This window comes from Rhinopithecus roxellana, chromosome 20, assembly GCF_007565055.1.
Source record: "Rhinopithecus roxellana isolate Shanxi Qingling chromosome 20, ASM756505v1, whole genome shotgun sequence".
Taxonomy (NCBI): Eukaryota; Metazoa; Chordata; class Mammalia; order Primates; family Cercopithecidae; genus Rhinopithecus; species Rhinopithecus roxellana.
This window is the reverse complement of record NC_044568.1, coordinates 70122896-70255494: the sequence shown is the minus strand read 5'-3', so window position 1 is coordinate 70255494 and position 132599 is coordinate 70122896. Positions and strand designations below refer to the sequence as shown.

At 55.7% G+C, this 132599-nt stretch overlaps 11 protein-coding genes, 2 long non-coding RNA genes and 1 pseudogene across 32 annotated transcripts; 9 read left to right on the top strand and 5 right to left on the bottom strand.

The window, feature by feature from the left end:
- Positions 1–12163: 12163 nt before the first annotated feature.
- Positions 12164–14297, top strand: LOC104672322. Of its 3 annotated transcripts, XM_010376090.1 has the most exons (6): positions 12170–12188; positions 13083–13124; positions 13574–13606; positions 13776–13838; positions 13920–14096; positions 14198–14297. In XM_010376090.1, the coding sequence occupies exons 1-6, from the start codon at positions 12174–12176 to the stop codon at positions 14258–14260; spliced, it is 393 nt and encodes a 130-aa protein (XP_010374392.1). In that variant the 5' UTR covers positions 12170–12173; the 3' UTR covers positions 14261–14297. The 3 variants fall into 3 exon arrangements, 2 of the variants coding, with proteins under 2 accessions (XP_010374392.1, XP_010374390.2); XR_749385.1 differs by lacking the exons at positions 13776–13838; positions 13920–14096 and having other exon boundaries at positions 12164–12188; XM_010376088.2 differs by having other exon boundaries at positions 13776–14297.
- Positions 14298–14314: 17 nt separating this feature from the next.
- Positions 14315–24971, top strand: LOC115895193 (vegetative cell wall protein gp1-like). The gene is made up of 4 exons (XM_030924455.1): positions 14315–14411; positions 14754–14807; positions 22176–22923; positions 24255–24971. The coding sequence occupies exons 1-3, from the start codon at positions 14315–14317 to the stop codon at positions 22901–22903; spliced, it is 879 nt and encodes a 292-aa protein (XP_030780315.1). The 3' UTR covers positions 22904–22923; positions 24255–24971.
- Positions 24972–31161: 6190 nt separating this feature from the next.
- On the top strand, positions 31162–32729 carry CLDN9 (claudin 9). The gene has a single exon (XM_010376087.2). The coding sequence runs from the start codon at positions 31588–31590 to the stop codon at positions 32239–32241; it is 654 nt and encodes a 217-aa protein (XP_010374389.1). The 5' UTR covers positions 31162–31587; the 3' UTR covers positions 32242–32729.
- Positions 32730–32937: 208 nt separating this feature from the next.
- CLDN6 (claudin 6) lies at positions 32938–36368 on the bottom strand. Its single transcript, XM_010376086.2, has 2 exons — positions 36332–36368; positions 32938–34249 (listed from the first exon to the last, which is right to left on the bottom strand). Exon 2 carries the CDS (start codon positions 34226–34228, stop codon positions 33566–33568), a length of 663 nt encoding a protein of 220 aa, XP_010374388.1. The 5' UTR covers positions 34229–34249; positions 36332–36368; the 3' UTR covers positions 32938–33565.
- A 2747-nt stretch (positions 36369–39115) lies between these two features.
- TNFRSF12A (TNF receptor superfamily member 12A) lies at positions 39116–41181 on the top strand. Its single transcript, XM_010376085.2, has 4 exons — positions 39116–39289; positions 40014–40118; positions 40354–40488; positions 40570–41181. The coding sequence occupies exons 1-4, from the start codon at positions 39196–39198 to the stop codon at positions 40623–40625; spliced, it is 390 nt and encodes a 129-aa protein (XP_010374387.1). The 5' UTR covers positions 39116–39195; the 3' UTR covers positions 40626–41181.
- Positions 41182–41417: 236 nt separating this feature from the next.
- HCFC1R1 (host cell factor C1 regulator 1) lies at positions 41418–43107 on the bottom strand. Of its 5 annotated transcripts, XM_010376075.2 has the most exons (5): positions 42979–43107; positions 42645–42766; positions 42272–42328; positions 42031–42159; positions 41418–41796 (listed from the first exon to the last, which is right to left on the bottom strand). In XM_010376075.2, the coding sequence occupies exons 2-5, from the start codon at positions 42737–42739 to the stop codon at positions 41661–41663; spliced, it is 417 nt and encodes a 138-aa protein (XP_010374377.1). In that variant the 5' UTR covers positions 42740–42766; positions 42979–43107; the 3' UTR covers positions 41418–41660. The 5 variants fall into 5 exon arrangements, with proteins under 5 accessions (XP_010374377.1, XP_010374376.1, XP_010374380.1 ...); XM_010376074.2 differs by having other exon boundaries at positions 42645–43031; XM_010376078.2 differs by lacking the exon at positions 42272–42328 and having other exon boundaries at positions 41423–41796.
- On the top strand, positions 42825–46844 carry THOC6 (THO complex 6). Of its 2 annotated transcripts, none has more exons than XM_010376080.2 (13): positions 42825–43163; positions 44819–44934; positions 45036–45100; positions 45175–45278; positions 45363–45400; positions 45478–45526; positions 45627–45698; positions 45790–45892; positions 45978–46027; positions 46117–46179; positions 46276–46386; positions 46472–46606; positions 46683–46844. In XM_010376080.2, the coding sequence occupies exons 1-13, from the start codon at positions 43125–43127 to the stop codon at positions 46761–46763; spliced, it is 1026 nt and encodes a 341-aa protein (XP_010374382.2). In that variant the 5' UTR covers positions 42825–43124; the 3' UTR covers positions 46764–46844. The 2 variants fall into 2 exon arrangements, with proteins under 2 accessions (XP_010374382.2, XP_030781413.1); XM_030925553.1 differs by having other exon boundaries at positions 43043–43163; positions 44823–44934.
- BICDL2 (BICD family like cargo adaptor 2) lies at positions 46789–70439 on the bottom strand. Of its 6 annotated transcripts, none has more exons than XM_030925551.1 (13): positions 70337–70439; positions 58314–58377; positions 57621–58211; positions 56018–56313; positions 54324–54635; positions 50001–50216; positions 49787–49903; positions 49539–49685; positions 48623–48817; positions 48358–48507; positions 47775–47905; positions 47423–47543; positions 46789–47348 (listed from the first exon to the last, which is right to left on the bottom strand). In XM_030925551.1, exons 5-13 carry the CDS (start codon positions 54603–54605, stop codon positions 47181–47183), a joined length of 1527 nt encoding a protein of 508 aa, XP_030781411.1. In that variant the 5' UTR covers positions 54606–54635; positions 56018–56313; positions 57621–58211; positions 58314–58377; positions 70337–70439; the 3' UTR covers positions 46789–47180. The 6 variants fall into 6 exon arrangements, with proteins under 6 accessions (XP_030781411.1, XP_030781410.1, XP_030781409.1 ...); XM_030925550.1 differs by lacking the exon at positions 70337–70439 and adding an exon at positions 58793–58887; XM_030925549.1 differs by lacking the exon at positions 70337–70439 and adding an exon at positions 58793–59022 and having other exon boundaries at positions 57621–58377.
- LOC115895300 lies at positions 60778–83859 on the top strand. Its single transcript, XR_004055504.1, has 3 exons — positions 60778–60834; positions 63600–63601; positions 83407–83859. It is a non-coding gene; the product is annotated as an uncharacterized LOC115895300 (long non-coding RNA).
- On the top strand, positions 70914–83859 carry MMP25 (matrix metallopeptidase 25). 2 transcript variants are annotated; one of them, XM_030925548.1, is made up of 10 exons: positions 70914–71564; positions 71953–72085; positions 74867–75002; positions 75112–75404; positions 80166–80342; positions 80442–80526; positions 80653–80735; positions 81302–81454; positions 81532–81789; positions 81944–83859. In XM_030925548.1, the coding sequence occupies exons 1-10, from the start codon at positions 71451–71453 to the stop codon at positions 82213–82215; spliced, it is 1704 nt and encodes a 567-aa protein (XP_030781408.1). In that variant the 5' UTR covers positions 70914–71450; the 3' UTR covers positions 82216–83859. The 2 variants fall into 2 exon arrangements, with proteins under 2 accessions (XP_030781408.1, XP_010374427.2); XM_010376125.2 differs by lacking the exons at positions 70914–71564; positions 71953–72085 and adding an exon at positions 73418–73562 and having other exon boundaries at positions 81944–83810.
- A 4306-nt stretch (positions 83860–88165) lies between these two features.
- Positions 88166–88299, top strand: LOC115895381 (annotated as a pseudogene).
- Positions 88300–91252: 2953 nt separating this feature from the next.
- ZSCAN10 (zinc finger and SCAN domain containing 10) lies at positions 91253–102637 on the bottom strand. Of its 6 annotated transcripts, XM_030925195.1 has the most exons (6): positions 102509–102637; positions 94913–95375; positions 94417–94684; positions 94132–94196; positions 93907–93964; positions 91253–93005 (listed from the first exon to the last, which is right to left on the bottom strand). In XM_030925195.1, the coding sequence occupies exons 2-6, from the start codon at positions 95306–95308 to the stop codon at positions 91450–91452; spliced, it is 2343 nt and encodes a 780-aa protein (XP_030781055.1). In that variant the 5' UTR covers positions 95309–95375; positions 102509–102637; the 3' UTR covers positions 91253–91449. The 6 variants fall into 6 exon arrangements, with proteins under 6 accessions (XP_030781055.1, XP_010374374.2, XP_030781057.1 ...); XM_010376072.2 differs by lacking the exon at positions 94417–94684 and having other exon boundaries at positions 102509–102615; XM_030925197.1 differs by lacking the exon at positions 94417–94684 and having other exon boundaries at positions 95048–95375; positions 102509–102614.
- Positions 102638–116987: 14350 nt separating this feature from the next.
- ZNF205 (zinc finger protein 205) lies at positions 116988–124903 on the top strand. Of its 2 annotated transcripts, none has more exons than XM_010376067.1 (7): positions 116988–117108; positions 117772–117910; positions 119730–119943; positions 120204–120295; positions 120803–120923; positions 123310–123423; positions 123660–124903. In XM_010376067.1, the coding sequence occupies exons 2-7, from the start codon at positions 117854–117856 to the stop codon at positions 124724–124726; spliced, it is 1665 nt and encodes a 554-aa protein (XP_010374369.1). In that variant the 5' UTR covers positions 116988–117108; positions 117772–117853; the 3' UTR covers positions 124727–124903. The 2 variants fall into 2 exon arrangements, with proteins under 2 accessions (XP_010374369.1, XP_010374372.1); XM_010376070.1 differs by having other exon boundaries at positions 117001–117108; positions 119730–119877.
- Positions 118131–129216, bottom strand: LOC115895239. Its single transcript, XR_004055439.1, has 3 exons — positions 129106–129216; positions 120658–120895; positions 118131–119262 (listed from the first exon to the last, which is right to left on the bottom strand). It is a non-coding gene; the product is annotated as an uncharacterized LOC115895239 (long non-coding RNA).
- Positions 129217–132599: the final 3383 nt, after the last annotated feature.

Below are 132599 nucleotides of genomic sequence, written 5' to 3'. Positions count from 1 at the left end.
TGGAGTGGGTGTTTGCACCCCATGTGAATCCAGCACCCAGCTGCTAGCCACGGGGCTACTCGGCTACCCTCCATGAATACACGGGGAACATGTGCCTGCTGCCATGGGCGGGGCAGGTGGCCTGGCAGGAAAGCCCTCCCAGGGAGTCCGAATGGACCGTCCCTGCTACCCTGGGCACTCATAGGATGGATGGGGCCAGGGGGCATCCCTGAGCCCCTGTCAGCCACCCATGAAGGTCCAGCCTCTGGGACCCCAACTCATGGCTGTCTGCCAGGCAGGACAGGAGGGGGGCGTTCAGGGCACTGTTCTGAGGCACTGGGCTGAGGGGCCCTGCCGTGAGCAGGCAGCCCTCGTGCAAAGGTGGGTCTGTGGTGGAGAGGTGGGCACCACAGGCATCATAGTGTGCCTATAGGCGTGAGCCCTGTGGGGGGCTTCATGTGTGGGGAGAGAGAGCAGCATTGGGGCACACCTACAATGTGAGTGAGAGGGGAGGCAGAGAGGGAGCGGGTGCAGGGACCTAAGTGCTGGGCTGGCCTATGAGTAAGGGTACCTGGTGGTAACTAACCCTGTAGTCTATTGGAGGCTGGACCTGGCCGCAGAGGTGTGGGCTCAGCAGCCTCTCTCGGAGAAACCTCTGCTGCCCCTTCTTCATTATAGCCCTCTCCAGACCCCCAGCCTAGCTGCGCTGCCTGGCTTGGCAGGCTAGACTCCTTAGCCAGAGGTGCCAGGAGGGGCTGGCTGGGCCAGGGACAGGCCAGCAGACAGACAGGGTATGGAGCCTTCCAGACGAGGGTGCAGGGGCTAGGGGCTGAGTCACTGTCATCCCCAGCCAGCCTGGTGGGGTCTGAAGGCTCATTGAGGGGTGGTGCCTGTTGTCCAGACCCCCATGCCCGGCACCTCCCTTCCAGGCCCCCAGCATGGGGCCCCAGCTCCAAGTCCATCCCCCCAGCCCCAGGCATGGAGAGCTGCTCCAAGCCCCCCACATCCCCTTCTCAGCCTCTCCTGCAGTCCCGCCCCCCAACCCTGAGCAGTGGCTCCGCTAGTCTGTGTTAGAGTCAGAGTTAGTCTGTGTTAGTGTTAGAGTCGCTGCTGAAGCAGGAGATGAGGCAGAGCTGGAGGGCCTCCAAGGACTCTCAGAGAGGCTGGGCACAGTTGGCCCGTCCTCATGTGTCCCTGCCCCTCCTGGAAGGAGGAGGGAGGAGGAAGGGGTGGCTCTAAAGTTTGGGGCTCTGGCCCACTCTGGCAGGCCGAGCCTCCATGAGGACAAAGGACCCCTGGTGGGGTCTGTGTGGTCTCAGGACTAGACGGGATGACGCCTGACTTTTGTTGGGACCACCAACCGCCTGTCAGACAGGGTCTGAGATGCTGTCACCTCCACCCCTGCTGTCTGCAGCACTCCAAAGCCCTGGTTCCTGCCCTCTCCCCAGCTGTGTTTGAGCTGGGCCTAGGGTGCCTGCCTGCCCCTTGCTGGGGGGACATCTGAGCCCTCTGGGCCTGGAGCCAGGGCCTGAGTCACTGACGGGTGGAGAAGTCTAGGGGGCCTGTCCTGCTGTCAGCGCCCATGATGGATGAGGGGCCAGAGCTAGACTTCTGCCACAGGGAGAGGTGGGGAGCTGACCCCCCAGGGTCCGCGGGCAGAGCCTCTGCCTCTCGCAGCTGGGGTGCCTGGATGAGGGTCCCTACCCAGCCAGGGGTGTTTAAAGGCCCAAAGGTTGTGGGCACTCCCACTCTGCCTAGAGTCATGGGCGCCTGGGCCTTCCCTGCAGCCCTTTTCCTTCTCTGCCTGACTTCTAAGAGCCTGAAAGGTGGTGAGGGCAGCTCGGGGCTGAGGGTTGGAGAGTGGGCATCTGTGACTGGGGCTAGGGGTCCAGGTGGGGCCCTGGCCGGATACTGGGGTTCTGGAGACAAGGAGGGCTGGGGTGTGGGAAGCCTGGTCTGGGCAGAGAATTCAGACAGTGAGGGTTTCTGGGGGCTGGAGGTTAGATGCCTGGGCCCTGCCCCATCTCAGCCTCTGGGGCCCCCAGCCTTGAGTCAGCACCACTTTGCTCCCCCAGGGCTGCCCCCGCTGCCTCCTGGCCTGGGGAAAGGTAGGTGGCCCCTCTGGCACTGGGGTCAGGGAAGAGTCTCCCATCTCTCCCGCCCTGGGGTGCATGGGAGCTCTCTGGGACTCCCGATGCGGGGCTCAGGAGAGCTCAGGGCCCTTGCTGTCTTCCGGGCAAGGAGTCTCATCAAGTGTCCACTCAGGGTGGGGAGCACAGACACCCTGCGCTCTGGGAAGAGTCCACCAGGCAGAACATGTAGCCCTGAGGAGGGGCCTGGGCTGCCTGAGAAGGGTGGGCAGGTGTGACAGCAGGGGCGGACCTCCCGGCAGCCCAAAGGGGCCTGGAGGGCGAGAGGAGGGAGGGGACAAGAAGAGCAGAGCCTGCTGAGGGGCAGGAGGCGAGTGTCATGGAAGGGTCTTTACTTCAGGGACCTGGGGGATCCTAAAGGTAGGAGGAGGGGCTCCCCCAAGCCCTGATGCATCTGAGCTCAGGAGAGAAAGATTGGGGGGCGGAGGCGGTGAGAGGTGGAGGAGGAGATTTCCAGGAAGAGAGGGGAGCCCAGTACTGAGAATGGATGGGAGGAGAGGAAGAGAGCGGAGTGCGATCTGCCCCACAACCCCCTAGAGCCCCGGCTCAAGACACCTTCCTCCAGGTCCAGGGACCCTCTAGCCTCCACTGCCCTGGCCCCAGACTACTTACCTGCTTTGCCCTCTACCCTCCTGTGACAGCAGGGAGACTGAGACCTGGAGAAGGGGGTGGCATCCAGAGTTGGGTCCCTTTGCCCCTTCATAAGTTCCCCTGCTTCTCCCTGAACCCCATAGGCTTAGAGAGCCCAAATGGCTACCAATCCGTTAAAAGCCGATGGTAGGGTGCTCGGGGAGGGTGGCACACCAGCTCCCAGCTGCTCCAGCACCCCAGCTCAACATCTCAGTTTTCCCACAGCCTATGACCCCCACAGTGGTCTGGGAGCAGGTGAGGCCTGGCATAGGGAAGGGAGGCATCTGAGGGCAGCGTACAGGGCAGGGAGGAGGCAGGGCAGGAGCAGGGAAAGCTGGGTGGGGGGCAGGTAAAGGGGAAAGCAGTCATCTCAAAAATACCAGAAATACGCGGGGACAGAGCTGAGCCCCAGAGTGTCCCCCAGGCACCCTGGCTGGGGAGAAGGGAAGGCAGGCAGGAAGAAATGGAGCGGGGCAGGGAAGAAAGGAAAGAGAGAAGAAAAGGAGGAGAGAGGGAAGGAGGGAGGGAAGGCGGCTGAAAGCACCCACCTGTGCTCCACAGCCCTTCACCCTCATGGGAAGGGACTGAGTTCCCACAGGCCCGCTGCTTGGATAGGTTGTGGGCCAGGTGCGGGGTTCTGGGGAGATCCTGAGAGGGGTGTCCCTCACCTCCCTGTCTCTCCAGGATCTGAAGGGGGCGTGAACCCACAGAAGCCAGGTGAGCCCTGCCCCGGCCCCAGCTCTTTCTGTCTCCCCCTCTTTCTCTCACACTCCTCACCTCACCTCATCTGTCTCTCCAGGGTTCAGGGTCAGGCATGGGCTGGGAACCCAGCCAGGTGAGAGCCGTGGGGTCCCCTCCTTGCCTCCCTCCCAGGCCTCAGAGGGAAGAGGCAGGATTGGAGAGTGATTGTGGTGGGGGGATGCACAGGGAGCCTCTCAGGTTTGCTGGTGTCTGGCTTAGTCCAAGGAGAGGTCCAAGGGTCTTGTACCCCCACCTCAGCTGGGACCCCAAACCTTCTCAGCTCACCTCTCTCTCTCCCACAAGCCCTTCCACTCAGATTGGCTATGGAGCAGGTAGAGGTGGGAGTGGGGGAGCTGGAAGCCAGGATTCTAGGGGTATCCCTGGGATGGGGATTCCTGAGCCCCTCATCTGATCCCCCTCTTTCCCAGACACTGAAGGGGGCATGAAACCCCAGAACCTAGGTGAGGCTCGCCCAGCCCCTGCCTGCCTCACTCCTCCTAATTCCCTCCTGCCTTCTCACCCCAGGGTTCAGGACCTTCCCAGGTGCTGCAGCCCAGCCAGGTGAGGCGGGGATGTGGGTATGGAATGGGAGGGGCTTGGGGGTGCCTAATCTTTGCCTGATACTGTGTGGGAGGGGATGCAGACAGATCAGCATTTCCAGGTTCCTCTCCAGGCTCCCCCAGGCCTCAGAGAGGGCAGAACAGGTGGGTGTCTCACAGGAGGTGGGCAGGAGGGGGACCATGAGGAGTTCTGATGTCTGGCTTTGTAAGGGGACAGGGGCACCTGGGCCTCACCCCTGCCTCAGCTCAGTGTGGCTGTGGAGCAGGAAGCCTGGGGCAGGAAGGCGGGGCCCCTTCATCTGCCCATCTCTCTTCCCAGGCTTTGGAGGGGCTGTGAAACCCCAGAAGTCAGAAGCGAGCCCACCCCACACCTGTCCCAGTGTCCACTTCCCACCCTCTGTCGCTGTCTCTGCTCGACGCCACATTCCCCCCTCCTCATGTTCCTCTGGGTCTGTCTCCCCATGATATGGAAACGGGCTGGGAGCAGGGGCCTTCCCAGTGGCCGGAGCCCAGCCAGGTGAGGACACGCGGGACAGGACCTGGGCTTCCAGGAGGGAGGGGGAAGGGGTAGAGCAGAGTCAGGGAACGAGGAGCTGGGAGAGCTGGGCTCTGGAGGGAGGGCAGGGCTCAGCCACTCTGTCCCTTCCCAGGCCCGGGAGTGGGCGTGAAACCTCCGAAGCCAGGTGAGGCAGAGCCCTGCCCCGCCCTGCCCACTTATATCCAGGCGCCTCTGTGTCCCCCAAGCCTGCCCACCCCACCGCTCATGGCCCTCGCCTCTGTCTCCCCAGGATTGGGGAGCAGAAGTAGTTTGGGCGCTGGCATTCTTCCAGGGGCAGGAACCCCACCAGGTGAGGGTGGCTGGGCAGGGGCCGCAGGGAGGGGCGGGCAGGAGGGTTCAGGGTCCCAACTCTCATTCTTAGGGGAGGAGCTCTTGGGGTCAATGTCAGCCTCTTTCTAGCTCCCCCCATGCCTGGGGGAGAGGGAACCTCAGAAGCTGATGGAGGAAGGACCCCGCCCACATGCTGCCTCCCTGCCATGCTCACCATGTCTCGTCCCTCTCTGTCCCCCTGTGTTATCCTCCCCAGGCGCTGGTCCCTCTCTGGCCTGCCAATGCCGTTCCTGGGGTGGGGACTCCTGTGGAGGTCTCTGAGTTGCTCCCTGGGCGTGCGCCCTTAGAGAACTGTCAGGGCATGGGGCACAGCAGCCCTGGGGTGGTGTTCGGACCTGCACTCCACATGGCCTAGCTCCAGCCTCTGCCTCCCTCACCCCACAGGCCCAAAACCAGGTCAGGGAGAGTAGGGTGGAGCTGAGGGCCTGGGCTTGGGTGTGGGGGCTCCAGGGAGCTGCAGGCTCCTTTACCTGGTCTCTCTCTCTATTCCTGATATGGGGCGGGGGGGTGAAACCTCCGAAGCCAGGTGTGCCTCCCCTTTCCTGTGTCCCTGTCCTCCACTCCCTGCATACACACATCCAGCCCCAGCCTCTGCTTCCTCCTTCCACTCGGTCTCCCAGGATCTGGTGATGGGAACGGGATGGGAGCTGGGGCCTTCCCAGGAGCTGGAGCCCAGCCAAGTGAGGGCACCTGGACCACACTGGGATTCTAGGAGGCACAGGGAAGAGCCAGGGGATGTCAGAGGTCCAGAGGGCACAAAGTTTATTTCTAGGGGAGGACAGGGGATGGGTGGGGTCTGTGAGCCCCTGCTCTTCCCTCCCTTATCTTGACTGTTTCCCCTGCATCTACGGCCTTGTCCCACCTCAAGCCCTCCCCAGATCCACCCCTCACACACTGCTTTTCCTCCCAGGATACAGCAATGGAAACAGACCGGGAACCCAGCCAGGTCAGGGCCGAAGGGGCTGGGGTGGCTAGGAGGGAGAGGTCAGGGGCCCGGGGCCACACTCTGGGGATCAACGGATGGGCTCTTGGGGTTCATTCATTCACCCAGTCTCCCCTGAGCCCCCGCCCCAAGTCAGGCCTCAGCTGGGCATGGAGGACACCTGAGCTGGTCAAGCGTGGCCATGGTCTAGACTCCCAGGTCAAGAGCCAAATCCAGCTTCAAGTGCGGTCAGGCCTGGGAGGGAGTTCACAGAGACAGAAAGGGAGAGGGCAGGGGTCACACGAGACGGGAAGGGAGAGGGCAGGAGTCCTGCGAGACAGAAAGGGGGAGGGCAGGGCTCCAGGCCCTAGCTCATTCCCACTGCACCACCATCCACACTCCTCTGTCTGCCCCTCAAATAGGTCCTGCCACTCAAAATGGCTTTGGACCAGGTCAGGAGGGTGGGGACGGAAGCGGGGAACCTGGGGCTGAGATGGGCACAGGTCCAGAGGAAAGGATCCCTCACCCTCTCTTCTTTCCCCCAGGCTTTGGAGGGGGTGGAAAACCCCAGAAGCCAGGTGAGCCCCACCCTGTCCCTGCCTCGCTGCCCATTTCCTATGCATCTGCCACTGCTTCCCTAGAGTCCCGGATCTCCCCATTCTCTTTGGCTCTTTCCCCTGGGATTTGGGAATGGGAATGGGCGGGGAGCTGGGGCCTTCCTGGGAGCTGGAACCCAGGCAGGTGAGGCCCTGGAGTTCTGGGAGCATGGAGGTCTTAGGAGTTAGGGGTTACTGATATGGGGGCCTGTCCCTGGTCCTGAGCAGAGAGGAAAGGCTGGGTAGACTAACAGAAAGTCCTTCCCCTTCTCTTCCCAGGCCTGGCAGGGGAACTAAAGCCTCAGAGAGCAGGCGAGCCCCAACCTCTAGTCTCCCAACTTGGTCTCACACAATAAACCTCATTCAGCAAACCAATCCAGGCCTGAGGCGGTGGCTAACACGTGTAATCCCAACAGTTCGGGAGGCGGAGTTAGGTGGATCACTTGAGCCCAAGAGTTCAAGACCAGCCTAGGCAACATTCCCAAGCTGGTCTTGAACTCTTGGGCTCAAGCAATCCACCTACAAAAAAAAAAAAAACCACAAAACCTAGCCAGTTGTGGTGGCACGTGCCTGTGGTCCCAGCTCCTCTGGAGGCTGAGAGGGGAGGATCACTTGAGCCCAGGAGGTCGAGGTAGTAGTGAGCGGAAATTTCACCACCGTACTCCAGCATGGGTGACAAAGGGAGACTCTGTTTAAAAAACAAACAAACAAACAATCTGTGAACCATGCCTGTTCTGAGCCAAGCAGGTGTTGGGGACAGGCCCTCCCCAACTAGGGCCATGCTGGGGCGTACAGTATGGGCTGAGGCTGCCCCAGAGCTGGGCCCTGGGCACTCTGGGCAGGAGGCAGTGGAGGCCAGGGAGGAGAGGAGAGAGTGGCCCAAGCCGCTGAGAAATTGGACCAAAAACAGAGTTTTGAACAAAGAAGGTACCGGCTCCAGCAAGATCTCAGACCTGGCCGGGCGTGGTGGCTCACGCCTGTAATCCCAGCACTTTGGGAGGCCGAGGTGGGTGGATCACTTGAGGTCAGGAGTTCAAGACCAGCCTGGCCAACCTGGTGAAACTCCGTCTCTACTAAAAATACTAAAAATTGGCCGGGCGTGGTGGCGGGCGCCTGGAATCCCAGCTACTCAGGAGGCTGAGACAGGAGAATCACTTGAACCCAGGAGGTGGAGGTTGCAGCAGTGAGCCAAGATCACACCATTGCCCTCCAGCTTGGGCAACAAGAGCGAGACTCCATCTCAAGAAAAAAAAAAAAAGAGGTCAGACTCAAGATGTGGCAGGAGCTGGAGCCTGACATTTGGAGGCTGCTGAGGAAAGGAACCCACCTTTCTGGCTGGTTGAAGTTGGAGGTGGGGACACCCCTTCCCGAAGTGGCTGGAGATAGCATCCAGGGCTCCGAAGGGCCTTAACCCTTTCTCTCCTCCACAGGCCCCACTGCTCAAAACAGCTATGAACCAGGTAGGGGTGGGGCTAGGGTTTGGGGAGGCCCAGAGCTAGGGCCCCAGGTTCCTTACCTGCTCCCTGTCTCTCTACCAGACTATGGGGGGGCCATGAAATCCCAGAAGCCAGGTGAGCCCTGCCCTGGCCTGTCCCTCTGCCTCCCCAAACCCTGAGCTCCCTCCCCTTATTCATACCCCGCCTTGATCTATTTCCCCAGGATTCCAGTACAGGATTGGGCTGGGAGCCCAGCCAGGTGAAGGGGGTAGAGTCTGGGGTTCTGGGGTCCGCATCTGGGTGGCCTCTTCCTCCCACGGGCGGGATTGGTGAATGATCGGGAGGGGTGACGGGGCGTCTCCAACCCTGGCTTCTGGCTTGGCCCTGAAGGGGAACCATAGGCACTGTGTCCCCAGCTTAGCTCAGCCCTCCCTCCCCAACAAGCCCCCCACCTCAGAATGGCCCTGGAGCAGCTCCTGAGGGGATGGGAGGAGCTGGGGTCCGGATGGTGAGGTTCTGAAGTGGATCTGAGTTGGGGGCTCCTGGGTACCTCATCTGCTCCCCATTTTCCCGAAGGCTTTAGAGGGGGCATGAAGGCACAGGAGCCAGGTGAGCCTGACTCTCCCCGGGCTTCTGTCTCCCCAATGTTCAGAGCCCCCTTCCTGCTCTCATCCCCACCTCCATCTGTCCCCCAGGATTAGGGAATGGGAATGGGTTGGGCGCTCAGCCAGATGAAAGAGGTGGGGTCTGGGGGTCTACCCCTGGGCCGTCCTCTCCCTGCCTCCCTTCCCAGTCTCATGGAGGGCTGAGCTGGTGAATATCTGAAGGGCTGCTGGGAGGAAGCCTCCAGGATTCCCTCATCTCCACCTCAACCAAACCCCAAATCATTACTCCACCCCCCTCTCCCCATAGTCTTTTTTTTTTTTTTTTTTTTCCCCCATAGTCTTGACAGCCCAGAATGGATTTGGATTTGGAGCAGGTAGGAGCAGGGGTGGAGAGGGGCTGGGGGAGAACGTGGGTGGGGCCCCTGAGTCACTCACCAACCCCCCCACATCTCCTCCAGGCCTTGGAGGGAGTGTGAAGCCTCCGAAGCCAAGTGAGCCCCACCCTGGTCTGCCTCTCCATGCACGCACCCCTGAAGCCATAAGCATCCCGCTCATGCTCCCTCTCCCTCTCCAGGATATGGGAAGAGGCTGGGAGCGGGGGCCTTCCCTGAGGCTGGAACTCAGCTAGGTGAGGACCCCTGGAGTAGCAGCTCAGGCTTTTTATTTATTTATTTATTTTTTGAGACGGCGTCTCGCTCTGTCGCCCAGGCCTGGGTTCAAACAATTCTCCTGCCTCAGCCTCCCAAGTAGCTGGGATTACAGACATCCACCACCACACCTGGCTAATTTTTGTATTTTTAGTAGAGACAGGGTTTCATCATTTTGGTCAGACTGGTCCCGAACTCCTGACCTCAGATGATCCACCCACCTTGGCCTCCCAAGTGCTGGGAAGACAGGTGTGAGCCACCGAGCCGGGCTGAGCCCAGGCTTCTTAGAGGGAAGGGGGAAGACAGAGAGCGGGCCAGGGGGCCAGGAGGGCAGAGTGTGGGTCTGAATCCTGAGGAATGAAGTGCCACTGTCTGGCCCAGTGTGGCTCTGCCTCCGGAGTGAAGCCTCAGAAGCCAGGTTGGGGAGGGCCATGGCCCCCCGCTCTGTCTCTAGAGCTGCCCACAGCCGACTGAGCTGCCGCCTTCTGACGCCCCCTCTGAATGCCGCTGTCTCACACCCACCCCATCCCTCCCCCCAGGATATGGCCACAGAAATGGACTGGGAGTCCAGTCAGGTGAGGGTAGCTGGGCCTGGCTCGCAAGGGGTCAGGAGGTGGGCAGGCAGAGAGAAGCTGGGGCCACAGGGACAGAGGGCTGGGGTCTGAGGATCAGCAGCACTGGCTGGAGTTGATGTCAGCGTCTCTGTCTCTCCCAGGCCTAGGAGCAGGGATGAAGCCTCAGGTGCCAGGTGAGGGGACTGCCTGCGTCTGTGGCCCCACCTCCCCTAGATCCTGGTACTCTAGTTGATTCTGCATGGGACTCCCAGGGGAGGGGTGACCCCAGCCTCATGAGTGAGGGGAGGTCTGTAGGAGCACCGAAGACCGAGGGGACAGTAGGTGGAGGAGAGACTGAGAGCTCCCTTCCTGGACCCTGCCTCCCTGTCCCCCACTGGCCCAGCCTTACCATTCTCCCTTTTTTGCCCCACAGGCTTGGGAGTTCCAAATGGCTATGGACCAGGTAGGGGCGGGTATGGGGTTCCAGGAGGTCCGGAGTGGAGGCCTTGGGTCCCTCACTTGCTCCCTGTCTCTCCACCAGGCTATTCGGGGGTTGTGAAGGCCCAGAAGCCAGGTGAGCCCTGCCCAGCCTGTCCCTCTGCCTCCCCCAAACCCTGAGCTCCCTCCCTCATTCATACCCCACCTCAGTTCCACCGGATTCAAGAGGGGGCTGGGAGCCCAGCCAGTGAGGGGTGTCGGGCTGCTGTTCCTGTCTCGCTCCCAGGCCTCCAAGGCAGGTGGGCACCAAAATGTGGGAGGAGAGGCGGCTCCAGTTTCCCTGGTTTCTTACTTGGCTCTGAAGGGGGATTCAAAGGCCCTTCGCCCTCTCCTTAGCTAGAATCCCAAACACCTTGTTCACCCCTCCCTCCCCACAGGCCCCTCAGCCCAGAATGGCTACAGAGCAGGTACTCGGGGGCTGGGGTTGCTGGGAGTGCAGAAAGGAGGAGACAGGTAGGCGCCTGGGTCTCCACTGACACTGTTCTGAGGGTTCTCTCAGGGACTCCTGCAGCCTTAGAGGGGGTGGAGTCTGGAGAGGAGGTGGCACAAGGTGGAGGGAGGTGCTGCGAGCTCCAGTTTCTAAACTGAGAGGAAAGGGGGGCCAGGCTCCAGCCCCCTTCTGTACCCTAGCCTCTCCCCGTACCGCCCCCACAGGCCCTGCAGTTCCCACTGGCCATGAACCAGGTAGGGTAGGTTGGCGTGGGCACCGGGTAGGGGGGCAGATGCTGGGTCTGGAAAAGGCCCCTCAGCAAGGGGTGGGCCATTGGTCTCTCACCTGCTCACATCTCTCTAGGCGTTGGAGAGGGCATGAAACTTCAGAAGCCAGGTAAGCCCTTCCCACTCCTCCTCACTCTCCCTGCCTGCAGAAACTGCCTACCCTTCCACTCTTTTCCCCTCCCAAGCCGCACCCTGTCTCCCCAGGGTGCAAGAATGGGCTGGAGCTGGAGCCTTCCTGTGGGAAGGCGCCCAGCCAGGTGAGGGAGGTGGGTGGGAACTGGAGGAGAGGGGAAGGAGGACGGGCTCCAAGGGGCAGAGGTGGGTATCAGCGGGGGAAGGGGAGGGGAGGGGTCGGCCTATCCATCATTCTCCATGGGTCTCTGGACTGGGAGGGAGCCAGAAACCTCCAAAGCTGAGTTCCTCTCTGCCCCTCTTCCTGCCTCCTCCAAGGTCCCTCACTCCAAACCCGCCCTCATGCCCTGCTCTCCCTCCCAGGATACACACCAGGGACCCGGCTGGGGCTCCTGCCAGGTGAAAAGGCACGGCTAGGGGGATCAGCAGGGGAGAAAGGGGTTCACTACACCCCTGGGGTGGACTCGTCTCTGAACTGGCCTCTTTCTCTCTCTCCCCAGGCCTGCGAGGGACTTTGAAGCCTCAGAAGCCAGGCAAGTGGGGGACCCCTGGCTCTGCCCCACACCTCCTTCTGCCTCTCAGCCCTTCTAGCCCCTGCCCCCAGTGTTGCCACACTCATCTCTGCTTTCCCTCTCCAGGATATGGCCATGAAAATGGACCCCAGCCAGGTGAGGCCACTGGGACCAGGGATGGGGGCTCAGGAGGAAGGGAGAGGGAGGCTGCTGAAAGATGGAGGGGCTGGTGGACCAACACCAGGAGCCCCATCCCTGACAGATCCCTATGTCCCTCTATCCCCTGCCTGGATCCCCAGGTCCCCCCAGCAGGGTGTGGCCCAAGGGAGCTGGGCTTTTTCCAGCCTGGCTAATGTCCCCCTTAGGTGCTGGGTCTGCCCTAGAAGCCACTACAGGCCGGTAGCTTGGCCAGGCCAAGGCCTCCTGGGTGGCGTCAGTGAGGACTGGCCTGGAGCATAGCTCCATCCCTCCCTTCCTTCCCATCTTAGGTCCCTGCAATGCGAGGGTCGCTCTGAAGCTCCTTCCCAGGCTTCCCACTCCAGGGGTCCCTTTGGACAAAGAGGGTGGCTGGGGCCTGAAATCCCAGCTCCCTCCTGCAGTGCAGAATGGCAAGTTCCCAGGTCAGTGTGGAGTGGGGGTGCCTGGGGGGCACTGGGAAGCACCTGGCCGCCATGTCCCACTCTGTCCTTGGACGCCAAGGCTCAGAGAGGGCAGTGACTTGTCACACAGTGATCTGCTGACGAGAAGCCTGAACTCTTTCCCTGGGACCCCATGTATCCCCCAGTATGGGAGCCCTTTCAATCCCTGCCCCATGGCATCCGCAGCCTCTCAAGCCCTGGGCTGGGCTCACTCCTGCCCCTGACTTTCCTCCTAGCACCGATGCCAGCCATCCAGTGGGGACTGCAACCTCAGAAAGCAGGTGTGAGTCTGTCTGTCCCCAGGCTCCACATCACAGAGGGACAAACTCTCAGCTAGGTCTATCCTCTGTCCCCACCCCAGATCAGGGTCACTCCTCCATCACCCTTGTTCCCTACGCTGCCTCAGCTATTCAGGCACCCTAAGGCCAGGAAGTCCCTCCCCGAGTCTACCCTCTTCTACCCTCTTGCCTTTTTTTTTTTTGGAGACAGTCTCGCTCTGCCGCCCAGGCTGGAGTGCAGTGGTGCAATTTTGGCTCACTGCAAAATAAGCCTCCCAAGTAGTTGGCATTACAGGCATGCACTACCATACCTGGCTAATCTTTGTATTTTTTGTAGAGACGGCGTTTTGTCACATTGGCCAGGCTGGTCTCGAACTCCTGGCTTCAAGTGATCAGCCCGCTTCAGCCTCCCAAAGTGCTGGGATTATAGGTGTGAGCCACCGCGCCCGGTCTCTTGCTGCTCTGTTTCTTCTGGTTCCACTCCCTGTGGACACAAAAAGTCCCTGCTTCCCCTTCAGAGTCCCTAAGGTCCATCTTTGGCCCCCAAGGAGTCAGGGGAGACCTGGGTCCTCCGCACTGACCTTCTTTCTCCTCACAGGGCACCAGCCTCCAAATGGCTATGGACCAGGAGCAGAAACAGGTGAGGAGGCCCTTCCTGGAGTTCCTCCCCTCCCTTCCACTCCTCTTCCCTTCTTTTCCTTCTGCCACCCCAGGAAGAGGGCAGGCCAGGGCAGTGGCTCTCGCTGACCCCCATCTCTGAGTCACAGTTTTCTCTCCCCCAGGCTTTTTTTTTTTTTGAGACGGAGTCTTGCTCTGCCACCCAGGCTGGAGTGCAGTGGCCGGATCTCAGCTCACTGCAAGCTCCGCCTCCTGGGTTTACGCCATTCTCCTGCCTCAGCCTCCCGAGTAGCTGGGACTACAGGCGCCCGCCACCTCGCCCGGCTAGTTTTTTGTATTTTTAGTAGAGACGGGGTTTCACCGTGTTAGCCAGGATGGTCTGATCTCCTGACCTCGTGATCCGCCCGTCTCGGCCTCCCAAAGTGCTGGGATTACAGGCTTGAGCCACCGCGCCCGGCCCCTCTCCCCCAGGTTTTAACGGTGGCCTCGAGCTACAGAAAATTGGTGAGTCCTCCTGGGCTCCCCCATGTCGAGCAGAAGCTGGCATCTCCCTCATGCCTGAGTCAGTCTGTCTGTCCACATCCCCCATCTATGAGCTGGTCACCTGGCCCTCCTGATGCTGTCCCTGTTCCACTAGCCTGTCCCTAGCTCCTCTGCAATCTCTGTCCTGCAGGTGTTGGTAATGGGAATGGTGTCCTGGAAGCCAGGGTCTTCCCCGAGGCCCACCCACAGCCAGGTGTCTGGGAGCAGGGGTGGGGGTGGGAGAGTTGGGCTTAGAGCCCCAGCCTGGCCTCTGACACCCTCTTTCCTCCTCCAGGGTTCCCTGGGGCCAAAAGTTTTAGGAATGGTGAGTCAGACCCAGGGGACAAAGTGCAGTGGGGTTGGGGAGACAACAGCCCAGGGGCTAGGCGGGAATGACCAGAGTCTCTTGCAGGGGATGGGGCAGAAGCTCTGGTGTACCCCAAAGCAGGAACTCCAGTCCCTGAAGGAAATGGTAGGCAATGAGCCTTCAGGGAGCAGAGCCAAGTCCAACAGGGGCCAGGGGATCCCAGTTCCTGTGGGCAAGGGTGCCCATGCCAGCTTTCCTCCCCACAGTGCAGGCCGGGGTGCTGTGGAACTCTCGCTGGGCCACCCTTCAGGTCTGGGGGGCTGGCTTGAAGCCTGGATATCAGGCTGGAGGTGAATATGCTGAGGCCAGGAGCCAGCCAGGTAATGGGATGCCTGGATGAGTGTGTTGGAGCCATTAGAGGTGGCTTCAGGGAACTGGGCCCTGGGCCCAGGTCTACCCACAGCCCCACAGAGATGGAAGGTACAGCCCTCTTGGCGGAGGGGATGGAGTGAGTGGGAAGAGGCCAGGAGGGCATAGGCAGGAAGGAGCAGGAAGGAATGGGGCTGGAGGAGAGGCCAGCAGAGCCCGGGACCCCGAGAGCCAGCCCGGACACTGGACCAAGAAGGGAAAGTGATGGAGCTGGGCCATCAGGGACTCAGTTCTCCACACTCTGTCCCTCTCCCCACGGTCCTCTGAGAAGCTGAGGCAGAGCTGAGCCCTGGGTCCTCCGGGGAGGGGGTCTCCCAGAGCCTGGGTTGAAGCTGGGGTGGACGGAAGCTCTCTGGTGACCCGAGTGCCCCGATCTGTCCGTCTGTGCCGTAGGGAGCCCTGAGGTGAAGAGAGGCAGCAATGGCCAGCTGGGGAATGGCTACGGAGGTGAGAGGTAGGTGCAGTGGCCGAGCCGCCTGCCCAAAGGCCCCCCATGGTCACCCCTCCAGCCGCACTGGGGGACACCCAGCCATTGGGAAGGATAGCAGATTCTGCCACCTGTAGGTGGCTGCTGAGTGACTGACCCCAGAAGCTCAGGTCCCTGGGAGGGGAGGAGGGGCAAGGCCTCACCAGGGCCCCACCCCTCCCTAGCCCGGCTCTATCTCTTCCCAGGCCGCTGCCCTCTGGGGAAATGCTGAGCACTGCAGTGCCCCTGCGGGTCCTGAGGGCCTCTGCCTCACACCTTAGCCCGCCCAGCAATGAAGACAGACCCTCGGGCTTGGCCTCTGGTGCCGCCTGGCCGTCGATCTCCTCCGTGCTAGCACCACAAACACGCTTCCCTGCTTGCCTCTGCGTGCCATGCAAGGGGCTTGCTGACCAGGGTGGGAGTGGCATGGGCCTGCAGCCACTGCCCAGTACCTCATTCATTCATTCGACAAACATCAATGAGGCCATGTGCCAGGGACCATGATCCCAACAGGAGAAACCATGAGAAGCAGACAGACTCCATCGACGCCTGCCCTCATGGAGGGCATCGCTTGGTCACCGCCTAGTGGGGGAACCACATCCAAGTTAGGGGACTTATGCATGGAAAAGAACACTTCATTCTTTGTGTTTTAATTTTAATCGATTTATTAAAGTTGTTAGATAAAAATCTCATTTTCCTTAAGCCTTTATAGTGGCCTTTCAGATATGGTATTGACTAATAATTTGGAAAATTATAAAATTCACTTTCACATTTTTTGATGAATGATCATTAGATTATAAATTTCACAGCTTGGCCAGGCATGGTAGGTCACACCTGTAATCCCAGTATTTTGGGAGGTTGAGGTAGGAGGATTGCTTGAGCCTACAATTTTAAGACCAGCCTGGGCAATATAAAAAATAAATAAGTAAATCAAAACAAATATGAATTTCACAGCTAGACTTTTCCCTAAATATTTTGCATGCCTTAAATGCATGCCCCATCTCTATAAAAAATAAATAAGTAGGCCGGGTGTGGTGGCTCACGCCTGTAATCCCAGCATTTTGGGAGGCCGAGGTGGGAAGATCACGAGGTCAGGAGATTGAGACCATCCTGGCTAATACGGTGAAATCCCGTCTCTACTAAAAACACAAAACATTAGCCAGGCATGGTGGCGGGCGCCTGTAGTCCTAGCTACTTGGGAGGCTGAGGCAGGAGAATGGCGTGAACCCAGGAGGAGGCGCTTGCAGTGAGCCAAGATCGCGCCACTGCACTCCAGCCTGGGCAACAGCGTGAGACTACATCTCAATAAATAAATAAATAAATAAATAGGCAGGGCGTGGTGGCTCAAGCCTGTAATCCCAGCACTTTGGGAGGCCGAGACGGGCGGATCACGAGGTCAGGAGATCCAGACCATCCTGGCTAACACGGTGAAACCCCGTCTCTACTAAAAAAAAAAATACAAAAAACTAGCCGGGCGAGGTGGCAGGCGCCTGTAGTCCCAGCCACTCGGGAGGCTGAGGCAGGAGAATGGTGTAAACCCGGGAGGCAGAGCTTGCAGTGAGCTGAGGTCCGGCCACTGCACTCCAGCCTGGGCGACAGAGCGAGACTCTGTCTCAAAATAAATAAATAAATAAATAAATAAAATAAAATAAATAAATAAAAACAAATATTTATTTCACAGCTCAACTTTTCCCTAAATATTTTGCATGCCTTAAATGCCTGATTAACAAAATACCCTTAGACATCTCAGATAACAATTAGAAACATAATCGACTCAACTCTTGATTCTCTCTTTTTTTTTTTTTTTGGAGACAGAGTCTTGCTCTGTCGCCCAGGCTGGAGTGCATTGGCGCAATCTCGGCTCACTGCAAGCTCTGCCTCCCGAGTTGAAGTGATTCTCCTGCCTCAGCCTCCCGAGTAGCTGGGACTACAGGCGTGTGCCACCATGCCCAGCTAATATTTTTTGTATTTTTAGTAGAGACGGGTTTTCACCATGTTAGCCAAAATGGTCTCGATCTCCTGACCTTGTGATCCGCCCGCCTCACCCTCCCAAAGTGCTGGGATTACAGACGTGAGCCACCACGCCCCACTGATTCTGTTGATTCTCTTAATGGAGCTGAGCACAAATCCAAAATCAACATCTTCCTAAGCACTTAAGGGGCTCTTGGAAATGAATAAATCAGACATTTAGTATATCAGATGACTGAATTCTTTTACTTATTTATTTATTTATTTTGGACACAGGGTCTCACTCTGTGTCCCAGGCTGGAGTGCAGTAGTGTGATCATGGCTCACTGCAGTCTCAACCTCCTGGGAGAGTCAAGCACCCTTCCACCTCAGGCTTCCGAGTAACTGGGATCGCCAACATGTACCACCACACTCAGCTAAATTTTTCTATTTTTAGTAGAGTCGGGATCTCACTATGTTGCCCAGACTGGTCTCAAACTCCTGGGCTCAAGCAATCCTCCTGCCTCGGCTCCCAAAGTGCTGGGATTACAGGTGTGAGCCACCATGACCGGATGAACTCTTTCAAACATCTTAAAAAGCCAGTTACTAATCCTGGATCAGTGTCAGAGCTACAGGACAGCTTAATTTTTCATCTCATGATTATAAATTTACTTGAACAGTAAATGCATAGGCAGGGTCCCAGGCAAGGTCCAGAGTGGAGGCTGTGCAATTAGAAATCGACCCACAATGGCCAAGCCCCGTGGCTTGCGCCTGTAATCCCAGTATTTTAGGAGGCTGAGGCGGGCGGATCACGAGGTCAGGAGATCGAGACCATCCTGCCTAACACGGTGAAACCTTGTCTCTACTAAAAATACAAAAAATTAGCTGGGTGTGGTGGTGGGCGCCTGTGGTCCCAGCTACTCAGGAGGCTGAGGCAGGAGAATGGTGCTTGCAGTGAGCGGAGATCATGCCACTGCACTCCAGCCTGGGTGACAGAGGGAGACTCTGTATCAAAAAAAAAAAAAAAGAAAGAAATTGACCCACAATGCTGAACTTTGACTCAGAGCCTGGCCAGTCCCAGAACTTTTTTTTTTTTTTTTTTTGAGATGGAGTCTGATTCTGTCGCCCAGGCTGGAGTGCAGTAGCGTGATCTCGGCTCACTGCAACCTCCGCCTCTGGGGTTCATGCGATTCTCCTGCTTCAGCCTCCCAAGTAGCTGGGATTACAGGAGCACACCACCACACCTGGCTAATTCTTTTTTTTTTTTTTTTTTTTAGTACAGACAGGGTTTCACTGTGTTGGCCAGACTAGTCTTGAACTCATGATCTGCATGCCTCGGCTTTCCAAAGTGCTGGGATTACAGGTGTTAGCCACTGCACCAGGTCTTTTTTTTTTTTTTTTTTTTTTTTCTGACAGAGTCTTGTTCTGTCACCCAGACTGGAGTACAGTGGCACAATATTGGCTCACTGCAACCTTTGCCTCCTGGATTCAAGCGATTCTCCCTCCTCAGCCTCCCAAGTAGCTGGGACTATAGGTGCACGCCACCATGCCCGGTTGTGTCCCAGAACTTTTACCTTTTTCTTTTTTCTCTCTTTCTTTCCTCTCTTTTCTCTCTCTCTCTCTCTCTCTTTTTTTTTTTTTTTGAGACGGAGTCTCGCTCTGTCTCCCGGGCTGGAGTGCAGTGGCCGGATCTCAGCTCACTGCAAGCTCCGCCTCCCGGGTTTACACCATTCTCCCGCCTCAGCCTCCCCAGTAGCTTGGACTACAGGCGCCCGCCACCTCGCCCGGCTAGTGTTTTGTATTTTTCAGTAGAGACAGGGTTTCACCGTGTTAGCCAGGATGGTCTCGATCTCTTGACCTTGTGATCCGCCCGTCTCGGCCTCCCAAAGTGCTGGGATTACAGGCTTGAGCCACCGCGCCCGGCCCTCTCTTTCTTTCTTTTCTTTCTTTCTTTTGAGACAGGGTCTCCTGATCATAGCTCACTACAGTCCCAATCTTCCAGGCAGGCTCAAGTGATCCTCCTACCTCAGGCCCCTGAGTTGCTGGGACCATAAGCACATGCTAACAGGCCCAGCTAATTTTTAAAATTTTTAGTAGAGACAAAGTCTCACTATGTTACCCAGGCTGGTCTCAAACTCTAGCGCGAGTGATCCTCCCACCTGGACCTCCCAAAGTGCTGGGATTACAGGCGTGAGCCCCTGCACCTGGCTAAATCTTTACGCTCTGAGCTGAGCCCTTCCAAATCCAAACCTCTTCTTGCAAGCTGGTTCACTGACGGGATCTGGCATTCCTATCTGGCACCTAGCTCTTCTTTTCTTAGCCCGATTTATGATAATGGTATTTGGGTGTAGACCAAAGACTTATCTCAGTATGCACAAGGTTTTGGGTTGATCAACATTCAGAAGATTCTGTAAATAGTACTGGAATTCCAGCCTGATTTTTCTTGACTACTTCATCTGATTTGCCCTACTGGAGAATCATAGACTTTTGCTTTTTCACAGAATTACTGATTCTTTAAAAATATTCAGCTGGGCTCACTGGCTCATGCCTGTAATCCCAGCACTTTGGGAGGCCAAGGCAGGCAGATCACCTGAGATCAGGAGTTCGAGACCAGCCTGGCCAACATAGAGAAACCCCATCTCTACTAAAAATACAAAAATTTGTGGTGGCAAATGCCTGTAGTCTCAGCTACTCGGGAGGCTGAGGCAAGAGAACTGCTTGAACCCGGGAGGGAGAGGTTGCAGGAAGCCGAGGTCTCGCCACTGCACTCCAGCCTGGGTGACAGAGGGAGACTCTGTCTCACAAATAAATAAAAATTAAAAATTAAAAAATAAAAATAGGCCGGGCGCGGTGGCTCAAGCCTGTAATCCCAGCACTTTGGGAGGCCGAGACGGGCGGATCACGAGGTCAGGAGATCAAGACCATCCTGGCTAACATGGTGAAACCCCGTCTCTACTAAAAATACAAAAAACTAGCCGGGCGACCTGGCGGGTGCCTGTAGTCCCAGCTACTCGGGAGGCTGAGGCAGGAGAATGGCGTGAACCCGGGAGGCGGAGCTTGCAGTGAGCTGAGATCCGGCCACTGCACTCCAGCCTGGGCGACAGAGCAAGACTCCGTCTCAAAAAAAATAAATAAATAAAAATAAAAATAAAAATATTCAAATGATCTTGTCTTTCTCTGCACCACAGCATGGAGTAAACTACATTCCAAGGTTTTTCTCTTTACTGTAGAATAGGATTAGGAGCCAACATCTGCTCAGTGGCCACTGACCAGACTCTCAGGGCAGTGGATGATATCCCTTAACACCAAGAAACATTGTTGTAATATTATTTTAATTGTTCTTATAAACGTCTCCACCAGGTGCAGTGGCTCACACCTGTAATCCCAGCACTTTGGGAGGCTGAGGCAGGAGGATTGCTTGAGCCCAGGAGTCCGACAGCAGCCTAGGCACCATAGTGAGACTCCCATCTCTTTTTTTTTTTGAGATGGAGTCTCACTCTGTAGCCTAGGCTGGAGTGTGGTGGCACAATCTCGGCTCACTGCAACCTCTAATTTTTGTATTTTTAGTAGAGACGAGGTTTCACCATGTTGGTCAGGCTGGTCTTGAACTCCTGACCTCACGATCTGCCCGCCTTGGCCTCCCAAAGTGCTGTGATTATAGGCGTGAGCCACGGCGCCTAGCGACTCCTATCTCCACAAATTAAAAAATTACCCTGGCAGGGTGGTACATGCCTGTAGTCTCAGTTACTTGGGAGGCTGAGGTAAGAGAATTACTTGAGCCCAGGAGGTCGAGGCTGCAGTGAGCCATGATGGCGCTACGTACTCCAGCCTGGGCGAAAAAGCAAGATCCTGTCTCAAAAAGAAAAAGTTTCTATATTCCAATTTTGAATAGATAGACCATTTTATCCTTTTTGTTCTCAGCTACCAGATTCTCACCCATCTGTCATTTACAATCGTTCTTAGGAACTTGAACACAAACGCTAAGTATATTATCACCAAACTTTGCTTTTGAATTGGGATATCGTTTTATCTTTCTTTTTTTTTTTTTTTTTTTTTTTTGAGACGGAGTCTCGCTCTGCCGCCCAGGCTGGAGTACAGTGGCCGGATCTCAGCTCACTTCAAGCTCCGCCTCCCGGGTTCACGCCATTCTCCTGCCTCAGCCTCCCGAGTAGCTGGGACTACAGGCACCCGCCAGGTCGCCCGGCTAGTTTTTTGTATTTTTAGTAGAGACGGGGTTTCACCATGTTAGCCAGGATGGTCTCGATCTCCTAACCTCGTGATCCACCCGTCTCGGCCTCCCAAAGTGCTGGGATTACAGGCTTGAGCCACCGCGCCCGGCCGTTTTATCTTTCTTATAACTGAATGGAAATCTGTATACCGTGACCCATCCACACAGGATCCTCATACCTGAGTTGCAATGGGTAAATAGCAACGAGAGGACAATCTCACACTCCAAATCGGTGGCGTCGCGGGGCGGGCGCAGTAGGTCATGCCTGGAATCGCAGCACTTTGGAAGACTGAGGCCGACGGATCGCTTGAGCCTAGGAGCTCGAGACCAGCCTGGGCAACATGGTGAGACTCCATCTGTACACAAAATATAATAATTAGGCCGGGCGCGGAGGCTCACGCCTCTAATCCCAACACTTTGGGAGGCCGAGGCGGCTGCATCACCTGAGGACATGAGGTCAGGAGTTAGAGACCAGCCTGGCCAACACGGAGAAACCCCGTCTCTCCTAAAAACACAAAAATTAACCGGGCGTGGTGGAGGGCGCCCGCAATCCCATCTACCCAGGAGACTGAGGCAGGAGACTCGTTTGAACCCAGAAGGCGGAGGTTGCAGCTGAGATTGCGCCAATGCACTCCAGTCTGGGCGATAAAGCGAGACTCCATCTAAAAAAAAAAAAGCGTTTTTTTTTTTTAAATTTAAAAAAAGTATAACAATTAGCCGGGGTAGTGGCGCGCGCCTGTAGTCCCGGCTACCTGTGGAGGCTGAGGCAGGAGAACTGCTTTAGTGCAGGAGGTCGAAGCTTCACTGAGCCGTGACCGCATCACTGCACTTAGCCTGGGAGCCAGAGTGAAACTCAGTCCCCAAAAAAGCCACCTAAAAAACAAACAAAAAAAATCGTTGAGGCGAGTAGCCTCGGGATCGCAGCGAATCTGCAAACCCGCAGGCCAAGTGGGGGCGCTCACTGCGCGTGTGCAGCGCCTGGTCTCCAGGCTAGTTGAGGGCAGGGAGCAGCGGCGACACTTGGGACACAGCGATTGGCTGGGACCAGGAGAGGGCGGGAAGAAGAACTTGTAGGAATGCGCTGATATCTCTGATTGGCTGCCAAGGGTAGCCCTTGCCAGCTACCGGGAGGGAACCGTAGGCCGCGAGCGCACTGGACCCTGATTGGTTGGAGCGCGGCGGCGGGCATCTGCCATTGGCCGGGCCGGTCGGAGTGCGGCGCGTGGCCACCTCCAGAGGTACGAGGTCACGGCGGGCGGCGCGCTCGGGGGCCTTGAGGTCGCGGCCGCAGCCAAGCTGGCGGCACGGCTGCCCCGCTCCAGCTCGCACCCGGGGCTCGCCCGCGCCCGCGCCCACTCGCGACTGGGCCGGGCCCGCTCTACGCTGCCGCCAACCCCGCTACCCGCGCCGTCCCTGCCGCACCCGCCGTTGCCCGGCCTGCCGCCCGGCCTGAGCCCCGGGCCGTCGCCGCCCTCCACGCTCGCCCTGGCTGAGCTGCCGCCGCTGCCCGCGCTCCCGCTGCGGCCCGAGCCGCTGCTGCCCTGGGGCCCCAGCGCGTACCTGGCGCTACCCGAGCTCCCGCCCGAAGCCTGCGCACCCGCCCCGCCCCCCGCCGCGCTCGCACTGCAGGACCTGCCGCGCCTACCTGCTCCCGCGCCACCGGCCGCGCACCTGCCGCTGCCTCCGCTGCCCGAGGCCGCCGCCGCCGCCGCCCCCGGGCCCGTGGGCGCGCGCGGCCTCCCGCCCCTGCTCTCCGAGCCGCCCCCGCGGCCGCTACCTCCGCTGCCAACGCGACCCTCGCCTTTCAGCCTACTGGCGCCCCCCGCGACCCGCGACACGTGGCCGCTGCCCGCCTTCCCCTCGCCCCCGCCGCTGCATTTTTTCTTGTCGCCGCCCTTCTGACCCGGCCCCTCCCGCGGCGGGTGAGTAGGCAGCCCCCGACAGGGCCAGTGCCCCCTAGCCACCTTCCCCGAGCGTGGATTCAGAGGACGGGGGTTAGAGCCCAGTTTGGGGAAGAGAGAAGGGGAATCGGAAGCAGCCAAGGTTTGGTAAAGAAAGAAGCGAAACTTTCTCTACCAAATAGAAAATAGACTCGTCTAAAGATTCGGGTCTTTCTTCCATTTTCCCCTCTAGCCCTCCGGCAGGCCTCTTGCTAGGTTATTTGAGAATGTAACCCATCCGCTGAGCTGATAACCTGGTTAGTGATCAGGGCAGCGGGCGGGGCCCACAGCACATGTCCAAGGACATGGGGATCAAGGGTATAAAAACAAAAGTTGAAAGTGCTTTATATCCAAATATTTCATTTCTCATAAATAAAGGGTCTGGATGCCATGGTTAAGGCCATCCTCAGTGTATGGCTCTTGAAAATTCTGATCCTGCCTCAAAAATCTTTTTTTTTTTTGAGACGGAGTTTTGTTCTTGTTGCCCAGGCTGGAGTGCAATGGCACTTTCCGCCTCCTGGGTTCAAGCGATTCTCCTGCCTCAGCCTCCCGAGTAGCTGAGTTTACAGGCATGCGCCACCACGCCCAGCTAATTTTCTATTTTTAGTAGATACAGGTTTCTCCATGTTGGTCAGCCTGGTCTGGAACTCCAGACCTCAGGTGATCCGCCCACCTCGACTTCCCAAAGTGCTGGGATTACAGGCGTAAGCCACCGTGCTCGGCCTCTCAAAAGTCTTCAGAAGTCAAATTTTCTTTTTCTTTTTTTTTGAGACGGAGTCTCGCTCTGTCGCCCAGGCTGGAGTGCAGTGGCCAGATTTCAGCTCACTGCAAGCTCCGCCTCCCGGGTTTACGCCATTCTCCTGCCTCAGCCTCCGGAGTAGCTGGGACTACAGGCGCCCGCCACCTCGCCCGGCTAGTTTTTTTGGTATTTTTAGTAGAGACGGGGTTTCACCGTGTTAGCCAGGATGGTCTCGATCTCTTGACCTCGTGATCCGCCCGTCTCGGCCTCCCAAAGTGCTGGGATTACAGGCTTGAGCCACCGCGCCCGGCCAGGTGTCAAATTTTCAACTTGACAGATCCAGGGGTCGGGCTGGCTGTTGCGCACCAGGGAAGCAGCGGTGTGGATCGATACTGGACCCGAGGGTCACGTTCAAAGGCTGTGAAGTCATCCCCACGGGACAGGAGAGCTTCCCCCACCCCCACCCGCGCTGGGCCCTGAGAGGAAGCTCCTGTTCTTTCCAGCTTTGCCTGCACCCCACCCGCCAGTTTCTGTGCAGCCTCTACAACTTAATAAAGTTCTCTTTGTTCCCTAGGTGGCCTGAGCTCAGGTAATCAGGCAGAAGTTCTATCTCAGTGGGCTCCACTCCAGCAGCCCAGGATTGGTATCAGGAAGCCAACCTTGACCCTAGGGGACCTCAGAGAGCCCGAGACCCACCATCAAGAAGGGCAGTGTACTAGTTCTTTGTGACTGCTGTAACAAATTTATACACAGAGTGACTTCAAACAACAGAAATTTATTCTTTACAGTTCTGGAGGCCAGAAGTCAAAAATCAAGGTGTGGGCAGGACCCTGTTCCCTTCACAGGTGCTAGGGGAGGATGCCTCCCGCCTCTCCCAGCTCCCGCTGGCTCCAGGCCCTCTGTGGCTTGTGGCCGCATCACAGGAGTTCCTGCCTCCATCTTCACATGGCCTTCTTCCCATGTCTGTCTCCAATCTCCCTCTGTTTTTATCTTGTAAGAGGTTGGATTGTTGTTGAATGTAGGGGCTGCCTGAAATCTAGGATAACCTCATTTTGATATCCTTAGTTTAATTACATGTGCAAAGGCCCTTTTATCAAGTGAGGTCACATTCACAGATTCCAGGGCTTAGTGGGTGGAAGTATCGTTTTGCCTGCCCCCGTCCAATCTGGACAGGCAGTGTCCTCTCGCCTGTGGGGCTTGCCTATCTTTCCAGCTGTCTTCCCAAAACGTAATTTTTTTTTTTTTTTTTTTGAGACGGAGTCTTGCTTTGTCCCCCAGACTGGGGTGCAGTGGCACGATCTCGTCTCACTGCAAACTCCCTCTCCTGGGTTCACACCATTCTCCTGCCTCAACCTCCCAATTAGCTGGGACTATAGGCACTCGCCGCCACGCCCAGCTAAGTTTTTTGTATTTTTTAAATAGAGATGGGGTTTCACCGTGTTCGCCAGGATGGTCTAGATCTCCTGACCTCGTGATCCACCCGCCTCGGACTCCCAAAGTGCTGGGATTACAGGCGTGAGTCACCGCACCCGCCGAACATAATGTGTTTTAAATCTGTCTTGCTGACCTGGAGCCTTGGCTGCCTTTGGGTAGGAGCTGATGGCACTAGTACCTTGATAAAGTTCTTACTGGCACCAGAAGAAAAGAGAATAAAGTGACTCCTTCCCCTTCTCTGACTTATGGCCAGGTGCCCATTCCCATTGGCTTGCCGCTCCCGTACTTTATATTGTTGAGGCCTCCTCTCTCAGCTAAGAAACAGGAAGTACACAGACCGCTGTGTGTTCTTAAAGACAGCATTAGCCATGGGGCCCCCACCCTCAAAAGGGTGGGAGCCACAACTGCTGCTGGTTGAAACTGACAATTACTACTGATAATAAAGTTAATTGTTACACAGTCAATGGAGTCTGCCCAGGTTTACAAGTGAAACTTCCATTATGCTTCTGACAAAATATGCTTGCCTTGAGTCAATACCTACTTCGATCCCCAAGGCACTAGTCCAGGGATGTGCCAGGGTTGAAGCAGAACTGTCTCCTCTCTGCTTTACAGCCAGGAGGCACCTGAGGTTTGGGCAGCTGTGACTTGCCCAGGGAGCCCTGGGGTGGGATCCGCATGGGGTTCTAGGAGCCCAGCCTGCTGCCTCCTGCAAGTGGGGAGCAAAGGGCACGTCCCTTGCCAGGGACGTGGCAGTGAGAGTGAGCCAGCAGGTGGAGGGGGCCTCCTTCGTTATCAGATCCAGATGCAGTTCTCTGCGCAGTGGGTGACTCTGCCCTTGGGGTTCTTAGTGTGCAGTCCCCACACCCACCCCCGCACCATTCCTGCCGCATGGTAGCTCCTGGTAACTTCGTTCCCTTTCTTTGTCCTCGGGCCCCACTTCCCCCTCTAAGAGGCGTGGGTTAACCCACTTCGACCCTATCTAAGCTGATCCCTGGTTTCTTCTGCCCACCTGAGTCTCCCTGCTCCTCGTTCCTCCTAGACGGAACAAAAACAAGGTCCATTTTGTCGCTCCAGGAAGGGGCTGGTGGAGGGCCGGCTTCCTTTCCTCCCAGGGTAGTACAGTGGGGAAGGTTCCCCTCCCCCACCTCTTTCCCCCAACCTGGCAGATGGGGGAGGGGAACTTTAAAGTGCCATTGAGATGGTAACTACACCAGGGGCTCCTACTTCTCCATATCAATGGCATTCCGGCCCTTGAAGTCTCGGATTCAGCCCCAACCTTAACCCTTCCGTTCCCAAGATCCAACTGAATCCAGGTGCACGCGGGCCTAGGAGAGGGTCTGGGACCTCCCAACCCAGGCCTAGCGAGGGCTGAGGACAACAGGTGAATTGCTGCCCATGTGTCCTGGGAATCCTCCCATCGTGGGCAGGTCCCCAACCACCCTCTTCCAGCCTGTCCTAGGTTCCGAGATGTTCCCCCACTTTTACTCTCCCCAAGGCGCTTGTGGAGATACTTTGTTTTATCTTAGAGACCTGGAGTGGGAGTCGGGGTGGGAGGAGGCTGAAGCTGCACCGGGCCACTGTGAAGGCAAGTCCAGCGGGTTGGGGCCTGTGGTGGGGGTGTGCGTGTCCACTGAGCAGCCATCACACATGCAGCTGGCTAGTCCCTGGAGTGTCGGCTTGCTTTCCTCCTTGCTCCAATGTGGAGATGTTGGGTCAAAGAGGAATTGGGGTTTTAAAAACCTGGGTTTGGCTGGACGCAGTGGATCACACCTGTGATCCCAGCACTTTGGGAGGCCGAGGCAGGCGGATCACGAGGTCAGGAGTTCGAGACCAGCCTGGCCAATATGGTGAAACCCGGTATCTAATAAAAATACAAAAATTAGCTGGGCGTATTGGCACATGCCTGTAGTTCCAGCTACTTGGGAGGCTGAGGCAGGAGAATCGATTGAACCCAGGAGGCAGAGGTTGCGAGGTTGCAGTGAGCCAAGATCACGCCACTGCACTCCAGCCTGGGTGACCGAGTGAGATTCCATCTCAGAAAACAAAATGAAAAAACCTGGCGTCGCCGAGCAAGTGCAGTGGCGCTTGCCTGTAATCCTAGCACTTTGGGAGGCTGAGGTGGGCGGATCACCTGAGGTCAGGAGTTCGAGACCAGCCTGACCAACATGGTGAAACCCCGTCTCTACTAAATTAAAATAAATAAATAAATAACTGACTGTGGTGGCGCATGCCTGTAATCTCAGCTACTTGGGAGGCTGAGGCAGGAGAATAGCTTGAACCCGGGAGACAGAGGTTGCAGTGAGCCGAGATTGTGCCATTGCATCCAGTGTGGGCAACGAATGTGAAACTCCCATCTCAAAAAACAACAACAACAAAAAAACCCTGAGGTCGTCTTATGCCCTTTCCAGGCACAATGCTCACCGGATGTGTGCAGCCCGCCACTGGGCTACAACGTAGGGGTTTAGAGCTGCCTGTGGAACCGCAGGGCCGGACGGCAAGTGGACCAGCTGTCCCGGTTTCCCTGGGATGCAGGACCCAATATTCAAACTGGGAATGTCCCTCGAAAAAGTGGGATGAGCCGATCACCTTAGGCCCTAGAAAGAGGAGGATTGGTTCTAGCGCGGGGAAGAGAATAGCCCCTGGGTTGGGGCTGCAGGGTGGGGGGCCTTCCAGAGAGCCAGGCTTGCTGCTGCCTCTTGACAGCTGCCCAAACCTGTGCGACTGGATTCCTGGAGGCCCCTGGAAGGCTGCGAGGGAGCCCACTGACTGGCTTACCTCCGTCTGCAATTCTCTGCTCTCCCCACCCCCATCCTGTGAAATCCAAGCCCCGGGGGCTGGGTGAGCTGGGCAAACCCACCACAAGATTCCCTGAGTCCATCGGTGGCCATTTTCCAGCCCCTGTCATCATCCCCCATCTCCCAGACTCTGTGGGGCCACCAGGTCAGCCCCTCGTACCGGAGGAGCCCCCCTCAGTGGAAAGGGGTGGTGAAGAGGAGGTGAGGCTGACTGGCGTTGGCCTCAGTCTCTGTGTTTGCAGGGGAGGATCTTAAGCTGTTTTGGGTCAAGGCCCCTTTGCAAATCTGAAGGAAAGTATAAATCTGTCTTCCAAAAGTATCATTTTTTTTTTTTTTTTTGAGACGGAGTCTCGCTGTGTCGCCCAGGCTAGAGTGCAGTGGCGCGATCTCGGCTCACTGCAAGCTCCGCCTCCCGGGTTCCCGCCATTCTCCCGCCTCAGCCTCCGAGTAGCTGGGACTACAGGCGCCCGCCACCGCGCCCGGCTAGTTTTTTTGTATTTTTAGTAGAGACGGGGTTTCACAGTGTTAGCCAGGAGGGTCTCGATATCCTGACCTCGTGATCCACCCGCCTCGGCCTCCCAAAGTGCTGGGATTACAGGCTTGAGCCACCGCGCCCGGCCTTTTTTTTTTTTAATAGAAACAGGGTCTCACCTAGGATGGACTGCGGTGGCATAATCATAGCTCACTACTCCTGGGCTCAAGAGACCCTCCCACCTCAGCCTCCTGAGTAGCTGGGACTACAGACAGGAACCACCTCACTCAGCTAATTTTTGTATTTTGTTTGTTTGTTTGTTTTAGAAATGGTGTCTCACTATGTTGCCCAGGCTGGTCTCAAGCTCCTGGCCTTAAGCAATCCTCCCACCTTGGCCTCTTAAGCGCTGGGATTACAGGTGTGAGCCTCAGTGCCCAGACCCAAAAGATGCTAAAACCTTTCGCAGAAGTGATGCTCATACTCCTGGATTTGAACCCTGAACGCTCCTTGAGGTTAGAGCCCTTTATACACAATGTCCCACCGAATAGGTGAGGGACACTGGGCAGGGGCGTGCCTGGCCACTGGCTCCCTGAAGGCAGTGCCGTGAAGTGGTACAGCCACCAGATGTGTGTGGTGGGCACCCCAGCCCTGCCCGCACTGGCTAGTGGGCTCCAGCACACCCTAGCTCTCCCAGCACCAGGCGGGTAAGAGGCAGTCCCAGCTGAGGGCCCACTCTGAGGATCCTCTGTACCGCCCTGGAAAGTGTGTGAATGGAGGGAATCTTTCTCACATCGCTTTTTCTTTTTTTTTTCTTTTTCTTTTTTTTTTTTTGAGACAGAGTCTCCCACTGTCACCCAGGCTGGAGTGCAGTGCTGCGATCTCGGCTCACTGCAACCTCTGCCTCCTGGGTTCAAGAGATTCTTCTGCCTCAGCCTCCCAAGTAGCTGGGATTACAGGCGCCTGCCACCACAGCCAGGTAATTGTTTTTTCCTTTTTTTTTTTTTTTTTTTTGAGACGGAGTCTCGCTCTGTCGCCCAGGCTGGAGTGCAGTGGCTGGATCTCAGCTCACTGCAAGCTCCGCCTCCCGGGTTCACGCCATTCTCCTGCCTCAGCCTCCCGAGTAGCTGGGACTACAGGCGCCCGCCACCTCGCCCGGCTATTTTTTTTTTTTTTTTTTTGAGATGGAATCTCACTGTGTTGCCAGGCTGGAGTGGAGTGGTGCGATCTTGGCTCACTACAACCTCTGCCTCCTGGGTTCAAGTGATTCTTCTGCCTCAGCCTCCAGAGTAGCGAGTAGCTGGGACTACAGGCTCGTGCCACCATGCCCAGCTAACTTTTGTATTTTTAGTAGAGACGGGGTTTCACCATGTTGGCCAGGATGGTCTCGATCTCTTGACCTCCTGATCCACCTGCCTCGGCCTCTCAAAGTGCTGGGATACCTAATTTTTTTGTATTTTTAGTAGAGATGGGGTTCACCATGTTGGCCAGGGTGCTCTCAAACTCCTGCCCTGGTGATTCACCCACCTTGGCCTCCCAAAGTGCTGGGACTACAAGCCGACGTCACGCCCCTTTTTCAGACAACAATCTTCAGAGGTTCTTAGCACCCGGGCAGGGGCTTGAGGGAGTTCATGAACCCTCTCCCGCAAATGACGGGCACATTTTTGTGGGTGCTTTCTCTGTGAGTCCCATGGGGTTTCTCAAGTGGGTCTTTGACCAAAGGAGGTTAAGGACCTTGACCTTCCATGATCTGTCCCAGACAGGGGTCAGGATTTGAGCTTCGGTCAGTGGGACTCCCAGGCTGTCCCCGTGAGTGGAATCACAGGCTCTGAGGGAGTTTTTCCAGAGGAAAGGCTTTCCTGCACACTGGAAGGCAGGTCTTGGGGACACTTGAGTCCCTGGACTTAACTCCCGTGCCCACCTCTGGGGTGTCTTGTCCCGGGAGGCCTGACTGGCCACTCACTCACCCACTCACAGAAGATAACTGAGTCCTGGGCTGCGCCTCACCCTGGGTTCCAGCCCAAGCCCCTCCCACCTCCATCCCCCTTCCTGAGGGTCCCCCAACCTTCACAACAGGCCCCTTATCCTCTGGCCTCTGGAGACCTTAGTCAGCTCAGCTCAGCCTCGTTTTCAGCAGCGAGGGTGGCAAGAGTGCACCTGAGCTGAGGTTGAAGGGGGGGTAGTTTTCTAGGCCGTTGCCAGGGCGATGCCACCTGAGCTGGGCGCCAGGCACCTGTCGTCCGGGGAACAGTACGGGCGGGGCTCTTCCCCTGGGAGCTATCAGGGCCACTGGGCTGAGATGGGGGATGGATCAGATTCCTGAGAGTCCCAGGCGGGTGGGGGTGTGCGATACTTGGGGAGCTGGGGCATGTTTGCATCACAAAACTGGGCCCGGGGAGAGCAGAGGCGGCCGGGAGGGGCTGCGGGAGGAGGAGGCTCAGGAAGGCACGCCAACGCCCCCTGTGTGTGTTTCTGTCCTGAGCCTGTTACTTTTTTGGTCCCCAATCCCTCTCTTCTTCCTCAGCTTGTCCTCCATCTTCCCCTCCTTTACCCTTGGTTCCCACATGCACAGATGCTACGGATGCTCTTCCTCCCCTGTCGTCACTCAGTCGCAGCTCCCCCACTGACCCCCAGGCCTCTCATCCACCCACTGCCCACGAATCCCCAGCCTCGCACCCTCCCCATGGCTCAGGTCTCCCCTATCCTGGCCTCCCTGCACTTCACTCTGCTCCTCCCCTGCCTGGGCCTTAAAACCCCGCCTGCAGCTGAGAGCCTGCAGAGTCCTCAGGTGGCACTGTCAGAGTCGCTTCGTGGGAACCTGTGCCAGCCCGCAGGGGACGCGGATGTCCTCAGCCTGGCAGTGCATCCGGAGGGCCTGTGTGAGCTCAGCCCAGGTGTGACAGTAGGGTGGCAAGAGCAGCAGCACCCTCACAGCATTCAATGGGCAGAGGCCCCTCGAGGTGACACCCACCACTCAGCTGAGTGGGACCAGGAGTCTGCTTTGTGCTCCGCAAGGACCAGAGACACCTGCAAGAGGCACGGAGAGGAGGAGCCTTTCAAGAGGTTCACAGAACTGAGGACTGGCCTGGCCTGGGGACACCAACAAGCCTTCCCCTCCTGCCGGGCACAGAGACACCCCCCAGCACACCAGACACACCCTTTGGGTCACCTAGGCTGCCTGGGGCCGAGAAGACCTAACGGAGGGGCAGATGGCTTCGACTGGTTTAGAACTGCTGGGCATGACCCTGGCTGTGCTGGGCTGGCTGGGGACCCTGGTGTCCTGTGCCCTGCCCCTGTGGAAGGTGACCGCCTTCATCGGCAACAGCATCGTAGTGGCCCAGGTGGTGTGGGAGGGGCTGTGGATGTCCTGCGTGGTGCAGAGCACGGGCCAGATGCAGTGCAAGGTGTACGACTCGCTGCTGGCGCTGCCACAGGACCTACAGGCTGCACGTGCCCTCTGTGTCATCGCCCTCCTGCTGGCCCTGCTTGGCCTCCTGGTGGCCATCACAGGTGCCCAGTGTACCACATGTGTGGAGGATGAAGGTGCCAAGGCCCGTATCGTGCTCACCGCAGGAGTCATCCTCCTCCTCGCTGGCATCCTGGTGCTCATCCCTGTGTGCTGGACGGCGCACGCCATCATCCAGGACTTCTACAACCCCCTGGTGGCTGAGGCCCTCAAGCGGGAGCTGGGAGCCTCCCTCTACCTGGGCTGGGCGGCAGCGGCACTGCTTATGCTGGGCGGGGGGCTCCTCTGCTGCACGTGCCCCCCGCCCCAGGTCGAGCGGCCCCGTGGACCGAGGCTGGGCTACTCCATCCCCTCCCGCTCAGGCGCGTCTGGACTGGACAAGAGGGACTACGTGTGAGGTGGAGGCTTCCCCTGGGAGCCCGCTGCTCCCTACTGCTCCACACCTTCCACCTTGGCCTGGTGACCAGATGCCCTGCTCCACCACAACCTCCTTCCCCAGAAAAACCCACTTTCCAAAAGCCCAGGCTATACCTGGCTGCAGGGCTGGGTCAGCTGGCCTGGCTGAGCTCTTCTCAATGGGGTCCCCTTTGATGTTCTCCCCCAAGTTAGGCAGCCCAGAGGTGTTGGGCACCCTGGCCTGCCCCCGCCTCCCCAGTAGTTGTTTCCTTCCGTTGCCCAGGATACTGGCTGGCCTTCCTTCTCTTCTGAGCCCTCCCCTGTCCCAGGAACTCTGACCTCACCGAAAGGGCAGCAGCTCATTGGCTCCAAAACCAAGGAGCAGACCATGTCCTCCCAACCCTGGAGTTGGCAGGGAGGGCCTGTCCATCACCTCCCCTCCCCAACATCCCCACCCGCGAGTTGGAAATAAAGAGCATTTGTAACTGGGCTCCCTCTAATCTGTGTGCCGCCACTAGGGCTGGGCAGGGACAGCCAGGTAGCCTCCCTTGGTGGCTGTCAGGCCAAGGTCTGGCTCCAGGTTCTGCCTGGTGGGTATGCTCACTCAAGCCACGGGCAGAGGAGATCATGACTCACTTAGGCCCACCTCTTCCCCTAGCCAGGGTGGGCACTCAGTAACCCCCTGCAACACCAAACACACTAACAAAACATGCTTTATTTGGTAAAAATGTGAGTGTAAAGGGGCGGGCAGGGCAGAAGGGTGCAGTGTTGGAGGTGGAGGTAGGGGTCTACATAGCTGGGACCTGGCCCCGGGGGTGGACGTCCTATCAGGACAGAGGAGCCAGAGGTCACAAGTTCCGGGGGTGGGCAATCCTTTGTTAACAGATCACTTGCTTTTCCAGGGGGTGATGAGAGGAGCTCCAGAGGCCCAAGTAGGATGGGGGCAGCTGTCCAGTGATGTCTAGGGAAGCCCAGCCCCCAGCAGCAGCAGGAACTCTTGGGGACAGTCTATCTTGTTGCAAAGGCCAGCAGAGCAAGCAGCCTCCTCCACGTTAGTTCCACAGCTCGACTGGCTTCTAAGATGGGCGTGTCAAGATCCAAAATCTCAAAGCAGCCTCTCTTGACTCCATCATCCAAGGGAGAGAAACAGCAGAGCCTAAGTGGGAGTCTGAGCCATCTTCTTGGTTCAGTTTTCAAATGAATTTTAAATATCCTCAGTCAAAAGAAAAATAGCAGAAGGCAGAAACAAAAGATACCAACCTATCCCAAAGCTGTTGGACTTCTGGATGGCTCTAGTGCCAGCGGAGGCCCCATTCCCCTCCACGTCAGACGTAATTCTTGGTGGGGTACTCAGAGGGCCCTCGAGAGATGGCAGGGGCAGATGTCGAGTAGCGGGCCATGTAATGGCTCGGGCCCCGGGACCCCCCCGCGGGGCAAGTGCAGCACAGCAGCCCCCCACCCAGCAACAAAAGGCCTGAGGCTGCCCAGCCCAAGTAGAGGGAGGCCCCCAGCTCCCGCTTTTGGGCCTCAGCCACCAGGGGGTTATAGAAGTCCCGGATGATGGCATGCGCCGTCCAGCACACGGGGATTAGCGTCAGGACCCCTGAGATGACAAAGACAATCCCAGAGGTGAGCACCAGGCGGGCCTTGGAATCCTTCTCCTCCACACAGGTGGTACACTTGGCCCCAGCAAGGTAGACCAGCAAGCCGAACAGGGCCACAAGGAGGGCAATGACACAGAGGGCACGTGCAGCCTGCAGGTCCTGCGGCAGTGCCAGAAGCGAGTCGTACACCTTGCACTGCATCTGGCCGGTGCTCTGCACCACGCAGGACATCCACAAGCCCTCCCACACCACCTGGGCCACCACGATGCTGTTGCCGATGAAAGCGGTCACTTTCCACATGGGCAGGGCACAGGAAACCAGGCCATTCACCCAACCCAGCAGTGTCAGGACGACTCCTAGGATCTGCATTCCGGCAGAGGCCATGGCGAGGTTGAAGGAGCTGCACTGTATTTGGGACAGAAGCACAGCAAGGTGAGGCCTGGCAGGTCCAGACCTCAGGCCACATGTGGACAGGACACTAGGGGCATGCACCATGGAAAGTCGTCATCACATCCCGGAACTCGGTCAAGACATGCTCCCTGAGCCTCACTTCTCATGGGCAAAATGAACACTTAATGCTTTAGCATTTATTATTCTTTCTAGTTATGTGACAGGCACTGGCTCCTAACAGTGAATGTGCAAGCAGCCCTGCCCTGGCTATTCTGAGTGCAAATGGAAAATACAGGATGAAACCTATGCAATGACAGTCCAAGGCCAGGGCCAGTCATCAGGCTGCAAGGCAGCAAACAGCAGGATGAGAAGACAGTGTGATTTCCAAGCAGTTTACGTGTAGAATGGTTCAGTTTTAGCCCTGAGTTTAAGGCTCAAAACTAGACAATTTCTTTTTTTGTTGTTTGAGATAAGGAGTCTCGCTCAGTGGCCCAGGCTGGAGTGCAGTGGTGCAATCTCAGCTCACTGCAACCTGTGCCTCCCGGGTTCAAGTGATTCTCCTGCCTCAGCCTCCCAAATAGCTGTGATTACAGGTGCACACCCCCATGCCTGGATAATTTTTTTTTTGAGAGGGAGTCTCGCTCTGTCGCCCAGGCTGGAGTGCAGGGGACGCGATCTCGGCTCACTGCAAGCTCCTCCTTCTGGGTTCACACCATTCTCCTGCCTCAGCCTCCCGAGTAGCTGGGACCACCGGCGCCCAACACCATGCCTGGCTAATTTTTTGTATTTTTAGTAGAGACAGGGTTTCACTATGTTAGCCAGGATGGTCTCGATCTCCTGACCTCGTGATCTGCCCGCCTCGGCCTCCCAAAGTGCTGGGATTACAGGCATAAGCCACCGTGCTTGGCCTTAATTTTTGTATTTTTAGTAGAAATGGGGTTTCCTTAAGTTGGCCAGGCTGGTCTCGAACTCGTGACCTCAGGTGATCTGCCCGCCTCGGCCTCCCAAAGTTCTGGGATTACAGGTGTGAGCCACCGCACCCGACCAAAACTTGTTAATTTCAACAAGGTTCCTCACAACTTGGTTCCACACCCCAGGCTGGCAGACACCAGGGGCAGGAGAGATGAAGAAAAACATCATTAATCCCCCACCTAAAAGCACTTCCTTCCCCAAAGTCACTCAATGACTCCCTGGTCCCACCCTTCTGACCTCCCCTAGGGGCTGGAGAGCATAGCCTCAAGGCTTGTGGTCTTTTCCTGTGAATTCTAGACCAAATGCTGTGCTAGATTCTCCTCAACACCAGTTCTCCCACCGCCACCTGGCCTGCACCTGTGTCCCCTCATATCCCAGGCAGTGTTGGAGGTCGCGGAGGGGATCACGTCTTACCAGGGCCTCCCACTGCTGTGGTCTCCCACTGCCCAGAGTTCTTCCATTGTACGGCTTGGACCTAAACTTACCCCGGCCGGCAGTGGCCCGAGGGCAGGCTCTACTCATTAGCGCGGGGGGGGGGGGGGGTCCCAGGCCTGGGCGGAGCAGGCCACCTTGGGGAGACTGGCTGGGGCAGGCTGCCCCAACGCCCAGGTCCAGCCGTTAGGCCTCTGGTCGAGCTAGGGTCGGGGCCACGCTGGTCTAGGCGCCCCAAGCCTCTCCCCTGTGAATGTGCCCCTGCCCCTTTCTTTTCCATGCACTGCAGGCCCGACTCTGTCCGAGGGCGCCCCGGCCCACCCGACCACTCCAGCCTGGGAGCCGCTCGCCCAGGAAGGGTTCTATAGCTGCAGTAGCCGCAAGGTCTCCTCCCCCAGGCGAGGGGGAAGGGGGAGGGGCGTCCCGCCCCGAAAGGCAAGACAGGTGGGGGAGGGGCGCGCCGGGTTTCGGCGTCTTTGTCCCTGGGGAGGGGGGAGGGGCGTTTAACCCTTGGGAGCCTCGAAGGACCCGATCACCTCGGAGGCTTGGGCGCAGACCGCCCGACCCCCTGAGGGACTCGCGCATCTAGGTGGCCGCAGCCCGAGTTCGCATGCACCCCTACCCACGCCGCCAGCACCCTGCACCCGGCCCCAAGAGGCGTCTCTCTAACACTCACACTTGCCCGGGACTCACCTGCGAAGGAGATAAGGGAAATTCCTAGGCCGAGTGTCGGGACGGGGCGGAGGCGGGGGTCTTAAAGAAGCGGTGACGTCACTGGACCACCGCCCCGGAGGAGGGGCAGAGACCCTGTCCCCGACGGCAGGGGGCGTGCGAATCCCAGCCTTGTCAGAGGGGGGCGCTGGAGGCTGGGGTAGCTGCCAGACTCACCCAGGGTGAGGGCGCCAGGCTTTGGGGAGAACAGAGCTGGAGTCTCTGCTTTGCCACTTAAGCAGCGCGACGACATGGGGAACTCACCTAACCTACCCGAGCCTTCGTTTCCTACTCCGCAAAGTGGAGATAAGTCTGCATTTTATTATGTAACTACGTCCTAAGTTACAAATTACAGGGCAAACTATTGGTATTATTTTAGAGAAATATTTTCACTGTGTCACCCAGGCTGGAGTGCAGTGGTGCGATCACGGCTCACTGCAGCCTCGACCTTCCGGGCTCAAGCGATCCTCCCGCTTCAGCCTCCTGAGTTGCTCGGACTACAGGCGGCACACGCCACCGCGCCCAGCTAATTTATGTTTTGTACAGACAGGGTCTTGTTATATTGCCCAGACGTCTCGAACTCCGGGGCTCAAGCGATCCGCCCACCTTGGCCTCGCACTGCGCTGGGATTACCGGCTTGAGCCACCGCGCCCGGCCAGATAATATTATTTTTATGTTGTTATGCTTTTTTTGTTGTTTGTTTGTTTCTGAGATAGAGTCTCGCTCTGTCGCCCAGGCTGGAGTGCAGTGGCTCGATCTCCGCTCACTGCAAGCTCCGCTTTCCGGGTTCACGCCATTCTCCTGCCTCAGCCTCCCAAGTAGCTGGGACTATAGGCGCCCACCACCATGCCTCGCTAATGTTTTGTATTTTTAGTAGAGACGGGGTTTCACCATGTTAGCCAGGATGGTCTCGATCTCCTGACCTCTGATCCGCCCGCCTCAGCCTCCCAAAGTGCTGGGATTACAGGCCTGAGCCACAGCACCCGGCCTGTTTTGATTTTTTGAGATGGAGGCCCTCTCTGTCGCCCAGTCTGGAGTGAAATGGCGCTATCTCAGCTGACTGCAACCTCCGTCTCCCGGGTTCCAGCAATTCTGCCTCAGTCTCCCAAGTACCTGAGATTACAGGTGCCCACCACCACACCCAGCTAATTTCTTTTTTTATTTTTGGTTTTAGTAAAGACAGGGTTTCACCATGTTGGCCAGACTGGTCTCGAACTCTTAACCTCAGGTTTAATTGTTATACCCCCAGGGCCCTTAAGAAAGCTGCAGTGGCCAGGCTAGTTTGGGCAACATAGTGAGACCCTGTTCTCTACAAAAAATACAAAAATTAGTCGTGTGTGCTGGCGCAGTGACTGTGGTCCCTACTTGGGAGGCTGAAGTGGGAGACTCCAGTCCAGAGAGCCGTGATCGTACCACTGCACTCCAGGCTGAGCAAGAGGAAGACGCGATCTCAAGGGGAGGAAAAAAAAAAAAAAAGAAAGCTGCAGTGATCTCTGCATGGATTGTTCATGTGTCTGATTTTATTTATTTATTTATTTATTTATTTATTTATTTATTTATTTATTTATTTTTGAGACGGAGTCTCGCTCTGTCGCCCGGGCTGGAGTGCACTGGCCGGATCTCAGCTCACTGCAAGCTCCGCCTTCCGGGTTTACGCCATTCTCCTGCCTCAGCCTCCGGAGTAGCTGGGACTACAGGCGCCCGCCACCTCGCCCGGCTAGTTTTTTGTATTTTTTAGTAGAGACGGGGTTTCACCGCATTAGCCGGGATGGTCTCGATCTCCTGACCTTGTGATCCGCCCGTCTCGGCCTCCCAAAGTGCTGGGATTACAGGCTTGAGCCACCGCGCCCGGCCGATTTTATTTATTTATTTATTTATTTATTTATTTATTTATTTGTTTGTTTGTTTGTTTATTTGAGAAGGACTCTCACTCTATCGCCCAGGCTGGAGTGTAGTGGCGCGATGTCGGCTCACTGCAACTTCCGCCTCCCGGGTTCAAGCGATTCTCCTGCCTCAGCCTCCTGAGTAACTAGGATTACAGGCTCGCGTTACCACGCTCAGCTAATTTTTGTATTTTGAGTAGAGACGGCGTTTCATCACGTTGGTCAGGCTGCTCTCGAACTCCTGACCTCCTAATCCGCCTGCCTCAGCCTCCCAAATTGATGGGATTAAAGGCGTGAGCCACCGCGCCCGGCCGTTCATGTCTGATTTCTTTTTTCTTTTCTTTTTTTTTTTTTGAGAGGGAGTCTCGCTCTGTCACCCAAGCTGGAGTGCTGTGGCGGGATCTCAGCTCACTGCAAGCTCCGCCTCCCGGGTTCACGCCATTCTCCTGCCTCAGCCTCCCGAGTAGCTGGGACTACAGGCGCCGCCACCTCTCCCGGCTAGTTTTTTGTAGTTTTTAGTAGAGACAGGGTTTCACCGTGTTAACCAGGATGGTCTCTATCTCCTGACCTCGTGATCCGCCCGTCTCGGCCTCCCAAAATGCTGGGATTACAGGCTTGAGCCACCGCGCCCGGCCTCATGTCTGATTTCTATATGAGATGCCGAAGCGAGCACTCGTGTCTGATTTTTGATTTCCCCACCCCACGCGCGCTGGACTAGATCACCTGCTGGGCAAGGGAGGGGTCTGCGTCCCTGCGGGGTCCTGGCAGCTCCCGCACCAGGACTTTGTTGAATGAATGACTGAACTGAGCGGGCCCCGCGGGGCGGGGCGTCCCGCAGCCTAACTCAAGGCGGGCGGAGGCGAGAGCTCCGCCCCGGAAGGCGGGGGCGGGGGCGGGGCGGTGGCCGTGGGTCCCTGCCGGCCGGCGGCGGGCGCAGACAGCGGCGGGCGCGGGACGTGCACTATGGCTCGGGGTTCGCTGCGCCGGTTGCTGCGGCTCCTCGTGCTGGGGCTCTGGCTGGAGTTGCTGCGCTCCGTGGCGGGGGAGCAAGCGCCAGGTACGCGGGACTCGGGGGTCGGAGAACCACGGGCCGGGGCTCGGGAACCGGATTGGGTGCCTGGAGAACAGCGCGGAACTGGGGGAACAGGCGGATGTGGGTATCTGTGTTCAGGTGGCCTTCTAACAGCTCGCTCCTGGCTGTGGGAACTTCCATCACTCTCCAAGTTTCATTCACAATCCGGGCCTCAGTTTCTCCCACCGTCCAATTGGGGTTGGGGTGGGTTCTTCGGTTCCGAAAGTCCGAACTACTTCGAAGTGGAGAGAGAAAGTAAGTGAGGGCGGGATGTTCAGTCCAGGAAGGGGCACGCCCCCAGCCTGGTCAGTACAGGGTCTAACTAGCCCCAGTGACCGACGAGTTGGGGAGGCCGTCGAGAGGCACTAGGGTCTGTGCCCTCTATACCATGTGGGGTGCCCCCTTCCATCCGGTGACTTCAGTGCCCAGCTATGCGGGGGGAGGGACCGGGGTCGGGCCCGGTGCCCAGGAGTGAGTCACCCGCCGGCGGCAGGGGGGTTGTGGGGACCTGACCCCCCCACCCCCAGCGTCCCGCGCTACGCCCTCCCTCCCGGAGCTGCAGTGTCCCGGTCGGGCCGTGCGGTCACCTGTGAGGAATGCGCGGGGAGGGCGCCAGTGACTCACGTTATTCGAGCCGGCCGACCCTGACCTCAGACCCCAGAATAGCCGAGTCCCGCCCCCAGCCTCTGACCCGAGGCCCCCTCCCCAGGCACCGCCCCCTGCTCCCGCGGCAGTTCCTGGAGCGCGGACCTGGACAAGTGCATGGACTGCGCGTCTTGCAGGGCGCGACCGCACAGCGACTTCTGCCTGGGCTGTGAGTGGGGGGCAGGGCCAGTGGCCAGCGGACCCCAGACTGGGAGAGAGGGTGGTTGGTGCGGAGAGCGGGGCCGAGAGCTTTGCATCGGGGAAGTCAATCGGGAGGAGGTGGGAGTTGGAAGGTGGCTCGGGTCAGGGAGGAGGCCACGGCTGGGAGAAGGCCGAAGGCTCAGTCTTAGGGGGCGGGGCTGCCCTGGAGAGGGGCGAGGTCTGACTCCGAGTCCCGCCTTCAGGCGCTGCGGCACCTCCTGCCCCCTTCCGGCTGCTTTGGCCCATCCTTGGGGGCGCTCTGAGTCTGACCTTCGTGCTGGGGCTGCTTTCTGGCTTTCTGGTCTGGAGACGATGCCGCAGGAGAGAGAAGTTCACCAGTAAGTGCACCCTGGCCTGCCCAGCCCTGTCAGCACTCGACCTTTTCTCTGCCCCTGACTACCCCACCTCTTATCTTGCAGCCCCCATAGAGGAGACCGGCGGAGAGGGCTGCCCAGCTGTGGCGCTGATCCAGTGACAATGTGCCTCCTGCCAGCCGGGGCTCGCCCACTCATCATTCATTCATCCATTCTAGAGCCAGTCTCTGCCTCCCAGACGCAGCAGGAGCCAAGCTCCTCCAACCACAAGGGGGGTGGGGGGCGGTGAATCACCTCTGAGGCCTGGGCCCAGGGTTCAGGGGAACCTTCCAAGGTGTCTGGTTGCCCTGCCTCTGGCCCCAGAACAGAAAGGGAGCCTCACGCTGGCTCACACAAAACAGCTGACACTGACTAAGGAACTGCAGCATTTGCACAGGGTGGGGGGTGTGCTCCTTCCTAGAGGCCCTGGGGGCCAGGCTGACTTGGGGGGCAGACTTGACACTAGGCCCCACTCACTCAGATGTCCTGAAATTCCACCATGGGGGTCACCCTGGGGGGTTAGGGACCTATTTTTAACACTAGGGGGCTGGCCCACTAGGAGGGCTGGCCCTAAGATACCGACCCCCCCAACTCCCTAAAGAGGGGAGGAGATATTTATTTTGGGGAGAGTTTGGAGGGGAGGGAGAATTTATTAATAAAAGAATCTTTAACTTTAAATGGTTTGGAGAGGCAGTGATCCCCGACTGACTCCCCTGAGCTGGAGGGAGGGAGTGAGTCAGCCAGCCGCGGGGGCGGGGGTGAGGCTCTGACTCACACATTCTCAATGCCTGGAACTCAGCCGGCCAGGACCTGGCTGGCCCTAACAGTTTTCCAGGGAAGATCTTGAGGAGAAACCCCAGCATCCCACACCTCTGCCCTCTCCACCATCCCCAAAAGCCCCAGGTTCTAGACTGAAGCCTTCCTTTGCTCAGCAATCTTTATTCAGTTCTTCTTGGGGGTGGGATGCCTCCCTTCCCATGCTCCCACCCCTCCCATCCCAGAGCTCCCCTGGGCTCAGTGTCCTCAGTTGAGGGAAGGTCTTGGTGCCCAGATGCCTGGTCTGCGGGAGAGGGAGGAACCTTGTCCCTTTGCAGGAGTCGCTGGTCTCTTCTGTTGTGGGGAAGAAGGAAGGTGGGAGGGGCACTGTCCACCAGCACTCAGAGCTCCGTTATGTCCCCAGCTGGGGTTGCAGGGTAGGGGGGACTGGGGGTGTCCCCCAGTCTCAGCAGACGGAGGGCCTCGGGGATGAGGCTGCCAGGGTAGCGCCAGAGAAGCAGCTCAGAGCAAGGGCTTCTAGAAGAAGAAATGACTGTCAGGCCATGGGGCTAAGGATGGCCTAGCTGAGCACCTCCCACCAGGTCCAGGTCCCCAGGGACTCCTGGGTTCCCAGCACTTTCCAAAGAGCCAAGATGAGAAACAACCCAGAGGTCAGCTACAGCTAAAAATGGCACGATGAGGCAGGGCCTGAGGTCAGCTGCGAGGACTGCCTGTGATTCTGCAGAAGGCCTGGCCAGTGGAGGAGCCTACCTGAGTGGGGGCAGGGCTTGGGGGAAGGCCATGGGGGGACTGCAGTAGGGGTGGTCATTGTGCAGGCTGAGTTGAGAGAAGTGGCTGGCCATGTTCTCCTCAGATAGAAACTGCTTGCGCAAAGGCTCCCTGGGGAGAGATGGGAGAGAGGCAGGCTGGGATATTGAGACAGGAGGCAGCCTGTTGGGGACCAGAGGTGACAGAGATCTCGTTGGGAGTCCCTCCCTGCCCCCAAACTCACTGCTCCTCCTCCAGGCGCCGCTTGGTGCTCATGGGCACAGCTCCTCGGAGAGGGGAGCTGGGAAAAAAAGAGAGCCTGGTGCACCCCACCCTCTTGGGCCCTTCCCAAGGATATGCCCGCCTGAGCCTGCAGCATCAGCCAGGAGCCCGGAGCCTATTACTGTCTCAGCTGGTGCCGGTCCCCCCTCTCCTGGGCCATCCAGCAGCGTACCTCGGAAGTCTCGACCCTGAGCTGCAGCCCCAATACCATCTCAGCTCACGCCTAAGCTCCACCGATTCGTCCCACCCCGTGTTCATCCTGCAGACCAGCCCTGAGCACCCAGCCAAAGCTCCTGCGGCCCTTGGTCAGGCCCACCCTGGTCCCCTACACGCACCTGGCGTCCAGGCCCCGAATCACCCCCAAGGCGGCCCGCGGGAGGCGCTGGGCCCCACCCTGGGGGCCTCGCTCCAAGGGCTGCTGAAGGATCATTGGGTTTTGGGGTCCTGCGGGTGGGATCTGGGCGACAGGGGAGGAGTCTCTGAGGGCGTGGCCCAGCGAGGATGGGCGTGGCTTTAGGCGGGCACAGCCGCGAGGTTCTGCGCGGGCGCGGAAGACGGGCGGCGCGTGGCGGAAGGCAGGGTTGCTCCTCGGGGTGGGGGAGGGTATCCGGCTTAGCGGGGCTGCGGTGGACACCACTTCTTAATGTCGGGGGTCTTCGCGGCGCTCACCTCGGCTCCTGGGGTTCAGGACGGTACGCAGCAGCCACCTTCGCGCCGAAGGCAGTAGGGCGCCACGGAGAGGAACCGCTCTAGGCACGTAAGGCCTCGTGAAGTTGCGTCGCACGCGGAGCACTCTGGGACTTGTAGTTCTGGAGATGGAGCGAGCTGTGCCGCTCGCGGTACCGCTGGGTCAGGTGAGATGGACGTGGTGCGCGTTGCCTTCTGGGATTTGTAGTCCATTCATGGCTGGGACGGGGGTGGGGGGCAGGGAATTGTGCCCTGAGTCCTGTTTTGCCTGGGCTATTTGTGGAACTCAGACGCTGACCAGGGGGGCGGGAGAGTAACCCAGAAGTGCTTCAGGGGCTTAACGCAAGTCAGAGAGTAGGGATTATAAATCAGTACGTTTTTCTATGTTGGGGTAGTAGAGCCACTTTTTTTTTTAAATTTTCTAGTTCTTGGCCGGGCGCGGTGGCTCAAGCCTGTAATCCCAGCACTGGGAGGCCGAGACGGGCGGATCACGAGGTCAGGAGATCGAGACCATCCTGGGTAACACGGTGAAACCCCGTCTCTACTAAAAACTACAAAAAACTAGCCGGGCGACGTGGCGGCGCCTGTAGTCTCAGCTACCCGGGAGGCTGAGACAGGAGAATGGTGTGAACCCGGGAGGCGGAGCTTGCAGTGAGCTGAGATCCGGCCACAGCACTCCAGCCTGGGTGACAGAGCGAGACTCCGTCTCAAAAAAAAAAAAAAATTTCTAGTTCTTGCAAAACACTTTTTTTTTTTTTTTTTTGAGACGGAGTCTCACTCTGTCACCTAGGCTGGAGTGCAGTGGCACGATCTCAGCTCACTGCAACCTCCGCCTCCTGGGTTCAAGCGATTCTCCTGCCTCAGTTTCCCAAGTAGCTGGGACTACAGGCTTGTGCCACCATGCCCAGCTAATTTTTGTGTTTTTAGTAGAGACAGGGTTTCACCATGTTGACCAGGCTGGTCTCGAAGTCCTGACCTCAGGTAATCTGCCTGCCTTGGCCTCCCAAAGTGCTGGGATTACAGGTGTGAGTCACCATGCCTGGCCACGTTTTTTTTTTTTTTTTTTTTTTTTTTGAGATGGAGTTTCACTCTTGTTGCCCAGGCTGGAGTGCAATGGCTCCATCTCGGTTCACGACAGCCTCCGCCTCCCAGATTCAAGCAGTTCTCCTGCCTCAGTCTCCCAAGTAGCTGAGATTACAGGCTTGCGCCATCACTCCTAGCTAATTTTGTATTTTTAGTAGAGACGGGTTTCTCCATGTTGGTCAGGCTGGTCTGGAACTCCAGACCTCAGGTGATCCGCCCACCTCGGCCTTCCAAAGTGCTGGGATTACAGGCGTGAGCCACTGCGCCCGGCCCCACATTTTTAATTTTTTTGTTGAGACAGAGTCTCACTATTTTGACCAGGCTGCTCTCGAACTCCTGGCCTCCCCAAGCAGTGGATGACAGGCATGAGCCACCATACCCGGCTTCAGCACTGAGTGACAACCCCATGTAAAGCTCTTGTCTATACACTAGCTCATCTAATTGTGACGGAATCTTCTGTGAGCTCCACTTGACAGTTGAGGAAGGTGGTAGGAGAGTGCTGGGTGCTTGCTCAGAGGTCCCTGAGGCATCACCTCGACTCGCCCCTTCTTCAGTGTCTTCTTGGAGCCACTCATGGGACTGCATGGGCAAGTGCTGGCTTGGGGCCGGGCCACCTCAAAAGAGGGCTGAGAAGTCAGGACAGTGGGAGGCCTGGCAGGTGTTGGGGGAAGCAGGAAGGAGTCTGTGGATGGGAGGTTTCGTACATCCCAGGCAGGCCTCATCCAGTTCTTCCCTGCAGACAGAGGTGTTCCAGGCCTTGCAGCGGCTCCATATGACCATCTTCTCCCAGAGCGTCTCACCGTGTGGGAAGTTTCTGGCGGCTGGCAACAATTATGGGCAGATTGCCATCTTCAGGTACCCTCTGCCGCTGTCCACCCGTTAGCCCTGGCACTTGGCCCTCATGGGACGGATGCCCCTGTTTCTGACTCCTGGGTCCCCTCCGCTGTCCCCTGCAGCTTGTCCGCTGCTTTGAGCTCCGAAGCCAAAGAGGAAAGTAAGAGGCCGGTGGTGACTTTCCAAGGTGGGTATAGCTGTGGAGTCTGGCTTCGGGACTTTGGGTGGAATTGGTTGACTCAGTTCTGCATTTCTCTTTAGCCCATGATGGGCCCGTCTATAGCATGGTCTCCACCGATCGACATCTGCTTAGTGCTGGGGATGGGGAGGTGAAGGCCTGGCTTTGGGCGGAGATGCTCAAGAAGGTAAGGAGTCGAGCTTGGGAAAGGGCTGGGGTGCCTGGACCCAGAGAGAGCCTTTGAGGTCAACTGGTATTTTCCCTTTTGAAGGGGTGTAAGGAGCTGTGGCATCGTCAGCCTCCATACAGGTGAGCCAGGGCCACGTGGATAGAGGGGGCATCAGGGTGAAGTGACTTCCTCACTGACCCTGCCTTTCCTTCCCCAGGACCAGCCTGGAAGTGCCCGAGATCAATGCTCTGCTGCTGGTCCCCAAGGTCTGAGCCCCATCAAAGTTCTTGTCCAAACTTTGATCCTTCACCCTCTGCCTACCCTGATTTGACATTGACTTCCTGCCTCACCCTGCTCCCTCCACAGGAGAATTCTCTCATCCTGGCTGGGGGAGACTGTCAGTTGCACACTATGGACCTTGAAACTGGGACTTTCACGGTGAGCAGGGTCTTGGAGCCCTAGAGCAGGTCCAGGCCAGGGAGAGGTACTCTTCCTAGGTCTCCTCCTGACATCACCCCTCTACGTGCAGCGGGTCCTCCGGGGCCACACAGACTACATCCATTGCCTGGCACTGCGGGAAAGGAGCCCAGAGGTGCTGTCAGGTGGCGAGGATGGAGCTGTTCGACTTTGGGGTAAGGAGGTGGCTGGCTGGAGGGCAAGATGGCAGTGAAGGAGGCTGAGGTCAATGGGGCACCACTCACGGTTCTTTCCCTGCAGACCTACGCACAGCCAAGGAGGTCCAGACGATCGAGGTCTATAAGCACGAGGTGAGGGTCTGTCCATGGCCATTGTCCTCTTCCCCTCCCGATCCTTGAATTCTGCATGTCTTCACCTCTTTCCCTCCCCCGCTGCCCAGGAGTGCTCGAGGCCCCACAATGGGCGCTGGATCGGATGCTTGGCAACTGATTCCGACTGGATGGTGAGCTGGGCAGACTGTGGGATGGGATGGCAGCTCCGGGCCCTGTCAGCTGTGGGCCTGTAGTTCAAAGATGGGGACTCCCACCTTTCTGTCCAGGTCTGTGGAGGGGGCCCAGCCCTCACCCTCTGGCACCTCCGATCCTCCACACCCACCACTGTCTTCCCCATCCGGGCGCCACAGAAGCATGTCACCTTCTACCAAGACCTGGTGAGTCCCTCTCTCTCACTTCTGCCACCCCCACTGACTCTTCCCTTCAGTCGTGACCCCCGAGCCCCTTCCCTGTCCTCTGCAGATTCTGTCGGCTGGCCAGGGCCGCTGTGTCAACCAGTGGCAGCTGAGCGGGGAGCTGAAGGCCCAGGTGCCCGGCTCCTCCCCAGGGCTGCTCAGCCTCAGCCTCAACCAGCAGCCCACCGCGCCCGAGTGCAAGGTGGGTCTGGCAGGGGCCATGGGGTGGCTGGGAGGCAAGGGTGTGGGCAGGTCAGTCATGACCCTCTTTCCTCCAGGTCCTGACAGCTGCAGGTAACAGCTGCCGGGTGGATGTCTTCACCAACCTGGGCTACCGAGCCTTCTCCCTGTCCTTCTGACCTCCGACGACACCCCCAGCCAGCCCAGGGTTTTAGAGTGTTTTTCATTTTCTTTTTTACAATAAAGTTTCATGCTTTTTTCCGTGCTCTTTCTTTCCACGAATGGAGGCCAAATCGGTGGAGTGATTTATATATTACTCTGTCCCATCTTGATACATAAATACCCAGCCCCATCCCTGCCCTAGAAAAGATAGACCTATATTGATTCGGAAAATAGCTCTGTTCACCTGCCCCTGCCACCCACCTGGGGCTCCTGCCCCACAAGCTGGCCCCTGCTCCCGATGAGCCCTTGCCCAGCATCCTGGGGTGGGGAGGGCATCAGCTCCTTTTGGAAGACAGTCCAGGCCCTGTCGCTTAATTGGCCAGAAGAGGAACGTGAGCCCCTAAGTGGGCAAGGGCAGCCCCTGGGCCCAGCCGTCAGGTCCTTCGGAAGAGGTTGCTGAAAAAGCCACCGCCGGGCCCGGGGCCCAGGCGCAGCGAGAAGCGCGGCGCAGCACGGCGCGGGGTCGACGACGACGCGGCGGCGCTCAGTTCCTTCTGGCGCTGTGAGCGCAGCTGCTGCCCGATCACCACCTGCATGTCGTCCTGCGGGAGGCCGTCGTCGGCTCAGCACCGGTCCCGCCCCCTGCCCTCCTCCGCACACGGACCCCGCCCCTCACCTGCCAGGCCTCCAGCTCCTGCGTGAGCGCCACCTTCTGGCGGATGGCGCGCAGCAGCTCCCGGGACAGGGAGTCTCGCTCCAGCGAGACGCGGTTGAGCTCCAGGGACAGCTCCAGGGCCCTAGGCGGGGAGGGGCGGACGACGCGTTTGAGGGCGCTAGGGCTTCAGGGAGCCGGGGTGGCGGGGGAATTCTGGACCCAGACGGGAGGAGGGCTGCCAATACCTAGATCAAGGAGGTCAGTGGGCCCCTGGGCGGGAGTGGGGATCGTTATAACCCGTATCAGAAGAGGAATCAGGAGCCCAGGAGGGCCCAGAGGGCGCTGGGGTGGTGGCGGATGGCTTGAGGCTTACTTGTTCACGGCCTCGTCCCGGTCTGAGAGGGCACTGTGCAGGGCCTCCCCAGGGTCTTCCTGCGCCCGCAGCTCCTTCTGCCTCTGCAGCTCTTCCCGCAGGGACTGCAGCTCTGCCTGCTGCAGCGAGATCTGTGAGCAGAGGAGGGGCCGTGCGGCAGATGGGCCAATGGGCCTTTCAGTCCCTGCTTCTCCCAGCAGCCCGGACTCTGGCTTTCCCTAGCCCTCCTCTGCCTGCGACAGACACCCCAGGCAGCTGTGGCCCTGCGCTGGAGACTCCAAGATGAGCCCTCTGAGACCCTCAGGCTGGTGCAGGTTGGGGTGGAGCAGGGTTAGTTGGAGTGGTATAACCCTGCAGGAGGGATGCAGGGAGAAGCATTGGAAGTGGAACTAAGCGGGCAGGTGCTGTCCAGGAAGTCTTCCTGGAGGAGGTGGCATGCAGGCTGGCTATTGAAGTAAGTTTGTTGAGATGACCGATCCAGGTATAGGGAGGGCTTAGTGGGCAAAGGCTGAGAGGTGGACATGGGAGACAGAAACTGACAGCTAGAGGGGCCCTGCATCCAGCACAGTGCCCTCTCCCCCACCTCATCTTGCAGCTTGGCCACTTCCGCCTCCTTCTCCTCCAGTATCTCCGCTGGGCTGAGGGATGTTCGCTTCCTGGGGGGCTCTAAGCTCTCTTCCGGGGGTGAAGGCTGGGGACTGGACGCCTCTCGGGTCTTTGGGGACCGGGTGGTCTGTGGGGCAAAGAAATGGGTTAGTGGTGTGAAGTCTGTTAGGGAAAGGAGGAAAGGAGGAGCCTGCGACCCTCTCGATGGCACAGGTAAGGGGACTGAGGCCCCACAAGCTCACCGGGGTGTCTCTGCGTGCTTCGGCGCTCTGGCCCTGGTCGCCGTCCTCGAGGCTGTGGGCCAGTTCTGACTGCAACGAGGCACCTGACACGTCGGCGTCCTGGAGGCGTGACTCCTCCTCCAGTTCGGAGACGCGCCGCTGCAGCCTCCGCAGCGCGCTCAGCGCCTCCCCGGCCTCGGACCGTGCGCGTTCCAGCTGTGGACGGTCCCGCAGACGGAAGCGCAGGTGGTCAGCGGAAGCGCAGGTGGTCAGTGGGACGCACCCAGCGCCGGCATCCTGCGGCATGTCCACGCGGGGGCGCCGCGGAGGGCCCCGCACCCCATCGGCCCAGGCTGTTCCCATTCCTGGATCGCTGGGCGCCTTGGGCCATGCACCTCCCTCAGCAGACACACAATTTCCTCGCCTATAAAGCAGGGCCCCACCTCGAGGAGCCCCATTCCCTCCCCTGCCCAGTCTACCTCCTCATTCACTAATTGTTTCATGCAGCATTTATCGGTGCTACTGAGGCTGCTTGTCCCACAGTAGTAAAAAGGGGAACTGGGATGCGAAGGCAGGCAAGCTGACCCCAAAGTGCAGACTCCTTTGATCTCTAACATCAGACCCCGCGTCCTCTTTTCATTTCTTTTTCTCCATCTCCATTGCCCAGCCATGGTCTAGGGGCTGTCATTCCTGGCTTGAGCTCTGGCATCAGCCCCCTCCCTGCCCTTTCAGCTGCCAGGCTCTGATATATTCTAAGAGCATGCCTCCCCTGCTCAACAGCCTTCCATGGCTCCCACTTGCCCATAGGCTAATGCCCATGCTCTTGTGGGCCAGCCTCTGGACCTCCCGGTGATCCAGCTCTGGCCTCATCTCCCAGAAAACCCTGAAGCCATTGCTAAGGGTCCAGGCGGTTGTATCCCCTAGCCCTGCAGGTCACCTCCAGGTTGTGCTCCCGCCGCTCCCGCCTCAGCAGCAGCAACTCCTCGTGCGTGGTCTGCAGTCGGCCCTGGCCCTTCTCCACCTCCTCAAGCAGGCCTTGGATCTGGGCCTCCAGGTCCTGCCGGCGGCTCTGCAGCATCTGGTTCTGGGGAAAGGCCTGAGAGCTGGGGAGGGGGGCAGCCCCCTCCCAGCCCCCAGCCTGGCTGTTTTGGCTCAGACAATCCCCCAGCCCCAGCTGAAACTCACTTCCCCCTGCAGACTCTCCAGCCGCGTCCTCAGCTCTGCCCCAGCCAGTGCCTGAGCCTGGCACTGTCCCCGAAGGGTGTCCAGTTCCCTCTGAAGTTCCTGCTCAGTCTGGGAGGCCTGAGGAGGTGGAAAGGGGGGCAGAGGAGCCTCAGCACCACGTCCAACGCCCCCACTCCCCACTGGGGACCAAGGCATCCTCCTCCACCTTGTCCACCTGAGCGAGCTGCTGGCTGAGCCGGAGGTTCTGCTCGCTGAGCTCACTGAGGGCCCGTGCCCGTTCTCGCCCACTGTCCTGCTGCTCCGAGCGCTGTTCCCCGAGCTGGGCCCGCAGGGCCTCCACGTCCCCCTCCAGCTCCACGGCCCTGGCCTCCCACTCGGCTCCTCGGGCTGCCAGGCCTCGCCGGAGCTCATGGTTCTCCTGCTGGAGCCGCTGTGGGGGCCAGGGCAGAGGGACAGAGGCAGAGAGGCACCAATGAGACTGGGCAGGCACAGAGAGATGGGGATGGAGAAACAGACACCTAGGGAGAAAGCCTAAGGGGGCCTTGTGTCCAAGATAGACACAAAAGCAAGGGAGAGTGAGGGAGGAAGAGTGAGCGAGACCCAGAGATTTAGAGGGAAGGTTCCGGGCAGACAGGACGTGTGGGCCTAGGGCAAGGGTGGGGATGGGGCTCTCTGATGACCACTCACCTCCAGCTGCTGCCTGGGCTTCTGGACCCGAGGTCGCAAGCGCCGTTTTTGGCGCCTGAGTCTGGCAGAGTTCAAGCCCCGGCCCATGGCAGCACACACCTGCTGTGTCCCAGGGGCTCTGGAGGCCTGGACTCTGGCCAGCCCCCTCCCCAGCTCCTGCTAGCCAGTTCCTTCTAATTAACCCTGGTCAGCCCCGCCCCGGCCCCAAAACCTGTCTGACCAGCGGGGAAACGCCCTGTCACACCCAGATGCCCAGCGTGGGGAGGCAGATGAGTCAGGGGTTAACTTCTGGCCCACTCTCTCTAGGCCCTCAAAGCAGGATGGGCTTGGACGAAGGTAACAATTGCCACAGCTACTGCAGCGACTGGCAGGTACCCTGCATTAGGGGTTTATCTGCATTGCTTCATTTCATCCACTAGAGGGAGAATCACTAACGTCCTGGGTTTACAGATGAAACTGAAGCTCATAGTTGCTAAGTGCCTTGCCTGAGGACACACAGTCATTTATTTTTGTTTTTATTATTTATTATTATTTTGTTGAGACAGATCTTCACTCTTTTGCCCAGGCTGGAGTGCAGTGGCACGATCTCGGCCCACGGCAATGTCTGCCTCCCAAGTTCAAGAGATTCTCCTGCCTCAGCCTCCCAAGTAGCTAAGATTACAGATGTGCACCACCTTGCCTGGCAAATTTTTTTTGTTTTCTTAGTAGAGATGGGGTTTCACCATGTTGGCCAGGCTGGTCTTGAACTCCTGGTCTCAAACAATCCACCCTCCTGGGCCTCCCAAAGTGCTGGGATTATAGGCATGAGCCCATGCAATAACTTCACAAAGCAGGGATGCCAACTCAGGCAGCAGAACTCTTAACCAAATCCTGTAGGGACAACACAGCCTCAGGATTAAGCTGTCAGGTTCAAGGTCACATTGTCCTGGCTGATATTCGGCTCTGCTGATGCCTTGCGGCCTGGACACAATATCTCTAAGTCCATTCACCCACACTACTATCAATCTTCCCATATTTTCTGAGCTCCACTTGTTCTGGGGTCTGCTGTCAGCAGCACATGAGACCACCAAGTTCACTGCTTCAAGCAGCTTAGAGTCCAGAGGGCATGGACACATGCCGGAGCCAGGTAATTTCAGGGGGACAGTAAGGGCTGCAAAGAGACCCAGGAAGTGATGGAGAGTTAGGAGTGGGGTGGGGGTGGAGGGTCCTTCAAGGAGGATGTCATGTTTGAGTTGACTTCTGCAGGACAAGAAGAGCCACCAGAAAGAAGGCTAGGCATTAAGGGACAGCAAGTGCAAAGTTCCTGAGGGAACAAGTGTGAGTTCTTGGAGGAACTGAAAAGAGCCCTCATTGTGGGGGAGAGGGTGGATCGGCTGCCCGTTTTGGAGGAGGGAGAAAAGGGTGGTGTTGCTGTGGTGAGGTCAGGGAGGAGCCCAGCTCTCCGGGACTTTTAGGCTCTGGGGAAGAGTTTCGGTTTCATTCTAAGTGTGAGGGGGAGATTCTGGTTGAGGAGTGAAATGGTGTGATTTGCAGCTTTTGAAAATTCTGGGCTGTCCCTTAGAGAATGGGCTCTAGGGGTCAAAGGTGGAAGCTGGGGGCTAGGCGCGGTGGCTCATACCTATAATCCCAGCACTTTCGGAGGCTGAGGCAAGTGGATCACCTGAGGTCAGGAGGTCGAGACCAGCCTGGCCAACATGGTAAAACCCCGTCTCTACTAAAAATACAAAAATTATATGGGCTTGGTGGCACATACCTGTAATCCCAGCTACTCGGGAGCCTGAGGTGAGAGAATCACTTGAACCCAGGAAGCAGAGGTTGCAATGAGCTGAGATTGCACCACTGCACTCCAGCCCGGGCAACAGAGTGAGACTCTATCTAAAAAATAATAATAATAAAAGAGTGGAAGCTGGGGACTCAGGAGCAGGTGGCTGGAGTGTCTGGGGCAGAGGTGATGGAGGCTGTGATCTGTGATCAGCTTGGAGGCTGCAGAGCCAACAAATGAGTGGTTGGAGTCTAGCCTAGAAGAATCAAAAGGGCTTGTGGATATTGGGGGGAATTTGTACATTCAAGAAAGTTTGAGCGCATTGACTCACACCTGTAATCCCAACACTTTGGGAGGCTGAGGCAGGTGGTTTGGTTGAGCCCAGGAGTTTGAGACCAGCCTGGGCAACGTGGTGAGACCCCATCTCTACAACAAATGCAAAAATTAGCCAGGTATGGTAGTGCATGTGTGCCTGTAGTCCCAACTACTCAGGAGGCTGAGATGGGAGGATTGCTTGAGCTCGTGAGGTTGAGGTTCCAGTGAGCTTTGATTGCACCACTGCACTACAGCCTGGGTGACAGAGGGAGACCCTGTCTCACAAAAAAAAAAAAAAAAAAAAAAGAGAGAGAGAGAGAGAAAGAGGCCAAGGAGGTGCACAGGCCCTGGTCATCAAGTGGAAAAGCAAGGATGGGGACAGCAGGTGATGTGGGCATGGAATCGAGCGTGTGGAATCAAGTGCCACTTGTGTCGAGATGCCCTCTAGGTGGCCTGGTGGAGAGGGTTAGCTACCCAGGTCAGGCTCAGGGCAGTGGTTGGGGCCAATACAGCAGATGAAGGAGGGTGTTCAGGAGACCAGATGTGAGCCCCAGAGCAAGAATTTGGCCGAAAATAGAACCTGGGCAGAGAGAACTGTTCCTGCCTCATTGGGCTGGGCAAGAATCAATGGAGAGTCATGGAAAGCACTCAGCCCAGTGCCAGGCAGGGTGTAGACACTCATGACTGTTGCCTGGTGTTCTGCTATACTGCTGAGGAGCTAGACACAACATCCAGAGAGGGCCAGCAGCTGACCCAGGGTCACACAGCTGGACAAGGGTCTGAACCCAGTTTTTTATTTTTTATTTATTTTTTGAGATGGAGTCTTGCTCTGTCACCCAGGCTGGAGAGCTGTGGCATGATCTTGGCTCATAGCAACCTCTGCCTCCCAGGTTCAAGTGATTCTCCTGCCTCAGTTTCCCAAGTAGCCGGGACTACAGGTACACCCCATCATGCCTGGCTAATTTTTTTTTGTATTTTTAGTAGAGACGGGGTTTCACCATGTTGGCCAGGCTGGTCTCGAACTCCTGACCTCAAGTGATCCAGCCACCTCAGCCTCCCAAAGTGCTGGGATTACAGGTGTGAGCCACCATGCCTGGCCTGAGAATTCATGCCTTTTTTCCTTTCCCTTCCCTTCCCTTCCCTTCCCTTTCCTTCCCTTCCTTTCCTTTTCTTCTTTCTTTTCTTTTTTCTTTCTCCCTTCCTTCCTTCCTTCCTTCCTTCCTTCCTTCCTTCCTTCCTTCCTTCCTTCCTTCTTTCCTTCCTTCCTTCTTTCCTTCCTTCTTTTTTTTTCAGGATCTTACTCAGTCGTCCAAGCTGTAGTGCAGTGGATCATAGCTTACTGCAGCCTCAAACTCTAAAATTCCTGGGATCAAGTGATCCCCCTGCCTCGGCCTCCTGAGTAGCTGAGACTACAGGTGCCACTACCACATCTAGCTAATTTTCTTATTTTTTGTAGAGACAGAGTCTCGCTATGTTGCCCAGGCTGATCTTGAACACTGGGCTGGTGATCTTCCTGCCTTGGCCTCCCAAAGTGCTGGGATTACAGGTGTGAGGCACTGTGCCTGGCACCCAGAGTTCCTGTTATTTACCACTAGGCAACACTGCCAGGGGGACTGGGCCCAGCTCTGATCTGTTCCAAAGTCCTCCCCCTGCCCCGCTGTCCTCCCCGGCTCCTCTCTCCTTCCTTTGCCTGACTCCCTTCCCTTGTCCTCTCCAGGCCCACCCGTCCTCCTCTGCCCACCCGGCCACCCACCCGGCCCAGTGCTAGCTCACTTCCTCACACTCCAAGTGCTGGGCGCTCAGCGTCTCCAGCTGCCGCTGCAGCTCCTCATTTCGCTCCAGAAGCATCTTGCCGAGCTCCGCCGCCAATAGCAGGTCTTTCTCCTTCTGCTGCAGCTGTAAGGCTAGGTCCTCGGGCCCCTCAGGCCCTGGGCCCGCTCCCAGGAATGAGTCCCTCCGCTCCAGCACAAAGGGGAAGAAGCCTTCGTCGCCGCTGGGAGAGGCGCCCCCCGAGAGCAGCCCCGACGGGAAGCTGGGCCCATCTGGAGAACTCATGTCACCTGCAGCATCTGCGGGGACAGGTGACTGCGGGACACTCTACTCTGCAGTCTGACAGGGGCTCACCCTCCGCCCAACACCTGGCCCTCCAGGAATTCTCCACCTGCTGCCAGCCTGCCAGGTCCTGCAGCCAGGGCTTCCTGAGCCGCGAAGGGTTAATGACCTGTGTTTTGGCCACCCAGTTCCGTTAATGTCCCTGGGGTAAACTGAGGCAGCAAGCAGAAGGAAATGACCTGCCCAGCCTTTGGCCTCTGCTAGACAATCTCTGTCCCCAGGAAAGTTCATTCCAGTGCTCCAGGGCCACAGGCCACCTCCGCTCCCTGTCCCCTCTCTTCCCAGAACCCAGCAGTTTGGCTCGTAGCCCCTCGCCATCTGAGACAGTTCCCAGAACCCAGGTTCTCAGGGACTCAGCAGTTGGAGTTGAGCCCAGCCCCTTCTCCTCCCAGGAATGCAGGACCCTAAGACTTGGGAACTGAGGTGTCTTCGCCCCCAGGAATCCAGCTCCCTCCCCTACCAGAAGCCCAGATCCCAGCTGCTGACCTCCCAGGTCTCTCGCACTCATTCTGTTACCTCCTGAGCAGGTGCTTTGACTCCACCCTCCAGACTCAGAGGTCCCCACCTCCAATGTCCCCCACCAAGGATTCCCACCCAGTCCCCACTTTCCACAGGACTCAGGCATTCATGTCCCCACCCCTCCGGACTCAGGAGTCCTGACCCTCAACCCCCCAGTTTCCCAGGGCCCTGGCGTAGGGCCCAGATCAGGGCGAGGTAACAGGTTGTGCCGGCCGCCCGACTGCAGCGCGGCTCGGAGTTTCTGTTTACTTCCCGGCCCGCCCCTGGGGACCGGAGCCCCGCGCTCCCCTAGGGTTGCTTAGGGGCTGGGGTTCAGGGGCTCCGGTCAGAGGGCCCGACGCACCGGGCTTACCAGCCCCAGTCCTCAGGGGGGTTTCCACCCACTACGCGCACACACCTGTGCTCCCCCTCCTCCTCTCGCCCGATGTCCATGTGCAGTCCTGCTCGCAGGACCTGAGTGTCACCGTGGTCCTAGCCCAGCCGCCCCTAGGCCGCTCCCGAGGATCTCCCTGACTTGGCCCTCGCTGGCCCCGCTCCCCCCACCCCCTCCACCCGAGAGACCCGGGCCTGGAAACCTCTCCCCCTACCCTTCCGCACTTAGCTGCCCAGGTGTTGGGGCCTCCAGCTCCCCCCATCCCTGGCCCCAGGTGTCGGAAGCCCGGAGAAGGGGCCGGGCTCACCCCCGACGGCTGAGTTCCTGCAGGCGCCCCCGGTTCCCCGGCGATCTCGGTTCCCCTGCCCCCGCCCTGGTTCCCCAACCTTCTCTGCCGACGCGGCCGCACCAGTCCCTCCCCAAGCTCGAGGGGCCCGGCCCTCGGCGTCCCCCAGGCTCTCACCCGAAGCCGCCGGGCTCCCTCCGAGGTCCCCGCGGTCTCCGGTCCCCTCTTCCGGAGGCGGCTTCAGGTGTGCGGGCGACACAGGTGAAGGGGCGGGGCCGCGGGAGAGGCCGGGGCGCTCCCAGGCTGCCTGAATGGCCGGGCGGGGTCGAGGGAGAGTCGCTTCCACCTGGGTGGGGGGCACTGGCCCATCCTGCTGTGGTTGCAAATGGCCCGGCCAGTTAACTGAGCACCTACTGTGTGCAGATCCTACATTGAGGTAGCCGCCGCTTCTTTGCCGTCAGGACTGCCTTGCCCTGTGGGGGTAGGAACTCATTGGCAATGACGACAACACCGAATCTGACATCTTAAGCACTCGGCTAAGTAAACTTTTTTAGTTTTTAGAGATGGGATCTTGCTCTGTCACCCAGGCTAGGGTGCAGTGGCACCATCACCGCAACCTCGTCCTCCCAGGGTCAAGGGATCTTCCCACCACAGCCTCTCCAGTAACTGGGACTACAGGTACATGCCACCATGCCCGGCTAATTTTTGTACTTTTTGTAGGGATGGGGTTTCACTACGTTGCCCAGGTTGGTCTCAAACTCCTGGATTCAAGTAATCCTCCCACTTCAGCCTCCCAAAGTGCTGGGATTACAGGCATGAGCCAGTGCTTCTGGCCAAGTAAACACTTTTATAGGCATAACTTGTTGAACTTTTTTTTTTTTTTTGAGATGGAATTTTACTCCTCTTGCCCAGGCTGGAGTACAGTGGTGCCGTCTCAGCTCACAGCAGCCTCCTCTCCTGGGTTCAAGTGATTCTCCTGCTTCAGCCTGACCAGTAGCCAGGACTATAGGTGTGCACCACTACACCCAGCTAATTTTGTATTTTTAGTAGAAACGGGGTTTCAATGTGTTGGCCAGGCTGGTCTCAAACTCCTGACCTCGTGATCTGCCCACCTCGGCCTCCCAAAGTGCTGGGATTACAGAGTGAGCCACCGCCCCGGCTCAACTTGTTGACTTTCATGATGACCTGATGAGGAGGAACTGTTGTCATCCCCATCTTACAGATGAGGAAGCTGAGGCTCGGGGGCAGGGGGGTCCTCCACCTTGTTTGGGGTCCCCTGGTCAGAACTTGAAGTTGAACAGCACAAGTGTGGCTTTAGGGTCATGCTCTTTACTGATTCCCATGCCACAGACAAGGACACTGTAGCACAGGCAGTGAAAGTGACTTGCCCAGAGCCATGCCTGCGTCCGCATGGCTCCAGACCTGGTGCTCTCAGTTCCTGAGTTATGCAGAGCTGAGGACCATGCTGTTGTCTGGGACGGGGGCCTTGGTGTGAAGATGGGAAGGTCTGGGACTGGGGACCCACGGTGGCTTGGGCAGCAGTGATGCCCCAGCCATGGCCTTGTGTCTTGTCACGATTTATCTCCAGACTCCAGGGCTTCCTGGGCCTGGTGACAGGGGCTCCTGGCCTGGAGAGCAGGACAGATGGAAGGCTGGGAGCAGCGATGTGCTGGTAAGCATTTAACAACAGGCTCCCTGGTTAAAACAGAAGCCCTTGCTGGTTGCATTTGCCAATTTCCATGATGCAATACACACTCCTTGGCTGACTTCAGCTACTCACCTGGCCTCACTGAGTTCGGAGGTAGAAGGGGCCGTGCACATCAGCTGTGGCTGGCCGGTGTCAGGTGGGTCCGTGCACCTCTGGCTGGGGGTCAGGACCCCTGAGTCTTGGGGGACTGGGGGCTACTTACCTGGGTTCTAGAAAAATAGGAGAAGGGTGGGCGCTGGGACTCTTGGCTTGTGGGAAAAGGGGAGCAAGGACTCCTTGGGGGGTGACTTAGGAACTGGGACTCCTGGGTCCTGGGGCTGGGACAGGTTTTCTGCCAGCAGAGAGTAGGGGAGCCAGAGATTTGTCTTAGAGCCACACTGCCCAGCAAGGCTGCCACTTTCTCCCAGTGCACCTGTGGGAGCAGCCTGGTAGCCTCTGGAGGGCTGAAGACATCCCAGCCTCCCCGGGTGCTGCTATGTGACCCTCTGGAAATATAAGCTCAGTGTCCCCTCCAAATGCCAGTCACCCTTGGCCCCACTCACACCCACACTTAGCACATCTTGAGCGTCTCCTGCCAGACTGGGCTCATCCCGGGATGAAGGGATCACAGCCCTACTTCCAGAAGGTTCATAGTTCACCTGGGCCATGGGAGGGAGTGTAGACCTATAAACCAGAAATGAACCAATAAAACAGTACAGCAAAGGTGCTTGGGCCACGGGTGTTGGCATCACATGGCTTCAGTCCAGGATCCAGTTGGCCATATACCAGATGTGATGTGTAGGCCTGTGTCCTTCAGCTGATTAACCTCTGCAGCCCTCAGTTTCCCCATCTGTAAAATAAGGATGATAGTTCCTAGCTTATAGGGATGTGAGGATTTTTTTTTGAGACAGAGTCTCGCTCTGTCCCCCTGGCTGGAGTGCAGTGGTGAGATCTCGCCTCCCTGCAACCTCTGCCTCCCAGGTTCAAGCGATTCTCCCACCTCAGGCACCTAAGTAGCTGGGATTACAGGCATGCGCCACCACACCCAGCTAATTTTTGTATTTTTAGTATAGACAGGGTTTCACTGTGTTGACCAGGATGGCCTTCAGCTGACCTCAGGTGATATGCCCACCTCGGCCTCCCAAAGTGCTGGGATTACAGGTGTGAGCCACCGTGCCTGGCCAGGTGTGAGGATTAAATGAGGGTGAAGTGCCAGCACTTAGTACTTGCTGGTGATCTCCGCATGGCCACCAGAGATGACTCACCTGCATGTCACACTGTATTTCATCCTCAGAGCAACCCCATGAGGTCATGCCATTCACAGGTGAGGAGGCCAGCTCAGAAAGGCGAAGTCATTTGTCTGTGGGTACATAGCACAGCCTTCATCCCAGCTTGCCTAGCTCTCAGCCTCAGTCACTCTTGGGAAATTTGTGTTGTTTTTATTTTTTGTGGGGACAGGGTCTCACTCTGTCACCCAGGTTGAAGTACAGTGGCATGATCATAGCTCACAGCAGCCTTGAACTCTTGGGCTCAAGCGATCCTCCTGCCTCAGCCTCCTGAGTGACCGGGACTACAGGCAGATGCCACCATGCCCTGCTAACCTTTTTATTTTGTGTAGAGATTTGGTCTTGCTACGTTGCCTAGGCTGGTCTCAACTTCTGGCCTCAAGAAATCCTCCTGCCTTGGCCTCCCAAAGTGCTGGAATTGGAGGCATGAGCCAGTGTGCATGGCTTTGTATATTTGAATCTGGTCCTCAGTCTCCTCTGGACCCAGGAGTCCTGGCCTCCGTCTCCCTGTTGGGCCTAAGAGTCTTGGCCACCCAGCACCACACAGGGGCTCTCAGCCCTCGCCTCACCCTCAGGCTCCTTGCTGATCCCAGGAGAAAGATGAATAGGAGGGACAGAGTGACCTCAGGGAAGGCCCAGGGAGGCTGGGACATGTCTGGTTAAGAAGGGAGGGATTGGCGGGGCACGGTGGTTCATGCCTGTAATCCCAGCACTTTGGGAGGCCGAGGAGGGTGGATCATGAGGTCAGGAGCTCAAGACCAGCCTGGCCAAGACGCTAAAACCCCATCTCTACTAAAAATACAAAATTTGGAAGGGCGCAATGGCTCACGCCTATAATTCCAGCACTTTGGGAGGCCGAGGCAGGTGGATCACGAGGTCAGGAGATCAAGACCATCCTGGCTAACACGGTGAAACCCCGCCTCTACCAAAAATACAAACAATTAGCCGTGTGTGGTGGCGGGCGCCTGTAGTCCCAGCTACTCAGGAGGCTGAGGCATGAGAATCACGTGAACCCAGGAGACGGAGGTTGCAGTGAGCCAAGACCGTGCCATTGCACTCCAGCCTGGGAGACAGAACGAGACTCCATCTCAAAACAAAAACAAAATCAAAAAACAAAACAAAACAAAATATAAAAATTAGCTGGGCGTGGTGGCACGCGCTTGTAATCACAGCTACTCAGGAAGCTGAGGCAGGAGAATCAGTTGAACCCGGGCAGCAGAGATTGAAGTGAACCGAGATTGCACCACTGCACTCCAGCCTGGGTGACAGAGCGAGACTCCATTCCAAAAAAAAAAAAAAAAAAACAAAGGGAAGGATGATCACCCAGCCTCACCTGCTCTCCAGCCCAAACAAGCCAGCTTCTCAGGTGCTTAGTTTGGAATGCCCTCCCCGCCTTTCCATCCACCCGCTGAGCCCTGGGGGGTTCTGAGTCTTGGCTGGGAGTTGAGGAGGGCTCGTCCCTAGGGAAGCCTTCTCAGATCTCACAATGCCTTGAGAATCTATGCTGGGCATCCAAAGGCCAGTAGGACCCCACTCGGCTCCTTCCCTTCCCCAGAAGCAGCCTGGTAGAAATAACTTGGGTCCAGATCCAGGTGCCTCCAGGCTTTTATGACATATGCTAAGTCCATGAACAGTAGGTAGTATTGTTTGGAACAGTAAAAACCTTTATAAAAAATATTTCACACAGAATTCATTGTTCTGCAACTTGGTTTTTTGTTCGTTTGTTTTTTTTTTTTTTTGAGACGGAGTCTCGCTCTGTCGCCCAGGCTGGAGTGCAGTGGCCGGATCTCAGCTCACTGCAAGCTCCGCCTCCCGGGTTCACGCCATTCTCCTGCCTCAGCCTCCCGAGTAGCTGGGACTACAGGCGCCCGCCAGGTCGCCCGGCTAGTTTTTTGTATTTTTAGTAGAGACGGGGTTTCACCGTGTGAGCCAGGATGGTCTTGATCTCCTGACCTCGTGATCCGCCCGTCTCGGCCTCCCAAAGTGCTGGGATTACAGGCTTGAGCCACCGCGCCCGGCCCGTTTGTTTTTTTTTATGTATGCTTATGTTTCCAAGTGTTTTCTCCCACTTACTAAAAAAAAAAAAAAAAAAATTAGGGCAGGCATGGTGGCTCACGCCTGTAATCCCAGCACTTTGGGAGGCTGAGGAGGCGGGTGGATCATGGGGTCAGGAGTCCAAGACCAGCCTGGCCAAGATGGTGAAACTCACTCTCTACTAAAAATACAAAAAATTAGCTGGGCATGGTGGCAGACGCCTGTAATCCCAGCTACTCGGAGGCTGAGTCAGGAGACTCGCTTGAACCTGGGAGACAAACATTGCAGTGTGCTGAGAATGCGCCACTGCATTCCAGCCTGGGCGACAGAACAAGACTCTGTCTCAGAAAAAAAAAAAAAAAAATTAGCTTTGGCTGAGCACAGTAGCTCACACCTGTAATCCCAACACTTTGGGAGGCTGTGGTGGGCAGATTACTTGAGGCCAGAAGTTCGAGACCAGCCTGGGCAACATGGCAAAACCCCGTTTCTACAAACAAATACAAAAACTAGCAGGGCATAGTGGCATGTGCCTGTAGTCCCAGCTACTCACAGGGCTAAGGCAGGAGGATCACTTGAGTCCAGGAAATGGAGGCTGCAGTGAGCTGAGATTGTGCCACTGTACTACAGCCTGGGTGACAGGGCAAGACCCTATCTCAAAATTTAAAAAAAAAAAAAAATCAGCTTTATTGAGGTAGGCATTAGCTTCCTAGGGCTGATGTATGTAACAAAATATCTACCAGCTTGGGAAAAAGAGCAAGACCCGTCTCTACAAACAAAAATACTAATTAGTGGCACATGCCTGTGGTCCCAGCTACTTGGGAGGCTGAGGTGGAAGGATCCCTTGAGCCCAGGAGGTCGAGGCTGCAGTGAGCCATGATTGCATTACTACACTCCAGCCCGAATGAGAGAGCAAGACCCTGTCTCAAACAATAAAAGGAAACAAACAAAAAAAAAACCACAAACTGGGCTTACACAACAGAAAATTATTGTATTACAGTTCTGGAGGCCAGAAGCCTGAAATGAGGATTGGTTCCTTCTGAATTTCCCTCTTCTATAAAGATGTCAGCTGTTGAATTTAGGGCCCACTCTAAATCTAGGATGATCTTATCTTGAGATTTTTAACTTATGTCTGCAAAGACCCATTTTTCTTTTTTCTTTTCTTCCTTTGAGATGAAGTCTCGCTCTGTTACCCAGGCTGGAGAGCAGTGGCGCGATCTCGGCTCACAGCAACCTCTGTCTCCCAGGTTCAAGCAATTCTCCTGTCTCAGCCTCCTGAGTAGCTGGGACCACAGATGCGTGCCACCACGCCCAGCTAATTTTTGTATTTTTAGTAGAGATGGAGTTTCACAATGTTTGCCAGACTAGTCTCAAACTCCTGAGCTCAAGCGATCTGCCTGCCTTGGCCTCCCAAAGTTCTGGGATTGCAGGCATGAGCCACTGCACTCGGCAAGACCCTATTGTCAAATAAGGCCACATTCTTGCAGACCTGGGGTTAGGACTTGTACATATCTTTTTTTTTTTTTTTTTTTTTTTTTTTTTTTTTTTTTTTTTTTTTTTGTGGAGACGGAGTCTCGCTCTGTCGCCCAGGCTGGAGTGCAGTGGCCAGATCTCAGCTCACTGCAAGCTCCGCCTCCCGGGTTTACACCATTCTCCTGCCTCAGCCTCCCGAGTAGCTGGGACTACAGGCGCCTGCCACCTCGCCCGGCTAGTTTTTTTTTGTATTTTTAGTAGAGACGGGGTTTCACTGTGTTAGCCAGGATGGTCTCGATCTCCTGACCTCGTGATCCGCCCGTCTCGGCCTCCCAAAGTGCTGGGATTACAGGCTTGAGCCACCGCGCCCAGCCACTTGTACATATCTTTTTTTAGGGGGGGACACAATTTTTGTTTTCTTTTTTTGAGACGGAGTGTCACTCTGTTGTCCAGGCTGGAGTGCAGTGGCACAATCTCGGCTCACTGCAACCTCCACCTCCCAGGTTTAAGCGATTCTCCTGCCTCAGCCTCCTGAGTAGCTGGGATTACAGGTGCACGCTGCCATGCCTGGCTAATATTTGTATTTTAGTAGAGATGGGGTTTCACCATTTTGCCCAAGCTGGTCTCGAACTCCTGAGCTCAGGTAACTCACTGGCCTTAGCTTCCCAAAGTGCCAGGATTACAGGTGTGAGCCACTGTGCCCAGCTTGGGGGATGCAGTTTAACCCACTACAAGGAACACTTTACACATAATTAAATTAATCAATTTTATGTCTTTCAGTTGATGAGTTTTGACAAATATATTCAGCAACAAAACTACCACCACAATCATGATGAATCACCCCAAAAAATTGTCCTTGCCCCTTTGCAGTCCATCTCTTTCCCCACCCCAGCCTCTCGTAACCACTAACCTGCTTTCTTTTTTCCTTTTTTCTTTCCAACTCTCCAGGAGTGGGGGACTGCAGTGTGCTGTGATGGAGCCTGTGAATTGTTACTGCACTCCAGTCAGAGCAAGAGAGCAAGACCCTGCCTCTGTTTTTTTTTTTTTTTTTTTTTTTTTGAGACAGAGTCTCTCTCTGTTGCACAGGCTGGAGTACGATGGTGTGATCTCAGCTCACTGCAACCTCCACCTCCTGGGTTCCAGCGATTCTCCTGCCTCAGCCTCCTGAGTAGCTGGGATTATAGATGCGTGCCACCACGCCTGGCTAATTTTTGTATTTATTATTATTATTATTATTATTTTTGAGACAAAGTCTCACTCTGTTGCCCAGGCTGGAGTGCAGTGGTGTGATCTCAGCTCACTGCAACCTCTGCCTCCCGGGTTCAAGCGATTCTCATGCGTCAGCCTCCCAAGTAGCTAGGATTACAGGCATGCGCCACCATGTCCGGCTAATTTTTGTATTTTTAGCAGAGACGGGGTTTCATCATTTTGGCCAGGCTGGTCTTAAACTCCTGACCTCAGGTGATCCACCCGCCTTGGCCTCCCAAAGTGCTGAGATTACAGGTGTGAGCCACCGCACCCGGCCTAATTTTTGTTTTTTTTGTTTTTTTTTTGAGACGGAGTCTCACTCTGTCGCCCAGGCTGGAGCCCAGTGGCCGGATCTCAGCTCACTGTAAGCTCCGCCTCCCGGGTTTACGCCATTCTCCTGCCTCAGCCTCCTGAGTAGCTGGGACTACAGGCGCCCGCCACCTCGCCCGGCTAGTTTTTTGTATTTTTTTAGTAGAGACGGGGTTTCACAGTGTTAGCCAGATGGTCTCGATCTCCTGACCTCGTGATCCGCCCGTCTCGGCCTCCCAAAGTGCTGGGATTACAGGCTTGAGCCACCGCGCCCGGCTTTAGATTACTTTTTAAAAAGTCCAGGATCCAGGCCAGGTGCGGTGGCTCACGCCTATAATCCCAGCACTTTGGGAGGCCCAGGTGGGTGGATCACCTGAGGTCAGGAGTTCAAGACCAGCCTGACCAACATGGTGAAACCCCATCTGTATTAAAAATACAAAAATTAGGCCAGGCACAGTGGCTCACGCCTGTAATCCCAGCACTTTGGGAGGCCGAGGTGGGTGGATCACGAGGTCAGGAGATTGAGACCATCCTGGCTAACACATTGAAACCCCGTCTCTACTAAAAATACAAAAAATTAGCTGGGCGTGGTGGCGGGTGCCTGTAGTGCCAGCTACTCGGGAGGCTGAGGCAGGAGAATGGCGTGAACCCAGCAGGCGGAGCTTGCAGTGAACCCAGATTGTGCCACGGCACTCCAGCCTGGGCGACAGAGCGAGACTCCGTCTCAAAACAAACAAACAAACAAACAAACAAAAAATTAGCCAGGTGTAGTGGTATACACCCATAACCCCTGCTAATCCGGAGGTTGAGGCAGGAGAATCGCTTGAACCTGGGAGGCGGAGGCTGCAGTAAGCCAAGATGGCATCACCACATTGTAGCCTGGGTGACAGAGCGAGGCTCTGTCTCAAAAAGAAAACAATTAAAAATCCAGGATCCAATCCAAGGTCATATATTTCATTTAGCCATCTTTTTTTTTTTTTTTTTTTTGAGACGGAGTCTTGCTCTGTTGCTCAGGCTGGAGTCCAGTGGCACGATATCGGCTCACTGCAAGCTCCACCTCCCGGGTTCATGCCATTCTCCTGCCTCAACCTCCCAAGTAGCTGGGACTACAGGTGCCCACCACAACGCCTGGCTAATTTTTTTGTATTTTTAGTAGAGACAGGGTTTCACCGTGTTAGCCAGGATGCCTTGATCTCCTGACTTCGTGATCTGCCCGCCTCGGCCTCCCAAAGTGCTGGGATTACAGGCACGAGCCACTGTACCCGGCCTTTAGCTGTCATTTTAATTTAGTCTTTCTTTTTTTTTAAGACGGAGTCTTGCTCTGTCGCCCAGGCTGGAATGCAGTGGTGCGATCTGGGTTCGGAAGCTCCGCCTCCCGGGCTCACACAATTCTCCTGCCTTAGTCTCCCCAGTAGCTGGGACTGCAGGCGCCGCCACCTCGCCCGGCTAACTGTTTGTGTTTTTAGTAGAGACGGGGTTAGTCACCTTGCCTTCTTCTGTGTCCTTCAGGGCATTCACACGTTTTGAATAATTCAGGCAGTTGTTTCTAAAACGTTTCTGAGACCAGGTGCAGTGCCTTGTTCCTGTAATCCCAATGCTTTGGGAGGCCAAGGCAGGAGTATCAATTGAGCCCAGGAGTCCGAGGCTGCAGTGAGCTGTGATTGCGCCACTGGACTCCAGCATGGGTGTCAGAGCGTGACCCTGTCTAAGAAAAAAAAAATTATTCCTGAGATGTATCCAGGATGATGCATCTGGGTTGAGCTCGTGTTTATTAAGCACTGCATAGTAACCCATCCAATGTTTAAACTCCTAGAAAAAAACAAAACAAAAAGATGAAAAAACAAAAACAACCCCCCCAAACACAAAAAATAATAAATAAATAAAAGCAAACAAACAAACATAAAGAACGTAATATGATAAAAACAAACTCCCACTATTTCTGCACTCCCATTTCTCATAGGAGTATGAGAGAACATCCTTGTACATAGATCTCCATGGACACACAGGCGGAATTCTCACTCTGTCACCACCTAGAAGTCAAATTAGTGGGTGAGAGTTCCAGTAATCTCTTGTGGCATCACTACTCCACAATTTACAGGCTTATGACAACAGTTTGTGGCCAGGAGCAGTGGCTCATTCCTGTAATCTCAGCACTATGGGAGACTGAGGCAGGAGAATCACTTAAGCCCGGGAGTTTAAGACCAGCCCGGGCAACATAGTGAGACCCCGTCTCTCTCTCTCTCTCTTTTTTTTTTGATACGGAATCTCACTTTGTTGCCAGGCTGGAGGGCAGTGGCACGATCTCAGCTCACTGCAACCTCCACCTTCTGGGTTCAAGTGATTCTCCTGCCTCAGCTTTCCAAGTAGCTGGGACTACAGGTACGCACGACCATGCCCAGCTAATTTTCGTTTTTTTTTTAGTAGAGACGTGGTTTCACCATGTTGGCCAGGATGGTCTCGATCTCTTGGTCTTGTGATCTGACCACCTTGGCCTCCCAAAGTGTTGGGATTACAGGCATGAGCCACCACACCTGGCCAATGAGACCCCATCTCTATAAAAATTAACTCAGCATGGTGGTGCATGTGTATAGTCTCAGCTACTTGGGGGCTAAGATGGAGGATTACTTGAGCCCAGGAGGTGGAGGCTGCAGTGAGCTGTGATTGCGCCACTGTACTCCAGCCTGGATGACAGAGGGAGACTCTGCCTCAAAATAAATAATAAATAAAAAGACAATTGGCTTTTCTCTCTCTCAGTTTTGCAGGCAGGTTGAGTTGTGTTGGGCAGTTCTTGCTGCCATGATCTCATTAAGTTGCAGGGAGACGTGGCTGGGACTGTTTATGCCCATGTCGAGTGCCTGGGCTGGATGGCTGGATCAGCGGGGCCCGGCAGCATTTCGCTTTCCACACAGCCTCTGCATGTGGCCTGCCTGGACCTCCTCACAGCAGGTCTGTCCCAGACTTCCTATATCATGGCCGACTTCTTCTAATGTGAGGTTCCGGAAGGCTTTGGTAGAAGCTGTAAGGCTTCTTAAGACCTACCTTGGAGGTCCTAGAACCATCACTTCTACACCATTCTTCTGGTCAAGGGAGGCACTGAGGCCCGCCCAGGCTCAGGCAGAGAGGATGAGATTCCACCTCTACTGAGAGGAGTAGCAAAGGAATGGCAGCCATCCTGATCACAGATGCCCGGCCCTTCGACGCTAGTCAGTATGGCCAAGCTGGTGTTCAAAGCACAGGTATTATCTTCATATTTTATTATTATTTTCTTGAGAGAGGGTCTTTCACTGTCACTGAGGCTGGAATGCAGTGGCATGATCATGGCTCATTGCAGCCTTCATCTCCCTGGCTCAAGTGATCCTCTCACCCTAGCCTCTCAAGTAGGTGGGACTACAGGCACACGCCATTGTGCCTGCATATTTTTATTTATTTATTCATTTATTTCAAGATAGAGTCGTGCTCTGTTGCCCAGGCTGGAGTGTAGTGGTGTGATCTTGGCTCACTGCAACCTCCACCTCCCGGGTTCAAGTGATTCTCCTGCCTCAGCCTCACCAGTAGCTGGGATTACAGGTGACTGCCACCACATATGGCTCATTTTTTGTACTTTTAGTAGAGATGGGGTTTCGCCACGTTGGCCAGGCTGGTCTGGAACTCCTGGCCTCAAGTGATCCACCCACCTCGGCCTCCCAAAGTGCTGGGATTACAGGCGTGAGCCACCTTGCCTGGCTTATTTATTTTATTGTTTTATTTTTATTTTATTTATTTATTTTTTGAGATGGAGTCTCTCTCTGTCACCCAGGCTAGAGTACAGTGGCGCAGTCTCGGCTCACTGCAAGCTCCGCCTCCCAGGTTCACGCCATTCTCCTGCCTCAGCCTCCCAAGTAGCTGTGACTACAGGCGCCCGCCACCACGCCCGGTTAATTTTTTTGTCTTTTTAGTAGAGACGGGGTTTCACCGTGTTGGCCAGGATGGTCTTGATCTCCTGACCTTGTGATCCACCCGCCTTGGCCTCCCAAAGTGCTAGGATTACAGGCCTGAGCCACCGCGCCCGGCCGGCTTATTTATTTTTAAGACAGAGTCTCACTCTGTCACTTAGCTGGAGCGCAGTGGTGCAGGAACAGCTCACTGCAGCCTCAATGTCCCGGACACAGGTTATCCTCCCGCCTCAGCCTATCAAGTAGCTGGCACTATAGGTGTGTACCACCATTCCCAGCTAATTTGTGTATTTTTTGTAGAGACAGGGTCTCACTATATTGTCCAGGCTGGTCTCGAATGCCAGGTCCCAAGCGATCTGCCTGTGTTGGCCTCCCAAAGTGCTGGGATTACAGGCATGAGCCACTAAGCCTGGCCTAACGCACAGGCTTTAATTTATACTAGGTATAAAGTATCTGACTCCCTTTCTGATGTTTTACAGCTGGCAGCTTTAAAGCCCCTGCCTCTCTTCTCCTTGTGCCCACATCTTGGCAAGCTAATCCGAAGGCCCTGGTGCTCTCTCCCTTGCACTACAGAGAAATTTAAATTAGGAAAGCCCTGGCTGGTTGGAAGGGACCTTCATCCCACTTTATCCCCTAACAACAATAAAAGCCCCTCCTTGAATTACTTGAACCTGGGAGACGGAGGTTGCAGTGAGCCCAGATCGTGCCACTGCACTCCAGCCTGGGCGACAGAGTGAGACTCCATTAAAACCCGCCCCCCCCCCACACACAAAACAACAACAAAACCCTCCTTGCTTTCTCAAACCACTTTCAGAGCTGCCTGGAAGCCCACTCTGCTCTCCTAGAAAGCCTCATCGTTGAGTAATCAAACTCTTCTTATTCTCTTGGTGTGCTTGTGGCCTTATTAGTCTCTAATCTGAACCAAATTTGGGACATAGGGTAAATCACAAAACATGCTTCTATCTGCAGAGAGTGAATTTCTTTTTATTTATTTATTTTATTTCTATATCAACAAATGCTGCCTCTCCTGCAGAGCATCAATTTATTTCTTTCCGTTTTTGGTAGAAATAGGGTCTCAGTATGTCGCCCAGGCTGGGTCTCCCTCAAATTCCAGGCCTCAAAGGATCCTCCTGCCTTGGCCTCCCAAAGTGCTGGGATTATAGGTGTGAGTCACCACACACCTGGCTACAGAACAAATTTCATCTGGGCCACACCTGTCCAATACTTGGCATTGTCAGACTTCAAAATTTTGCCAATCTGATGACAAACATGGGATCTGTTATGGAATAAATTGTGCCCTGTCAACATTCCTATGTTGAACCTGGGATGGTGGCTCAGGCCTGTAATCCTAGCACTTTGTGAGCCTGAGGCAGGAGAACTGGTTGAGCCTAGGTGTTCAAGAAACCCCTGAGCAACACAGGTAGGCCCCGTCTCTACCAGAAAAAAAAAGAAAGAAAAAAGATGGGCATGGTGGCTTGGGCCAGCAGTCCCAGCTACTTGGGAGGCTGAGACAGGAAGGCTGTTTGGGCCTAGAAGTGCGAGGATGCAGTGAGCCATGATCACACCACTGCACTCTAGCATGGGAGACAGAGCAAGACCCCAGCTCAAAACCAACAGACAAACAAACAAAAAACAAAACAAAACAAACAAAAACACCAGAGAGAGAAGAACAATTTGTATGTTAAAGCCTCAATACCTCAGAATGTGATTGTAGTTGGAGATAGAGCTGATCAAAAAGTGATTAAGTTAAAATGAAGCTTTTAGGGTGGTCCCTTGTAAGATGGCTTTTAGGGTGGTCCCTTGTAACATGATTGACTTCTTACAAGAGGTCGATGGCCGGGGCGGTGGCTCACGCTTGTAATCCCACCACTTTGGGAGGCCCAGGAGGGCGGATCACGAGGTCAGGAGATCAAGACCATCCTGGCTAACATGGTGAAACCCCGACTCTACCAAACATACAAAAAATTAGCCGCGCCTGGTGGCAAGTGCCTGTAGTCCCAGCTACTCGGAGGCTGAGGCAGGAGAATGGCGTGAACCCGGGAGGCGGAGTTTGCAGTGAGTCGAGATCGCACCACTGCACTCCAGCGTGGGCAACAGAGCAAGACTCCGTCTCAAAAAAAAATAAAAATAAAAAGAGGTCGAGACCTCTGAGGTGTGCAGGCACAGGGGAACGACCGCCTGCGGGAACAGCAAGAGGACGCCCATCTGCACGCCCAGGAGGAGGCCTCAGGAGAAACCAGCCCCGCAGGCACCTTGATCTTGGCCTTCCAGCTTCCAGAATTGTGAGAACGTAAACTTCTGACTGAGCCTCCCAGTCTGTGGTGTTTTTTTCTGGCGGCCCCTGCGAGCCGGCGCTGGATCGCAGTGTTTGCCTTTGCATCTCCAGCTCCGCATCCTGCTCGCTGTTTATTTTGTGAGCAGCCCTGACGGGTGCCCCTCAGCTCCTCCAGGACTGAGCAGTTAGTAACATACTCGCCCACCCGCCCTCCCCAGGAAGCCTCCCGCCCGCTTCCTCCAGTTCCTTCCCCACCTGTTCGGCCTCCTAGCCCGGTGCTCTCGGCGCGGAAGAGGGCGGCTCGCAGACCCACAGGTCTCAGCTTCCCGGATCTCCCCCGCCCACTCACTCCCCTGTCCCCGGCTCCCGGCACTGGCCGGCGCTGCGGCTTCCGCGTAGTGGTTGCTGCATTTAAATGTCCGGCACCTGGGGAGACGGGCGCAGTCGCAGAGCAGCTCCTGTTCCCGGGATCTAGACGGGCCCAAACTCCCGCTTGCCCAGGCCGAGTCCCGCGCGCAGCTCACGTGGGTTGGGGGACTGAGTATCCGGCCCTCGGACAGCTGCAACCGCGCACAGCTGGAGCTGGCGGGGCGGAGGGCGGACCGGGACCCCGCAGGAAAGGAGGCTTCCTTCCCAGCCTCCTGCTGCCCGGAAATCCCCCCGGCTCTCAGACAACCCGCAGCACCGGTCCTGGGGGGATGGAGCGGGGCGGGATACAGGGATGGGGAGGGCTGGCTGAGTCGGAGGCCCGGGCCGCCCTCCCCCAGGCCGCGCGGCTTCAAGAAAGCAGAAGCGAGCCCTGCCCCGGGGAGTCCCACAGGAGAGGGGATCTGGGAAGAGAAACTTGCGAACGAGGGAGTTGGAGCCGTGGACCCCCGGCCCCCGCCCGGGCGTCCTGCGTCGGAGGAGGGTCTCTGGGTCGGGCAGGAGTCACCTCTTGGCCCGCCCCTTGTCCCTGGACGTCCGAAGATTGGGCCATTTCCCTTGCCGCGCCCTTACCGCTTATCGGGGTGCGCCCGGCCCGGCCCGCCCCACCCAGCCCTCCGCTCGCGCCCGGAGAGGAGAGGCCGCCGGCGCAGAGCCCCGGGACCCCGAGAGGCTGCGCCGCTCCCGCGTCCCTCTACCGTCCTGGGATTCCCAGGCCCACCCGACCCAGCGGCGCGACCCTGGCCCTCCTGGACCCTCCGTTGACTCCACCGCGGGCTTTCCAGGACCCTCGAACATACCCCAGCCCTCCAGCCCATCCCTCCCTGCTCCGTGCCGGGTGCCCCCGGCCCTCTCCAGGCCCGGATCTCTTTCCCCAGGTCCCCGGGGCGGCCCCAGCCAGGCCCCATTCGAACCCCGCCGGCGGCCAGGGCTCGGGGGCGCCATGCGGCCGCGGGTGCTGCGGCTGCGGCTCCGGCTTCTGGCGCTGCTGCTCCCGCTGCTGCCACCGCCCGCGCGCGCCCCGAAGCCTTCGGCGCAGGACGTGAGCCTGGGCGTGGTGAGCTCGGGGTCCGCAGGCTCTTAGGGTCTGCAGGTTCTTGGGGTCTGCAGGGAGGTTGAGAGAGGGAAGCCGGGTCCGGACTCCTGGGTCCGGGGAAAGCAGGGGCAAGATTCCTATATCCAAAGAGTGATTGAGGATGGAGTCTGCGCTCCCGGATTCTTGCGTCTGTGGGGAGGTTTGGGGCTGGGATTTGAAGCTCTGGAAAGGAGCTGAGGTGAGGAGCTCAAGTCCAGACAAAGCCTGACAAACCCGGGACTGAAGGCATCCGGGGCTGGGGCCCTGGGCTCTGGGTGCCTGAGAGGGGCAGGGCTGCCAGGATGGTGGTGCGCAGGGAGAGCCCATACTTTTCACCAGCTCGCTTCACCTGTCCTCTCCGATGCCCTAGGACTGGCTGACGCGCTATGGTTACCTGCCGCCACCCAACCCTGCCCAGGCCCAGCTGCAGAGCCCTGCGAAGTTGCGCGATGCCATCAAGGTCATGCAGAGGTTCGCGGGGCTGCCTGAGACCGGCCGCATGGGTAGGTGGCCCCCACCCCTCCCCAGCCCTGCCTCTGCATACAGCCTGACCACCGCCCTACAGTCTTTAGACCTCAGCGTGCTCCTGGAACACGGAGCTGTGAAAATGCTGATTTCAGGCCCCAACCCCAGAGGGCCTCAGACATTCATCTTTCCATAAGCATTTATCAAGAACCTGGTGGCTCATGCCTGTAATCCTAGGGCTCTGGGAAGCGGCGACTCAAGGATTGCTTGAGGCCAGGAGTTTGAGACCAGCTTGGCCAACAAAGTGAGACGCCCCCCACTCTCTAAGGACTTTTTTTTTTTTTTTTTTTTGAGGCAGAGTTTTGCTCTTGATGCCCAGGCTGGAGTGCCATGGTAGGATCTTGGCTCACTGCAACCTCCGCCTCCCAGGTTCAAGTGATTCTCCGGCCTTAGTCTCCCGAGTAGCTGGGATTACAGGCATGCGCCACCATGCCAGGCTAATTTTGTATTTTTGGTAGAGAGGAGGTTTCTCCGTGTTGGTCAAGCTGGTCTCGAACTCCCGACCTCAGGTGGCCAGCCTCCCAAAGTGCTCGGATTACAGGTGTGAGCCACCGTGCCCAGCCCTCTAAGGATTTTTTTTTTTTTTTTTTTTTTTGAGACGGAGTCTCACTCTGTTGCCCAGGCTGGAGTGCAGTGGTGCAATCTCGGCTCACTGCAAACTCCACCTCCCAGGTTCACGCCATTCTCCTGCCTCAGCCTCCGAGTAACTGGGACTACAGGCGCCCGCCACCCGGCCTGGCTAATTTTTTGTATTTTTAGTAGAGATGGGGTTTCACCGTGTTAACCAGGATGGTCTTGATCTCCTGACCTCATGATCCGTCCGCCTCCACCTCCCAAAGTGTTGGGATTACAGGCGTGAGCCACTGCACCTGGCCTAAAGCCTGGTTTTTTTAAACTTACCCGAGTGTAGTGGCATAGGCCTGTGGTCCCAGCTACTCAGAACGCTGAGGTGGGAAGATTGCTTAAGCTCAGGAGTTCAAGGCTGCAGTGAGCTATCATTGCACCACTGCACTCCAACCTGGGCAACACATGGAGACCCAGTCTCTCTAACAAAATACACTTTGAGCATCTCTTAGATGCCATGCCCTTTCAGCTCCAATGGTATAGTAATAAATAAAGTCGGTAAGGTTCCTGCTCTCATGCAGCTAGCTTTCTCGAGGGAGAGAGAGACAGATCAAGAACATAAATATGCAAGATAATTTCAGATAGTGGTGAGTGTTTGGAAAAAAATAAAATGCTATTGGCACTGAGGGGCTGGTCAGGTTAGGGCAGGTCCCTCTGAAAAGTGTCATATGAGCTGAGACCACAAAGAGGAGGAACCAGCCATGGGAAGATGTGGAAGAAGAATGTCCCGGGCAAGTGCAAAGACCCCATGGCACGCACAAGCTTGCGTGCCTGGAGCGAAAGGAGCATTGAAGAGCTCTGGCGAGAGGCCTCAGCCAAGGGCCCTGAAAGGTGATTGGGGTTGATTCCAAGGGTGATTAGCAACTGCGCAAGTGTTTCTCAGAAGGGAAGTAACTTGGAACTTGGTATGACTTGCAGTTCTTTTTTTTTTTTTTTTTTTTTTTTTTTTGACAGAGTCTCTCTCTGTCGCACAGGCTGGAGTACAGTGGCGCAATCTCGGCTCACTGCAACCTCTGCCTCCCAGGTTCAAGTGATCCTCGTGCTTCAGCCTCCTGAGTAGCTGGGACTACAGGCACCCGCCACCATGCCCAGCTAATTTTTTTGTATGTTTAGTAGAGACAGGGTTTTGCCTTGTTGGCCAAGCAGGTCTCAAACTCTTAGTCTCAAGCGATCAGTCCACCTTGGCCTCCCACAGTGCTGGGATTACAGGAATTACCCACTGTGCCCGGCCTTGACTTGCAGTTTTAAGCTTCCTCTGAGTCCTGATGGAGAATGAAAGGCAGGAGCCTTGAGACCAGGCGGAAGACGGCTGCAGAGTCCACACGAGGGATGGTGGCAGGAGGATGGGTGGCGTATGTGGCCTGGAGTAGTTAGATTCGGGGTGTATATTTTGGAGGCAGGGCCAGGGAACTCTTCTGTGGGGTTAAGTGGGCAAGAAGAGGGAATTTGAAGGATCTGGCTCACTACAAGGAAAGGTAGGCCCTTTCTCTGTCCTGGTGACTCACGAACAGCCTAGAACACTATCTGGCATCTATATGTCCTTCACTACTATTTGCTGCCTCAACAAATGAGGCGCAGTTTGACCTTAATTTGGAGATGAGGCTACTGGGGATGGCGCCTGACTGGGAAAGGGGACCCCGGAGAGACCTAACCCGGGAGGGGGTGGCTTGCCACGGGAGGCCAGAGACCCAGCCGGCCAGGGGACTTTGGACTTAATCTGGGTTTGAGGAGAGCTTGGCAGTGATGGTGTGAGGCCTGCACAGCTCCCAGAGGGTTCCAGCCTCAAAGGTCCTCACTGCATACCCAGGGCTCCTTTCTCCAGAGTCTGCCCACCAGGGCCCAGGAAAGCTGGATGCGAAATCCTGGCCTGAGCCTCTGAGCACCACCTGCATGCAGCCAGTTTGTCCCAGGCCAGGTGACGCCACTCCAGAGGGCAGTGGGAATAGCTTGGTAGGAGCTGGCTTCCAGAGACAGACTGCCTGGGTTCAAATCTGGGCTGTGGGGCCTTCGAGGACACGTTTCTTAAGCCCTCTGAGCCTCAGTTTTCCCATGTAGAACGTTGACTGGTGCTATGATTAAGGCAGGCTCTCCTATTGTGCACCCCCTTCCCCGACATCGCCAAATGTCTCCCACAGACCCAGGGACAGTGGCCACCATGCGAAAGCCCCGCTGCTCCCTGCCTGACGTGCTGGGGGTGGCGGGGCTGGTCAGGCGGCGTCGCCGGTATGCTCTGAGCGGCAGCGTGTGGAAGAAGCGAACCCTGACATGGAGGTAGGTCCCAGGGCCCACCCGCACCCTGGGCCTGCCTGCTGGGCTCCAGCTTTGAATGGCTGCCTGCTCCCTCCACGGCTACCCTTACGCCTTGCTCCCCTCTCCCCAGGGTACGTTCCTTCCCCCAGAGCTCCCAGCTGAGCCAGGAGACCGTGCGGGTCCTCATGAACTATGCCCTGATGGCCTGGGGCATGGAGTCAGACCTCACATTTCATGAGGTGGATTCCCCCCAGGCCCAGGAGCCCGACATCCTCATCGACTTTGCCCGCGCCTTCCACCAGGACAGCTACCCCTTCGACGGCTTGGGGGGCACTCTAGCCCATGCCTTCTTCCCTGGGGAGCACCCCATCTCCGGGGACACTCACTTTGACGATGAGGAGACCTGGACTTTTGGGTCAACAGGTAAAATCTCCTTTCTTATGACAGATCCTCTTGCCAGGTCTGGTCTCGGCCAGAATAAGTTTTCTGGGAGGCCAAGGCGGGTGGATCACAAGGTCAGGAGATCGAGACCATCCTGGCTAACACGGTGAAACCCCGTCTCTGCTAAAAATACAAAAAATTAGCCGGGCGCGGTGGCGCGTGGCCTATAGTCCCAGCTACTCCAGAGGGTGAGGCAGGAGAATGGCATGAACCCGGTGGAATTTGCAGTGAGCCAAGATCGCGCCACTGCACTCCAGCCTGGGCCACAGAGCCAGACTCCGTCTCAAAAAAACAAAAAAACAAAAAAACAAGGTCTTGCTCTGTTCCTTAGGCTAGAGTGCAGTGGTGCAATCAGAGCTAACTGCAACCATGAACTTCTGGCTCAAGCAATCCTGCCACCTCAGTCTCCAGAGTAGCTGGGATCACTGGTGCACACCTTCATACCTGGCTTTTTTTTTTTTAACTTTTTGTAGAAACAGGATCTCATTATCTTGCTCAGGCTGGAGTGCAGTGGCACAATCACAGCTCACTGCAGCCTTCACCTCCTGGGCTCAAGCAATCCTCCTTCCTCGGCCACCCACGTAGCCAGGACCACAGATGTGCACCACCACACCTGGCTAGTTTTAAAATTTTTTGTAGAGACCGGGCTTCACTGTGTCGCCAGGGCTGGTCTTGAACTCCTGGGCTCAAGTGATCCTCCCATCTTGGTCTCTCAAGGCGTTGCGATTATAGGCATGAGCCACCACTCCTGGCCAATAATTAGGTTTAACTTATATTTATTGATGGAGGCTCTATCAGCTGGGGGGTCTCCAGAGAAACAAAACCAATAGGATGTGTGTGTGGGGGATGTGTCTGTGTGTGTATGTGTGTATGGGGAGGGGTGTGTGTATGTGTGTGTGTATGTAAAGAGATTTGTTTTAAGGAATTGGCTCACAGGATTGTAGGGGCTAGCAAGTCCAAAATTTGTATGGCAGGCTGGCAACTCCAGATTTCAGTGACAGTCTGGAGGCAGAATTCCTTCCTTTCCAGAAAACCTTAGCTTTTGCTCTCAAGGCCTTGAACCAATTGGCTCTGCCCCCACCCCACCCCCAGCCACACTATGGAGCATGATCTACTTGACTTAAGGTCAACTGATTGTAGATGTTAATTGCATCTACAAAGCACCTTCACCATAGCATCTAGACTGGTGTTTCACCAACCAGCTGGGCACGACAGCTGGGCCAAATTGACCATCACAGAGGTCTAGCAGGTGCTTAGCTCCAGTCCAGAGTTGGGGGCTTACAGAGATGAAAACAAATCTTTACCTGGCAGCTGAGTCAGAAGAGTGACTGGCAATGACAAAACCCACAGTGACACAGCTGCACAGAGTCCCAGCAGAGGAAGTCCTCAAGCCTGCAGGGGCTCAGAGATGTTGGCCCAAAGCTCTTGGGCAAGAGGAGGCTTCCTAGAAGAGGTGACTTCATTCCCTCAATATATATATGAATATAGGCCAGGCGCCGTTGCTTCCGCCTGTAATCCCAGCACTTTGGGAGGCAGAGGCGGGCAGATCACCTGAGGTCAGGAGTTTGAGACCAGCCTGACCAACATGTTGAAACCCCGTCTCTACTAAAAAATACAAAATATTAGCCGGGTGTGGTGGCGCACACCTGTAATCCTAGCTACTGGAGCGGCTGAGGCAGGAGAATCTATTGAATCCAGGAGGCAGAGGTTGCAGTGAGCCGAGACCGTGCCACTGCACTGTAGCCTGGGCAACAAGAGCAAAACTCCATCTCAAATATATATATATATATATGTGAATATCCACACGTACACACTGAGCGCCTACTAGCACAAGACCAGACATACAGGGTTCCGCTCTCCCCGGGTACACAGGGTTGAGATCCAATAGGAAAGCAGCGAGTCCGCTGAGTCAGGGGTACAAGGAGCCAGTGAGCAGGGAAATGACCTGGGACATCTGAGGCCGGAAGCCAAAACTATGGCATCAGTAGGGAGACTGCAGAAGGTGGCAGGTCCCGGATCACCAAGGGCCTTGAAAGCATGTGGAAGCCTTTGTTCAGTTGGGGAATCATTAAGGGGTTTTGCATTCTGGAACTATCATCAACTTCAGCAGGGTCCAGGGTTAGGATAGAGGCAGGGAGGCAGGAAGTTCTCTCACGGTCCAGGCACGAGATGGTGGAGTGTGCTCCCGGGGAAGGGGCCAGTGGATGGATCTGAGGGAGGTTCAGTTAGGATGGGCACGGATTGAGATCTGGCTGGATCCTGGTGACAGGAGAGATGAGGCTGGGGCCTTTGGAGGATGGTGTTCTGGTGGTGCTGTTAATGCAGGTGGGAGAGTGGGAGAGGGAGGAGCAGGCTTGCAGAAGGCAGGCACGAGTGCAGGTCTGGGTGGGAGTCTGCAGAGCTCCGGGCTGGCCATGCAGGTGGGGCCCAGGAAGTTGGGGATCCTGCCCTAGAGCTTGGTCTCCTCTGTCTGAGGTCAGGTTCCCCAGAGGTGGAGCTCCAGAGGGAAATTCTTGTGCAGGCAGTTTCTCAGGGTCCATATGCTGAGGGGGATGGGAAGCAGGAACAGTCTAGAAGCTGAGTGAGGATGTGGTCTCAGCTGGAGAGGAGCCTGATCCCATGGGAGCTCTGCAGCAGGGATGGCAATGCCAGGGAGGCGATCCTGCCTGAGGCCAGGCCCAGCTCTTTGTAGCCCTGTATTAACTACATTGGCTGTGGGCTGCTGGGGAGCCTGAGCGACGGGGGGAAAGGGGCAGGCAGGAAGGTGCCTAGGTCCTGCGGAGGGCTTGGGCGAGGCAAAAGCTGGGGAGGCTGTGTGCCGCAACATTAAGATGTGGGCTTCGGCCAGGCGTGGAGGCACATGCTTGTAGTCCCAGCTACTCAGGAGGCTGAAACGGGAGGATTGCTTGAGTCAGGGAGGTTGAGACTATAATGAGCTGTGTTCACACCACTGCACTGCGGCCTGGGTGACATAGTAAGACCCTGTCACACACACACAAAAAGAGGATGTGGGCTTCAAAGTTGAATTCAAGTAAGTCAGGGTTCTTCCCCTCGTAATGAACAACTTCCTTCACCTCATTGTCTCAGGTTCCTTGCCTGAGAAATGCAAGGAGAATGGTGCCTGCTGTTGGCATGGGCTTGCCGATGAAATGAGCGATTCCCCCATGCCTCTCAGCACAGGGCCTGCCCCGGGCCGCATAGTGTGCATTGCCATCTGCTGTCAGAGCTGGGCTAGTGGCCGCCTTGAGAGCCAGCAGTCCATGGGGGCTGGCGAGCTTCTGGGAGGAAAGGGTGGAACGTGACGGTCAGATACAGAGCTACAGAGAACCCCACCATGAAGGGGTAGGTGGCATCAACAGAGATGGAGAAAGACTGAGCCCAAAGAGTGAAGGAGGAAGTGGTCAGCCGTGGCTGGGGGAAAAACAAGCCCAGTAAGTTACATTGGCTTGTATTTGGTCATCCAGGGACAAAGTCACCTTTTTAGTGCCTGTAGACCCAGCGCGTTGGGGAAGAATTTAGGCCACAGTGGGCTTGGGCATGAGAGGAGCAGAGGAAGTGAAGATTGAGTTGAGACCACTGGCTGGAGAACTTGACTGGGAAGGGAGGGCAGAGAGCCGCGTGGGGTGAGGGGAGGGAATAGGTCCAATGAGCGTCTTAGGATGAGGGAGTTGTGAGCACTGAACACTGGATGAGCTGATACAAAGAAGGAGTCGGGGATGGATAGACTAACAGATGCATGCACAGAGGCAGGGATGGATGGACGGACAGATGCATGCACAGAGGCGGGGGATGGATGGATGGAAGGATACATGCCCAGAGGCAGGGATGGATGGGTGGGTAGATTGGATGGACAGATGAGGGTAGGTTGTTCTTGTCCTGGAGGAGGTGATCCAGGCTAAGTCCTCACACTGAGCACAGCAAGAGACAGGAGGTGAGCATGGGGAGATGCAGCTGTGTGCCCCAGTGCACCGGAAGTTACAGATAACGTTGATGTCCTGTCTTGATGAAACAGGAAACACATTTATCATTTGAGAATTGGGGGCTGGGATTGACTGGAAGCTCAAGGGGCTGTGAGCCTGCCATGGGGCTGAGGGAAGCATGCAGGAGCTGCCTGCCAGAGCCTGGGGCAAGGATGATAGGAGGTACCGGGGCCCCTGTGGACTGCCCTCTGGGAATCTCGTGGGGCTGCGGCTGCACAGTTGTGGTTGTGTAATTTCCCCCAGATACATGGCGTGACAGGGGTGCAGGAAGGGGTGCAGGGTCCGGAAGCCCAGTATGGCCCAGGAGAGACAAGGCAGGGAGGAAGGTGAGAGATGAATGATATCGCTCTGAATGAAACACCAAACTTCCCCCAGTTTCTCAGAAAAAGGACTCAGAGCAACAAGAGAACCTACAGTCGACAGGGAAATTCATCAGTGCAGATGTGATTTGACCAAGACCATTGAAACCCCTGATGAAAGGCAGGCCAGCAGAGCCAGGGTACCTGGCCACCTACCTTGAAGTCTCTGTGCCTCAGTTTCCTCCTCTGTAAAATGGGCTTAGGAGACAGCACAGCCATGCTGACTGGGTGACTGGAGACAGGGACGATGGAGAGTTCGGGGGGGTCCTGGGCAGAGGAGGCTGAGGCTACCTCTGGAGGGTGTCCTGCTGTTCCTGTTGGCCATAGCCACACTTGCAGGGCCTTCCTGTGCCCCCTTTCCCCAGGCAGGGGCAGCCTCAGCTTCCGCCCTCTTTCTCCTGCAGACGGCGAGGGGACCGACCTGTTTGCCGTGGCTGTCCATGAGTTTGGCCACGCCCTGGGCCTGGGCCACTCCTCAGCCCCCAACTCCATTATGAGGCCCTTCTACCAGGGTCCGGTGGGCAACCCTGACAAGTATCGCCTGTCTCCGGATGACCGTGATGGCCTGCAGCAGCTCTACGGTAGGAGGAGAGGGACCCGCTGCGAAACCATCATTGCCCCATCCAGTGTCCTCTGCAGCAGGCCAGGGGACCCACACTTGCTTGACTCTTTCCCCACAGGGAAGGCACCCCAAACCCCATATGACAAGCCCACAAGGAAACCCCTGGCTCCTCCTCCCCAGCCCCCAGTCTCACCCCCAGACAGGTGAGTCCCCCACCAACTGGGTGACCAGCTGCCCAGCCTCAGTGTCCTCTGAGATGGGGATGGTGGGGGTCCCCGCCTTGGAGGAAACAAGCCCCCCCCCCCGCTCACCTCTCCTTTCCTCCCCAGCCCGTCCTTCCCCATTCCTGATCGATGTGAGGGCAATTTTGACGCCATCGCCAACATCCGAGGGGAAACTTTCTTCTTCAAAGGTGAGTCATTTCATGTGGTCTCATATATGTTGGCTTCCTGCCCACTTCAGTGACCCACTGGGGTTGTGGGCTTACCCTGGAAGTGGAACTTTTTTCCTTCTTCTTTGAGACAGAGTCTTGCTTTGTTGCCTGGGCTGAAGTGCAGTGGTGTGATCATGGCTCACTGCAGCCTCAAAATACCGGGATCAAGTGATCGACCCACCTCAGCCTCCCTAGTAGCTGGGACCACAGGCACATGCCAACACGCCTTGCTAGTAATTTATTTTTTTATTTTGTAGAGATGGAGTCTCACTATACTGCCCAGGCTGGTCTCAATCTCCTGGCTCAAGTGATTCTCCATTGTCAGCCTCCCAATGTGCTGGCATTACAGGTCTGAGCCACCAGGCACAGCCCTGGGACTTTTAGTGCTAAAAAGGGAAGAGTCCCAGGCAGGCCAGGATGGGCTACCCTAGATCCATTGCACCCTTGATTTCCAGATGGGACCCCTCCCCACCCAGCCACACACCCTGCGGGAGGAGACCTCCTGCTGTCTCATGCCTTCCTGCGAACTCCTTTGTCCTCTGCAGGCCCCTGGTTCTGGCGCCTCCAGCCCTCCGGACAGCTAGTGTCCCCGCGGCCCGCGCGGCTGCACCGCTTCTGGGAGGGGCTGCCTGCCCAGGTGAGGGTAGTGCAGGCCGCCTATGCCCGGCACGGAGACGGCCGAATCCTCCTCTTCAGCGGTGAGTGGGGCGGGCGGCGGAGCGCGCTGGGGCCGGCGCGGGGAGCCCACCCTGACCTCCCGGCCTCTGCCCTGCAGGGCCCCAGTTCTGGGTGTTCCAGGACCGGCAGCTGGAGCGCGGGGCGCGGCCGCTCACGGAGCTGGGGCTGCCCCCGGGAGAGGAGGTGGACGCCGTGTTCTCGTGGCCACAGAACGGGAAGACCTACCTGGTCCGCGGCCGGCAGTACTGGCGCTACGATGAGGCGGCGGCGCGCCCGGACCCCGGCTACCCTCGCGACCTGAGCCTCTGGGAAGGCGCGCCCCCCTCCCCTGACGATGTCACCGTCAGCAACGCAGGTGGGAAGCGCGGTGACCTGCGGGTTACTAGGCCTGCCGTGGGGAGAGGGGTGTGGGGAATGGGGACATGGAGACCACCCTACGGGGATGGGGGTCCTTCGGCAGTGGGGGGGCGGGGCGGGACGGGACCGGCACTCAAGCTCTGCTCTCCCAGGTGACACCTACTTCTTCAAGGGTGCCCACTACTGGCGCTTCCCCAAGAACAGCATCAAGGCCGAGCCGTACGCCCCCCAGCCCATGGGGCCCAACTGGCTGGACTGCCCCGCCCCAAGTTTTGGTCCCCGCGCCCCCAGGCCCCCCAAAGCGACCCCCGAGTCCAGAGCCTGCGATTGTCAGTGCGAGCTCAACCAGGCCGCAGGACGGCGGCCCGCTCCCCTCCCGCTGCTCCTCTTGCCGCTGCTGGTGAGGGTTGTCGCCTCCCGCTGATGGGGGAAGCCATCCAGACTGAACAGCGCCCGCCACGGCCGAGTCCCCCGCCGCTGGACTGGTCAGGGGTTGTGAGGCGCTGCGGAGGCCCCTTGTCTGTTCCCACAGACGGGGGCTTGGGCGTGGACTAAGCGGGGTGGATCTCCCGCGCAGGGGCGGCGGCAGCGGGGACTGGTCGCCCTGGCGCTGGACTCAGCCTCCGCGGGGTCTCCCGCCCCCGGCGGTGCCACCAGAACCCGCTGCCAGGGGACGCGCGCGCTGGGTCCACGTGTCGGTCGCCGCCCCCGTCGTTCCCTCGCGGCAGCCACCAGGGAGCGATAGGACCCTGCCTCCCGAGCCCGGGGAGGGGCGGGGAGGACAAGGGGCGGGCCTGCGGCCTCACCCGGAGGGTTGGCAGTCCCTGGCGGCGAGCTGCCCCCGCAGGACCGTCCTTTTCCAGGAAAAGGCAGCTTTTTTCGGAGCGCAGTCCCGGGACTCTCCGCAGCCCTGCCCTGCCTGGTCACTGTGCTTGGCGTTCCTGGGTCGTTAGAGGACAGGCTTCACTGCGAAGCTGGGCCCTGCCCTCTCCCACCCGCAGTTTCTCACCCCGTTCTGCTCCCAGGATGCCCCTCTACAGTCATTGCCACATTGGTGGGAACCTGGGACCCAGACCCGGAACCAGCCCAGATATCACCCCTGAGGACCCATGCACCACGTCCTGGGTGGTGGCATTAGTGGCTGGAGGGATGATCCTTGCTCTCCAGACCCTGTTAACCTTGTTTTGGTTCCTCCCCTGCCACCTGTCTCCTCCTTCCCAGGCCACCCAGCCTGGGCACCTCCCTGGGCCCAGAACTGCCTCCCATTGAATGGAGCACCCTTCTATCTCCAAGAACCCCTTCCCTGCTTGCACCCTGGAGAGAACAGCTGGACTCCCATCAACTCAATGCTGGTGGAAAGACAGGGACGGAACCGTGGCTCAGGCCTGGTCATTGCTCCCTCAGCACTCTCTCCTGGGAGGCCTTAGTTCTAGAGTGAGGGGTGGGTGGAACCTGGGGGCACCTGATTCACCCTGTCCCCACTCCCCACAGTTTTAGGATCTAAATTATTGCCTCTGGAACTATTTTTCTAGGCTATCCCACATCAGGATCACTGGGAAATTGAAGTTTGCAGATCCCACACCTCACCCTGAATCCTCACTCAGGGTGGGGTCAGGAATCTGCATTTTAACTAGTTGCGGGGATTGTGGGGGGCAGTAGCTGACTGTCTCGTGGCATTTCTGTGGCTCTGAAGTGTTCCCCCATCCCAGGACCAATCTCTTCATATCTTCTCTACAGAGCCACACTGACGGCCTGACCCCCATGGGTAGAGTCACTTAGGGGCCACTTCCTAAGTTGCTGTCCAGCCTCCGTGACCCCCTAGTGCTTCCTGGAGCTGAGGCTGTGGGCAGCCATCCCCACGACCAGGGAAGGGGTTCCCCCAATTTCTCATACAAATAGATCAGCATGAGGACAGAGGCAGGAGACTGGTCAGTTACCTGGGAATTCTGGGCTGCTGGGAAACGATTTGGGCCTCTGTCAGTTTCTTTTCCATGTATGAGGAGGGAGAAATTTGTATTTTAGAAACTTATTCATCCCAGTCAGGACAATAAAAATGAATGGACAAAAAGCCCTTTCATTCTTCTGAGCATTGATGGACCTAGGGAGAAGTGTGGTGGCGGGAACTGGACTGACCTGAACCTCCCTGCTTTGCAGAAGAAGGAATCCAGGGTTGATGGGGAATCTAAGAAGGAAGAGTGGGGCCGGGTGTGGTGGCTCACGCCTTAATCTTAGCATTTTGGGAGACCAAGGCAGGCAGATCATTTGAGGTCAGGAGTTTGAGACCAGCCTGGCCAACATGGAGAAATCCCATCTCCACTAAAAATAGAAAAAAAAAAAAAAAACATTAACCAGGCATGGTGGTGGATGTCTGTAATCCCAGCTATTAAGGAGGCTGAGACAGGAGAATCTCTTGAACCCAGGAGAGGGAGGTTGCAGTGAGCCAAGATCTCATGAATGCACTCCAGCCTGGGCAACAGAGTGAGACTCCGTCTCAAAAAAAATAATAATAAAATAAAAATAAGAAGAAGAAAAAGAAGAAAGAAGAGTGGGAGGAAAAAGTAGAGAGGAACCCAAAAGTTGGTTATGGGGCACCCGGAGGACAGTCGGCCACTGTGGAATTGAGACTGCCTCATGGCTCCATGTAGACTTCCAGAGCCCTTAAAATTTTATAACTGCTACACAAAAATGTCATGTCAAAGCGATTATTTTTACTTTTTAAATGGTCTCATAATCAAAATTTCAAACTTTTGTGCTTCAAAGGACATCATCCAGAAAGTTGGAGAGAGGCTGGGCGCAGTGGCTCATGCCTATAATCCAAACACTTTGGGAGGTCAAAGTGGGAGGATGGCTGGAGCCCAGGATTTCAAGACCAGCCTGGGCAACATAGTGAGACCTTGTCTTTACAAAATAATCCAAAAATTAGCCGGGCATGGTGGCGACTCGTATCTGTAGTCCCAGCTACTCAGAAGGCTAAGAGGAGAGAATCACTTGAAGGTGGGAGGTCTTGGCAATGATGAGCTGTGATCACACCACCTCACTCCACCCTGGGCAACAGATCTGTCTCAAAAAAAAAAAAAAAAAAAAAAAAAAAAAATTGGCCGGGTGCGGTGGCTCATACCTGTAATCCAAGCACTTTGGGAGGCCGATGCAGTCGTTTGAGAGACAGGTATCACTTGAGGTCGAGTGTTTTAGACCAACTGGCCAATATGGTGAAACCCCGTCTCTACTAAAAATACAAAAATTAGCCAGGTGTCGTGGCACATGCCTGTAATCCCAGCTACTTGGGAGGCTGAGGCAGGAAAATCGCTTGAACTCGGGAGTTGGAGGTTGCAGTGAGCCGAGATCACGCCATGGCACACCACCCTGGGCGACCAAGCGAGATGGTATCAAAAAAAAAAAAAAAAATTGTCACATGATACCATTTCAGCCCACTAAGATAGCTAGAATTAAAAAGACCCAGAGCATAACAAATGTTTCTGAGGATGTGGAGAAACAGGAACCCTCGCACACTGCTGCTGGGAATGTAAAATGACAGACATTTTGAAAAATAGTCTGGCTGTTCCTCAAAAGGATAAAAACACATTAACCATGTAACCCAGCTACTCTTCTCCTTCATACATATCCAAGAGAAGTGAAAACATATGTGTGCACAGAAACTTGTGCGTGAATGTTCACAGTAGCATTATTCAGCATAGCCAAAAAGAGGAAAGAACCCAAGTGTCCTTCGATGGTGAATGGAGAAACCACTTGTGGTCTATCCACACAGTAGAATATTATGCAGCCAGAAAAAAGGAATGAAGGACTGATCCATGTTACAACACAGAAGAACCTCAAGAACAGGATGCTCAGTGAAAACGCTAGACACAGAAGGTCACCTAGTGTGTAATTCTACTTACAGGAAACGTGTGGGGGAGACACATCCATTGAGAGAGAAAGCAGATGAGGCCGGACGCAGTGGCTCACGCCTGTAATCCCAGCACTTTGGGAGATGGAGGCAGGCATATCACTTGAAGTCAGGAGTTTGAGACTCCTTGGCAACATGGTGAAACCCCGTCTCTGCTAAAAGCACAAAAATTACCTGGTTGTTGTGCCATGTGCCTGTAATCCCAGCTACTCGGGAGGCTGAGTCAGGAGAATTGCTTGAACCCGGAAGGCAGAGGTTGCAGTGAGTTGAGATCGTGCCACTGCACTCCAGCCTAGATAACAGAGGGAGACTCTGTCTAAGAAAAAAAAGAAAAAGTAAAAGAAAGTAGATGAGTGGTTGTCCAGGGAAGTGAGGACTGGCGGTGATGTCTCAGAGGGGCAGAATTTCTCTTAGAAGTGATGAAAATGTTCTAAAATGGGTTGTGGTGATAGCTGCATAGTTCTGTGCTTTAAATTGCACAGGTCAGTGAGTGAATTGCTTTGCCTGTGAATTGCATCACCATAAAGCTATAAAAACAAGGTCCTGGGCCGGGCACGGTGGCTCAAGCCTGTAATCCCAGCACTTTGGGAGGCTGAGACGGGCGGATCACGAGGTCAGGAGATCGAGACCATCCTGGTTAACACGGTGAAACCCCGTCTCTACTAAAAAAAAAATACAAGCCGGGCGCGGTGGCTCACGCCTGTAATCCCAGCACTTTGGGAGGCCGAGGTGGGCGGATCACAAGGTCAGGAGATCGAGACCATGGTGAAACCCCGTCTCTACTAAAAATACAAAAAATTAGCCGGGCGCGGTGGCGGGCGCCTGTAGTCCCAGCTACTTGGGAGGCTGAGGCAAGAGAATGGCGTGAACCCAGGAGGCGGAGCTTGCAGTGAGCCGAGATCGCGCCACTGCACTCCAGCCTGGGCGACAGAGGGAGACTCTCCCTCAAAAAACAAACAAACAAACAAAAAAACAAAAAACTAGCCGGGTGAGGTGGTGGGCGCCTGTAGTCCCAGCTACTCGGGAGGCTGAGGCAGGAGAATGGTGAGGGAGGCGGAGCTTGCAGTGAGCTGAGATCCGGCCACTGCACTCCAGCCTGGGCGACAGAGCGAGACTCCATCTCAAAAAAAAAAAAAAAAAAAACACAAGGTACAGTCTGGATGGATCCCAAGATGCCTTCGGATGGTGGCCTTTGTGAGAGTCATGGAGGGTCTAGGGTTGGGGGGTGTGGAGAGATAGTCTCTTGGAGCTGAAGCCTAGAGCATGACTTAGCTGGTGCAGGAGTGGCCTCCTTCTCTCCTGCCCTGGGAGAGGCTCCGCCCACTACTCCCCACTTCCCCCATGAAACCAGCTGTGTCTTTGTGCCAGGAAGACTGGGTGCAGAAGGTGACTGTCTCAGTGGCCAAAAGTTCCAGGAGCCAGGGCCTGCTGGCGAGGAACAGGTGTGAGGAAAAGTGTCTCAGAGAAGCACCTTCCTCCCCAGATGGTTCGCACCTTCAGAAACCCCAACTCCCCACCTAAGATGGGGTTTCTGAAGGTGAGAACCATCTGGGGAGGAAGGTGCTTCTCTGAGACACTTTTCCTCACACCTGTTCCTCGCCAGCAGGCCCTGGCTCCTGGAACTTTTGGCCGCCATGTGCTTCGCGAAGGTGAGTGAGAGGCTGCGTGTGTTTTGTGGGCATGTCTGAAAACAGACCGTAAGGATGCGGGTGCCCTCAGTATTTCCCGAGGTGCCTGTGTGTCAGGGCTCAGTCAGGGATGCCCAGTGGCAGGTGGATAGTGATGGGGTGAGAGTGTCACTGGAGGCGCCGGAGGTCACATCTGTCGGGGGTGCTGGAGAATGACAGGAGTGCAGATGAGAGGGAGCACCTGTCCCAGGAGCCCCTCACAGCCCGGAAAGCCCGAGGCAGGGGTGGGGCAGTGCTCTCCTGGAAACGACTCAGAGAATGATCCTCTCAGAGGCTGGGTCAGCTGGGCGGGCCCAAGAGCAGGGCCTGTGTGGGTCCTGGTGTCTCTTCCTCCTTTCCTGGGTTCCCTCCGACCTCTCATTCTCTACCACTGCCCCACCCCGAATGTGAGGCACAGCACACCCTCCAGGGAGCTCTGCGGCCTGTGCAAATGGGTGAAACCCCGTCTCTACTAAAAATAGAAAAATTAGCCCGGAGTGGTGGCGTACACCTGTAATCTCCACTACTAGAGGGGCTGAGGCAGGAGAATCGCTTGAACCCAGGAGGTGGAGGTTGTGGTGAGAAGAGATTGCACGATTGCTCTCTAGCTTGAGCAACAAGAATGAAACTCCATCTCAAAACAAAACAAAAAAACAAAACAAAGCAAAACAAACAAGAAAAGCATCAGATCTCGTGAGAACTCACTCGCTTTCACCAGAACAGCATGGTGGAAAGTGCCCCCATGATCCAATCACCTCCTACCAGGTCCTTCCCTTGACATGTGGGGATTACAATTCCAGATGAGATTTGGGTGGGACACAGAGCCAAACCGTCTCAATTGCACACTGGATGTGCTGACCCCTGTGATTTCCCCAAGTGTGGGACACCCGGCTGCATAATTTGTGGTAGTGGGGGACTGCACTCATACTTTCCCCTGAAAACAATAAAATAAAAGAACAGTTGCTTAAATGGAATCAGGTGCCTGTCTCCAGGCTTCTCTGACAGGCAGGCACAGGGAGGCAGGCGGCCCAGTAGTGACAGCAGAAACTGTGGCTCCGATGGATCTACCCAGGTTCTAGATGTGGAAGAGCAAGGCCAGGCCCCTGACTTTCTTATTGATAATGGCGCATGGGTCTCCGTGCCCTAGTGGGTTGGTTGAGGACTAGAGGATTTCAGCCTGGTGTGTCCTTGATTACAGAGCCGGAAGCACAGAACCGCTCCCTGATCGCCACCCCGGGCCTCCGGCGTGAGGGGACTTTGGCCCCCACATCTTTCTTGTCATGACTCCCTCTTCCATCTTCATCCCCCGGGCAGGGCTAGGGCCACAAACTCTCCTTGGTTTTCTCCCAAGATCAAGGGCCCCAGGGGCTGGGGCAGAGGGGACTCCGGAGTCCCCCACCAGGCCCTGGTTTCAAGGGAGAGGCAAGAAGGCAGGGGTCAGATTTCTGGGCCTGAGGCCTCAGCACCCTGCAGTTGCAGAGCCCAGGGCAGCCAGGAGGAACGACTGGGAGGGCACTTCTCACCATTTCGGAGGCCGTGCTCAACTGGTCCTGCAGAGGCTCCCGTCGTCCTCCACTTCCTGCCTCCGCTGACTCACACAGACCAGCCTCCCCCATTCAGGGGAGGCTTGGCATCCAGCAGCAGCTGGTGAAATAAAGATGGGGTTGGGGGCCCTGTACTGTTCTGTCCCATCCTGTCCTGGGGTTCCATGACTTTTGCCTTTGGGCTGAGGAGGAAGAAGGAAGCGGAAATGGGCCACGGCTTGGGGAGGAGCAAACACCCACAGGGAGCCTCCCTGAGCAGCTCTCCTAGGGCTGAGCCCGCGGTCTTGGAGGGACACTGGGGTGTGCTCAAGGGTGTGGGGGGCTTGGGGACCAGGAACACTGCTGGAGGTCAGTATGCCCCTCCCTGGTCTGCCCTTTCAGAGCATTGGATGCACTCTTGAGTTTCGGAGCAAGCGCTCCTTGGCTCCAGCCTAGAGCCCAGCCGGGGAAACAGCTGGACGGTGACCCTGACAGTCACCTTTGGTGGCCCTGGTCACCCTGAGGGGCCCTGCTTGCTTCCAGCCCCTGTCCTAGCAGCCCCTGCAGGGCTGAGGGAGGTGACCAGGGGGAAGGAAAGGTGTCACCAGGCTCTCTGGGCCCTGCTGCCCCCAGCCTTCCTGAGGAAGGAGGCAGCTGGATCCAGAGTTCTCTCTACAGAGCCTCAAAGGGCCCCACAGGCTTTCCTCCTCCACATCCTGCAGAAACCTCTGACGTCCCTTTATCCTGGAAGGACTGTCTCTGGCCTGAGACCCCAGCTCTGAGGGGCCGCCCATGGCCCAACCCTGGCTCCGCCTCTCCTTACCCTGTGCCACATGCTGGGATCTCCCCTCCACTACTGCTCAAGTTTTTTGTTTTGTTTTGTTTTTCTGAGACAGAGTTTCACTCTTGTTGCCCAGGCTGGAGTCCAATGGCACAATCTCTGCCTCCTGGGTTCAAGCAATTCTCCTGCCTCAGCCTCCCAAGTAGCTGGGATTACAGGCATATGTCACCACGCCCGGCTAATTTTGTATTTTTAGTAGAGACGAGGTTTCTCCATGTTGGCCAGGCTGGTCTCTAACTCCTGGCCTCAGGTGATCCACCCACCTCAGCCTCCCAAAGTGCTGGGATTACAGGTGTGAGCCACTGCGCCCAGCTGCTCAAGTTCTTTCTATCATTTCCCCAACCTCTCCAGTGACTCCGTGTCCCCCTTGACTCACCCCTCATGTCCCCCTTGGCTTCCTCTTACCTAGAAATCCCTCCTGCTGTGCTGTGGTCCCCAGGCGCTCTGTCACCCCCAGCCTGGACAGCAGTCTCCGCCTCCTAGCTGGTGTCCCTGGTCTCGCCTCTCTCAAGCCATTTCCATGCAGTAGCTAAAGCTGAAGTGATTTTATTACTAGAGAAGAAATCTCTCCCTTCCTGAGCCCTCTGCAGGTCTCCCATTGCACATGAGCCCAGGGCTGACCTGTCAGGCCCCAGTCATTGGGAGCTTTTTTTTCCCCCTCCGGGACAGATGCTGTCCAGCTGCATCTGGGGCTCCTCCCTTCCCCAGGCCTGGCTTCCTGCTACTCCCTCTGCCTGGGCCGCCCCTCCCACATCCTTCCCAGGCCGCCTTCCCCTTATTCCCCTCAATAACCCAGCACCTTCCCTGGCACACAGTAGGCACTCAATACATCAGGAGGTCTTCCCGTGCTTCAAATGTGGCCTCTCCCAACTCTTCACCCTCCATCTCTCAGTTGACTGATCCCTCCTACTTGAAATATCCTTTCCTGGGGTCTTCCAAGAGAGGAATTTCTCCTGCAACATCTGGTGACATAGTGTCACTCTGTTGCCCAGGCGCGAGCGCAATGGCATGATCTAGGCTCAATGCAACCTCTGCCTCCCGTGTTCAAGCAATTCTCCTGTTTTAGTCTCCCAGGATGCTGGGACTACAGGCACACACCACCATGCCTGGCTAATTTTTGTATTTTTTGTGGAGACAGGGGTTTCACCATGTTGATCAGGCTGGTCTTGAACTCCTGACCTTAGGTGATCCACCTGCCTCAGCCTTTCAAAGTGCTGGGAGCATGGGCACCATGCTGAGCCAAGTCAAGGAGTCTTATGTGATTAGTGAGTACTTACTGCACAGCACAGATCAAGGGCAGATTCCAGAGGAGAAAACATTCCAGGGTCAGATTCCTTGGCCCTCCCCACAGCTGGCTGTGAAGGCTGACATCTCCTCCTTCTCCCCCACTTTGGGTGGCAACACTCTCCCCACAGCTGCTTCCAGGCAGCCTGCTCCAGAGGTGCAGCTGTGTCCCTGTGCCCCAGAGGGACAGCTGACAGTTCGAATTTTGGTGGACTTGTAAAGAAATAAAGAGGGGCCATTTTGGAGAAGGCCATTTTACTTCGGGCGTTTTAATTACATTGCTGAGGCTGGAAAGCAATGCCTCGGGCAGGGAAGCACAGCCGTGAAAGTGGAAGGAGAGGGAAGTGGGGTGTGGTAGGAAAGCATATTCCTGCAGGCCTCCACTATGGAGGACCCTGGGTAGGTGGCGCAGAGCACGGCTGGCAGAAGGCGGGCCAAGCTAGTATAGCGTCTCGCGGGCGTGGGTGCGCAGGTGGCGCAGCAGGTGGGAGTTGCGGCTGAAGCTGCGGCCACATTGCGTGCAAGAGTAGGGCCTGGCGCCCGTGTGCACCAGCAGGTGTCGCAGCAGATTGCAGCTGCGGCTGAAGCTCTTGCCACACTCCATGCACTCCTGCGGGGGCTCGGCCTGCTCCTGCCCGGGCTCCGCATGGGTAGCCAGGTGCCGCCGCAGATGCGCGTTGCGCCGGAAGCTGCGACCGCACGTCTGACAGCTGTAGGGCCGCTCGCCCGTGTGGCTGCGGCGGTGGCGGGCCAGGTTGGAGCTATTGCGGAAACGGTGGCCGCAGGTGTCGCAGGCATGGGGCTTCTCCCCTGTGTGGATGCGCTGGTGGCGCGCCAGGTGGGCGCTCTGGCTGAAGCCCTCGCCGCACTCGCTGCAGCGGCAGGGCTTCTCGCCCGTGTGGCTGCGCTGGTGGCGGGCCAGATCCTGGGTCTGGCCGAAACTCTTCCCGCACTGGGTGCAGAGGTGGGGCCGAGGGCCACCGTGGGTCAGCAGGTGGCGGGCAAGGCTGGCCCGGCGCACGAAGCGCTTCCCACACTGCGGACAGGCGTAGGGCTTCTCGCCTGTGTGCACTCGTTGATGGCTGACCAGCTGCGAGCTCTGCGTGAAGCTGCGGCCGCAAGCCTGGCAGGAGAAGGGCCGCTCGCCCGTGTGCACCCTCCGGTGGGCCACCAGGTGCTCGCTGCGCCGGAAGGCCTTGCCGCAGTCGCTGCACACGAAGGGCCTCCGGTCGGAGTCTCGGCGGCGGCTGCTGGAGCCTTCGGAGGACCGGTGGTCCTTGTCCCTGGAGTGGATCCGCAGGTGGCGCTTAAGGCTGGAGCGGCGCTGGAAGGTCTGGCCGCAGTGGGAGCACAGGACTTCGGTCAGCGGCGGCGCTTCGGCCTTGCTCTCAGGAGCGCAGGGAGGCTTCTGGTCCTGGGCGTGCGCCAGCAGGTGCTGCACAAGGCTGGCGCGGCGCTGGAAGCCGCGGCCGCACTCGGCGCACAGGAAGGCCGGCTCGGAGGAGTGGGTCAGTAGGTGCTTGCTCAGGTGCGAGCTCTGGCGGAAGCGGTGGCCGCACAGGTGGCAGGCGTGAGGCCGCTCGTCCGTGTGAGTGCGCATGTGCAGCTTGAGAATGGAGCTGCGGCCGAAGCTCTTCCCGCAGCAAAGGCACAGAAAGGAGCGCCCGGCCGGGTGCGAGCGCAGCTGGTGCGCCTTCAGGCGAGACAGCTGCGGGAAGCTCACCCCGCAGTCCGCGCAGATGAACTGCGGCGCCGGATTGGGCTCGGAGACGCCCTCAGCCACTTTGACCTCCAAAATTTCACTGCCGCCAAGAAGGGACCCATCTCCACCAGGGCCACTCGCCGCAGCACCCCGTCCGAGCATCTGGACGCAAGGCTCTCCCGGCACCCCAGGACTATCTGTCTGAGACTCTGCTAAGATGGGAGTGGGCCAGGCAGGCCCTTTGGGCTCTTCTTGTTTAAATTCCTCCTTGTCTGGGGTTCTGCTTCCGAATCCTGGGAAACAAGAGAAAACAGAGACGGTCAGGCCTATTCCCGGGGTCCCTATCAATCACCAGAACCTGATTGGCCTGGAAGTGGAAAGAAACCCAGGATCCTGCAAAGTTGTAGGTGAAAGGCCAGGCACGGTGGTTCACGCCTGTAATTTCAGCACTTTGGGAGGCCGAGGTGGGTGGATCACTTGAAGTCAGGAGTGAGTTCGAGACCAGCCTGGCCAACATGGTGAAGCCCCGTCTCTACAAAAAAAAAAAAAAATTAGCTGGGTGTAGTGGCGTGCGCCTGTGGTCCCAGCCACTCGGGAGGCTGAGGCAGGAGAATCACTTGAACCCGGGAGGCGGAGGTTGCAGTGAGCCGAGATGGCGCCACTGCACTCCAGCCTAGGCGACAGAGCGAGACTCCGTCTCAAAACAAACAAACAAACAAGCAAGCAAACAAAAAAACCTGGTAGGTGGGTGGAGAGGATAGAGGTCAAACAAGGGTGCCTCTTTATTTGACCTCAAAACAAAAAGTGAGCTGGGCGTGGTGGCACACACCTGTAGTCCCAGCTACTCGGGAGGCTGAGGTGGGAGTATTACCTGAGCCCAGGAGGTCCCGGCTGCAGTGAGCCATGATTGTGCCACAGTCTGGGCGAGTAACATCCTGTTTCAAAAAACAAAAAGGCCAAAAAGTCAGGTAGGGTCTGGAACTTCAGGCAAAGAAGAGGTGTTGGCCGGTCACGGTGGCTCGCGCCTGTAATCCTAGTATTTTGGGAGGCGGAGGTGGGAGGATTGCTTGAGCCCGGGAGTTGAGACTAGCCTGGGCAACATAGCGAGGCTCCATCTCTTAAAAAAAAAGACAAGAAAAGAAAAAGAAAAGAAAGAGGCATCAGTGGTCACTACTCCAGGGAAGGGTTGCTTACCCAGGGGGTGTGCAGGCCACGCCTTATTCTCTGGCACATCCTCAAAGGTCAGGGACTCCTATATCAAGAGCAGAAACCCTTGGTGAGTGAGGAACATGCCTCAGGAACCTGTGGGGAATGAAACACTTCCCAGGACTGAATCAGGGAAGTTATGGATTTGCTAAAACGACAGTGGTAGGGAAGTTCCTGGGGCTTGAGAACACCTTGGGGTGCGGCCCAGCTCACCAGCACAGCTGCCAGCTCCTGATCTCGGGAACTCTCCTCTGGCCATGGTGAGGGGCCCCGGGGGCCTGACAGCATTGGGGAAGAGGGGAGGAAGCACTGTTAGAAGGCGGCCCTGCCTGCCATGTGGCTGCAAGGACATGCACCACATCATAGGGGCCCTGTGAAGACACCTTGGCGCTCTCCTGTTCCGGTCACCTGGGGAGGCCCCACTTCTCACCCCACCCCAGACATCCAGGCCCCTTCCCAACACCCAGTCCTTGGCCTCCTAGGGTACAGGCTCCTCACTGCTTTCTTGCCGGGCCTGGAATGTCTTCTGGGGCCCTGGGCTCAGTGGCTGCTTTGAACTTGGGGGAAGTCTCCACTGTCCCAGCTCAGCAGGCTTGCCAGGCCTTGGCTGGGGTGGGGGAGGCTCATCCGATGGGCCCAGCACTGAAGGTTCTTCTGCAGGCAATTCCTTCTTGGGGCTGTGGCTGGGGACCTGGGAAGCACACCCCTTTTCCTCCAAGGTGACGTCTGCACGGGGACAACTCTTGCCAGCATTACAACTAAAATCCTGTTCAAAACACATTCAAGTTAAGTGACTCCCGGGGTAGCAGCCTGTGTCCTTCTGACTCCGACGGGACATGGGACAGAAACGAGGTGGGAGTCAGACAGGGCAGGAGTTAAGAGGTGAAGAAGGAATGGTCAGGTAGGGGAAAGTGGAGTTTCCAGAGATTCTTCACTGAGGAGATCAAGTCCCCATCATCCGTATACTGCTCAGTCCACTGCCCCACCCTCTCACCAGTGGCCCAGCATGGCTGGGCTCCCGGTGGATGCCCTCCAGCAGCAGCACCACCTCCTCCCCGTCCCTGAGTGGCTGCCCCTGCAGGCGGCCCAGGAGGTGCGGAGGCAGCACACTCAGGAACTGCTCCAGCACCAGCAGCTCCAGGATCTGCTTCTTGGTGTGCAGAGCCGGCCGTAGCCAGTGCCCGCAGAGCTCCCGGAGCCGGCTCAGGGATGCCCGTGGCCCCATGTCCTCCTGATACTGGAAGCATCTGAACAGCTGGTGAGCCACCTCCGGCCTCAGCCTGGACTCTGGCCGCCTGGGGTCCTCTGGGCTGGCAGCCTCCTCCTCCTCCAACTTGACTTCCCCCAGCTGCTCCTGCTCCAGGGCAGCCAAGATTGATTCTTCAAGCATGCTTCACTGTGGGGATGCCTCCCTACAGCGGGCCCCACTCTCGGGTCTCTCTCCTCTCTTCCCACACCTGCGAAGGTGAACACCCTGGGTTAGGATCTGCTGCGAGGAAGCTGGCCCCACACCTAGGTCATCCATGTTAAAAGACACCCAATACGCAGACCCAGAGGAATAGTTTTACTCAATGGGTAATGGTTCATGAGGGCAGGACAGCCCCCGGTCTCAGGGTTACCAACAAAGCAAAGGCCAAAGAAAACTGACAGTTCTGTATTATCATCCCTCCTTAAAGCATTTAGAAATTTGCATCACTTGGCCGGGTGCAGTGGCTCACACCTGTAATCCCAGCACTTTGGGAGGCCGAGGCAGGCGGATCACAAGGTCAGAAGATCGAGACCATCCTGGCTAACACGGTGAAACCCTGTCTCTACTAAAAATACAAAACAATTAGCCGGGCTAATTTAGTCCCAGCTGCTGGGGAGGCTGAGGCAGGAGAATGGCGTGAACCCAGGAGGTGGAGCTTGCAGTGAACTGAGATCATACCACTGCACTCTGGCCTGAGCAACAGAGCTAGACTGTGTCTCAAAACAAAAAAAAAAGATCAGGCGTGGTGGTTCACGCCTGTAATCCCAGCACTTTGGGAGGCTGAGGCAGGCGGATCACGAGGTCAGGAGATCGACATCCTGGCTAACACGGTGAAACCCTGTCTCTACTAAAAATACAAAAAAAAATTAGCCGGGCCTGGTGCTGGGTGCCTGTAGTCCCAGCTACTCGGGAGGCTGAGGCAGGAGAATGGCGTGAACCAGGGAGGCGGAGCTTGTAGTGAGCTGAGATCCGGCCACTGCACTCCAGCCTGGGCGACAGAGTGAGACTCTGTCTCAAAAAAAAAAAAACAGAAATTTGCATCACTTTTCCCAAGTGATTAAAGTGACCATCCCTGAAAGAGAAACAACCTGGCCTTCCGTTGTTCCTGATGTAACCACTGGGAGCACGTGGCACCATCAAGATGGGATCCTGGCTAAAAATGTTTGTTTTTTACAGCTTTTTTTTTTTTTTTTGATATGGAGTCTTACTATATCACCCAGACTGGAGTGCAGTGGCATCTCAGCTCACTGCAGCCTCCACCTTCCAGGTTCGAGCGATTCTCATTCCTCAGCCTGGGTTTACAGTGCTGGGATTACAGGCCTGTGGCACCACACCCAGCTAATTTTTTACATTTTTAGTAGACACAAGGGTTTCACCATGTTGGCCAGGCTGGTCTTGAACTCCTGACCTCAATTGATCAGCCTGCCTCAGTCTCCCAAAGCGCTGGGATTAAGGTGTGAACCACTGCACCAAGCCTGTTTATTTAATTTTTAATTTAATTAAGTAATTTATTTACTTTTTTAAGACAAGGTGTCACTCTCTCACCCAGGTTGCAGTGCAGTGGCGCAATCACGGCTCACTGCAGCCTTGATCTCCTTGGCTCCAGTGATCCTCCTGCCTCAGCCTCCCGAGCAGCTGGGACTACAGGTGCATATCACCATGCTGGGCTAATTTTATTTATTTTTTGTTGAGATGAGGTCTCATTATGTTGCCCAGGCTGGTCTCAAAAGCCTGGGCTCAAGTGATCCACCTGCCTCAGCCTCTCAAAGTGTTGGGATTACAGGCGTGAGCCACTGTGCCTAGCCCAAAAATGCCTAATCTCAATCCAACCGGCCTTTATTTATTTATTTATTTGAGATGGAATTTCACTCTTATTGCCCAGGCTGTAGTGCAACGGCAAGATCTTGGCTCACTGCAACCTTCGCCTCCCGGGTTCCAGTGATTCTCGTCCCTCAGCTTCCCGAGTAGCTGGGATTACAGGCATGCGCCACCGCACCCCACTAATCTTGTATTTTCAGTAGAGACGGGGTTTCACCATGTTGGCCAGGTTGGTCTCGAACTCTTGACCTCAGGTGATCTGCCCACTTCGGTCTCCCAAAGTACTGGGATTACAGGCGTGAACCACCCTGCCCGGCCTAATTGTGGCCTTTAGATCCAACTTCCAATGTTTAGGGCCTTGCAGGGAATATGGAACAAGTCAGACCATCTCTCAAAGCAATTGGCCTGAGTTACTCAGTGTCATAAAAAGTAAGTGCCTGTAGGAGGCGCTATTGGAGAGTAGCCCAAAGAGGCCTCACAACCAAGTGGGTGAACCTAAATTGGATCCTCATTCATTTTTCTTTTTCTTTTCTTTTTTTTCTTTTTTGAGACGGAGTCTTGCTCTGTCGCCCAGGCTGGAGTGCAGTGGCCGGATGCCACCTCACTGCAAGCTCCGCCTCCCGGGTTCACGCCATTCTCCTGCCTCAGCCTCCCGAGTAGCTGGGACTACAGGTGCCCGCCACCTCGCCCGGCTAGTTTTTTGTATTTTTTAGTAGAGACGGGGTTTCACCGGGTTAGCCAGGATGATCTTGATCTCCTGACCTCGTGATCCACCCGTCTCGGCCTCCCAAAGTGCTGGGATTACAGGCTTGAGCCACCGCGCCCGGCCTGATTTTTCTTAAAGGCTTTAAAAGACATCCTGGGGCCAGTTGGAAAATTTTGAGTATGGTGGGAATGGATACTAGACGATAATAGTATGACTACCAATTTCTGAGATGAGAGTCTAGTCTTGCAATATATAGGAAATGGCTGCGTTCTTAGAAAACGCTGAAGAGTTTGGAGACGGGCCTGATGGCTCAGCCACATTTATGGACTGACAATGAGATACATATATTAATGTTCATTTCACTGCTCTTTCAAGTTCTCTGGATGTTTTCAAATTTTCAAAATAAAAGGTTAGAGGGGCTGCTCTCACGCCTGTTATCCCAGCACTTTGGGAGGCTGAGGCAGGAGGATCACTTGAGCCTCAGGAGTTCAAGGCCAGCTCTGGGCAACATGGTAAGACCCCCATCTCTAAAAAAATTAAAAATGTAGGGCCGGGTGCGGTGGCTCATACCTGTAATCTCAGCACTATGGTAGGCCGAGGCAGGCAGATCACAAGGTCAGGAGATTGAGACCATCCTGGCTAACATGGTGAAACCCCATCTCTACTAAAAATACAAAAAATTAGCTAGGGGTGGTGGTGGGTGCCTGTAGTCCCAGCTACTCAGGAGGATGAGGCAGAAGAGTGGCATGAACCCAGAAGGTGGAGCTTGCAGTGCACCGAGATCATGCCACTGCACTCCAGCCTAGGCAACACAGCAAGACTCCCTCTCAAAAAAAAAAAAAAAAAAAATTAAAAATTTAGCCAGTTACCAGGCACGGTGGCTCATGCCTGTAATCCCAGCACTTTGGGAGGCTGAGGAGGGTGGATCACGAGGTCAGGAGATTGAGATCATTCTGGTTAACACAGTGAAACCCCATCTCTACTAAAAATACAAAAAATTAGCCAGGTGCGGTGATGGGTGCCTGTGGTCCCAGCTACTCGGGAGGCTGAGGCAGGAGAATGGTGTGAATCCAGGAGATGGAGCTTGCAGTGAGCAGAGATCGCGCCACTGCACCACAGCCTGGGTGACAGAACCAGACTCCGTCTCAAAAAAAAAAATTTTAACCAGTCATGGTTGTGTATACCTGTGGTCCTAGCTACTTGGAAGGCTGAGGTGGGAAGATTGCTTGATCTCAAGAGGTTGAGGCTGCGGTGAGTGAGCTGTGACTGCAACACTGTACTCCAGCCTAGGCGACAGTGCGAGCCCCTGTCTCAAAAAATAAAAAATGTGGCCGGGCGCGGTGGCTCAAGCCTGTAATCCCAGCACTTTGGGAGGCCGAGACGGGCGGATCACAAGGTCAGGAGATCGAGACCATCCTGGCTAACACTGTGAAACCCCGTCTCTACTAAAAATACAAAAACTAGCCGGGCGAGGTGGCGGGCTCCTGTAGTCCCAGCTACTCGGGAGGCTGAGGCAGGAGAATGGCGTAAACCCGAGAGGCGGAGCTTGCAGTGAGCTGAGATCCGGCCACTGCACTCCAGTCCGGGCGACAGAGCGAGACTCCGCCTCAAAAAAAAAAAAAAAACAAAAAAAATAAAAATAAAAAATGTAAAATAAGTCATTTATAGCCACCAGGGGGCACTGAAAACCTCCCCCAACTTCCTCCCAAGTCTAGGACTGTGGGGCTTCTCCTTCCTGGTCTGGTAGCCCATTGCCAGCCACAGTGGACTCAGTTCAGTCCTGCTCAACTAATTGAGGCTGGATGACTTAAGCTTTTCTGAGCAGAGCAGGCTCATATTTTTGTTAGATCTCTGAGGCATTTCACATTTTATTTCAGACAGGGGTCATTTTATATAGACATGGAAACCCAGGCTCCTGCCCTCTGCTTTCTGCCCTTCCTGTTCTCTAGCCTCAGGGCTACACAAGTGAACCTCTCCTAGAGCCTCCCACTCTCCACTCCCAGTTGGCACTCCAGGTAGGGGGATGTGAAGAAAGCCTGAAGCACCACTCCCCCCACCTGAGTGGCACAGGGCACTGTCCAGCACGTAGTGGCTGGCACACAGTAGCTTTCCATGAGCACGAGCTATTACTGTTCTCATTGCTGCTGATTACAACACCAGGCACCGCAGCAGTGACTCATAGTTCTGTTGGACCCATCACCCATTCTACAGCCGAGGACACTAAGGCTCAGCAAAAAGGTAACCCAGTGGCCGGGTGCAGTGACTCAGGCCTGTAATCCCAGCACTGTGGGTGGCCGAAGTGGGTGGATCACCTGAGGTCAGGAGTTCGAGACCAGCCTGACCAATGTGGTGAACCCTTGTCTCTGCTAACATTACAAAAATTAGCCGGATGTGGTGGCGGGTGCCTGTAGTCCCAGCTACTCAGGAGGCTGAGAGAGGAGAATTGCTTGAACCTGGGAGGCGGAGGTTGCAGTGAGCCGAGATCGCGCCACTGCACTCCAGCATGGGCGACAGAATGAGACTCCATCTGAAAAAAAAAAAAAAAAAATTATCCGGGCATGGTGGCATGCATCTGTGGTCCCAGCTGCTCGGGAGACTGAGGCAGGAGAATCGCTTGAACCCCGGGGCGGGGGCAGAGGTTGCAGTGAGCTGAGATTGCACCACTACACTCCAGCCTGGGCAACAGAATGAGACTCTGTCTCAAAAAAAAAAAAAAGGTAACCCAGCCTTGGGCAGCTTCTCCCTGGTGACGATGGCCTAGTTGAGAGTCTTGGACAGTTCGGTGTACCCACTTAATATGAGCCTGAGGGTTCTCTGAACCTCCTTCTCAGGTGGGGTGTGCGTTGTGGTACAGAATGGGGGATTTTAAGCTTAGCTGCTGAGAAGGAGGGGGAGGTGATGCTAGAACATGACCCATCTCTCCCAACCTCCCCGCAACACACAGTATCTTCCAAGCCCCTCACCCCCACCCCGTCTCCCCTCCATCTCCCAACCTCAGCTACCTGGGGAAGGACTCCGACAAAATGGAATGGGAAGTTCCCTGCCCCCGTCCCATCCCATCCCATCCAGGTGTTGAGATGCTTCCTAGCGTTAACCCTTAAGCTCCCAGTTTGGGAGCTGGATGGGGACAGGGTGGGGCCAGATAAATGAAGACAAAGTGAGAAATCCAGATTTCAACCCCTGCATGTGTGAGAGTGTAACCACCCCCGAGCCAGAACTAGGCTTTCCTGCTCTCTCCACTCCAGGCAGCCCCCATCCCCCCAACCCGTCTCTCCCCACTAGGGCAATGCAGTGCCTCAATCACAGATGAATGTATTTCTCTGCCTGGCCTGGGAGTAGGAGCTGTGACTAGTTCAATGAGTGTTCATCCAGCACTTGAAGTTACTTCAATGTCTATTAGCAGAAATTGGGAAATAGCAATGATTCTGGCCATCTCAAAGGAAAGCACGTAACAACGTTAGGGCAGAAAAGGTCTGTGATGAATGATCAGAAAAATGATGTTGTGAGGCTGGATGCGGTGGCTCATGCCTATAATCCCAGCATTTTGGGTGACTGAGGCAGAAGGATCACTTGAACCCGGGAGGTCAAAGCTGCAGTGAGACATGTTCGCGCCACTGCACACCAGCCTGGACAAAAGGGGAAGACCCTGTCTCAAAAAAAAAAAAAAAGAAAAAAAGAAAAAAGAAAAAAGAAAAAAAGAAAGAAAAGAAAGGAAAAAAAAAAAGAAAAAGAAAAGTGAGGGGGAGGGGAGAGAAAATGGGATTGTGTTTCACTGGTTTTTATTAGCATGCACAAAATAACAAGAAAACCAATCACTGCTCATCCACTGCCCTGCAGGAGAAGTAGGCAGGTACTGAGTGTCCAGCGATTAGGCTGATTTCATCCCGGTCCAGCCCATGCACTAAACAATCATTTCTCCCTTTGCCAAGGGCAAAGTTGCACTTGGTGACATGCTCAGGGTCATACCAGCTGGAGCCAAGATTTGCTTTAGGCTGAGAACATAGGTCTAGAACACAGTGCCAAAGCTCTGAAACGGAAAAGGAACTGATCTCCACCTGCTCTGTGCCATTTTCCTAGCCTTAACTGAAATACCACAGCATGAAACAGAAAAAAAATAAGAGGATTCCAAATTTCAGCCCTCAGGCCGAGTCACACAGGGAGGCCGGAATCTCCAGGTGAGGTCTCTCCAAAAGGTTTCAAAGAGGTGGAATTCGAGACAAGTTGGCTTCAGAGAATTTCTCCCTCCCCCCAAATCTCCAGGACAAAAGCTCTGTTAATATGCACCTCTGTTGGGGGTGGGCTGGGTAGGGAAGCAGGCGGAGGCTCTACAGCCACCATCCAACATTTGACCAGCTTAATTTGGAGCCCAGGGTGGAGGTGCTGCCATGAGACCCATCCAGGTCATCTGAGAGCCCAGAGTTGGGGAAGGAGGCAAAGGTGGGGTCCGCGGCCGGGAACACCCCCTTTCTCCCTGGACACAGCTGGCAGCTGCCTGATTTGTTGTTTGTTGGTGGGCTTCCCTCCGTGTGCTGAGCTTAGTGGACAAGGCCCATCAGTCCACCTGGGAGCATATGAAGTCGGCCTTCTTCAGTGTCACAGGAAGTTCTGCGATCTCCCTCCTCCCCAACGCCCCCATCGCGACAGGTCCACCAAGCTGGCTGGCACAAGGCTCCCCAGCAGACCCTCTACATCCTCCCAAGGCTCTTCCAGCCCCCACCCCAGCACCAAGGCCTGGAGCCTCCCCTGCGCTCTCCAAGCTGCTGTGAACTCCTAGCACCCGTTCTGGCAGCCCGCACCCCGGCCTCCCTCCAACTCACCACTCGGAGTCCCCACTACACAGGCAGAGATGCTGGGGGCGTTCTCTGAGGACTCCAGGGCCAAAGCCAGCCTCCGCCAGCCTGGGGAAGGGCTCTGGGAAAATGGAACAGGAAGTTCCTTGCCCCAGTCCCATCCCATCCAGGTGATGAGGGGCTTCCTAGAGTTAACCCTTAAGCTCCCAGTTTGGGAGCGGGATGGGAAGAGGGCGGGGCCAGGGACATGAAGACAAAGTGAGAAATCCAGATTTCAATCCCAGCATGTGTGAGAGTGTAACCATCCCCCAAGCCAGAACTACCACCTCCCAAATGAAGACTGGCCTGGTGCCCCTTGCAGGTCTGCCCATCTTTCTTTTGGGCCAAGAGCTGCCATTTTTAAATGCCCACAGTGTGTTGGTTTCTTTGCTAGGCTTTTCATTCACGTGACTACTCTTTGCAATGGCCTCCTGTGTGCCAGGCACTGTTACAAAGCAGGGGCTAAGGACACAGAGAGAAACTGGAAGAATAAGGCCCTACTCTCAGGGGCTTACATTTTAGGGCAAAGGTGCAGCGACAGTGCCAGGAAAAAATGGAACAGGAGGATGTGATGGGGCAGAGGCTGCTCCATCTACACGGTCACCTAAAGTCCTCCCGAGTCCTGCCAGGTGGTTTTGTCCCAACTTTACCGATGACGAAGCAAGGGCTCCCCGGGCGGGAAGTGACCTCACCAACAGCGTTTGGGCCCAAACCAATTCCTTCCCTGTGCTTAAGGTGCCTTCTTGGGTTCTGCCCTTGGCTGCAGCTGGTGCCTTCCTGAGCGTTCAGAGCCCCCGGGGAGTCAGGACCACCTCTCAGGTGTTGGCCGTTTCCCCGGCCAAGACCCCTCGGTCCGTTGGGGCCTGGACCCGCCTGACTGGCTCATCTGCCGGGTCTTTGTTTTCCTGCACTTAACATCTGAGTTCATCCTGTTCTTATTCCAGTTGTCTAGTGCTCCCTGCGCACGACGGTCTTTCTCCTTGGTGTGCTCTGCATTCCCCGCGTCCAGCGCCTCGCGCTTCCAGTCGCGGGCTCCTCCCACACCATATTTTGTCCAGAGGCCGGGCTAGAAAAACCCGCCCCCAGGAAAGTGGGCCCGAAGGCCAAGGGGCGGGGCGGGACAGGATTCTGTAGGGCCGGAGGGGGCGTGTCCGGGGCGGGGTGGGGTGCTGTAGCGCCGGAGCGGGTGTGGCCTTGGCGGGACCAGGCAACCACTAGAGGCTCGGAAGCGAGAGGCGTGGAGACTCACTCATCACACCTGGTTAATTTTTTTTTTTTTTTGTATTTTTTGTAGAGATGGGGTTTCATCATGTTGGCCAGGCTAGTCTTGAACTCCTGACCTCAGGTAATCCACCTGCCTTGGCCTCCCAAAGTGCTAGGATTACAGGCATGAGCCACCGAACTCAGCCTCTTTGATCAACTGGGGTCAGGAGTTCAAGACTAGCCTGGACAACATGGTGAAAGCCCATCTCTACTAAAAATTTTTGTTTCTTTTTTTTTTTTTTTTTTTTTTTTTTTGAGACGGAGTCTCGCTCTGTCGCCCGGGCTGGAGTGCAGTGGCCGGATCTCAGCTCACTGCAAGCTCCGCCTCCCGGGTTCACGCCATTCTCCTGCCTCAGTCTCCCGAGTAGCTGGGACTACAGGCGCCCGCCACCTCGCCCGGCTAGTTTTTTGTATTTTTTTAGTAGAGACGGGGTTTCACAGTGTTAGCGAGGATGGTCTCGATCTCCTGACCTCGTGATCCGCCCGTCTCGGCCTCTCAAAGTGCTGGGATTACAGGCTTGAGCCACCGCGCCCGGCCTGTTTCTTTTAAAATTGTAATTCTCCCAATTCCACTTATTTTATTTTATTAGAGATAAGGTCTTGCTATATCTCCCAGGCTGGACTCAGACTCCTGGGTTCAAGTGATCCTCCCACCTTGGTCTACCAAGGAGCTGGGACTACAGCTGGCACTCCATGCCATCGAGCGTTCTTTCCCTCTCGTTGCTGAATGATTTTCCTCATTACATCAGTTATTCATTCTACCATGGGTAGACAGTGGGCAGTTTTCAGTTTGGGGCTATCTGTAGTTGTTCTCATATGTCTCTGGTGACCATATATGGGACAGCAGTCTGAAATAGGTGAAGAGCAGAGTGGGAGGTTTTATCTTTGGGAGGTAAGGACTGCATGTGTGTACTTCGAGTTCTGAGGCCACCGAGGGAGCCTCAGGGACTGGCCTGCTCTCACTGCCCGGGCATTGGGGACAAGGCCAAGACAAGCAGGACCCCGTACATGTTTCCTCGAATGGCTTATGGTCGCTTCAGAAAGATGCTGGGTGTTTGTTGACGTTCGGGCTGCCAGGGACATCGAATCTGGTCGTCCGCCAGGGTGTGCAGAGGGAGTGGCGCTTTTCAGGTGTAGGAACAGCTCTGGAAATAAACGAGGGATGGAAAAAGGAGACAGACTGAGCTTCCAGCCCTAGGCCCTCCACAGCCCTGCTGCATGTGTCCTTGGCGAAGTCACTTTTCATTTGAAAACCATCACTGCCTCGTCTATAATGCATGAACGATGATCCCACCCGCCAGATGAATTGCAGGAGAGGGCTGCAGAAGAGACGGTTTGCAAAGACACTGAGACCTTAAAGATAATAAACGTTTATGAATCCGTACCTGAAACTAGGGGGCGCTAAAGAGAGTGTGGTCCCTACAGGCCTGGGGTGAAGTGTGCGGAGTGGGAGGGGGAACCTTTGGAGTAGTGTCCTCCAAGAGAAGTGTGGTGCCACCCACAGCCGCAATTTTAAATTTTCTGGTAGCCACCATTAAAGAGGTAAAAGGAAACAGGTGCGATTAATTTTTTTTTTTTTTTTTTTTTTTTTTTTTGAGACGGAGTTTCGCTCTTGTTGCCCAGGCTGGAGTGCGATGGCCCGATCTCGGCTCACCACAACCTCCACCTCCTGGGTTCAAACAATTCTCCTGCCTCAGCCTTCCAAGTAGCTGGGATTACAGGCATGCACCACCACATCCGACTAATTTTGTATTTTTAGTGGAGACGGGGTTTCTCCATGTAGGTCAGGCTGGTCGCGAACTCCCAACCTCAGTTGATCCGCCTGCCCCGGCCTCCCAAAGTGCCGGGATTACAGGCCTGAGCCACCGCGCCCAGCCAGCGATTATTTTATTATTATTATTATTTTTTTTTTTTTTGAGACGGAGTCTCCCTCTGTCGCCCAGGCTGGAGTGCAGTGGCCGGATCTCAGCTCACTACAAGCTCCGCCTCCCGGGTTTACGCCATTCTCCTGCCTCAGCCTCCCGAGTAGCTGGGACTACAGGCGCCCGCCACCTCACCCGGCTAGTTTTTTGTATTTTTCAGTAGAGACGGGGTTTCACCGTGTTAACCAGGATGCTCTCGATCTCCTGACCTCGTAATCCGCCCGTCTCGGCCTCCCAAAGTGCTGGGATTACAGGCTTGAGCCACCGCACCTGGCCACGATTACTTTTTTTTTTTTTTTTTTCTTTTTTTTTTTTGAGACGGAGTCTCGCTCTGTCACCCAGGCTGGAGTGCTGTGGCCGGATCTCAGCTCACTGCAAGCTCCGCCTCCCGGGTTCACGCCATTCTCCTGTCTCAGCCTCCCGGGTAGCTGGGACTACAGGCGCCGCCACGTCGCCCGGCTAGTTTTTTGTAGTTTTTAGTAGAGACGGGGTTTCACCGTGTTAGCCAGGATGGTCTCGATCTCCTGACCTCGTGATCCGCCCGTCTCGGCCTCCCAAAGTGCTGGGATGACAGGCTTGAGCCACCGTGCCCGGCCTGATTAATTTTAATAATACGATTTAGTTAAGTCGTTATATCCAAAATGTTATTATTTCAACAAACACAGAAAATTGTTAATAACTTGCCGCACATTCTTTTATCTCACAGAAGTCTTCAAAATCCAGTGTGCATTTTACAGTGAGAGCACGTCTGAGCTCCGCCTCGCCCCATTTAAAGCACTCAATAGCCATCTGTGGCTTTGGGGCGGTTCTGGGACCTCAGAGTTGTGGTGTTTCCTGCAGGGAAAGAATATTGTGGCTGCTGGAGGGCGGAGGAAGAATAACAATAGGCGAAGTGCAGGGCACTGGGGTCTCTTAGGGCCTCGCCTTTCCCGTGGAGAACACAGCTGCTTGCTGAAATAATTAGGAGTCCAAAACCTCTGCAGGGAAGAAGGGGAGATGGGAAATGAGGAAGGAGCCCTGGGGGACACCCGGGAAGGGAGAAAATGAGCTGGGGCAGCTTGATTTGCAGCAAATTTATGATTTTAAAGGCCCGGCAAGGTCGGGCACGGTGGCTCACTCTTGTAATCCCAGCACTTTGAGAGGCCAAGGCAGGCAGATGACCTGAGGCCAGGAGTTCAAGACCAGCCTGGCCAACATGGTGAAAACCCTGTCTCTATTAAAAATACAAAAGTAGGCCGGGCGCGGTGGCTCAAGCCTGTAATCCCAGCACTTTGGGAGGCCGAGACGGGCGGATCACGAGGTCAGGAGATCGAGACCATCCTGGCTAATACGCTGAAACCCCGTCTCTACTAAAAAATACAAAAAAACTAGCCGGGCGACGAGGCGGGCGCCTGTAGTCCCAGCTACTCGGGAGGCTGAGACAGGAGAATGGCGTGAACCCGGGAGGCGGAGCTTGCAGTGAGCTGAGAGCCGGCCACAGCACTCCAGCCTGGGCGGCAGAGCAAGACTCCGTCTCAAAAAAAAAAAAAAAAAAAAAAAAAAAAAAAAAAATACAAAAGTAGCTGGGCATGGTGGCGGGTGCCTGTACTCACAGCTACTCGAGAGGCTGAGGCAGGAGAATTGCTTGAACCCAGGAGGCAGAGATAGCAGTGAGCTGAGATGGCACCACTGCACTCCAGCCTGGTGACAGAGCGAGACTCCGTCTCAAAAAAAAAAAAAAAAAAAAAAAAAGACCTGCCCAGAAGGTAGGTCACTCCCAGTTTCCCAGTCAGCAGAATTTTTGTTGATTTGGGATTTGGGAGGGTGAGCACTTAGAACCACAGTCCAGGCCAGTGCAGTGGCTCACACCTCTAATCCCAGCACTTTGGGAGGCTGAGGTTGAAAGATCACTTGAGCCTAGGAGTTTGAGACCAGCCTGGGCAACATAGTGAGATCTCTACAAATTTTTTAAAATTAGCTGGACATGGTGGTACATGCCTGTAGTCCCAGCTACTTAGGAGGCTGAGGCAGGATGATCACTTGAGCACAGGTGGTTGAGGCTGCAGTGAGCCATGATCACACCACTGCACTCCAGTCTGGATGACAGAGCCAGACCCTGTCTCAAACACACACACACACACAGAACCACGTTCCAGCTGCAAAGACTGCACAGCGCTGGGAAAATATTTTGGTCTTTGTACAGGCCACAAAAAAAGAGAGCGAGAGGGTTGAACCTACCTCCACCGTTTGTCCTGGGGGTGGTCCCAGCATGGCTTGTTCAGGACCATCTTGGCCCTGCTCTGAGACCCCTGTAAGGAGTGAGGCCCTTCTAACTGGTTAAGCACCTTAGTTTTCTTACTGCAAGGTAGTGCCAAAGCATATGATTCTGAATAACTCCCAGCATAAGCTGGGTGCAATGGCTCACATCTGTAGTCCCAGTTCCGTGAGAGGCTGAGCCATTGGCTCACTTGAGCCCAGAAGTGGGAGTCCAGACTGAGCAAATATCAAGACTCTGTTTCTAAGAAGAAAAAACAAGCAGACACACAACATAAAATATTTGCATGTCAGTTCCTTCTCAAAGGACCTTGAACTTTCTGTTTTGTGATTCTCTCTGAAAGCTCTATTGCCAGTAGCAATCTTCAAGGTGACTGCTTAAAGAGTGGCAGTACATCCCTCTCTAGTATTTACATATTATTGATTCCAGCAAGACCTGCAGAGAGTTCCCTGTTTGGGGCAATCCCCTTTGCGAGTGTAGAATTGTGTACTGCAGGGAAAGCCAGGGCACTGGGCACCCCTGAGACATAATAGAGTTTCCACAGAGCCAAATGCTTGTAGGATGCTCATTGGGCAATTCTGTTATTACTTAGAAATATATTATTAAGAAGGAAGTAGGGCTGGGTACAGTGGCCCACACCTGTAATCCCAGGACTCTGAGAGGCGGGAAAATCGCTTGAGCCCAGGAGTTTGAGACCAACCTGGGCAACACAGTGAGACCTTGTCACTACAAAAATTTTTGAAAAATTAGCTGGGTGTCTGGGCATGGTGGCTCACGCCTGTAATCCCAGTACTTTGGGAGGCTGAGGCGGGTGGATCACCTAAGGTCAGGAGTTCGAGACCAGCCTGGCCAACCTGGTGAAACCCCATCTCTACTAAAAACAGAAAAATGCCGGGCACGGTGGCTCAAGCCTGTAATCCCAGCACTTTGGGAGGCCGAGACGGGCGGATCACGAGGTCAGGAGATCGAGACCATCCTGGTTAACACGGTGAAACCCCGTCTCTACTAAAAAATGCGAAAAACTAGCCGGGCGAGGTGGCGGGCGCCTGTAGTCCCAGCTACTCGGGAGACTGAGGGAGGAGAATGGCGTAAACCCGTAAGGCGGAGCTTGCAGTGAGCTGAGATCCGGCCACTGCACTCCAGCCTGGGCGACAGAGCCAGACTCCATCTCAAAAAAAAAAAAAAAAAAAAAAAGATATATGTCACCCATACAGAGGGGGCAAGTCCCAGGTAGACCATATAGTATAGTCCCATTTTTGAAACAAAACCAAACACCCGAGGCAGGGGAGTGTGAGGCCGACCCTCGGCCGGGGAGGCTGGACCCGGGCTCCCTGGCGGGGGTTGGCACCTCATGGATCGGGATCCCAACCCCGGAGGTTGGACTCTTCCTTCTTAAGACACCCCGGTCCCAGGCATGGAGGAGGCCTCGGCGCTCCCCCATGGAGACCCTCGACCAGGCAGCCTCAGTTTCCCCACGGGCGGAAGCCGACTCGAGGCTGGGGTGCCCTCGCCGCGTGCTCCTAGCGGCGATTGCCCCCGCGCCCCGGGCGGGACAGCTGGGGCTCCGCGAGAAGGCCCAGCAAGCCGGAAGTTGCAATGGCGCAGCCGGACGGAAAACGCGGGGACACCGGCCAGGGTCGGCCGCGTTAGGGTGACCCTCCCCGCTCAGTAGAGCTGCTGATCCGGGACGCGGCACAGAGCGCGCAGGTGAGGGCGGCGGGGAGGGGAGGGGGCGGGGCCACGGGGATGCGGCCAATCAGCGACGTCTCCCGTGGGCGGGGGGGGCCGTTGCTTGGGCGACTTGCTCCAGCGTCTGTGTTCAGTGAACTGAGCAGCTGGGCGGTGCGGACCAGCTGGGCGGTGCCGACAGGTGCACTTGGGGCTCCTGGGCCTCCTGCGGCCGCGTCGGTTTCGGGGACCAGGTAGCCTCCCCACCTCCGGAGGCTCTCACGCCCTGGTGTCCGGTGGCCCTGGGAATTCTCTTCTTTTAAAAATGTGTATTCCCTGGGTCCTGTCTAACACTTCTGCTGGATTCTTTTTCTCCTCTTTTAGAGTTTAATATTTACTCTGCTCTTTTTTGTTGTTTGTTTATTTGAGACGGAGTCTCGCACTGTCGCCCGGGCTGGACGCGATCTCGGCTCACTGCAACCTCCGCCTCCCAGGTTCAAGCGATTCTCCTGCCTCAGCCTCCCAAGTAGCTGGGATTACAGGCGCCCACCACCACGCCCGGCTAATTTTTGTATTTTTAGTAGAGATTGCATTTCTCTATGTTGGCCAGGCTGGTCTCAATCTCCTGACCTCGTGATCCGCCCGCCTCGGCTTCCCACAGTGCTGGGATTACTGGTGTGAGTCACCGCGCCAGGCCTGCTCTGCTCTTTATTATTCTCATTTTTCTTTATCTTGCTCAGTTCCCTTTTCTCCTATGGTCGTCTCCTTCTTTCCTTCCTTCCAAAGGCAATCTACATCTCCCTGTCTCCAACCTGGCTTGGCCATTTTAATTTGTACCTATTATTTTTTTCTTACTTCAGAGGGGTCTTTTTCCCTTATTTTTTATTATTCTTTTTTTTTTTTTTTTTTTTTTTTTTTGAGACGGAGTCTCGCTCCATCGCCCAGGCTGGAGTGCAGTGGCCAGATCTCAGCTCACTGCAAGCTCCGCCTCCCGGGTTCCCGCCATTCTCCTGCCTCAGACTCCGGAGTAGCTGGGACTACAGGCGCCCGCCACCTCGCCCGGCTAGTTTTTTTGTATTTTTTAGTAGAGACAGGGTTTCACTGTGTTAGCCAGGATGGTCTCGATCTCCCGACCTCGTGATCCGCCCCTTTCGGCCTCCCAAAGTGCTGAGATTACAGGCTTGAGCCACCGCGCCCGGCCTTTTTTTTTATTATTCTTTAAGTCTTGACTTAACTGTCAGGTAAATATCTGAGAGTAGATCATCATTTATTTATTAAAGGAGGAGTCCTCTCCTTACTCAGAGTCAGTGAAGCCGCCAGCTACAGGAGTTGGCATTTGTTCAGTATTTACCATGCCCGAAGCTCTGCTAAGCGGCTTTGTGCATTATAGTCAATTTTTTTTTTTTTTTTTTTTTTTTTTTTTTTTTTTTTTTGAGACGGAGTCTCACTCTGTCGCCGGGGCTGGAGTGCAGTGGCCGGATCTCAGCTCACTGCAAGCTCCGCCTCCCGGGTTCACGCCATTCTCCTGCCTCAGCCTCCTGAGTAGCTGGGACTACAGGCGCCCGCCACCTCGCCCGGCTAGTTTTTTGTATTTTTTAGTAGAGACGGGGTTTCACCGTGTTAGCCAGGATGGTCTCGATCTCCTGACCTTGTGATCCGCCCGTCTCGGCCTCCCAAAGTGCTGGGATTACAGGCTTGAGCCACCGCGCCCGGCCAATTTTTTTTTTTTTTTTTTGAGACAGAGTTTCGCTCTTGTTGCCCAGGCTGGAGTACAGTGGCGTGATCTCGGCTCACCACAACCTCTGCTTCCCAGGTTCAAGCAATTCTCCTGCCTCAGCCTCCCGAGTAACTGGGATTACAGGCATGTGCCACCATGCCCGGCTAATTTTTGTAGTTTTAGTAGAGACGGGATTTCTCCATTTTGGTCAGGCTGGTCTCGAACTCCTGACCTCAGGTGATCTGCCCGCCTCGACCTCCCAAAGTGCTGGGATTACAGACGTGAGCCACTGTGCCCGGCCCCAGTTATAGTCAATTCTTGAGAGGTAAGTACGTCCCTGCACAGATGACCTGTGAGTTGAATGCAGACAGCAGGTGTGTTCTGCTGGACTTGTATGGAATTCTTAAATTTTAAAACTTTGTCATCGTCAGCCGCGTGCGGTGGCTCATGCCTGTAATCCCAGCACTTTGGAGGTCGAGGCGGGTGGATCATGAGGTCAGGAGATCGAGACCATCCTGGCTAACACAGTGAAACCCCGTCTCTACTAAAAATACAAAAAAATTAGCCAGGCGTGGTGGCGGGCGCCTGTAGTCCCAGCTACTAGGGAGGCTGAGGCAGGAGAATGGTGTGAACCCGGGAGGAGGAGCTTGCAGTGAGCTGAGATTGGGCCACTGCACTCCAGCCTGTGCGATAGAGCGAGACTCCGTCTCAAAAAAAAAAAAAAAAAAATTCTCGACCGGGCGCGGTGGCTCAAGCCTGTAATCCCAGCACTTTGGGAGGCCGAGACGGGCGGATCACGAGGTCAGGAGATCGAGACCATCCTGGCTAACACGGTGAAACCCCGTCTCTACTAAAAAATACAAAAAACTAGCCGGGCGAGGTGGCGGGCGCCTGTAGTCCCAGCTACTCGGGAGGCTGAGGCAGGAGAATGGCGTAAACCCGGGAGGCGGAGCTTGCAGTGAGCTGAGATCCGGCCACTGCACTCCAGCCTGGGTGACAGAGCAAGACTCCGTCTCAAAAAAAAAAAAAAAAAAAAAAAAAAATCTCATCAATTTAAAAGTCAGGAGGTCACAGAGGAATCTAATGGTTTCTTGGCTTTTCTTGAATGATTTCTCAAAGGCCTCTGAAGTCCCTTCGCCCTCCCATCTTATACCCAAGCCATTGGTCCCTTATATAAGCTGGTGGCTGGAGGCATTTAAGTTTTTGTTTTTAAGTAGAGTTGGGGGCTGGGCGCAGTGGCTCAAGCCTGTAATCCCAGCACTTTGGGTGGCTGAGGCAGGCGGATCACAAGGTCAGGAGATCGAGACCATCCTGGCTAACACGGTGAAACTCCAGCTCTACTAAAAATACAAAAAATTAGCCAGGCGTGGTGGCGTGCGCCTGTAGTCTCAGCTACTTGGGAGGCTGAGGCAGGAGAATGGCGTGAACCTGGGAGGCGGAGCTTGCAGTGAGCCGAGATTGTGCCACTGCACTCCAGCCTGGGTGACAGAGCAAGACTCCGTCTCTAAATGAATAAATAAATAAATAAATAGATTTGGGGTCTCGTTATGTTGCTGAAGCTGGTCTGGAACTCCTGGGCTCAAGCCATCAGCTCACCTTGGCCTCCCAAAGTGCTGGGATTACAGGCATGAGGCATTGTGCCCAGCCCCGTTTAAGTTTTTAATGTCTGCTCTACTTACTGACTCACCTTGCCCTGACACCTTTTGGAGCTCTTTTAGAGGCTGCTATTGCCACATGGAAACTGTGGTAACCCTCTCTCCTAGACCTGCCTAGATCCAAAAGCCAGCCTTGGAAGGAATACCTCTCATTCTCAAGAAGAAGTTAATGTCTGCCTTATAGTAGATGTCCAATAAATATTCTTTGAACAATTAAATAGATGCTCAGACTTCATTTGACCTAGTTTAGGTGATCCCATGGAGGGATCCAAACCTTTGGACTCCCCCAGTATCCCTGAAGTGTCCCCTTTTGCTGGCAGAGAAACTTCTGCCCAAGAGTCAGGATACATCAACATATCCACTTTTGGGGGGCTTGGTGCACTCCTGGGACTGTGTGGGGTGAAAGAGTCCCTTTCGGGAACAAATTCCCTGACCCTGGACACTCAGCTCTCCTCCTGGTTGGCAGTGAAGAGTGTGATCAATTCCAGGACTCCTCCCCGCTTCAGCTTTCAGTTCATTGCTCACTCTGGCTTGAAAACAGTACTGACTTGCTAAGTTGCATGTCTCTCTTTGCCTTGAGGATTGAAACACCTGGAAGTCAAGTGTGGTGGCTCGCACTTGTGCTCCCAGCTACTCAGCAGGCTCAGGCGAGAGAATCACTTAAGACCAGGAGTCTGAGACCAGCCTGGGTGACATAGCAAGACCACATCTCTAAAAAAATCAAAAACAAAAACAGAACACCTGGCCAGGCACAGTGGCTCAGCCTGTAATCCCAGCACTTTGGGAGGCCAAGGTGGGTGGATTGCTTGAGCCCAGAAGTTTGAGACCAGCCTGGCCAACATGGTGAAACCCTGTCTCTACTAAAAATACAAAAATGAGCTGGCCGCGGTGGCACACTCCTGTAATCCCAGCTACTCGGGAGGCTGAGGCAGGAGAATCGTTTGAACCCGGGAGGTGGAGGTTGCAATAAGCTGAGATGGTGCCATTGCACTCCAGCCTGGGTGACAGAGCGAGACTCTGTCTCAGAAAAACAAAAACAAAACAACAACAAAATCCCAAAAACAGAACACCTGGAAAACACCAGACACAAACCGCAGGAGTAATTTTTCTTTCGTCAATTTGACAATAGCATCAATCAGAATCCCAGGACTCCTAAAACATGTTTAACTTTAAAAGCAGAGTTGCAAACTCAAATGCTATAGGGGCCAAGTAGGCACTGTGGCCACCTAGAAAGTGGACCCTGAAGGTGGGCAAGGTGGGTCCAGCATCGGTAAATGTTCTAATATTTTTTGCGCTTATTATTATTTCTTTTTTGTCTTTTCTTTTTTTCCTTTTTGTGGAGAACGGGGTCTCGCTGTATTACCCAGGCAGGTCTCGAACTCCTGGGCTCAAGCTATCCTCCCGCCTCTGCCTCCCTGAGAGCTGGGATTACAGGCGTGAGCCATCGCGCCCGGCTGTTCTAATATTTTTTAAAGAATCAATTTTATAGGGCGGGCATGGTGACTCACGCCTGTAATCCCAGCACTTTCGGAGGCTGAGGTGGGCGGATCACCTGAGGTCAGGATTTCAAGACCAGCCTGACCAACATGGAGAAACCCCACCTCTACTAAAAATACAAAATTAGCCGGGTGTGGTGGCGCATGCCTGTAATCCCAGGTACTCAGGAGGTGGAGGCAGGAGAATCGCTTGATCCCAGGAGGCAGAGGTTGGGGTGAGCTGAAATTGCACCATTGTACTCCAGCCTGGGCAAGAAGAGTGAAACTCCGTCTAAAAAAAAAAAAAAAAAAAAGAATCAGTTTTATGAGTCTCAATTTTTAAGTGTTAGAAACTAAGTTAAAAAAAAATTAGCTGGGTGCGGTGGCTCATGCCTATAATCCCAGCACGTTGGGAAACCAAGGCAGGTGGATCACTTGAGGTCAGGAGTTCGAGACCAGCCTAGCCAACATGGTGAAACCCCTGTCTCTACTAAAAATACAAAAATTAGCCAGGCATGGTGATGGACACCTGTAATCTCAAATACTCGGGAAGCTCAGCTGAGGCAGGAGAATCACTTGAACCGGGGGGGCGGAGGTTGCAGTGAGCCAAGATCACACCATTGCACTCGTCTGGGCCACAGAGCGAGACTTCATTTCAAAAAATAAAGAAAAAAACGGCCGGGCGTGGTGGCTCAAGCCTGTAATCCCAGCACTTTGGGAGGCCAAGACGGGCGGATCACAAGGTCAGGAGATCGAGACCATCCTGGCTAATACGGTGAAACCCTGTCTCTACTAAAGAATACAAAAAATTAGCCGGTCGACGAGGCGGGCGCCAAGTAGCTGTAGTCCCAGCTACTTGGGAGGCGGAGGCAGGAGAATGGCGTAAACCTGGGAGGCGGAGCTTGCAGTGAGCTGAGATCCGGCCACCACACTCCAGCCTGGGCGACAGAGCCAGACTCCGTCTCAAAAAAAAAAATAAATAAATAAATAAATAAATAAATAAAAATAAAGAAAAAAAAATTAAACCCTCTGGGCATGAGGGCTCACACCTGTAATGCCAGCACTTTGGGAGGTGGGAGGATTGCTTGAGATCAGGAGTTCAAGACCAGCCTGGGTAAAAAAGCAAGACCCCCATCTCTACAAAAAAATTTTTAAAATTGGCCCGATGTGGTGGCTCATACCTGTAATCCCAGCACTTTGGGAGGCTGAGGCAGGCAGATCACGAGGTCAGGAGATTGAGACCTGCCTGGCTAACAAGGTGAAACCGCGTCTCAATTAGCCGACTGTGGTGGAGGGAGCCTGCAGTCCCAGCTACTCAGGAGGCTGAGGCAGGAGAATGGCGTGACCCTGGGAGGCAGAGCTTGCAGTGAGCCAAGACTGTGCCACTGCACTCCAGCCTGGGTGACAGAGCGAGACTCCGTCTCAAAAAACAATTAGCCAGACATGGTGGCAGGCGCCTGTGACCCCAGCTACTTGGGAGGCTGAGGTCAATCACTTGAGCCCGGGAGGTTGAGGGTATAGTGAGCTATGATCGTGCCACTGCACTTCAGCCTGGGTAACAGAGGGAGACCCTGTCTCAGATAAATAAATAAATAAATACACAAACCCTTGAGAGCCCACACAACACATCACAAGCAACTCTGTGCCTGTCTTACCGTGTGAAGCTGTGCATCTCAGGGGATTCTGGTGAGCCAAAGGCAGCAGGCATGGGAGCATTTCCTAGGGAACCTTCCTGGAATCTGATTCCAGGACTAGGTCCCTGGCCCTTTTCCTGACACCCAGCCCCATGCCTGCCCAGGAGAAATGGTTCCTTCCCCCAGAAAGTAAAGCACAGTCTCTGTCCTCTCCATTTGAGGCCTTACTTCTCAGGGTATAAAGGGAAATGGTGCCTGAAAGGCAGAATCTGCAGCTGCCAGGCGTGTTTGAGAACTTAGGACCCCATTTATAGCAGGATCACACCCTCTATCCCCAAGCTGAAATGGGTCTGGAAGAATCAGATTTAACAACTTCTTCCTGAGGTGTGGGGCATCTGGGTTGGGGGGAGTCCCCAGTCTGCTTCCCAAGTTCACTCAGGGAGAGAGTTCTGTGCCCGTCTTGGGGGGACCCAGAGGGCCCTTGACTAGGAGTTCTTAAATGAATTCAGGATCCCTCAGGAGACAACAACCTTCAGAAACTCCAAGTGCTAAAATAAATGGTCCTGCCCTCTCCACCCTGCAAAATGCCCTTCTTTCTACCTGTGAGGACGACTGCAGCGCTCTCTTTGAAATTTCAAATAGCACAATCTTTCCACAAAATTTATCTTCCATTTTTCTGTTTTGGTGGCCCTGCCTTGCTGGCATCATGAATGCGCGCTGGGTAAAGCCATCCTCACGAGCTGGCATTGCGGCTCTGGGAGTCACCTCCAGGCCAAGAGCAGGTGCAACCCAGGCTCGAGACTCCAGACCCGGAACCCTCAAAACCGGGAACGCTGTAGGGCTGTGGCTGCATGGGGAATGGGATCTGGGAGGGACTTCCTGTTGTCCCTAATCCCAGTCTCCACCCGGCTCCCCCGCCCGCCCCGTGCAGGCTGTGGAGACTCCCTTCTCGGGGGAGGGGGCTCCCGCTGCTGCAGGTGCCCCCTCTGCCTCCACCCTGGTGAGAAGGGGGTGCTAGGGAGGGCATCTGGATCTTGAGACCGGCGCAGATGATCAGCTTGCAGGAGGGGATGGGGTCAAAGGTGGAAGGCTTCAAGCTGGCAGGAGAGAAGGGGGCCAGGACCGGGTATGGGAAGGAGAAGGACATTGTCTGCCAGGACTGAGAGGAGGATGGGCATTCCAGGCCTGGGGCAGGTGGCTGCAGCTGCAAGGGGGCTGCTGAGAGCGGGCAGGTTGATTTCTGAATTCCTGGTGGGGCTGGGAGTCAGGTAGGGACACGGTGCATGTCCTGGGCTCGGGGGACAGCAAGGTCTGGTTGCCCCCGGCCTTGACGGGCGGGGCCCCACCAGCACCTGTTTTGCAGGATCTCTGCAGAACTTTCTGCTTCTGATGACAGGAAATAGCAATTCCAATTTAGCCTCAGCTTTACCTGAGCCGGTTACGCTGAGATGCAAGGCTCTTGCTTCAGCGATAAAGGGGACAATACAAAATAGCATTCTTTCAAAAATAGGACCCAGAAAACATCACACAGAGTGGGACCATTGGATAGGGTCTGGGAGACTTTCTTTCCCATTGGGACAGGGAGTGCTGGTCCTTGTGGGGATTTTCAGGGCTCTTTGGAGGTGTCCAGGAAGCGAGGGCTGGTTTCTCTCTGCTCTTCCAGGCTCCTGGCCAGAAGTTCGAGGTAGCTTGGACAAAAAGAGGCAGAAACAACTTAGCTGTTCTTTTTAGCTCGGAAATAGAAAATGTCTGCAGACGGCGGAGGCATCCAGGCCGCCCAGGACAAGGAGACACCGCTGGAGGTACAGATGGGGCCGGGTGAGGGAGGCATGCGATGGAAGAGGCTGGTGCGGAGGCGATTTTCAAGGCACGGAGTCTGGACCCCTGGAAGAGTTAGACTTACTGGGGTGGGGGGATCAAAGAAAAGGTGGCATGCTGGGTAGCACCCTCTGTCCGGAATTTACAGCATAACAGTTTTGTTTTGCTGGTGAATTCTCTAGTCAGTGGCCACAGGAGATGGCAGGGGTCTGGGTGGGGGTCCTATTGGTGAGGTTTTCTTTCTGAGCAGCGCTCAGAGCACACAGGGAAACCTGTTCTTCCCTGTGCTTCTCCATCTGTAACCACAGCTTCTCATCTCACTGGGTCCGAGCTCCCGTCCTTCCTCCTTCTCGTACCTGCTACCAGTGTGTGTGTGTGTGTAATTACTATTTGTGGGGAACCTGGGTCTTCGGGCTTGGAGTGGGAGGAGCGTGAGTCATCGACAGGCCAGGGGCCAGTCCCTGGCCTCTGGGAACCAGACCACATGCCTGCCGTTCCCACCTGTCTCGCAGGGTCATGGGGAGGTTCTAAGGATAATAGGCATGAGACGCCATCATCTATGGTTTTCATACCATAGCAGCACAAAGAGTTGTTAGCATCGTTCAGTTTCCCATCTACTTCCCGTGTGACTTGAACACCTTGTGCATGTCCGTAGAGCCCCACACTTTGGCATTCTCTGCTGGCGCTGGCTTCTGTCTGGTGCGCACAGGGAGGGGAATAATGACCACCACTGCCCTGTGTTTATCCAGGACTTTCCTGAGCCGTCAGCTCCTTCTCCATCATTATCTGTGTGAACCTCATGACCGCTCTGTGCAGGGGCAGAGCAGCTGCGTCCTGAAGGCTGCCTGGTTGGGTAGGGGTGTCGCTGGGTCTGGCACCCAGGCACCCTGACTCATGGCCTGAGGTTCTTTCCCTTCAAGACCCAAACACAGACAGGGCATGGAGGAAGGGGTGTGAGTCCCCAGCAGAAGGCCAGCCAGTCCCTGTGCTGTGGATGAGGCCCCACCAGGGCCCTCCCTGACTTTCCCAAAGCTTTTGAGCTACGTGGTCATGGGGTGTTGTCTCATCCTCAGCCCTGGTGTGTTAGTCTCCCGTGGCTGCTGTAACAAGTTTCCACCCTCTAGGGGGCTGAAAACAACCAGAATTGGCTCTCTCACAGTTCTGGAGGACTGAAGTCCAAAATCGATGTGTTGGAAGGGTCACACACCTTTTGAAAGCTCTAGACTAAGAGGATCGTCTCGTGCCTCTTCCAGCTCCTGGGGGCTCCTGGTGTCCTTGATGTGGGCATCCCTCCAGTCTCTGCTTCCTTCTCTGTGTCTCTGTGTCCTCTCGTATTCTTGTAAGGACATAAGTCATTGTTAGATTTTAGGCTCACTCTAAATCCATGATGATTTAATCTCAAGATCTTTAACTCACCTGTATAAAGACCCTTTTCCCCAATAAGGCCCCATTCTGAGGTTCAGGGAGGACATGGATTCTTAGAGGACACTATTCAAGCCACTGCACTTGTTTTCCTCATACACTAATAAACAACAGTCTACACTGCTGAGGTCAGTGTGAGGCCAGAGCTGAGAAGGGGGAGCTGCCCTCGGGCACCACACCCACCGGCACCATGGCAGCAGCTTGATGAATATTCCTCCTCTTGCCACCCATCCTTGCTGGGGTGAGCTCAATGGAGGCAGCAAGGACAGTCCTTCAAGCTGTGTCTTGCATGTTGGTGTCCAACCCTGCCGGAACGCCCTGGCATGCAGCTCTGGGTGTCTCTCCCACTCATCCGGGTGCTGATGAGGCTGTCCTCTCTAGATTCCAGATGGTGGACATTCTCATCAGGAAATGCTTTCTAAGCTGGGGGAGGCAGTGCCTTCAGGGGACGCTCAGGAGTCATTGCACATTAAGACGGAGCCAGAAGAGCCACAACCCGAGGGGGCATCGCAGGAGGACGGGGCTCAAGGTGCTTGGGGCTGGGCACCCCTAAGTCACGGCTCTAAGGAGAAAGCTCTCTTCCTGCCTGGCGGAGGTAGGAGAGGGATGGGGAAGAGGTGCTTTCCCAGGGAGGCAGCTGTGGGGAGGTGGAGGCTCGGCCCAGGTCCAGGTGGGGCCGAGGGTCTCCATGCCGGCAAGGGACGTGATCTCCCCATGGCCCCCTGCCCCCTGGCAGCCTCAGAGCCATCTGACCCTGTCCTTGGGTCGGGCCAGGGGCGGAGTTTGAGGCAGCTGGAGTAACAGCAGGTCCAGCAGGATGAGTTGCTCACCCTGAGGACCCCTCTCCTCCCACAGCCCTCCCTTCCCCCCGGATCCCAGTGCTTTCCCGAGAGGGGAGGACCAGAGACCGGCAGATGGCCGCGGCACTCCTCACTGCCTGGTCCCAGGTGAGTGGCCTTTCCCCAGCCCCTGCATGGTGCTCAGCCCTTCCTGCATCTGCTGGTTCTGTGTGCAAAGCCAGGACTCCGCTGGCCCCACTTGCAGCCAAGCCTGAAGCCTGGGGCTCTTGCTAGTGTTGCTGGAATTTTCCAGGCTCAAGGCCTATGGTCAGGCCTGGGCCAAAGCTGCAGGAGAAGCAGCAGGAATTAGAGACACAGGACCTCTCATTGGGAGCCGTTTGGAGCCGTACTCCGAGGTCTGAGCTGAGAATGGGGGCTGCATGGACATCCTAAGTCTTAACTGTGGTCCCTGAAAATACCACTTGGTCTTTGTTCTTTCTCAATGCCCCAGAAGGCCTTGGGTGGCTCACCTGCTTCCCCATCAGATGGAAGTGGCAGGCCTCACTAGAGACAGCAGGTTGGGAGTCCGGGGTCTCACCACACATCTCATGACACGGTGTCCCTCCACCGTGTCCACGGCATGTCCTGGAGAGTGGATGTTTCATATTGTTTCAGATGCCAGTGACTTTTGAGGATGTGGCCTTGTACCTCTCCCGGGAGGAGTGGGGTCGGCTGGACCACATGCAGCAGAACTTCTACAGGGATGTCCTGCAGAAGAGAAACGGGCTGTCACTGGGTAAGCACTCGCCTGGAGTGAGGACTGGGGTGTTAGGGAGGGGTCCTGCTCTGCCATCTCCTCTCTCCTCCCTTCCCTCCCTCTCCCTCCCACCCTTCTCTTTGTCCCTCGAGACACACTGTTCTATAGAAACTTCTATAATGATGGAAAAGTTCTGTGTGTGCTAGGATGGGAGCCACAAGCCATGTGTGGCCGCTGAGCACTTGAAATGTTGGTAGAGCCCTTGAGTTTTTAATTTTACTTGATTTTGTTTTGTTTTGTTTTGAGGCAGAGTCTTGCTCTGTCGCCCAGGCTGGAGTGCAGTGGCGCGATCTCAGCTCACTGTAAGCTCCGCCTTCCGGGTTCACGCCATTCTCCTGCCTCAGCCTCCCAAGTAGCTGGGATTACAGGCGCCCGCCACCACGCCTGGCTAATTTTTTGTACTTTTAGTAGAGACGGGGTTTCACCGTGTTAGCCAGGATGGTCTCAATCTCCTGACCTTGTGATCCACTCGCCTCGGCCTCCCAAAGTGCTGGGATTACAGGTGTGAGCCACCGTGCCTGGCCAATTTTACTTGGTTTTAATTAGTTCAAATGAGAGTTTAAATAGCCACATATGGCTAGCAGCTACTGTACTGGACGCTGCCCCAGGAAGTCCGCTTTTTCTGGGTTCATCCCCAGGGCTCACTCCTGTAGCTTTTCCAAGCCCCCAACTTCAGAGGTGTCTGAGCAGCAAGCTCAGCTCTGGGGCCCGGGGGCTACTTGCCCTGGAGGGAGATGGCATGAGCTGAACTCCCCAGGCCCCGCAGACCTTGGGGTGTCCCATCTGCTTTGAGGAGCAGGTGCTTGTCTCTGAGGGGCCTTGGTTCCCTTTGTTTCTTGAATGGTTGAATGGTAAGTATTTAAGTCCCAGAGCTTTTTTTTTTTTTTTTTTTTTTTTTTTTGAAACAGAGCCTTGCTCTGTCACCCAGGCTGGCCATCACGACTCATGCAGTCTGGACTTCCTGGGTTCAAGTGATCCTCCTGCCTCAGCCTTCTGAGTAGCTGGGGCTACAGGTACCACCATGCCCAGCTAATTTTTTCTTTTCTTTTTTTTTTTTTTTTTGGTAGAAATGGGATCTCACTATGTTGTCCAGGTTGGTCTTGAGCTCCTGGGCTCAAGCCATCCTCCTGCTTTGGCCTCCCAAAGTGTTGGGATTATAGGCATGAGTCACTGTGCCCAGCCATCCCACAGCTTTTGACTCCTCAGTTTCAGACTTTAGTTTTCATATGGAAAAATCAGTATTCATTTACTCATTCACTCATTCAGTTGACACTTAGCTTTTTTTTCTTTTTCTTTTTTTTTTTTTTTTTTTTTTTTTTTTTTTTTTGAGACGGAGTCTCGCTCTCTCACCCAGGCTGGAGTGTAGTGGCGTGATCTCGGCTCACTGCAATCTCTGCCTCCCAGGTTCAAGTGATTCTGCTGCCTCAGCCTCCCGAATAGCTGGGACTACAGGCGCCCACCACCATGCCCGGCTAATTTTTTTTTTTTTTTTTTTTTTTTGTATTTTTAGTAGAGATGGGGTTTCACCATGTTAGCCAGGATGGTCTCGATCTCCTGACCTTGTGATCTGCCCACCTCAGCCTCCCAAAGTGCTGGAGGCATAAGCCACTGTGCCTGGCCAACACCCAGCTAGCACACTTGCTAATCCGGGCAGAATCCAGGACTCAGCAGTTCCAGCTGGTGGCGTCATGGTGGTCCCGAGGCCCCGCTGGCTGGCACCAGGGATGCTCACCCCTTAATTAGCTCAGGCTGCTCACCACCCCTCTTACGGTTCCCCGGCGCCTGGGCCAGCAAGCCCAGGCAAGTCCTGGGGGATCAGAAGGAACTCAGCACCCATTTTCAGCCCCACCGCAGGACTCGCAGAGCCCCAAGCCACCCGGTTGGTCCAACACATTCCTTTCTTCCCACGGGTGGTGGAAGCCAGGGCCCCCTCTACTCTTTTACTGACTTGACCAAAATTCCTGGGGCCACACACACCTAAGACTTGACAAATGGGATGACCTTAGTTGTTGGCAACCCTGGCCTTCCTGTCCCAGGTCCTCCCACTTGGAGGGCCACTACTCCCGCCCTCCCGGTGTGGGTGTGGCAGCAGGACAGCCGTCCCGTCGGCGGTGAGGTGGGGTGTTGCCCGCTCCTCTCCCTTCAGCTCTTGCTCTTTCAGGGAAGGAGACAGGCCTACTCAGCTCTGGCAGCCCCAGCCAGGGGGCGGACCCCTGACCCAGGGCGACTTCTTGAAACTGCTTTATTTTACCCCATGTTTCCAGAGCCTCACCCCTGACTTGGGCCCCATCAGTTTTGGGGGGATGCTGTCTGCAGCTGGGCAGCGCCAGAAGGCCTGTGACAGCACAGCATCTTTTCTGGGCAGGCTTTCCCTTCAGCAGGCCTTTCTGGGCCCCCCAAGCGCAGGGCAAGGGCGAGGCCTCAGGCTCCAGCCGGCAGACAGGAGATGAGAAGGAGGAGTGGAGAGGCGCGTACACAGGTGAGGGACTGGCGCGCGCCTTTGTCTGCGGGAGTGGGGTGCAGACGCCTTCTGGCTGTTGTCTGTGGGAGTGGGGCAGGGACACCAGACCCCCTCCTGGACGGTGTACACCCAGAGCGGCCCTTGCGCTTTTTGGTCTCCGAGAATCCAGCCCCCACCCTTAGCTCTGCCTTCTCCACTCTCCTGGTGCCCTTAGGAAAGCTTGTCCCTCGCTGGAAACGACTTTCTTTTTCCAGGAGCCATAGAGGTGGGGCAGAGGATGCCGACCTCATCGGTGGCAGCCCTTGGAGATGTGAAGCCCTTCAGAACCAGGGCAGGGAAAGTCCAGGGGGGCGTCCCGCAGTGCGCGCAGGAAGCAGCTTGCGGCTGGAACTCAGGGCCTGCCAAAGACTCCGGGCAGCCAGCTGATCCACATGGCACTCCGGATGCAGCTCCACCGGATCCCAGTCCCACGGAGCCCCAGGAGGGCCGCGTTCCGCAGAAGCCCAGCGAGGAGAAGGGAGCCCTGGAGAGTGGCGAGGAGGGCCTGGCCCCTGACAGTGAGGCGGGCAGGAAGAGCTACCGGTGCGAGCAGTGCGGCAAGGGCTTCAGCTGGCACTCGCACCTGGTGACGCACCGGCGCACGCACACGGGCGAGAAGCCCTACGCCTGCACTGACTGCGGGAAGCGCTTCGGCCGCAGCTCGCACCTCATCCAGCACCAGATCATCCACACGGGCGAAAAGCCCTACACCTGCCCCGCCTGCCGGAAGAGCTTCAGCCACCACTCTACGCTGATCCAGCACCAGCGCATCCACACCGGAGAGAAGCCCTACGTGTGCGACCGCTGCACCAAGCGCTTCACCCGACGCTCGGACTTGGTCACCCACCAGGGCACCCACACTGGCGCCAAGCCGCACAAGTGCCCCATCTGCGGCAAGTGCTTCACGCAGAGCTCGGCGCTGGTCACCCACCAGCGCACCCACACCGGGGTCAAGCCCTACCCGTGCCCCGAGTGCGGCAAGTGCTTCAGCCAGCGCTCCAACCTCATCGCGCACAACCGCACGCACACGGGCGAGAAGCCCTACCACTGCCTCGACTGTGGCAAGAGCTTCAGCCACAGCTCGCACCTCACCGCGCACCAGCGCACCCACCGCGGCGTGCGGCCCTACGCCTGCCCACTGTGCGGCAAGAGCTTCAGCCGTCGCTCCAACCTGCACCGGCATGAGAAGATTCACACCACTGGGCCCAAGGCCCTGGCTATGCTGATGCTGGGGGCAGCGGCGGCGGGGGCTCTGGCCACACCCCCACCTGCTCCCACCTAGGAGGCCACGAGAGGGGAAGCGGGGCGCCCGGGGCCACTGGACTGGAGTCAAGGCTCCGAGGGAGGAGAGAGGGGCGCGGGAAGGGAGCTGGGGCGGTGAGGGTATGGGGTGAGGCATGGCGACGGGGGAGGGCGAGAAGGGGCAGACACTCTGCGAATTAAAGGCCTTGGACTTGAAGCGCCCCCCTACACAGCTGTGTCTCCTGGCGCCCTGGTGCTGATTCCCCGAGTGTGGGGGAGCTCCTGGGTCAATCTCCTGTCCTCGTTGAGGCATCCCCGAGTCACCACTCTTGGCTTGGTCCTCCACCGGGGTTGGGTTCCCTTTTGCCAAAGGCCCATGCCAGAGCGTTGCACACATTGGCAAGCAAAGGCTTCAAGTACAGAGAGGTTTCCAGGGCTGAAGCCAGTCAGCCACTCCTGGACCTGGGGACCCCTCGCCGGCCGTCTGCCGCTGCCACCACTTGTCCCAAGAGCACTGCTTACTGAGCCTGCACTCTCCCGTGGCTCTTCTCTTTGGAAGCCAGGAACAGGCAGAACTGGTCCGGAAACTCCTGCCTGCCCCATTTCTCACCCAGGCATCAGTGGCTCAGTTTTGTGACTGGCCTTTGCCGTTTGGTCCCACCGTGGCCTGCCTGTGCTCCTCACCAGAGGCCACTTTTGTTCTTGGCCCATGCTGCAGCTGCTGTCACCTGCCTCTGCTATGTCTCACCTTCTTGGCCTCTTGGTATATGTCCTTTATAATTCGCCCTGCTCGCCCCTGCCTGGCTCTGAGATTTGATTTACTCCTGGTCTTCCCGCTGGCCTTTTTTTTTTTTTTTTTTTTTTTTTGCGACGCAGTCTCGCTCTGTCGCCCAGGCTGGAGTGCAGTGGCCTGACCTCCACTCACTGCAACCTCCACCTCCTGGGTTGAAGTGATTCTGCTGCCTCAGCCTCCTGAGTAGCTGGGGCTACAGGTGCACGCCACCATGCCCAGCTAATTTTTGTATTTTTAGTAGAGGCAGGGTTTCACCATGTTGGCCAGGATGGTCTCGATCTCCTGACCTTGTGATCCACCCACCTTGGCCTCCCAAAGTTTTGGGATTACAGACCTGAGCCACCTCGCCCGGCCCCCTGTTTTTTTGTTTGTTTGTTTTTGTTTTGTTTTTTGAGGCTGAGTCTTGCTCTGTCGCCCAGGCTGGAGTGCACTGGCGCGATCTTGGCTCACTGCAACCTCCAGCTCTTGGGTCCCAGCGATTTTCCTGCCTCAGTGTCCCGGGTAGCTGGGATGACAGGTGTGCGCCACATGCCTGGCTAATTTTTTGTATTTTTAGTGGAGACAGGGTTTTACCATGTTGGCCACGCTGGTTTTGAACTCCTGACCTCAGGTGATCCGCCCACCTCGGCTTCCCCAAGTGCTGGGATTACAGGCATGAGCCACCGTGCCTGGCCTCTTCCCCTGGTTATAACCTCTGTAGCTCCCAACTCCCATTCTCTGCTTTTTTCCCTGGGTGGGGATGGACTCAGGTGACCTGTCATCCCTTATTTGTGGCCCAGGTCCCAAGATAACTTTCAGCTCTGATACCAACTGACCATGAGGATGTCTGCACTAAGGAGGCCCTTGAGACCCTACCTGTCTTTGTGGATTATAGGGCCACCAGGGTGGCCACAGCCCTGGTTGGCTCCCAGATCCTAAGGAAAAGAGTGGCTTGCTGAGGACAGTGGACTGAGAAGGATAATCATAGCTGCCAGTTGTCGAGCAGCTGCTCTTCCAGGCACAGGGCCAAGCACTGTAGATACAGCACCCCGGCTCTCTACAACAATGTAAGTGTGCATTGTTAGCCCAGGTTTTGTCTTTTTAAAAATAGAGATGGGGTCTTGCTATGTTGTCCAGGCTGGCCTGGAACTCCTAGGCTCAAGTGATCCACTCACCTCAGCTTCCCAAGTAGCTGGGACTACTGGTGTACACTACTAGGCCCCATGCAGGGCTATCTAAAAAGAGAAGGACAAGGCCAGGCGCAGCGGCTCACACCTGTAATCTCAGCACTTTGGGAAGCCGAGGTGGGTGGATCACTTGAGGCCAGGAGTTTGAGACCAGCCTGGCCAACATGGTGAAACCCCGTCTCTACTAAAAATACAAAAATTAGCTGGGCATGGTGGCAGGCACCTGTAGTTCCAGTGACTTGGGAGGCTGAGGCAGGAGAATTGCCTGAAGCCAGGAGGTGGAGGTCGCAGTGAGCTGAGATCTTGCTACTGCACTCCAGCCTGGATGACAGAGCGAGACTCTGTCTTAAAAAAAAAAAAAAAAAAAAAAAAAGAGAGAGAGTAAGACAATAGATTTGACCTTCAGGAATGTTAGACTCAGCTAGGGATGTGGGTGGGGTGAGATGTAATCAAATGGACACCAGGGGGCTGCTCACTAGTGGAAGCCCAGGCAGGACTTGATGGTGTCCAGGAGGTCTCTGGAATCTAGGCTAGGGAGGCTGGCAGGATTGGTTGAATTAAATGATTATTTCTTAGGCCAGAAAAAAAGCTGTTTTCTCCCTTCAGTTTTGTCTTCACGCACCAGTCACTTAGCCAGAAATAGGATTGCTCTGTTTCGTTCAGTGTGAGGGGGTGAGGGAGACTCATTTGTAAAGCAGGGTTGCTCTCAAAGAGCTCATTTTCTAAGTAAGGAGAGAGACAGAGGTGGGAGAGTTGCTAAAATGACCCTGGAAGCCGTCATCACTTGGCAAGAGAGCTGAGCAGAGTACTCACTCGCACAGTGACTGTTGCTTCCTTTAATTTCAGTTCCTTAGGCTCCATGAACAGCGTGCCAGGGACCCGATGTCAGGACTTGAGTGATTCAGAAGTCTGTCGAGTCTCGGTGTGGTGGCTTACACCTGTAATCTGAGCACTTAGGGAGGCTGAGTCAGGAGAATCTCTTGAAGTCAGGAGTTTGAGACCAGCTTGGGTAACATAAGGAGACCCTTGTCTACGAATAATTAAAAAAATTAGCCAAGCATGGTGGTGTGTGCCTGTAGTACCAGTTACTTGGGAGGCTGGGGTGGGAGGATCACTTGATCCTGGGAGGTTGAGGCTGCAGTGAACTGTGATGGAACCACTGCCCTTCAGCCTGGGCAACAGAGCAAGACCCTATCTCAAAAAAAAAGACTGTTGAGTGATCTAGGGAGTTATTTAAAAACTTCACTCTGGGCCGGGTGCGGTGGCTCACACCTGTAATCCCAGAACTTTGGGAGGCAGAAGCGGGTGGATCACGAGGTCAGAAGTTCAAGACCAGCCTGGCCAAGATGGTGAAACCTTGTCTCTACTAAAAATACAAAAAATTAGCCAGGCATGGTGGCACGCTCCTGTTAATCCCAGCTACTCCAGAGGCTGAGGCAGAGAATTGCTGAAACCTGGAGGGGCGGAGGTTGCAGTGAGCCAAGATTGCGCCACTGCACTCCAGCCTGGACAACAGAACGAGACTCCTTCGCAAAAACAAAACAAAACAAAACAAAACAAAACAAAACAAAACACTTTACTCTGGCCTCCAGGGAGCCAGCACAAAGTATCCTGGAGAAATGTTTCCCCTTTTGTGGCAGAGTGCAGGGACACGGGTTCCAAGGGCCCCGTGGAGGGTGCCTGCAGATGGCCATTCCCTAGGGCTGGCCCACTTCTCCCTCTAGGGATCCCTCCAGAGGCCCCATTGTGGGACAGATCTGGCAAAAGTATCTTAACAGTGGAACTTGGCAGTTTGGGAAATATTCGACAAGCACAAATAAGACAGGGGGGAGTAGTGGCTGTGCCATGGAAGGGCCTGGAACGCCAGGCTGAAGGGTAGTCATAGTTTGGTGGGTTACGGGCATCACTGAGAAGTGGGAGGCTGGAGGGAAGAAGCCAGGGAAGGGTCTTGGTGTCTCCCTGGGTAGAGGGTGAGCAGGTTCAGAGGTTTCCTTGGCTTCCTCGGGGCTTCTCGGCCACTAGAGAACCCCACTAGATCCTCACTGATGCCGTGTCAGGAGCACGGTGAGGGCAGAGGGCCGGGGGTATCGGCCCTCTGCCTGGCTAAGTTTTTGTATTTTTAGGCCGATGGCCTGGGCCGGGGGCATCGGCCTCAGCGCCCTCCTAGCCTGGAATACTGTCTCCCAACTCCCGGGCCCGACCGTGTAGTGAGGCCCAGAGTCCGCAGGGTCCCTTGGGCCCAGCCTCTCGCTCTGCGGCCCTATCTCCCGCAGGACTGAATCCAGGAGGCCACGCCCCCGCTCTGCCCTTAGCCAATCAGCCATCGAGGCGGCTCCAGCAGAACCAGCCAATCACGGCAAACGTTTGTGTCCGGCCCTCCTCCCCCCCCGCCACGCCCCAAGCCGCACGGTTGCCCCGGCAACAGCTCCAGGCTCCAGTCTTTGAAACATTCCTTCTTACCCTTCTCTGGGCGTTGGTTGCCGAAGGTAGCGAAGACCACGGGGCTGGCCTCGGCTTCGCTGCAGACCTCAGTCCTCACAGCGCGCCCCGCCCCGGCACTGACTTCCTGGGTCTATCACCGAGATGCCGAGCCTCCTGCAGTCCTAGAAAGCATACGGCGCAGGGCCAGGGCCACTTCCGGCCCCGAGGACTGCCTGCCAATTTGCGGCACTGGCTCCTGCACCAGGGCTGGGTGCGCTCGCTGCACGTGCCTCGAAGCTGGAGCATCTTCCTAACTCCCGAGCAGTGGCCGACGGTGCTGCCAGCTGTTGTGCGGTACGGCCGGCGGAGAGCGGCCAGGAAGGATACCGTGTCCTCTTCCAGGGGAGCAGAACAAACTCGCGGGCAGTGCGAGGCTGCTCGTGGCTCTGGAGTGCCTGTGGGACAGAGGGCGGCAAACGTTAACAGTAGGGGCTTTGCTGCGTTCCTCATACGTTCATTTTTCTTTTTTCTTTTTTTTCCCCAGAGATGGAGTCTTGCTCGGTTGCCCAGGCTGGAGTGCAGTGGCGCGATCTCGGCTCACTGCAGCCTCCGCCTCCCGAGTTCAAGCGATTCTTCCACCTCAGCCTTCCGAGTAGCTGGGACTACAGGCGCCTGCCACCATGCCCGGCTAGTTTTTGTATTTTTAGTAGAGACGGGGTTTCACTATGTTGGCCAGGCTGGTCTCGAACTCCTAACCTCGTGATCCCCCTGCCTCGGCCTCCCAAAGTGCCGGGATTACAAGCGTGAGCCACCGCGCCCAGCCAATTTTTGTATTTTTAATGGGGTTTCACCATGTTGGCCCGGCCGGTCTCGAACTCCTGACCTCAAGTGATCCGCCCGCCTTGGTCTCCCAAAGTGCCGGGATTACAGGTGTGAGACACCACGCCGGGCCTCACTCGTTCATTTTTCAAATAGGAAATGAATGCCTGCTAATTTAGCAAAAGTCCTTTTCTAAATGTTGAGTCTTAAGTGATGAAGATTCCAGACAAGACCGTTGCCCTCATGAGGTTCCACTGTGGTGGGGGAGACTGACAGACACATATATGGCACACACTTTAACTTCAAGTAGTGACAAATGCCAGAAAGAAATGAACTAGGTAAAGCAGGAGAGGACGGTCGTGCTTCATTGTCAGGGAAGACCCCTCCAAGGAGGGGACATTTAAGCTGAGACTGGAACGGTGAGAAGCCGTTTTACGAGGATCTGGAGTAAGAACCTTTCAAACAAAGGGAACAGGACAAACGTGGAGGAGACTGGTGCCTAGGTGCTGAAATAAGCCCCCCAACCCTCCCCGCCCCACCCCCCGTGTGGAGGGGAGGGGAGCCAGGAGATGAGGCTGGAGAGCTGAGACTTGTCAGGAGGCTGTGGCTTGAGGCTTCTCCCTGGTGTCCTGTGAAGATAGTCCAGCCTTCCTCATCGCATGCTCCTCTGGCAGCCTGAGACATGGGGTCAGGCAGGCTTCCTGCCTGTTGTAAAGGCGGCACCCATGGGAGGCCGAGACGGGCGGATCACGAGGTCAGGAGATCGAGACCATCCTGGTCTACACGGTGAAACCCCGTCTCTACTAAAAAATACAAAAAAACTAGCCAGGCGAGATGGCGGGCGCCTGTAGTCCCAGCTACTCGGGAGGCTGAGGCAGGAGAATGGCGTAAACCCGGGAGGCGGAGCTTGCAGTGAGCTGAGATCCGGTCACTGCACTCCAGCCTGGGCGACAGAGCAAGACTCCGTCTCAAAAAAAAAAAAAAAAAAAAAAAAAAAAAAAAAAAAAAAAAAGGCGGCACCCAATGAATGGCCTGCACCTCAGTAACTTAAGACAGCGATTTTTGTGTCCTCAACTAACAAAGCCCTAGGCTAGTCATGAAGATGAACACAAATCTCACAGAGCAACCGAGCAACCACAGAGCTTTTCAAGGATTCAGGTGTTCCTGTCATTAATGCCTTTCTCAGAGACTTAGTGAAGCCAGTGTCTACTGGTAAAAGATAGCTGGGGATGGGGTAGGTACACAGGTCACCCATGATAAGGCCACTCAACATTTCCATCTCTCTAAGGAAAAGGAGCTTTTGGGTTCCTTCTTTCCTATCATGCCACTTCAGCCATCTCAACCTTGTTAACTGAAGGCCACCATTGAGTCCAAATTTCAGCCAACCAATGGAGTAAACTGCTAAAAAGCCGCCAACACCACACATGCTAACATTCAATTTGAAATCTACTAAATGCACCTATATCATTGAATTTGATTTCTCATTGTGCGTGTGTGTGTGTGTGTGAGAGAGAGACACAGTCTTGTTCTGTCACCCAGACTGAAGTGCAGTGGCATGATCACAGCTCACTGCAGCCTTGACCTCTCAGGCTCAAGTGACCCTCCCACCTCAGCCTTCTGAGTAGCTGGGACTATAGGTGCTCACCACCACGCCCTGCTAATTTTTGTATTTTATGTTTCAGCTATGTGGCCCAAACTGACAACAAACTCCTGGGCTCAAGTGACGATCCTCCTGCCTCTGCCTCCCAAAGTGCTGGGACTACAGGCGTGAGCCACTACACCCTGTCTAATCTTATCTCTTTTTATATTCTGTCCACTTTGGTATGCTATCCTTAGAATCCACTCTTGCACCTGTTCCCCAGGTTTCTGCTAGTTTGTATTAACAAAGTGAATTATTTTAGTGTATAAGCTATTTCCTCCTGGGTCATAATGTGTATCTTTCCCCCCTCTCTCTGTCTCTTGCACACACTTGTGCAGCCTTTCTCTCTACACACACATATAGATTCTGTTGAGACAACCCTAGTTGTTATGAGTTTCCTGGCAATGCAGCACAATTGTGGTGAGTTTTCAGGAGAATGGACATCCCCTTTTAGGTCATCTGCCCCTGGGGAGGTTATCCTAAGGTTTTCAAGCAGAGAAAGGCTAATCTATTCAGATACTGAGGGCAAACTACTTCTACTGGTAAAGGCTCAGAGTGACTTAAGGAATCAAGACTGTCAATTTCATCTGGGTCCAAACATATATCCCCACTTTGAGTTTCAGGATCACCTTCTGTTTTTTCATTTTGTTTTGTTTTTTGAGATAGAATCTCGCTCTGTTGCCCAGTGTGGAAGTGCAGTGGCACCATCTCAGGCCCCGGCAACCTCCACCTCCCAGGTTCAAGCGATTCTCCTGCCTCAGCCTCCCGAGTAACTGGGATTACAGGACTGAACCACTACGCTTGGCCAGGATGACCGTCTTTACCAATCTGCACAGTAGCTTTCACGTGAGAAATGTGTTGGGACTGGGAATTTAGCTGTCATTATTCAGTGACTCTACAGTTAAGTTTTCTGTTTGATTTTCAGTGATGCTATTATGGCTATAAGAAATAAGTGCTGCTCTTAAGCTATCACAGAAGTTCTCAGGTTCTCAGACCGTGACTTGAACTGAGCTAAGGGATTTGGGCTTGCCATTTTCTCACTGTAAATGCTCAAGTGCACTAAAAATCATGTATC

What these genes read in the sequence shown, in the direction of transcription:
- MMP25 (XM_030925548.1), top strand. Translation starts at nt 71,451, where the DNA reads ATGCGGCCGCGGGTGCTGCGGCTGCGGCTCCGGCTTCTGGCGCTGCTG. An exon ending in AGGACGTGAGCCTGGGCGTG is followed by an intron (nt 71,565 to 71,952) that starts GTGAGCTCGGGG and finishes CCGATGCCCTAG; the next exon opens with GACTGGCTGACGCGCTATGG. An exon ending in GGAAACTTTCTTCTTCAAAG is followed by an intron (nt 80,736 to 81,301) that starts GTGAGTCATTTC and finishes TGTCCTCTGCAG; the next exon opens with GCCCCTGGTTCTGGCGCCTC.
- BICDL2 (XM_030925551.1), bottom strand. Translation starts at nt 54,605, where the DNA reads ATGAGTTCTCCAGATGGGCCCAGCTTCCCGTCGGGGCTGCTCTCGGGG. An exon ending in GGCGGGAGCACAACCTGGAG is followed by an intron (nt 48,818 to 49,538) that starts GTGACCTGCAGG and finishes GACCGTCCACAG; the next exon opens with CTGGAACGCGCACGGTCCGA. An exon ending in AAGCACGCAGAGACACCCCG is followed by an intron (nt 48,508 to 48,622) that starts GTGAGCTTGTGG and finishes TTTGCCCCACAG; the next exon opens with ACCACCCGGTCCCCAAAGAC.
- TNFRSF12A (XM_010376085.2), top strand. Translation starts at nt 39,196, where the DNA reads ATGGCTCGGGGTTCGCTGCGCCGGTTGCTGCGGCTCCTCGTGCTGGGG. An exon ending in GGCGGGGGAGCAAGCGCCAG is followed by an intron (nt 39,290 to 40,013) that starts GTACGCGGGACT and finishes CCCCCTCCCCAG; the next exon opens with GCACCGCCCCCTGCTCCCGC. An exon ending in CAGGAGAGAGAAGTTCACCA is followed by an intron (nt 40,489 to 40,569) that starts GTAAGTGCACCC and finishes CTTATCTTGCAG; the next exon opens with CCCCCATAGAGGAGACCGGC.
- LOC115895193 (XM_030924455.1), top strand. Translation starts at nt 14,315, where the DNA reads ATGGGATGCCTGGATGAGTGTGTTGGAGCCATTAGAGGTGGCTTCAGG. An exon ending in CAGCCCCACAGAGATGGAAG is followed by an intron (nt 14,412 to 14,753) that starts GTACAGCCCTCT and finishes TCTGTGCCGTAG; the next exon opens with GGAGCCCTGAGGTGAAGAGA. An exon ending in GCTGGGGAATGGCTACGGAG is followed by an intron (nt 14,808 to 22,175) that starts GTGAGAGGTAGG and finishes GATTGGTTGGAG; the next exon opens with CGCGGCGGCGGGCATCTGCC.
- ZSCAN10 (XM_030925195.1), bottom strand. Translation starts at nt 95,308, where the DNA reads ATGCTTGAAGAATCAATCTTGGCTGCCCTGGAGCAGGAGCAGCTGGGG. An exon ending in CCAGCCATGCTGGGCCACTG is followed by an intron (nt 94,685 to 94,912) that starts GTGAGAGGGTGG and finishes TGTTTTGAACAG; the next exon opens with GATTTTAGTTGTAATGCTGG. An exon ending in CCAGGCCCGGCAAGAAAGCA is followed by an intron (nt 94,197 to 94,416) that starts GTGAGGAGCCTG and finishes CAATGCTGTCAG; the next exon opens with GCCCCCGGGGCCCCTCACCA.
- LOC104672322 (XM_010376088.2), top strand. An exon ending in TGGACCAGGAGCAGAAACAG is followed by an intron (nt 13,125 to 13,573) that starts GTGAGGAGGCCC and finishes CCTCTCCCCCAG; the next exon opens with GTTTTAACGGTGGCCTCGAG. An exon ending in CCTCGAGCTACAGAAAATTG is followed by an intron (nt 13,607 to 13,775) that starts GTGAGTCCTCCT and finishes TCTGTCCTGCAG; the next exon opens with GTGTTGGTAATGGGAATGGT.
- CLDN9 (XM_010376087.2), top strand. Translation starts at nt 31,588, where the DNA reads ATGGCTTCGACTGGTTTAGAACTGCTGGGCATGACCCTGGCTGTGCTG.
- HCFC1R1 (XM_010376075.2), bottom strand. Translation starts at nt 42,739, where the DNA reads ATGATCCTTCAGCAGCCCTTGGAGCGAGGCCCCCAGGGTGGGGCCCAG. An exon ending in ATTCGGGGCCTGGACGCCAG is followed by an intron (nt 42,329 to 42,644) that starts GTGCGTGTAGGG and finishes TTTTTTTCCCAG; the next exon opens with CTCCCCTCTCCGAGGAGCTG. An exon ending in CGGCGCCTGGAGGAGGAGCA is followed by an intron (nt 42,160 to 42,271) that starts GTGAGTTTGGGG and finishes ATCTCTCCCCAG; the next exon opens with GGAGCCTTTGCGCAAGCAGT.
- THOC6 (XM_010376080.2), top strand. Translation starts at nt 43,125, where the DNA reads ATGGAGCGAGCTGTGCCGCTCGCGGTACCGCTGGGTCAG. An exon ending in TCGCGGTACCGCTGGGTCAG is followed by an intron (nt 43,164 to 44,818) that starts GTGAGATGGACG and finishes TCTTCCCTGCAG; the next exon opens with ACAGAGGTGTTCCAGGCCTT. An exon ending in CATCGTCAGCCTCCATACAG is followed by an intron (nt 45,401 to 45,477) that starts GTGAGCCAGGGC and finishes TTCCTTCCCCAG; the next exon opens with GACCAGCCTGGAAGTGCCCG.
- ZNF205 (XM_010376067.1), top strand. Translation starts at nt 117,854, where the DNA reads ATGTCTGCAGACGGCGGAGGCATCCAGGCCGCCCAGGACAAGGAGACA. An exon ending in GAGAAACGGGCTGTCACTGG is followed by an intron (nt 120,924 to 123,309) that starts GTAAGCACTCGC and finishes TTTTCTGGGCAG; the next exon opens with GCTTTCCCTTCAGCAGGCCT. An exon ending in GTGGAGAGGCGCGTACACAG is followed by an intron (nt 123,424 to 123,659) that starts GTGAGGGACTGG and finishes TTCTTTTTCCAG; the next exon opens with GAGCCATAGAGGTGGGGCAG.
- CLDN6 (XM_010376086.2), bottom strand. Translation starts at nt 34,228, where the DNA reads ATGGCCTCTGCCGGAATGCAGATCCTAGGAGTCGTCCTGACACTGCTG.